Below are 121,896 nucleotides of genomic sequence, written 5' to 3'. Positions count from 1 at the left end.
ATTGCTCAGTAGCTTATTACATGTAAGATACATAAATGTAGTTTAATTTGCCTGAGAATAAGGTTTATTTTTTTTCAATATTGCATCCTGTTTTGTCCCACTTCTCAAGAATCAGTGTACTGACAAAACATCTACTATCATGTAATAAAACTTTTGGAACATATAGCTCCTTCTGAATGTCTGTCAGTAAAGACATATGTGCTGGTCATATAATTAGAATATCATCAAAAAGTTGATTTATATCACTAATTCCATTCAAAAAGTGAAACTTGTATATTATATTCATTCATTACACACAGACTGATATATTTCAAATGTTTATTATTGTTTTTTTTTTATTTTGATGATTATAACTGACAACTAAGGAAAATCCCAAATTCAGTATCTCAGAAAATTCGAATATTACTTAAGACCAATACAAAGAAAGGATTTTTAGAAATCTTGGCCAACTGAAAAGTATGAACATGAAAAGTATGAGCATGTACAGCACTCAATATTTAGTTGGGGCTCCTTTTGCCTGAATTACTGCAGCGATGCGGCGTGGCATGGAGTCGATCAGTCTGTGGCACTGCTCAGGTGTTATGAGAGCCCAGGTTGCTCTGATAGTGGCCTTCAGCTCTTCTGCATTGTTGGGTCTGGCATATCGCATCTTCCTCTTCACAATACCCCATAGATTTTCTATGGGGTTAAGGTCAGGCGAGTTTGCTGGCCACTTAAGAACAGGGAATCCATGGTCCTTAAACCAGGTACTGGTAGCTTTGACACTGTGTGTAGGTGCCAAGTCCTGTTGGAAAATGAAATCTGCATCTCCATAAAGTTGGTCAGCAGCAGGAAGCATGAAGTGCTCTAAAACTTGCTGCAAAAACTGATGGGTTAAATATGGACAAAACCAGGGATTGGGTTGTTTTCACCCAGCCATTTTTTTTGCACCAATTTTGGATTTATTGTTTTAGCCAGCAATATAGTAATATAGTAAAATGCATGTTTTTGCTCAGCCACAAATAGGGGCAAATTTGTGGGGTATTTTAAGCTGAAACTTGACCAGACCAGAGACTTACATGTGAGGCATCATGTGAAAGAGGGCATAATAGGTGCCTTTTAACCCAACCTGTTGGGTTTGTCCATATTTTACCCAACTTGGGTTGTTTTTAACCCAGCATTTTTTAGAGTGTGGTATACGGCTGCTTGGACCTTGTACCTCAGAAAACACAGTGGACCAACACCAGCACCCCAAACCATCCCAAATTCAGTATCTCAGAAAATTAGAATATTGTGAAAAGGTTCAATATTGAAGACACCTGGTGCCACGCTCTAATGAGCTAATTAACTCAAAACACCTGCAAAGGCCTTTAAATGGTCTCTCAATCTAGTTCTGTAGACTACACAATTATGGGGAAGACTGCTGACTTGACAGTTGTCCAAAAGACGACCATTGACACCTTGCACAAGGAGGGCAAGACACAAAAGGTCATTGCAAAAGAGGCTGGCTGTTCACAGAGCTCTGTGTCCAAGCACATTAACCCTCTGGAGTCTGAGGCTGATTTGGGGCTTGGGGAAGTTTTGGCATGCCCTGACATTTGTGCTTTTTTCAGTTGTTCATAAACATATAAATGACATAGGTGTCATTACACTGTATTCAGCACAAACTAGGCTACCATGATATGTGAGGAACATGTATGTACATGTTTGTATTTTTGAAGGAATAATGTTTATGCATGGTTATTGAAAAAACAAAAAACTTAAGTCACTGAAATAAGGCCAAAAAAAGTATATTAAATCTGTGTTCACAAGACTTTTGGGTATTGGAGGTTGTAGACTAGAGTTTTTGCTTCAGAATTATGTAAAAATTATGCTGCCTACTCCTTCATATAAAACAATATATTGATTTAGTTTTTGTAAGACACTTTTTGTCAAAAAACACAGTATGCGTGGAGGCGTGAATCTGCATGAATAATGGGCCATTTACACCTGAGAATACAAAAGAATCACATAATAATGACCTGAAATGACTTGTATATTAATGAGGCCTTTCAGTCAGGTAGGCTGTGAAAAAACCCTCTGTAATCATGTCTCAGCTCATCATAAACAGCAATACTGTGAAATATTATTACAATTTAAAATAATGGTATTCTATTATATTCTTTAAAATATAATGTATTTCTGTGAGGCAAAGTGTCTGAACAATTTTGTTACCTCTATGGCATTTCATATAGGCTTTTAGCTTAAAAGCATGCACATTTGGAGAAATATTGATGGATTCTTATATATTTATGTCAATTTTCTATACTGAGAAGTAATATTTATTGTCATCAATATGAGTGCTGGATACTGTGTTTTTAATTCATACTTGCAGCCGGAGGGCGCTCTCTGTGCACATTTAGTCCACAAATTATTCTAAAGAAGAAGAGGACATTTCAGGAATGGTGTTTTTAATTCATACTTGCAGCCGGAGGGCGCTCTCTGTACACCTTTAGGCCACAAATTCATATAAAGAAGAAAAGGAACTAGGAACTAACGGCATGTCTTCTACAGATCGCTAACCATGGCTTTAACATCCAAATAAACACTTTTCAAGACAATAAATACATGATTGAGACGATGAATGCATGTATTGCCTCTGAATTTGCCTCTGAATAGCGCTGGCTCCGTGGGCGTGGCCGCATTAGCGGGTAATGAGCTGAATCACAGACTTCTGACATGGCTCTCTTTTCATACAGATTACATAAACACAGAAGGTTTGTTTTCGATTTGACTTGCACGATTTAAAACCTGACTTCTCAACGTTTCTTTAGACACAAGTGTCATTTTTTTGTCATTAGTATTCATAAGTTACAGTTCATTTTCTGAGAACTATCAGATTGGACTTCGTTCAGAGGGAGAGGAGAGATCACGCATCATGTTATTTTTACTTTATTTTACAAAAAGAACAACATTGTGTTTTTACTCTGAGTGTACACAAATAAAAGAAGACATTCTATAGTTTCAATTGATATATTACTTATGTCTCTATGACAAGAAATGACGGAGTATTTTAAGTCTGTTTTACTGCAATGTGAAACAAATCCTGCAAAACGTGCCGGCGCGTTTTCAGACTTCACGGAGTTAATAGAGAGGCGAAGGGAAGGAAAAGATGTGGTAGAAAAAAGTGTACAAGCAATAGGGATAACCGCACCCTGGAGAGGATTGTGAAACAAAACCCATTCAAAAATGCGGGGGAGATTCACCAAGAGTGGACTGCAGCTGGAGTCAGTGCTTCAAGAACCACTACGTACAGACGTATGCAAGGCATGGGTTTCAGCTGTCGCATTCCTTGTGTCAAGCCACTCTTGAACAACAGACAGTGTCAGAAGCTTTTCACCTGGGCTAAAGACAAAAAGGACTGGACTGCTGCTGAGTGGTAAAAAATTATGTTCTCTGATGAAAGTAAATTTTCAATTTCCTTGGGAAATCGGGGTCCCAGAGTCTGGAGGAAGAAAGGAGAGGCACACAATCCACGTTGCTTGAGATCCAGTGTAAAGTTTCCACAGTCAGTGATGGTTTGGGGTGCCATGTCATCTGCTGGTATTGGTCCACTGTGTTTTCTGAGGTCCAAGGTCAACGCAGCCGTATACCACACTCTAAAAAATACTGGGTTAAAAACAACCCAAGTTGGGTAAAATATGGACAAACCCAGCAGGTTGGGTTAAAAGGCACCTATTATGCCCTCTTTTACATGATGTAATATAAGTCTCTGGTCTGGTCAAGTTTCAGCTTAAAATACCCCACAAATTTGCCCCTATTTGTGGGAGAGCAAAAACATGCCTTTTACTATATTACTATATTGCTGGCTAAAAAAATAAATCCAAAATTGGTTGAAAAAAAATGGCTGGGTGAAAACAACCCAATCCCTGGTTTTGTCCATATTTAACCCAGCAGTTTTTGCAGCAAGTTTTAGAGCACTTTATGCTTCCTGCTGCTGACCAACTTTATGGAGATGCAGATTTAATTTTCCAACAGGACTTGGCACCTGCACACAGTGCCAAAGCTACCAGTACCTGGTTTAAGGACCATGGTATCCCTGTTCTTAATTGGCCAGCAAACTCGCCTGACCTTAACCCCATAGAAAATCTATGGGGTATTGTGAAGAGCCACTATCAGAGCAACCTGGGCTCTCATAACACCTGTGCAGTGCCACAGACTGATCGACTCCATGCCACGCCGCATCGCTGCAGTAATTCAGGTAAAAGGAGCCCCAACTAAGTATTGAGTGCTGTACATGCTCATACTTTTCATGTTCATACTTTTCAGTTGGCCAAGATTTGTAAAAATCCTTTCTTTGTATTGGTCTTAAGTAATATTCGAATTTTCTGAGATACTGAATTTGGGATTTTCCTTAGTTGTCAGTTATAATCATCAAAATTAAAAGAAATAAACATTTGAAATATATTAGTCTGTGTGTAATGAATGAATATAATATACAAGTTTCACTTTTTGAATGGAATTAGTGAAATAAATCAACTTTTTGATGATATTCTAATTATATGACCAGCAGCTGTGGAAATGCAGCATAGTGCAGTTCCGGTATCTACCAGCAGGTGCTAGTAAAATTCCATTAAAAATCTGCACTTTTTGACTGACTAAATAAATAAGTTTTCTATATTCTTGAAATATTCTTTAAATCCATCCATGTTCTTTCCGATCTGTTATCATTATTCTATTATATATCCAATTCAATAAATAGTTTATTTCTTAGTTTTTATACTAATAAGGCACATATGTTTGGGCTTATGTCTTTAAAAAAAAGAAAACACACAAGTCTTTTCTGTACATACAAATCGGTGCCTTTATTCATGCCTTTTTCTAACATATACTGTATTTATGTATAAATTCACAGTTAGATCCATATAAAACTGAAATGTTTACCATAACATCATTTACAGATACATCATATAAGAGAAAAAAAAGAAGAAAAAAAAGGAATGCCCATTTGACGATCATTTACACACATGATTTTTAGTCACTGGGTTCCCTGTAAAATACTATAAATTTTGGCATCACATATTTATGGACAGAAGGGTGCAAATCTCAGAATACAGAACAAATATATGACATACAATACAAACAAACAAAAATAATATACCACATGGTAAAGACTATAAAATATACAGACATCTGCTACACTAGTTTTGTGCACAAATGATGCAAGGAAAGTTTAAAAAGGTGTGAGAGAATGTCTCTCTCATATGACTGAGTCCTGAGAGGACAGAACACTACATTAATGGTACGACCATCTCCTCACATTCATTATATATATATATATATATATATATATATATATATATATATATATATATATATATATATATATATATATATATATATATAAACAACAACAACAACTTCAAATTCCATAATAAAGTGATAACTGGAGCCCATGCAGAGTTTGAAGCTAAAATGTGAACTTGCAGTAAATGCATTGTTATAATGCCATGTCTTATTTTCTTTGTCTTTTGTGTTTGTTTGTTTGTGTGCATGTCTTTTTAATTGAAACTGGTTTGTACTTAGTTCTACAAAGTGACAACCATGCCATTATTACCCTGAAAATTGTAAATTTTATATATATATTTCAAAGTGACTTTTATTTGCTAAATGCATAATCAAATCTTGCACAGAATATACTTCGGCTCCTCTGCAATGCTTTTTAGACAAAATAAGTACTACAAAATGAATTCTAAATATATCTGAGACTATTGTGAAATGAAAAACTGCAATTCCATGAGGCTTCCATGAGTAAACCTGAAGGCAAACCAGAAGGTTTGGAGAATCAAATACATTTAACAGCAAATGGCTTTTAATAATTCATTAGTACAAGACTCATTTATGAATAAACCTCCCATAAAAGTGCAGAAGATAAACAATATGAGGGGAGGCAGACCTCATAATACATGGACCTCATCTTCCGTCTCTCCTTCCTGTCCTAACTCCCATGTCTTTAACCTCATTATTGTTGTGCGGGGAACCATTCCAGACCTTCTGCATGTGACACTGGCAGATAGAGACCTGCTCTGTCTGCTTATTTTGTCCATCAAATGTCTTTTTCACACTATGCATGTTTGTGGGGCGTGTCTGCGGCGGTGGAGGGCGAGGTGGTCCGAGCGGGAGAAGCTGCGGTCACAGTCACTGCATTTAAATGGTTTAACCCCGGTGTGTTTGCGGTAATGCCGTGTCAGTTCGTCAGAGCGAGCGAACTTCCATGTGCAGTTATCCCACGTGCACTTGTATGGCTTTTCACCTGAGAGAGAAAATACTGAAATATCAATAAAAAGACCTGACTTTTTTGTGGAACAGGAATAGAACTTTTTTTTTTGTAACATGACCTGATGTACATGTAGACTCACCTGTGTGTGTGCGCCTGTGGGCTTTAAGATGAGAGCTCTTGGTGTAAACCTTATTGCAGCCCTCGAACTCACATCTGTGAATGCGTCTCCTCTTTGAGTCAGGTGACTCTGAAGGCCTGGGCCTCCGCAGACTCTCAATACTGAATGGCAACAGGGAACTGCAATGACAGCATATGATATCTAATGTTATTAAAAGCAATTAAGGATTTACATTTTGTTTAGCATGATAATGGTATTTATCATGGTATGGTATTTATGTTTAATGCAGCATGATGGGCAGAAATAATGCATTATTCATAAATAGTAAATTAAAATAATTTTCAATTATTTAAGTCGGCCCCACTTTATATTAAGTGATTTTAACTACTAGGCTACGTACTAACATTTAAATTAATCATTGTATACAATGCATTTATTGTGTACACGTTTTTACCTGCATGTAATTACAGCTGTAATTCATTTCTGAAATTACATCTATAATTACACTGTTGACCCTTCCATTACTCCTTTTAACCTACCCTTAAACCTAACCATATCACCAAACCTATCCCAAACCCTTAACCGTATCCCACCTCAATATCAGCAAATGTGTTTTGCATACAACAACGTTGTCCACATGTCATGCAAACAAGAAACTGTGCTTCTAACCTAGCCTGACGTGGTCATACTCAATTCTAGTCAGAATATGAGTCTGATACTGCTCCATTGGGCTTTGATTATGGGGGCGTATTTCAACCGATCCAGGAAAGACCTCAATTGGATAGACCTACAACCAATCAGAGCTACAGAGTAAGTGACGTATGTTGAGCGACGCATAGTTGTCAACAGAACTCTTCTTAGCGACCATCGGGGCCAGCTGATAAATCAAACTTTTTGCCGAATCCTGTAGGAAGGACGGCAAAGACATCTTTCCCATCGACAAATGCCTTAATCACGGTCCTCTGTTCCTCTTTTAAAATTAATGCGCTGTCGATATCTTCTATAATGGACGTGATGGCGGAATCTACACATCTCAGTTCTTCAACAGCCATCATTGTTGTAAACTAATTGACCTTTTGCAAAGACTCGTCCCCCTTACTGTTGCTTTGTCCGACAAGCCGTGGCGCCACACAGAGTGGAAAATACATCGCGGAGCAAAGAAGAAACTGACAACACATTGACAGACGAGACAGAGCAGGTTACTTATGATATTAAACAAAGTCCCAGCTTTCAAACTGTGTAGTTATTTAAAAAAATTAAACAATAAAAACCGTTTTGTGGCTCTTTAATGTGTTGTGACCATGATTGTGACAGATTGCTGTAGCGCCTCAGCTCAAGAGGCTCGTGAACCGATCATCTCTTCCTACTAGTCCATTTATAGCATCAAATAAACATGAATGAACATGAGAATGAATGTTGTTTCAAACGCGGAAAGACGTCAATATGCACAATTTTTCAAGTTTAACTCCACCGATGTTAATCTTCAAACTCCTGACTGCTTTGTTGGACAAAATGGCGGATGTGGCGTTCTGATTGGTTAGATCGCTTGTCAATCAAACTCCCCAAGCGCTCTTTGATGACGTGGGTGGTTACGTAACCGCAGATAGCCTGTCCATCATCGATTAAAGCCCACCCTGGCAATTTGATTGGCTCGGCCTTCTGGGAGCAGAGCATAATTACTCCACAATGGATCGAGTCCAGACCGTACTTCCCGTCCAAAAAATGTTGTGGGAGGGGTTCGGGCTGGCACCCAGGCTACTTCTAACCACTAGTCGAGAGTACTTCCTACCACACAACTTTGATGCTGTATGCGAATGTTCATTGGAACAATGGTTTCGGGAAACACTGACTTGTTGAACTATGGTGATAATTATGACCAAACTTGTGCCCATATGTAACGGAGTCCAGCTAGTAGTTGCTGTGTGAGTAAACCTCACTCCTCTTATCTGTTTGAGATAAGAGCGGGGAGAGTAGGACTTGGGTGAGGGGTTGCATTGGTGCCGTGACCCGGATGGGAGTGAGGTTTAGGGGGGTGAGTGTAATGGAGGCCAGCTAGTAGTCGCTGTGCGAGTAAACCTTACTCCTCTGATCTCAAGAGATGCTCTAATGACTGACGCTAGAGGTTGCAGCATTTAGCCTCCTTGTTAGACCGTCCGACTCACACACTGGAGACCCAGGTTTGAGGCCAGCGCAGAGCAGGGAGAGTAGGACCTGGGTGAGGGGTTACACATTTAACCATAAATGTAAGACTGCAAATGGCCATTTGAGGGAGCTATGCTAATGTTAATACAGGAATCATTGGATGGCAAATGGACGACATCAGACAATTACAGGTGAGGTGTATCATTTTTGCTATGGTAAATTATTCCTCGTTTCCCAGCTAATTATGCAAAGTAAATTATAATTATACCAGTCATAGTCTGATTTCCCAGAAAATTTTGAAAGCTTGGAGCTTTTCACATAACCAGAGTGGATTTTCGTAGCGATATTGAACAGATAGAAGGGTTAGTCGACTGATTAGAAAACCTGTACGAAAACAGCTATTATTTTTGTAGTTCCGTTTAGTGGCGCTAGCAGATTAGAAATGAAATGACAAGGGAGTGCAAGAGAACGGGGTACATATAGTGAGTCAGGCATGGCGGCGGCCATTTTGACTGAGGTTTCAGGCGAGGCCACAGCCATCTTAACTGAGGGCTCAGGCGTGGTAATGTCCATTTTGACTGAGGATTCTGGAGTGGCGGCCATCTTGAGAAGGGACTCTGGACTGGTGGCCATCTTAGGAAGGGACTCTGGAGATGCGGACTGGCGAACAGGATGAACATTGTGGGGTGGTCCATTGAGTGATGGCACTGTCGTCAGGTATGCGTCCCTTAATGCATACTTGAGACTCCGATGAGACTCCGTGGGATGGTCAGTTGAGTGATGGCACCCTTTGGGTTGTCAAGTGGGCACCCTCCTTACTTGGTGTTTCGCTGATAGGCCCACGACACCTCCAGAGGGTTCAGCAGTGAATCCCAGCGTCTCAGGTTCACTCCCTAGGTGCCATCAACTCATTTGAAGACCCAAGCGGAGTCTTTCCTCTTCACCCATAGCCACTGGCTTCCCTTTTCTGCAGCCGCAGAGAGGTCTTTGCCTGCCGATGGGCCTTTCCTCTCACTCCCATCTCCTTGAGTAGCGTGGATGTTGAGGTGGCTACAAACCCTCTGCAGCCTACTTCCACTGAACGTACCTTCACGTTCCAGCCTTGTTGTTGCGCATCGGTTGCAAGTTCAGCGTACCTCAAACTTTTCCGTTCATAGGCCTCCTCCACTGCACCCTCCCAGGGCACGGAGAGCTCGATTATGTAGACAAGCTTGAGCGAGGTTGACCACAGAACAAGGTCTGGTCACAGGTTGGTAGCTGCGATTTTAGCTGGGAAGCAGAGTTTCTTGTTCAAGTCTGCCAGCAGCTTCCAGTACCATGCTCTGCCCAGCTGACCAGAGTCTGATCTTATGGTGGTGAGGTTGGCTTGGCCCTCACCTTCCCGGACAAATGGTGTTGGCTGCCACTGGGGTGACGGGGGAGGAAGGGCATTCACGCTTGTCCGTCGACTTTCCAACACTGCTGCAAGACACTTTAGCACCTGGTTGTGCCGCCAGGTGTAACGGCCTTGGGTGAGGCTGGTCTTGCATCCCACTAAGATGTGCTTCAGTGTTGCTAGACTTGGGCATAAAGGGCACGTGGGGTCTTCAGCATACCATTGGCTTAGGTGAATGCCCATCTTGTATGTTTGGGTCGGGTCTTCTGTCAGCACACAGACGATGGACACAGAGGTAAGTGATACAATCAACAGCAGGTTTATTGCACAGAGATAAAGACAACACAGCAGTGATAACAGTCCAGGTAAGCAGGCAGGGAGAGGGAATGTCTTGGTATGGCTTATCTGTGTGTGATGCAGTCTTTGTGTTTTCCCAGGAGATGCAGTGGGGGCCAAGGAGCGTGAAGATGAAGGAGAACAGGAGCTGAGGAGAACTAGGACAGTTAGCAGGAACAGTAGGTAAGTAGATCGCAGGTAAGAGGGTCGTGGAGCTTGACATAAGAGTAGACAATGATGTTGACAGTTGCTGACGAGACCCCGACAAGGGAGTGCAGGAGAACAGGGTACATGTAGTGAGAGCAGGGAATGATGTGCGGGTGCAGGGAATCTGTGAAACCAGGAGATGAGCTGACTGGGTACAGGTGTGGAAACAGGAGGGATGCTGGGAAATGGAGTTCAGGGACGGTGAGACAGACATTTGACAGTTACAGTTATGTGACAGTTATATATATTTTTTTGGCAGTGGCTATTTGCACTAAGTTCAAATGGCAAAATATATTCTACCTACACTAAGTGACAATAGCAGATTTTTTAGTGATATGCTATTTACACTAGGTGAAACAAAACTTGGGTGTCCCAACCATACATTGGTGGGCGGAGGTAGTGTAAATAGCATGTGCCAACAAGGGGCGCTATTTGCACTTAGTGTAAATAGACACTCCGATATTGGCTTGTCACGGAAATCTGCCTGTTCTTATCCTGTCTTGAATTTGATGTATTTTTTTTCTTGTTTTGATAAATTAGATTGCAGGCCTATATGTCTCTTGAAATATTTTACGTAAGGCAGCAGAGGCATTTTCACCCCCACCCCCACAGAGCCACTTCCTGTTTCTTTTGGGATACAGGAGTGCAGGGTGAGAGTATGTGTGTGTGTGTGTGTGTGTGTGTGCATATTCATGTGCAGGATGAGGGGCATTGGGGGCACCTGTATCTTTTGGCACACTCTATCACTTTTGGGGGCCAAAGAGGAAAAGAGAGAAAGAAAACATCCTAGATCTGTTCTCCTCCATTAAACAATATCTACATTTTTTAAAACACTGTCACTATTTTCCACATTCCATCATATGCTCAAAAGGGGCTTGGAATTTTTAGTCTGAGGTCAGAGGAACTCCATCTAGAGTGTTTTACAATAAGAATCAATGTTAGATTGTTGTCAAGGCGAGAATCAGGGAGGGAAACAGCAGCTGCCATCAGACTAAACTCAGCACAGTCATTTATGTTCCGTCTTTTGTTTGTATGTTTCCCAGTGGAGAAGACCAGAGGGGCTTTCCAGTGGTGGTGACGTGCAGGGCAGCATCACTGTCTGGAGATCAGTTTATCAAAATAATAAAGGTAAGAAAGAAGTCCATTCATTATTCACTAGCTGACCACAGGTCAAGTAAAATATAAACCTGCAACGACTCTTGCACCTGTGTCCATAATAAGCATACACTCCCTCTGAGACTGAGATCAGTTCCTGAAGCTCAACTGGTTAAACAAGGTCATGCATTTAATTTCCAGGGAACGCAAGATGGCAAAATATATGTTTATGCTGAATATATGCCATCTGCCAAATGCATAAACTTATATATTTAAAGCTAATTATAATAATACAATAATAATACAGTAATTATAGAAAAACAGGATTTACTTATGAATAATTTTTTCCAATCAAAGGTGTCTTAAAACATTTCCAAAGTGGTTCTGTCAGATTTCAAGTTTTGTCAACAAACTACAACTGTATATACAAACACTACATGAATCACTGGATCAAATTCTTATTGACTTGAAGAACCAACAGGTCAATTCAGCAACTCTCTCTCTCACACATTCTTGTTCACAATAATATTCACTTCTGCACCTTGCTATAAATCATACTGGCACCTTTGTCCTTTCCAGACACATTTAGACAGTTCTGCCAGCCTTTTTGCCTCTGTCCCTACTTGCTCTCACAGGGAGAATTTTCTTAGAAATAAGCTATATATTTTTTTGTAGCTATAGCTCGAAGCTCGCAAACAAATAAAGTATTTATGCCTCATGCAACTGTCTATTTAAATCTCCATTAAAGTGCCCCAATTATGCTATATTAAAGGTTCCTAATTTTGTTTTGGAGGTCTCCTGCAATAAGTTTACATGCACCCAAGTTCAAAAAACACTTTAATTTTCTCATAATATACATTGCAGCATCACCTATTTTTCACAGTGTCTGAAATGGTTTGACAAAGGATTCATTCTCTATAAATTTCTCCTTTCTGAGAACCTACTCTGCACTGAGTGGTCAGACGGCTCAGTCCGTTTTGATTGGTCTAGTGTCCTGCAGAGTTTATCTCCATCCCTGATAAAAACTCACTTGCCTATAACTTTCTACTAATCCTAAAGACCTTGATTAGCTGGTTCAGGTGTGTTTGATTAGGGTTGGAGCTAAACTCTGCTGGATACTGGCCCTCCAGGACCGGAGTTGTCCATCCAGGGTCTAGTGCTTACAGTGCGTGTCGGAAATGAAACGCCCATTACCATATCTGAATTTCAGCTCCAGAGGCTTCCTCAGCATTTGTACATTGATGCAACCAGTAACAATGGCATCAGTTTTACCACATCAATTCAAGCCTGAGTTCTCATCTTTTAGAAGTGCATGCAAAGTGGAATTTCTTTCACAGCACAGTAATCAGTGCCTTTTTGACATGTCGACAAATTTAACCAAACTCTTCCAGGCCTCAGGCTCAACTACAGTGTTTGAGGGCATGGTCAAAGTAGACATTGTTCAACATTGTTCCATCATACACTCTAAAAAAATATGTTGGCTCAACAACAAAATATTATCGGGTTTGCATCAATTTTTTGAGTTATGACAACTTTGAGTGAATTTACATTCAACCAACAAGCTACACTGAGTAAGAGGAACTTAATAATTTGTAGCATAAACACAAATATTTAAGTTGATTAGTTGTAGCCCTGGAACCTTTCACTTCACTAAAAACAAATAAATTAACACTTCATTTCAGCATTTATTCTCCGTATCCAGTCCTATATGCAAAGCATCCACTGCCTAATTTCCGAAGTTATCAAGACAATTTCATTACGTTTCTACAACTTAATTAAAAAAAAAAAGCCAATTAACTTTGTTTAAATTATAAACAATGTTAAGTTGATGCAATGATCAACATTATTATGTCAACAGAACTCAACAAAATAATGTTTGCAGCTTAAAAGGTTTAATTAAAACAATAAATTAGAATTTTTAACTTGAAACCATGCATTTATTTCTAGAGTGTAGGTTTGTTCAGGAAGTAAGACTGGAATTACTGACGACTCATTTCAGACAGTTCAGAATCAGTTCTTTCTTTTGGGAGACAAAAAACTCAATTTCTCGTGCTTTTTGTTCTGCAGATCTGCAAAAATCTGCAGACCTTTTACATTCACAATAACACACTATATTAAAGGTAATATATGTTTTTTTTTTAATAATATAAATATTTTTTATTTTAAAAAATACCTAAAATCTTATATCTATACTTTTTTCATTGTGCACAGAGTGAGATCTGAGAATTAACATCATACATCATAATGATAGATTGGTGATAGAAGGTTGTAGACTAGATTATAAATATTGCTGATTAATGATAAAGGTGTCTTTACTCTTGGACAGCGCGGGCGATAGTCAGGGCAGTGGATCCTGTTTCATTCACACTCTCCAAGGTCACGTTGGGCAGGTCATCATCCTCGCTGTCACTCAAAGATCGCCGTGGCGACAGTCCATCTGCGATTCGGTGCGTGACTGGATAAAAACAGAAGTTTGGTGCAGTTGAATTTACAATATGCCCATATGATTAAGTAATTCCACAACATCCCAAAGTTAACTTACAGTCAGTATACGGCAGTCTAAACAAACCCAGCGTTGGTTTTCTGTACTTGATTCAGAGTTTGTACATGGACTAGCATAATTAAATGATTCATACAGTATGTGACCTTTGAAATGCTGGTGTTTGAGGAGAAATTATTCAGTTATGTGGACACCGACTCTTCAGGTTGATTCTATGGCCATAGCACTAACACAATAAACCAAACTAAGATTCTAATCTAACGGCACTTTGGCACTGATTCATGTTCAAATATAAGCTTAATAGACAGCAGAGAAATTGCTTAAAGGATGGACAATTTTAAAAGAAACATCACATAGATTTTTTGTTTTCCATACAACATCAATTTAAGAAAACCAATGAAAGCACAAATAAGAAAAAATAAGGTTTTTTTTTTTTTTTTTTTTTTTTTTGGTCATTTTGATGTTTATTTACGAGAATCTCAAGAACTAATAACATTTTATGTTCTTGATTTCCAAACTTTGCCATTTGGAACAACATGAACATGAGTAAATAATGACAAAATTGTATTTTTCAACTGTTCCAAGCTCAAATGAATGATAGAATATAGTTCACTCTATTCCAATAATAAGAGAGCTGGGCATGCTTGTATTGTATTGGTTTGTTTTGTTTTGTTTTTGTTTGGTTGTAATAGCAATTTCAAAGGTCTCCATTGTATCGTGTCATTCCATGTCCTGTCTTGTTGCCATGGATACTTCATGAGAGACTGCAGAGCATAAGGGCACAGACCCTCAAGATAGGGGGCAGGTCTCTGTGTGTGAATCTTAAATGTTTTTAATGAACTGAAATATGATCATCAAAGTATGAACTGCACAGGCCTAATTATGTGTCAAACCGCTTGTTTGCACACACACTGTGTGCTTCTGATGTAGATAAATGCCCTTCTCTGATTGGTCAGTCTATAGAGGAAAGAGCTCTGAGACACAACACACACACACACACACACACACACACACACACACACACACACACACACACACACACACACACACACACACACACACACACACACACACACACACACACACACACACACACACACACTAATACAGGACATAAGAGAGACTTATATGACATTGGACATCTCCAACCTCTATCTATGCGCCTCCCCCCAAAGGAAAACAGGATGAAAAAAGGGGAAAAGAATGAGTGGAAAGCCTTCCTAGCCACAGAGCCCATTAAAAACAGCTCTGTTGTCCAGAGGCAAGCTTTCCTAGAAAAAAAAAAAAGTGGTTTGAGATTTTGTGTGTGTGAGAGAGATAGCAGGGGATGAATTACCTCATAATTAATCAAAATAAAGGTAAATTTAGAACATTTTGCCAATATATATATTTTTAATTTTTCTTATATATATATATATATACACACACAAAATTCTTTTTTATTGTTTTGTATATCTTTAAACTGCATGCGCTTTGTCACTAATAAACCCAAGTGCCCTCGTTCAGCTAAGGGAAGTTTTTGCCATAGCATCTACTTCCTGCGGGGATATAGCAGCTGCCTGTTTTGAGGAATATAAAGAGCCGAGCACAATGGAGCTGCACTCATAAGAGCTGAGCCTGTCTAACACACAGCCGGGCTCTGGGTTCTGTCACTGACCCTGCCAGCAACACGGAAACTCGAAGAGAGGCTTTTAAACACAGTGCTTTGCACCTACGGAGGAAGAGAGAGGAAAGTGGTGAAAAGGGGAGAATGAAAGACTTTGCAGAAGGATGGATTTCTTAACTTCACCCTTCGCTTTTCAAGAGGCGAGTGTTCTATCTATGTCTGTCAAATCATGTGCCGGCTCGCTTGCTGATGAGTTTGGGGTAAATTACTTCAAATTTGTCATTGCACAGTTAAAAGAAAGCACAAGCTGTATCATTTTGTTATGTTTAAACACTAAGGCCTGGTTTCACAGAAAGGGCTTTAAGATTAAGCCAGGATTAGGCTTTAGTTCAATTAGGACATTTAAGTAGCTTTTATAAATGTGCCTTAGAAAAAAACATAACTGGTGTACATCTCGAGACAAAACAATGGCACTGACATATTTTAAGATATGTCAGTGCATGTTGCTTTCAGTTAAAACAGTTTAGTCAATTTTAGTCTGGGACTAGCTTAAGCCTTGTCTGTGAAACTGGGGGTAAATAATGGTAGAAGATGAAAAAATAGTGAAATTACAAGGGGATAATATTGACATTAACACAAAGGAAAAACGTATTACAATTTGTGTAGATGCATAATGTGTTTTTGTGTGTTTTTCTTAAAAGAAAGTTTGACTGCATGTAGTCTATGTATTTAACAGGAAAAAAAATCATGGAAGTGTAAAATGAACAAGGGTCAATGTCATAAAGAATGACAAGCACTATTTAAATTCATTATTCCCCCTTCTAAAACCATCCACTATGCTGAATTCTACTATTCCTTTTGTTTGTTTCCAACCTAGAGATGTTTTGCTTTTGGAAATCTTTCAAAATTGGCAAATTTATTTTGTACAAGTGGTTTACAGCAGAGTTTGATCCGACTCAAAGTGTTATTTTAATATCATTGAGATACTGTTGTAGTTTCTATTCATATTTCAAACCTATTATTATTTTTTAATATTCCATTTTCATTTAAAGTTTTAGTCATTTTGTTTTTGTAATTTTTATGTTTATATAATTTTCTTTTAAAATTCTGTTTAGTTACTTTTCTATTATTATTTTTTAATTTTATTATTTTTAATTTTAATTTTTATTTTTTTAGTTCTAGTTAGCTATAATAACCCCTATCCAATGCTTGCAGTTTTCGAGATCACTGGAGCGAAACTCCAATAAGTGGATATGGAATTACTTATAATATCATATGATGAGAATTTGCCAAAATACAGTCAAACCAAAATTTATTCAGACACCTTGAACATTTCATTTTATTATTACAGTTTACTATAGTTAAAAAAAAAAAAAAAAAAAAAAAAAAGGTAAAATATGACAAGATCTCAGAGTTAAACTGTGTCAGAAAAAAATAATCTTAACTATGTCAGATAACACATGGTCAAGTCAAAGTGTCTGAATAATTTTTAGTTCCAAATTTTTATAAATTTTAATGGTATTCCACTGTATGAAGATTTTTTTGGGTATAATATGTCACAGTTTACTTTATTTTGCTATCCTCACTTACATAAATAAACTACAGAGTCCTGCACCCACTAGTAAAAAATATAAAAAATTATATCTAGTATCTGAATAAATTTTGGTTTGACTGTAGGAAGTTCATGTCACAGACAGTTCAGTAAGTTTGACCGACAAATTGATGTATAACAACATGGCTTATCAGCGTAGCAATTTTATTGAATGTTTGGGGTGTCAGCCATTCATCTGTCATAAGGTCTCTAACACTGTGTCTACACTGGATGTGACAATTGTGCCACAACAGCTTGAGGCTGTCTACACTACTGCGACAAAGCGACCATTGCAAATCCATTTGTTCTTTGCGCCTGAAGTAGCATGAGCACAAAGTACATTAGAAATAGTACAGAGCATCATTTTACTGCTGGGAATTTGCCATGTTGTGTTGCACCACGCCGTGTCCAGTGTAGACAGCATCAGTGATTATAATGGGTTCTACGCGCTTTTGTCATGTCACGTCGCGCAGCTTGCATCTGGTGTAGACACGGTGTAAGACAACCAAGCAGCGCATGCAGACTTATGTCTCACCTTTCCTGTGCATCCTGTTTTCCTCCAGCAGCGGCATCATGAGCCTGCTGTGACCCAACGATCTCCCCCCAGTGTAGACCAACGGCATGGGCTGCATCACCACCGGCACCCGCCGAGGGTGGAGGTGGACCGGGCTGGAGCAAGGAGGCATAAGCTGGGGCATGTGCAAAAACGACTGCCCCCTGAGACTCCTGGATGGGGGAGATGCCACCACTGGGACAGAGCAGGACGGAGACATCTTCAAACGAGGAACGGGGGTTATAACTGAAGTGGAGGAGGATAAAGGCATGGATATTGATGGCGGTGATGAAGATGACAGAGACTTGCTGGAAGGAGGGGACCGTGGACAGAATCGTATTGATGATGAGGATGATGAGGGAGACGAAGACAAAGATGACGATGCTGAAAGTGACGGGGAGGTTCTTGCTTTGTTGGTGGACAGGTCCACGGGCTCTGTTTGTGTCTGGAAGGGGTCAGACAGGAATCGTCTATCATCTGACTGTGTCCGAAATCTGCGGTTCAACACCAGCACGCCCATCTCTGTATAGTCATGGATCACAGGAGACTAAGAGGAAAGAGACAGATGGAAATCAGTTAACTATTAATTACTTTTGAAACAGGAACATCCTCTAAAATTGAGCTTAAGAGGAATATTTAAAGAGATTCACTCAAAAATGAAAACTTCAAAGTTTTCAAAACATCTTCTATTGTGTTTCACAGACGAAAAAGTCTAGTTTTGGGTGGGATGACATTAGAGTGAAGCGAGAGACTATTTTGTTCTATCTATTAATTTATTCAAATTTATATTTTATATATATTTTTTATTTACATTATCTACATTATTTTTTAATGTGTGTTATGTGAATGTGCAAAGAAGTAGAAGAATAACAAGCATAGTAAACTGTAAAACTATTTGTGCTACAAACCAGTGTGTTTATGATTATGATGATAAATGAAAATAATATGATAACAAATACCATTTTACAATATCAAGCAGCATAACACACTGGTTTTGTACAGGTAAAATAACTGGAAGTGGATTAACCTGAAAGTCTTGTACATTCAAGTTACAAATGTTACTTACGCTAAAAAAATAAGGTGGGTACAGATATTTTATTTTAATTTGAATAAATTCTCTTAAAAGATCAGATAAATTGATCTTTTTATGATAAGGCAAGGTCATTTCAGGTTGTAAAAAAATGTATATATGTATATCATCAGATATTTATCATGAATGGTCACATTTATTTTGTGATCTCATTGAAACAGAGAGTGTTCAGATGAAGGAATTGTGTGTGCAAACATTGCCACCCTACACTACCTTTCTGAATTTGGTGTCATTAAGAGGTTTCATTTCTTTTTAAAGAAATTAATACTTAATTCAGCAAGCACACATTAAATCGATCATTACAATTATAATGTTAAAAAAGATTTTGAACTTTCTATTCATCAAATAATTCAGGAAAAACAACAACAACAAAAAACTTTATCACAGTGTAGCAGCACCAAATCAGCATTTTAGAATGATATCTGGATCATGTGACAACCAGGTGTGTCACTGACTAGAGGGAATGATTATACAGATTCTGTCAATTCTGTAATTTATTACTCACGCTCATGCCGTTCCACACCCGTAAGACCTTCGTTAATCTTCGGAACGCAAATTGAGATATTTTTGTTGAAATCTGATAGCACCGTGAGGACTGCATAGGGAGCAATGATATTTCCTCTCTCAAGATCCATAAAGGTAATAAAACCATATTTAAACCTCCAAAAAAAACAAAACAAAACAAAAAAAACCAAATTATTTAGTGATGGCCCATTTCAAAACACACCTTCAGGAAGCTTCAGAGCATTATGAATCAGCGTGTCAAATCAACAGTTCGGAGTGCCAAAGTCACGTGATTTCAGCAGTTTGGCGCTTTGACACGCAATCCGAATCATGATTCGACACGCTGATTCATTATGCTTCGAATCTTTCAGAAGCAGTGTTTTGAAATCGCCCATCACTAAATAAGTCATTATTTTGTTTTTTTGGCGCACCAAAAATATTCTCGTCGCTTTATAATATTAATATTGAACCACTGTAACGTTAGTCACATGAACTGATTTAAATATGTTTTTAGTACCTTTATGGATCTTGAGTGAGGAAATTACATTGCTGGCTATGGAGGCCTCACTGAGCCATCGGATTTCAACAAAAATATCTTAATTTGTCAACGAAGATCAATGAAGGTCTTACTGGTGTGGAACAGCATGAGGGTGAGAAATAAATGACAGATTTTCATTTTTGGGTGAACTAACCCTATAATGTACAACATTTTTAATGACTGGTAAGAGATTCTAAGTGAAATAACTTGGTTTGGTTACTGCATTGGTTACTGCATGGGGGGCTGAGATGAAAGACGGGGGGCTGGTGCTTCATAAATAGGGACTAGCAACACCTACAGTATGTATTGAGAGTATTTGTTTATTATATGGGATAATAAACATGACAAAAAGTGAAGAAAAAGCAGTCTTTCAGGCATTTACTGACTCAGTTGTTATCCTAAATTAACATCGGTAAATCGACAAAACATTCCAGTCAAACATCTCAGAATCACTCACTCAAACTCAATGAAATCATGGACAAAAAGTGGTCTGCTGGCAGCATTATTTCTAGCCCAAAAATTTCCCTTCTGTTTTTTACTGTGGTTGACTTGGAGGCTGTTCAGCCGAAATGGAACATGTTTTGAAACTTCATCTCTACCCCATTTCTCTCTCTCCCGACTCATGCTTCACCTTTCCCACCTTCCTATCCCTCCCCTCCTGCGCGGCCCACATCCAACCCCTCGTATGGGGGGCTACCAGTCATTATGGCTAATTTTCCGAATCCGAATAGCTTCTGGTGAGGACGGCTTTAATAGGGGGGAGTAACGCATTTCCAAGAAAAGGGGCTTGGCGTTGAGCCCACTCAAACAAGAAGCACGTTTCAGCATCTGCACTGCCTGTTGATTTAACACACTTCAAAGCTGAGCTGCGTGGCCCACGCACATCCTGCACTCGACCCGAACAACGGCACGACAATGACAACCGTTAAAACGGGTAAAACAGGGTGCAAAATATTATGTGTGTGGGTTTAGCTGTGCATGAAAATGGAGAAAGAGAGCATAGGACTTGGGAAGTGGGGGAAACACCCGTATATGCTTATTTGGTCAGGCCTGAAAATCTGGCATGTATCCTGAAGACTCCAAGCATGAGACACCTTAATCTAAACCACTAGACAAGCAATACACAGTACGTTAAAGGCAGAGTAAAGCACAGTTGCTTGGTACTTGTAGGAAAAAGTCCTTGTATTTCACTCCAATATATGAAAAAAGAAGAAATTATATTTTGCATAACCATTATTTTCATTACAAGTATAGGCACATTTGCCCCCCCCACAAATATTATTACGTCAATTAATACCAAAAAAGGATTGTCAATGTTATGTTCTCATTACTGAAATTATATATATTAGGTATATATATTAGTGGTGGACATAGATACATTTTTTTAATCTAGATTAATCTCACTGTAATCTTGGAATTAATCTAGATTAATCTAGATTAAAATGGCTCATTTGAATTCTGCCGAAGACATTCAGAATATGTGTGCTACCCAAATAATGACTAAAAGTAATCCGCCATTTTGTCCAACAAAGCAGTCAGGAGTTAGAAGATTAACCTCGGTGGAGCTGAACTTGAAAAATTTTGTATATTGAAAAAATTTTTCCACGTTTGAAACAACATTGATTCTCTAATGTTCATTTATGTTTATTTGATGCTATAAATGGAAATCGGTTTACAAGCCTCTTCAGCTGAGGCGCTACAGCAATCTGTCACGACTATGGTCACGACACATTAAAGAGCAACAAAACGGTTTTTATTGTTTGAATTTCTTAAAAAATGACACAGTTTTAAAGCTGGGACTTTGTTTATTATCATAAGTAACCTGCTCTGTCTTGTCTGTCGATGTGTTGTCAGTGTCCTCTTTGCACGGCTTGTCGGACAAAGCAACAGTAACTAAGGGGGGCGGGTCTTTGCGACGGGTTGGCTAGGTATACATCCGCGCTAAAATATCAAGGTGAAAGTTATCATAGCTTGCGTAGTTTAGACCCAGCTCCCAAGCCAACTTTGAAAATAGATTAACAGCGATATTTTTTTTATCGCCCGATAAGAGTCTCACATTAACGCAGCACGTTAACGCTGATAACAGCCCACCACTAATATATATATATTGTATGATATATATTGTGTGGGTCTAAATAATGAGGAAAGTAATTGTCCTGAAAATATCACATACTATCAATAAAAATTGTAACAAGAAAAATCTTAATAGTCCTCAATGTAGCCTCAAGGCCGGGACTCACTAACCCGCAGCAAAGAACTAGAGGCAACAGAAGCCGACTTGAACACACCGAAAAGAACTTAAGCCGACTGTCAACTGGCACACACGCTCTGCGCCTGCGTATAAAGGAGATAACTGTCTGTTTAAGCAGAAAAATTTGTCTATAACCTATTCGTCATTCAAAAAGGGAAAGCAAAAATAAGATTTCATGTATACAAACCATAAACAAAGCAGCGCTTGTTTACCATTTTGAATATCAATCACATTCTTTATTCCACTCCGCTCATGTTATTATGAAAGTTTTTGTGTATTCGAGTGCTCAGGTAAGATGACGTAAAATTAGGACAACCTTCTGTCTGTGCCGTCATGACTTTGCTTGCTTTCATAACTTTTGCTTATTTTCTCGTGAACTGACTTGTTTGCTATACTGAACAGCCAATCAGAGTTCTCTCTGTCTCCGACAGCCCAACGCCGATTCAACGTGTCGAATCGGCTGAAAAAAAGCAGACGAGGACCAACTTCAGCCAACAGAGACAACTTAGTCGACCGACGCAGGAAAACTGCCCGACGCCGACCGTTGGCTCGGTGTGCTCCAGGCTTCACTTTATTTACTAAAGTCTTGATTTATTTAAGGCTGAGACTTTGTTTTTACAAGCTTTCTGACATTAACCCAACAGAATATGTATAACCAACCCAATCTCATGGCAATTCGTACATATTTTACAAGCTGGCTAATTCGTACAAAGCCCTAACCCAGCCCCTAAACCTACCCGTCACTGGGGTTTAGACAAATCGTAAGAATTCGTATGAGTGAAGTTGTACAAGTGAGGTCATACAAATTCATACGAATTGTAAAATATGTACAAATTGGTCGTGAGATAGCATTGGTATAACAGTTAGTTTTGGTCCTCAAATTTGATGCACTGGTTTGCATCACTCTGCTTGACTGAGTTCGCACTGTTCCAGATTGTGTGACTATGATATTGTTTAATTACCACGTATCATCTTGAGTGTTGAAAGCCTCTGACTACACCTGTGTGGCATCGCTTTGACCTCTTACCCGTCTCTGTGACTCTGCAGGATCGATTTTGACTGGCAGGGCTGGCATCCCATCCAGCATCAACATCCTGATAGCACTCTTCCTGTGAGGCATAGCAGAAAAACAACGTTAGGCTTCAATAACTTGAAGTGTTATATCACACCGTGTTGTTCTGCAGACAGTCAGCCATAGTGAGGAACAGGGAAATCAAATATGTTTGGTATAACTGTGATGACACGACCTCACAACCTTACATTTGTCTCACAGATCATATGTGCTAGTGACAGTCCAATAGATCAACTGTGCGATGATAATAACAGCAAACATATGTGAGAGAACAGATCAAATGGTTTAATAAGCATTAATATATCATTCTGAGAAGTGTTTACTAACACATGAGGTATTTTACAGTCATGTTTATCAGGAACGCTGTTTCGCTTCACTGTGTACAGGCTGAATAAAGCTGACTCTTACTGAATATGATCATGACCTGAACAGATGCTTTGACTTCAAAATCAATTGTTATTTATCATTTAGACTGTTCTGTTTACATCTCCAATTGTGAGCACAGCAGCATAAAAACAATTCAAATTTTGCTACTTTAGATTCTTTTAAAGCAACAGTCCTAAATTATAACATCTGGCAAGCCATCAGTTACTCAATAAGGAATGTTCTTATACATAACTTTGTACTGACATTGCCCATGTTGTCACATTCAGTTAAGATGTCATTAAACATAGGTAGTTTCAGCAAGGAAAGGATTATACAGCAGTATTTACAGCAGTCGTCAGACATTTAGTGCGTTCGTGATTTGACGTGTTGTGTGTGTACCTCGCTATAGTAAATGAAAAAGTGAACTGTTGATGTACTAAATGTCAACAAATAGCTTCCAATTTCCAGACAGCAGGAAATGAGAGGTGTGAAACATTTACACTTGCAAAAATGACTAGAATTCAAATGAACAAGCTGTTATATTCACTACTACAGAATCACTCTCTGCTAGCAAATGCTAATTCCCTGCTTCAGTAATGCCATTATAAATCTAACTGGAAGGCAATGAGCCAATTACATGATACTCTTTTTTTGCCCACCCCTCACCTATTTATTAAAAAACAAAAAAACAAAAAAACACTGATTGACTTAAATATACCTACAATATTCAATGATAATATTTTTAACTTCCAAATTAAAATTAATTTGTTAATGTCAAAAATATCAGGGTGATTTCCATTTTCCTATATCGCATTGAAGAAATAAAATAAAAGAAAGAATACAATTCTTAAAATAAATCAATAAAGGAGTTTGGCACAATCTCTTATTAATATTTCATATAAAAATCACCTTTTAACAAAACCAGTTCACTGCTTATTAATATTTGAAAATCTGTCAAGTCGTGATAAAACCATCATGGAGAAAAAAAACAACAAAAAAAAAACACAATAAGTGATATCAAAGAGGACCCTTATGACAAGTCTCTTCAAATATTAGATAATTAGAATTTTTTTAATATCAAAACAAGGTAAGTTTGTAAGTCAGGTTGTGAAACGTCATATCGTGAGACTCTCCAAAAAAGTTATGAATTTAAGAATTATGATATTATCTTTAAAATTGTTTTTTTTTTTTTACTCAATTGTTCATTCAGTTTAAAATTTTCATAAAATGGTATAACATGGTATGACATGCAGGAAAAAAAAAAGTAAATTGTGCTAACACTTTACGCTTTACTAGTTGTTCCCTCGATTTACTAAATCGTGCACATGAGAATTAGTAAGTTCTGCGTACGATTTATAAATTGAGGGAACAACTTATTAAAGCATGTGCGCGATTTAGTAAATTGAGGGAATGAATAAGTGAATTGTGCAAGGGAATAAATCAAGCGTGCACATGATTTAGCCTTTTTTTTTTTTTTCCTCCATGTCATGTGTGGGGCTCCGTAATTTTAAGAACTTGTTACATGTATTTTTTTACTTTCTTTATCAAGAACACTTTTATTTGTCATTGACCTTGATCACATTTGAGCTCATTCTTAAAATAATTCTCATACCACTGGTTTTCATTCCAATTTTATTACTTTTTTACTGGAACTAACACTACATGAATAAAGCGAAAGGCAGCAATGGCTCACAAACATGCATAAAGAGTATTCGGAAGTGTTGCATAAGTCTGAATGCTCCCTTGGTTGTTGGAGGTCATGGGGTTAGTCCTGTCTCATAACTCTGCAGCACTGAGGAGGTGAGGAGGTGAGGATACATAATAGAGGTGGATTATATCTGGAAATCACCTGATTTCTTCATGTTACTGCAGTGCTTGCAGATTCATTAGAGAGACTGGAAACTGCTGACTGTTTTGGCTACTGTTGACCTGGTTAGTTTACCCCTCTCTCTCTCTCTCTCTCTCTCTCTGTGTGTGTGTGTGCATGACCGTAATCCTTGGCAGACAGGAAACGGGTGGGGTCCGAAAGGCTGTGCCCACTTAAAATCCCTGCTTCCAAAGACTGTGTATATCCATGTGTGCCTGGGTTTTCAAGACAGAGAACGCCCAAACCCACATTAATGGCACCAATCTGAAGACACTTCACTTCCCCATGAGTGTTCTTACCAGAGAAACTCCTCTTTAAAGCATTGGTGCACACCACACCCAGGTGCTGACTGACAGCACCCCACTTCACATGTGTGCATGTACAGTAACACCTCATGCAACAGTTCTCAGATGAAGCTATTAGAAATGTTTGGTTACTTGGGGCTGGTTGGTGAATGTGGTATTTTATATTTCCTTTACTCTGTTCAGGGGACTTAGTCTGAATTATAAGGTACATTTTTAATGGATGTCATTATTACACAGATATTAGTGAGCTCCCAACATAGATAGCATTTAAGGCATCAGTAGGTGCACTCACAACACAAAGGCTGTACCAAAAGGTAGGCAGCAACTGACCAACCAGCTAAAACCAGCTGAATACCAGCTTGGCCAGGATGGGAGGCCAGTTTGACCAGCTTTAAAATAGCTAAGACCAGACAACCAGTGTATATATAATATATATATATATATATATTTATAATATATAATATATAATATTTCATTTAGTATTGAAAAGTAGTTTTATCTAATGACAAATTGGTGGGTGTTATTAAGTAAAAAAGTATTAAGTCATTAGCTTAGCAACGTGCTAACTTCAAAATTGAAAACAATTCATTCACAGGGTTTTATATGCACTAGACAGGAAGCCTGCTCACAAGGTTTTGGGATATCAAGTATTTTTGTGTGCTGTTGTAGTATTGGGCCATTAAATTAGCAACACGCTCGCATCAGGATCTACTGGAATTTTATCCAATATTTGTGTGTGCTATTGGGTCATTAGCTTAGTAACATGCTTATGTCAATTAGGGCTGGGGGATGTATCGCATGCAATTGTCACACGCATTTCGTCAGTAAAGCCGGTACCCTGATTACCGCTAAATCGCCATCACCTGCTTTCAAATGGAGAGGCATTTAATAGACAGAGCCGTAGATCACTGATAAGCCACGCAATATCGCGTTCATATCGCAGATATCGAATTCGATAATGAACGCGATATTGCGTGGCTTATCAGTGATCTATGGCTCTGTCTATTAAATGCCTCTCCATTTGAAAGCAGGTGATGGCGATTTAACGGTAATCAGGGAACCGGCTTTACTGACGAAATGCGATATATCCCCCAGCCCTAATGTCAATATTTATTGAAATGTTTTTTCAGTATTTAAGTATTGGGCCATTAGCGTAGTAAGATGCTAACATCACAAGCTAATGGAATATTATCCAGTATTTGTCAGTATTACTGGGTCTTGTTTATTAAAATATTTTTCAAGATTTAGGTGTGCTATATAAGTATTGAGTCATTAGCTTAGCAACATGCTAATGTCAAAATCTGTTGGAATCAAAACTGAGTCGACCAAGATCGACTATCTGAGAATGCTGTCAGATCAGATGAGATCATTCTTGGTGCATTTCACTCAGAGAGAAAGCAGTGACTCAACATTTTTGTGGGGAAGTTGGCAAGCATAATCAGAATGTGACCTTGGGTCAGAGCTGTTCCCTGCCCACTGCCCTGCTACTGATAACCAGGCTCAAATCTCACCCCACAATACCTCCTGTACAAACATGCCTTCCTCATCTCCACTCTTCCCTTTTCTCCTTCCTCCCCTGGAAAGATAACAGACACAACTGGGTCTTTACTCACAGAGCTTTTGAGATACTGCTCCAAGACCAGACCTCTCCTTTCTAAATTGATCTTAGTAACTATGTGCTGAAAAATTGAGCAGATCCAAAGACACTGCTCTGGATCCGTCCCCAAGATACAGACTTCTTCTGGATTCTCCTGCTTTGCATAATTGTCTTTTGCCAAAAAGCCCTGAGTGACTTCAGACTTTCCATTTCAACAGAGCTCATTTTCCTTGGCAGGACAACGTCTGTCGGATAGAGCCAGGACATTGTCAAACCTCCAAGAGAGAAAAAGTGAGGAAGAGAAGAGTGTGTGTGTGTCTGTGAGGAATTGCTCGGGAGAGGTGTGCTATTACACTATTTGAATTAACTGTGAATGCACAGCAACGTTTAAAGAATTGGCCAGACTCTTGAAGTAAAACAATGCCAGGAACAGATGTGGCCACTAATATAAACATTCCCGTCTTCTGAACTGACTCCTCTTGTTCAGCAGATCTCTGAACAATTTCATCTGAACTTGTGATGCCACTAAATATGCTCATAAATGATATTCTCTCATTCTTGTTTCCTACTAGAATGTTCTCATTTCGTTCCTATCTGTGTCCCGTTATTGAGGGGATCTACTAAATCATCAGTGATTCTCAAACTAACTGTGGTCCCCAGGTGGGAAATTTCTCTCTCTGGAAATGTACAGTCTACAATCTGTGTCATAAGATAGATAAACAGACAGACCGACTGATTGATTTGAGCGGCATGCCAAGAGGGCTGACACAGAGTGCTTTCCAGGCAGGCTAGCGACAGGTGAATCTTTTGCCTATGAATCGTTCAATTCGTTGAATAACACAGATTCTATTGTCTTTATGTGTGAGTAACTGAATCATTCACTCAACCAATTTGTTAAAAAAAAACATAGATTCAACACTACTGCTGTGTTGCTCATGGTCTCTCAAATTCTGCTGTGACTTTGTTGGAAACTATTTTCTTTGGTGGACCAAAAATTTACTGGCAAATAACTGGCAATATGGAAAAGTAACTGGCAATATTGTGTCTAAAATATAAGATAAAATATAAACTTTAAAAGGATAATTTAACTGTTGAATGTAAGGGATAATGCACAGCCATGATTAATGACTGGATTTACATCACCCCATTTATTACACAGCTACTTGCCACATAAGTAAATAATTTAACACAAAATAGTGATTTGAGTTAAAATATTTTATTAGCTCACTTATAACAAACTCCTAGCTTCTTACTACAGTAGCAAGCAGACATAACATATAAAGGATAATGTACTGCCATCACACATGGCTTTTCATCAAACATTGACATATTGATTAGACCTGAAATTGTTTTTAAATCATACCCGCTTATTATCTTAAAGTATTACGCTAAGCATTTATTTAAAACAAATGGTCTGACAACAAGATGAACACTACAATATTATTATTATTAAAATGATCTCTGAGGTCATTTTCAGAGAGCGTGTCAACAAAGTAGCACTAGTTTCAGTTACTCTGATGAGCGTTCTGATATGTGAATGGGCAGTTGTTATCATGAAATATTAGACCACTGGATGATGAAATCGACCAATCAGAATCAATTATTCCAGAGAGCTTTGTAATAAAAAAGGCAATTGCATTCACACAAATATGGTTTTCTGCTCTATCTAGCTTGAACAATATGTTGCTGACAGTCCATAAACTAGCATTAGGAGAGTTTTCAGTGTGTAAAGTTTAAAAAAAAAAATGTTAATTTCTTAAAAGAAAAATCAAAGGTGGCTCAAAACTTTAATAAAACACTACACTAAATGATAGTTCATTGAATCAGTGATTGTTCAGGGACTCTTGAATCAAACTGACTGACCTCTTGGCGGCCCATTTCACACACCTAGTGGTGGTCTATCATCAGTAGTTGTAAAGAGATTTTGGCATTATGGCTACAATAATAAACGTTCTAGACAAGATGTTGATGTATGAAATCCTTGAATGCTCTTCATGGATGAAATGGCCTTCTCTCTCAGCTTCACAATCAATGCTTTGTGTGAAGATTCATCTGCTCCTCACAGTCTTTAAAGTAAATAAACACTACAAAACGTCTCCTGCAGATTCCTCAAATTTAGTTTAAAAAATCAGGCTTCTGCATTTTCCACTTGCCTTCAGAAAGAACTAGGATTGAACACGCTCACTTACACATCTGCTATTGATTTGAAGGGAGTCTGGAACCCCTCCATTTAAATCTGTCAGTGTTAGGAGCGCATAGGTTAGTATTTACTGACCTCATGTGGGACCTACTTGCCTTTTGCCATACAGGTGACAGCGTCTGTCTATGAATGGAAAATCTGTCAAATGTCTATGTCCATCTATCTATATGGAAAACTAATATAATCCAACCATGTGTCCTTTCTGTCTCACACAAGACTAAGTCGATGAAAGTACCAGTGCGCTCTGAAGAGTGAAAGTGTCAAAAACTGTTTTTCCTGTTTCGCAAACAACTCAACTAAACCTCAAGAAATTCTTTATTTTTTATCTCCTTCTTGTCTGTAATATCTTCTTCATCTGCTCTTTTCTGACACTGCACAGTGGGTTGTAAGAAACTTATTATTGCAGGTTCGAGATCAGTTTTACAATGGTGAAGATCAAGACCTTACTAGGCAAGCCTGCTCCCAAATCAGGCCAAAACAGATGACAAATGGCCTCTCGGTCACAGCTTGGACTGGTTTGCTGTGCTCTCTTCCATGAAGACAGCGGGCCAGAAACATCTGAAGCTCTCTCTCTGGTGTTCTGCTGGACAGGGTGAGACAGATGTGTGTAATTTGACTTGAACTATTGAACCGCATGCCGTCAAACTGTTTATTATCAGAGGTCTGGCACACACCAGGTTGCGCAATATCTGAAGGCCATGTTATTAGGCAATATTGTGCAATGCGTGGCGTCGACTGTGAAGAGTTTAAGAAAAATGCTCTTCTTGAGAATGAGAGCTTGACAAAAATATGGGCAACCATCAAATGACTTTAACATTCCCTAATGCAGGTCAGTTGACTCAGTGCAAGATAGTGACTTGAGCCAAACTAATCATAGAATGACTATGTGGACTTGCTTCCTGTTTTCCATTAAGAGGCAGCCTCTGGGAGGAACATTTTTGGATTGTGTCTGATCTAAATCATAATTAATGAGCACAACTCTAGTTAGAGTTCATTGTGCTCAGCTGAGCAATCCATTTTGCATTTTGTGGTGTTACATCTTGCTGCCTTCACACCTCTGATTGCTCTCAATATGGTGAAGTATATACAGTAAGGGAATTATAGTACATTGACAACTGTTTTTGAGAGGACAAACATTTTCTATGCCGTGCTTGCATGACTATAACAACTACGGCTGGGCTAAAAATATATATCTAGATAGTTTTATATTAAATATTTTTGTTTCAAATAATGCTGAAATAGCTTATTATTTTATTGAAACCAATTAGTTATAAAATCAATGCAGGAAAAAAATACAGTAAAAACTACTAAATTACCACTAAATTAACAAACAAAAAAATGCAATTTCATGAATAAAATTAAACTGTAATAAACAGCAATGTATATATGAATACCTTCATGCAGTGTTGGGGTTAACGCATTACAGGTAATGCAAGTTACACAATCAGATTACTTTTTCAAGTTACTAGTAAAGTAACGCATTACTTTTAAATTTACAACAAAATATCTTTTTCAAATAAGTAATGCAAGTTACTATGTTTTCCAATTTACTGACTGACAGTTCTCCTGTCCCTATGTTGGGAGAAATCAGGAGTAAGTGAGTTTTGTGTGCTGTGTACATGGTTACACGTTACTGTGCTGTGATGGTTATCCTAAACTAAATGTGAGCAAACATTTACTCATTTACTTCTCTGGCATCCTATTCTTAAATGGCAGCACAGCTGAAAGGCTTGTTTGTTTGAACTGCGCCCTCTACTGTACAGGAGCAAATTTTTATTTCCTACAGCCTGAGGCTTATTCATTTCACTTTGGGTGTGAAAGGGCCTTTACATTTGCCAAAAATATAACTTTTTTTTGTTGTTATAAAAACCAACAGCCCAGCCCAGATGAGAAAAAGTAATGCAAAAGTAATGTAACACATTACTTTCCATAGAAAGTAACTACTTTTGACTTTTTTAGGGAGTAACGCAATATTGTAATGTATTACTTTTAAAAGTAACTTTCCCCAACACTGCCTACATGGCATTTATTTATTATTATTTTTTAAATTTTAGTTTAATTGTACCTTTATTTATGGTATTTTGCCATTAGTGTATAAGACTGTAGAAAAGCAACAGAAAGGTATAAGGGTGAAAACAATTTTTTTTAAATTAAATTAACATTGCAATTAAAAATGAATAAACATTTTACTGAAAAAATTCTATGTGCACATTTTTGAATAGTGATGTCAAAAAAATTATTTAATCGGATTGAATCAAGAATCAGTTAAATGATTCATGCAAAAGAACTGAACCAATTAAATGCTATTTAAATTGCGGTCACAAAAATTGCATGAAGACAACATTTTAGTAAACTTAATAGCCAAAATTAAAACCAAGATTCACAATATTGGCTAGTTTTACATCACCAGAAAAGAATTGCAAATATATCATGAATATTCAATATGTCACCCAGTCCAAATAACCACCCACTAAGGTGTTTGAAAGTCTTGCCTGTTTCACAGCTGGAAGAGATCTGCCCGCATTCCCATTAGGCTGTGCGGACTCAGGGGGCAGCGATAGCCCTTCCCAGCTGTCCTCAGCATTGTGGGAAAGCCTGAGCTTCTTCTAGAGCAGTGCCAGAAAAGATTCGGCCCCTAAAGCACAGTTTGAGTGCCAGTAACCAAACATGCTAACTAGCGTGACTGCTAACCACCCAGAGACTGAACATCATAAAAAGAGTAAACTAAAAGAGAAAAGAAGCGGGGAAGCAGAAGGAAAGGAGGACAGGAGAGGATGTGATCGCTAGAGATTACGCAGCCCTTCCAAAACAGATAATGACCACAAAGCACTCATTTTTCTTACTCACAAAGCATGAGTTTTTACCCCTTGAACAATATTAGCCCTCTTCCCTGAGTGTTATGATGCCCCTGCTCGTAATGAGCAAGGCAGCTGTGTTTGTTTTCCAGCAGTGCATGCTCACACAGGGTTGGGTAAGAATTGTTTTTCCTTCTCTGCCCTCGGTGAGGCTGGAAAAGTCACAGCTGCAACTAAAGAAAAAGTGGAGAAAGTGAACAAGAACTGCAGGTGAAAACCAAAGAAGAGACCGAAAGGAGAAAGAGAGAGAGCAAGACATACATAGGTACATAGGTTATGAAAAAGTACAGCTTTTAGCTCTTCTGAAATAATTTGCCCTGACAGCAGCAGTGGAGCTGAAGACAACTGTCTGGCTTTGACAGATCTCTAACCAGGAACAGATCCCACATGAAACTCTCTCCCTCTTCCTCTTGCGTTTGGAGGTCAGGTCCCTCCAGGAGTGGTTGTGGGGTCAGAGGTCAAAGTTCAGTCAAAGTGTTCACAGGAAATGCATCCGCTACAGGCTCTGGTCGTAGCCCTTTTGCAGAACTCTGTTTAATGGGCCAGGCGGTCACTAGGGAGATCTGCTGTTTCCCGTACTGTACAGGAACCACCCTGCCACTTCACTCTTTGTAGGCTGGTGACTCACAAAGGAGATTTAGTTCCTCTGATTTGTGTTCTATGTGCACATATGTGTAGGTGTGTGTAAGCGCATATCTGGGTGCAAACATCTGGGTTTCTATGCCAAGAAAAGCTACAGTTCACCGAAGCGAAAGCTTGAGTACTTCCATTTAAAATTCCATTAAATGTTTTGGGTTCCAATTAATATATTCTGGCCAGGGATGATAATGTAAAAGTAAACAAATGTACTACCAGTCAGAATTTGTGTCACAGTTTGGTACCCGAGTGCTGTCTCTGTGAAAAACGCTCACATTTCACAGCTGCTGCACGTGTGAATAAACAAATGTACATCTTAGCTAAAAAGCTTGTCTTATTTGGCTTGAGTTATTACTGTATACACTATCCAAAAAAAAAAAAAAGTAAGCTGTCACAGTGGCAATACCCTTTCAAAAAGGTACTACTATACAATTTAGGTGATAACATGTACCTTTACTGTATATCACATGCACTCTTTAAAGGTAAATAAGATGTACCTTCTAAAAGAGTACTGCCCAAGTGACAGCTGTTGTAAGATTTTTTCTTTTACTGAGAGTTAACAAGAATAATAAAAACACTCACTGCTCTTAATTAATTTTGTTATTCTTTATTAATATTTACATAGTAAATAAATAATACATATATCAAAAACTTCAAAACTATCTTTATATTACACCTATTTATTTATTTATTTCAGTTTTTAAGTAAAGGTCAGTTTAGTTTACTTCTTTGTTCTTTATTGATTACATATTAAATAAATAATAATTACTTAAAAAGCTTAAAAATTATGTTTACATTACTAATTTATTAATTCATATATTTTTTAAATTTATTATACATAATTTAATTTAATTTATTTTTTTCTGTGGTTTTAAAATTGAAACCAAATATCAAGAATAGTATATTGAATACTTTAAATTTGAGTCATGACAACCCTAATACTAATCACACAATATCTGAATAAACATAAGTGTCTTTACAAATCCACAACTACTTTTACATAGACACGGACCAACTAAAATACATATTTAAGTACAGTATTTTCTAAAAACTTCTATCCATTTATGTTGCAAACTTCTTGTCCTTTAGGGCCATAAGGATGCTGGAGCCAATCCCAGTGTCGGATCGTTGGCAGGGAAACATCTTGGACGGATGTCCAGTCCATTGCAGGGATTCTAAAAACCTACAACACAAAACTCTTTCCACACCTGATTCACGCCCCCTCAAACTATTGATTCAAATCATGTTTGCATGAAGCCCACACATTCACCCTTTAGCACCCTCTTACGCCCACTTTGTGTTCCTAAAGACCATCTACAACAACAACCAGCCAGAGGTGAACCTGCCAGTACTACCGCTGACTCACTAAGTCATGCAAGCGAGAGGAAAGTTTACTTGTTTTTATATATGTTTCAGGTGAAGAAACGCTTCCAAAAACATGAGACCCAGTGACCCCCGAACTTCCTCACTGTGCAACTGCAGCGCAAAGCTCATCCGGTGTAGACGCGACAGACACCAGACAGCAATCGACACTCTGGAGGAACTCTCAGGTGCGGTTTCTGTTCTGCGGTGCAGAGGATGCTGTATATTTATAGCTACTTAAATTGTATTTAACTCAAATAGTGCTGTGGTTTTCTTGAATGATGCCTAATTATTTTTCAGAGCTTTGAAGGTCTGATTGACTTGGCTATGGAAACCATGTCACATACTTGAGAGGGAAACCACTGGCAGATGGAGAGGGACAAAATCATCCGTGCCAAATCAGACCAACAGATGCAGCAGCTCTAGTTCTTTACTGGTCTACAACAAAGCTCTTCTGTGAAGTTCTTATGTTTACACCATATACTGCATTGTTCAAGTAACGTTGTATCAAAGAAATTAGGCAGTATTTGAAGCAGTATGAAACAGACAGACAGACAGACAGAGAGAGAGAGAGAGAGAGAGAGAGAGAGAGAGAGAGAGAGAGAGAGAGATTGAAAGAAAAAGGAAGTGAATGCAAAAATGGAGTCTTTCAAAAGTACCCACAAGAAAAACAAACCAAACATATATCATTAATATAACATTAATAAATGTGCAGATAGCTATTTATATAGCTGAGCAGCCAGGAAGAGAGAACATGCAGTAAAAACAAAACTCAAGACAGCAAAACTGAAAACACATTCTATAGAATTGTCAATAATAGGCCTGCACTAAAATTATATGAAGAATTTTAGATTTAATAAGAAGGCTATTCAGGTCATAATGTCAGATATTGAACAATTAAAAAACAATAAAAGTTAAAAAGAAAACTTCTGCCACATTAATAATAACACGTATGGTACTATTCAAATTAAGAAGAATTACTGGCCAATGAACAGTTATGTTAACATTAAAAGTCTAAATATTCATTATATTTTTAAAAGTTGATTAAAAAATAAAGGCATTAAGGAGTTCTTATTTACAGTGACAGTTTCAACTGTCAATTAAATGTCAGCTGACAGGTCCTCAGTCTAACAAACTAACAGAGTAAGAAACTGAAAGGAAAAAACATCGGACGGTAACTGACCTTGTTTATTAACCTCAGTAATTGAGAGCGAGAACCACTATCCTTAGAGCGTCCTTCTGTCTCTCTCTTTTCTGTCTTGTTTTCCTCTGTCGCACTTTCTGATGTGACCCCCTTCTCTCTCTCTCTCTGTCTCTCTCTCTTCCCTCCTCCGCCGTGTGTTTCTCAGGAGGAAATGAATGGATGGCTCACACGGTGCTGTTCTACTCACAGAGCTTGAGTCACATGACCAGGCTGAATGAAGGGAGGGGGTGGACCCTCGGGCTGCCAGGCGAGAGGACAAGATGTGTGTGTGTGAGTCTGAAAGTGCCAGACCAAAAATGTTGTGGGTGTTTATCTATGTATAGGTGTTAGTTGAGTTGCTTCACATTCACTTTAGGTGAGTTGCTTTACATTAACTTTCTGCTGGAGAAAGATCTCAAATGATAAATAAAAAGTCAGAAGTTTGAATATAAACTAAACATTTCTCCTCAGCTACACATGTGAATTTTACAGCTCTCTTATGTCAACAATTGTCCGATTTTTGTCTATTTTTATGTATACTTCACTAATAACTAATCATTCTTTATTTAATATCCACAGAATCTTTCCAAAGCACAAAAGGTTCTTTATAGTGGATAAAAAGTTCTTCTAATTATTCAAATGTTCTTCACACTTGAAAAAAAAAATGGTTCTTTTAATTGTTCATTTTTGGTTCTTTGTGGGAACCAAAAATGCTTAGTCTGTGGCAAACACCCTTTTGGAATCTTTACTTTTTAGGAGTGATATTTTAGGAGAAACATCTAAGAGAAAGTTGATACTTAAATGACACGAACCGAAGATCTCCATTTTGAGCAATAAGCAAGAAAATATTCCTCTGGGAATGAAGAAAAGTAAATAAACCGTCTCTCGTTGATTTTTATTACTCAGAGGTTGCTCTTTAACAGCTCAGGAGGATTAACACAGATCTAAAAGCATCTTAATGATGAAGAAATGCCTGGGTGGTAGATAACACACCATGCTGTCTAGCTTGGGGGCATTATATTTTGGTCTTCAAGCTCTCTTGCTTACATGGCAAAAATGATCCGCAAACCACCACTGGGCCAGTGGTAACAATGCACAGCATGTCAATGACCTGCACAATGAAATGGTATGTGACCACCATTCCCAAGTGAGTACAGGAGTGTGTGACGTCTGATGTAAAAGGAGACTGCACATATAAAGATATGCAGTGAAATATAAAGAAGATAGGGTTAAAAAGATAATAAAAATGAGAAATAATATTAGAAAAAATCTAGAAATAAACTGCTTTCACCCTGTGTTAATGAGCAACCAATATGTCCATCCAGAGCAAGCACTGTAGCCCTCCCCAACGTGTGTGTGTGTGTGTGTGTGTGTGTGTGTGTGTACAGCTAATTGAGGAAGTCTGGGGGATGTGTGTGACTCTCCTTGGAGGCCACTCGTCAGTTGCCATAGCGACCTGCTCTCCCACCTTGTGTCGTCCTGTGCTTTTGTGGAGGTGTGAGAGGAGGTGGAGGACTCTCTCTAGTTTTTTCTCTCTTTCCACCCCCTCTCACTGCCATACTGTCTCTCAAAGCTGTTAAAAGCATCCTTTTCATTCTAACTATTCGGTTGGCTTAGTTAAAGTGAACAGGAAGTTGACTGTAATGAGAAATTTAGAAATGGGTTGTTTACAGGTAAAAAATAACTGTGGACAAAAGCTGTAGAAATGGTCAAACTGCATTTGGCATCTGTTTAGCTGCTTCAGTGCCACTGTAATTTGCAAAGAAAACACAAGTTTTGCATGAAAGTTTAGTGCTTTCAGCAGACATGGAATGGCCATCCATCACACAATCTGACAGATATGTTTTTCTTGTATTTCTGAAAGGTAATTGGCTAGAATGACAGGACTTTATCTGCTGTTGGCGCGGGCGTTGAAATGTTAATTTTACACCAGTCAAATGTCAAACTGTATCAAGAGAGATGATTGGACTGTTGACTTTGGATTGGTCTTTTCTAGTGCTTAAAATGGATTTCCAAGGGTTTGTGTTTGCTAAGCTCTGTGATATAAAGCGAGAAATGAAAAAGAATAGTGCGGAGAATATCAGTAATCTTTAATTATTGTCTTGGATTACTAAGAGTCTGCAGAAGCTAGCATGATGGCTTGTAAAAATAAATTTGCCTGCTTGTCTTAGAGTTAATTCATTTAAGTGGTGTCAGTCAAGTCATACTGAGGGAATTGTTTGAAATTATTATTTGATACATTATAACATGCTTTTCAAGACTGAGATATAAACTAAAAGAGGTTTAGAGAGGTTGGCAGTCACTGTGTATGTAAGTGCTAGCCAGGTTGCTAAAAAAGCCAGTGGAGCATGACGCTAATGTGAAGCCCGAGGCAAGCGTATGCCTGACTGCTCTAACAACCCGCCTCCAACCCGTATACATGACTCTAATACGGAAGAAAATTCCTTTACAGCCTAGCTAAGGTGTGTTTACCTGAGAATCCCATGGATGGTTTAAGAGAAGATCATTCAAATGGAGAAACTAGACCTTGAAGGAGAGTCTAATCTGTCTTAATCAGTAACTTAAAAGTATCTTTTGTTCCATAAAGAACCTTTACCATCCATGAAACCTTTCCATTGCACGAAAGGATTATTTATAGTTGAAAAGGGTTCTTTAGAGTATTAATTGTATTGGTTCTTTTAAGAACTGTTTGCTGAAATTTTCTTTAGAGAACCCAAAATGGTTCTTCTATGGCATCACTGCGAAAAAAGGTCAGGTTTTTACATGCACTTTAAAAGTCAGACTCCTGATTCTTTTAATTAAATCTTTGCACAGTCGATACCATAGATCTAGATAATGTGATTGTAGCTTGGCTTCATTCAGAATGTATTCATGTTAATTGAACTAATTGAAATGCTTAAAAGACATCGTGACGTGCAATGTGTATTTAATCATACAAATATTCGATTACAGATAGATGAAGATGAAGTTCGACGAAACAAAAAACACAATGAAGCAAGATTATAAGTGTGCATGTACAGGATTTGGCTGGCCCAGACCTTGCTACAAAGGATGACTGACTAGCTGGCATGAAATGAACCCTGTCAGCTAACAAGCACACACACATACACACACACACACACACACACACACACACACACACACACACACACACACACACACACACACACACACACACACACACACACACACACACACACACACACACACACACACACACACACACACACACACACACACACACACACACAAATGTTTGTTTTTGTGAATTGTGGGGACTTTCCATAGACTTCAATGCATTTTACACTGAACAAACTGTACATTCTATCCCCCTACCCTGCCCCTACCCCTAAACCTAACCCTCACAGGAAACTGTGCAAACTTTTACTTTTTCACAAAAACTCATTCTATATGATTTATAAACCCATTTACATTGTGGGGACCGCTGGCTGGTCCCCACGATGTAGGTGAACTCAGGTTTATATTACATCATGGGGACATTTGGTCCCCACAATGTAATATAAACAAAAGCACACACACACACACACACACACGCACGCACGCACGCACGCACGCACGCACACACACACACACACACACACACACACACACACACACACACACACACACACACACACACACACACACACACACACACACACACACACACAAATGTTTGTTTTTGTGAATTGTGGGGACTTTCCATAGACTTCAATGCATTTTACACTGAACAAACTGTACATTCTATCCCCCTACCCTGCCCCTACCCCTAAACCTAACCCTCACAGGAAACTGTGCAAACTTTTACTTTTTCACAAAAACTCATTCTATATGATTTATAAACCCATTTACATTGTGGGGACCGCTGGCTGGTCCCCACAATGTAGGTGAACTCAGGTTTATATTACATCATGGGGACATTTGGTCCCCACAATGTAATATAAACAAAAGCACCAAACACACACACACACACACACACACACACACACACACACTAACCTAAACAAACTTTTGTATTGTTTCAGCTGAAGGGCCCCGAAATCTTTAATCAAGTACACTGGACCAGACTGTGAGAAAGAAAAAGAATGGTCATCGACACATACAGGATGGAGTGAGTGTTAAAAAATAAAATAAAATTACATTAAATAAATCTTTAATTAGTGGAGCAATTACATTAAAGTTGCCATGCTTAGAAATGAGAAAATGAGTTAATAAAAGTAAATAAAACAGCCATACCAAAGACTGGTTTCAAAATCCTGGTATTAAAAACTGGGGTTTTAATAGTAATTATTAATATTTTGGATTAGATTTTATTTTTAATTTTTAGATTTTAATTTTCATTTTAGTTTTAGTAATTTTGTGATTTTGTCATTTAAAAAAAAAAAATTCTATTTAGCTTTTTTTTTATTATTATAATTAGTACTTTAATTAATTTTCCAAGTTTTTATTTTATTTTATTTCAGTTTTATTTCACTTCCCGAAAACAAATAGTTTTAGTTTGTTAACAATAACAACACTGGTTTAAGAATGACAATCATTAAACCGTTTTATCTTTTGTGAGCGAGTTATATCAGCGACTCTCTGAATAGGATGTGTTGTGATCTGTTGTAATTTCGGTCAGTGTACCGAACATGCACGGCAAGGGTTGGCATTGTAATCTAGGAGGTATGTTTGTGTTTGTTTCTGAAGCTCTATTCCCCCCAGGATGACACTTATCTCTTTTACCACCATTGCATCACAAATACAAACAGCATGGACACATTGTGCAGCATTATGGGAAACTGATTGCACTGGGCAGGGTGTGTAATATGATGTAACATATCGTGACAGAGGAGACACTTTCAAATCTTACAAAATGTGATTCAGATCTGGGCAAACTGCAGATTCAGTTCAACAACAGCTCTCTTGTGAATAATATTCCTACCCACTGAACCAATGAACAACTCTCTCAGAACAAAATCAATACTATTGCTTCGATTCAGTCCGCTCCTTATAGTTTACCTTAAAACTGAGAAGCATAACCTTGGACATCTTGTTCTTTTCAGTCTTATGTTCACTTCAGGGTTTCATTGTGGTTTTGCCGTCCAATATTTTTCCCGAAGTCTGGTGCTTTTGTTTTTTTTTTCAAACCCTAGATAATGTATTTCTCAGTGCTGTACAACTCCTTCAGACTCTCGCTGCCAAAATCAGCCCTACTGACCACCCCCCACACAGTCTGCAGGGGGCCAGGGAGTTTGTGTGTGCGGAGGGAGTGTGTGTGCAAACGTCGGAATGTGTATGTGTGTGTGAGCGTAAATGTATGTGTGTTTGAGGGAAGTACTTCCTCCTTGCCAGTATTCCCACAGCCTCCATTTTCCTGTTGTGTTCAGTGTGTCCTTAACAATGCATTGGAGCAAATGCACACCTTTTAGAGGTGTAAGTTAGAGAAGAAAGCTTTATAAAGACAAAATATAACTGCACACTCATGTTTAGGTAACAAGCCTTTGTCAAGGTACCTTGCAGAAGTGAGCGTGCAGTTATATTTTGCCTTTTATATTGCTCAGTGAAATATACAAATATACAATAGAACACAATCACCATCATGAGTTTATCCTTTGTATATGGAACTGCCTTTCTTCCCATTCCTTCCATGTCTGTCTGTTAGTTTATCCCCCCGTAACCTCGCCGATGGTTATTGAAATTGCATGGTTGGTATCAGTGAAATTCCTCTCTAAACTGATGTAGCTGTTGATGAATTACTGGCAACGGCAGTAATTCATTCCAGAGACCGTAGTGGACAGAAATCATTTATGGGAAATGTGTTTGAACCAATCCCATCGTATTCATTTGACTGTCCTCATAGGGTGTGTGGTTATGCTGGTCGGCACACACTCTGCCACGTCGTTTGGGGTCCGCTCCCCCGGCCCCCCTTACAGCCCCCAGTGCAGACCAGAGCGCAGTGGGAAAATGAGAGACAGCTTTTCGGCGTGGTGGAGGGAATGCTCGGACGATGAGAACATGTAGTGGAGAGAAGTCAATAAGGAGGGGGAGCTGCTGACTGGCCTGTGGAAAAAGAGAGAGAAAGGAAAGGAGAGAGAGCAACATGTCATGATTCAGAGGAAAAATAGTTTGTTTTACAACCGTGTTCACATTTCAAGGGTCTTTCATATAGATCGGTCCATGTTAAACTTGACAAGGAATCAATTTCACACCCGCTCCGTATGTTACACGTGGTATAATTGGTGACTTCAATTGTTGGGCAGCCTAAGGGATAGCTAGTTTTTGAAAAAAAAAGAAAAAGAAAACTCTGTTGTCATTTACACATCCTCATTTTGTTCCTAACAAATAAGACTTTCAAAACACAAATGAGGATATTTTTAATGAAACCTGTGTGATTTCTGTCCCTCCATTGAAAGCCCATTCCAACAAAATGTTGATGCTTCAAAAAGGCAAATTTATCCAATTAATCCAAATGAATCAAACTGTTATACTACAGTAACATGATCACTTTACATTATATGATGTACAGATGTTAGGAACATGGAGGCTTTCACATTCACACACTCAAAAAGCTCAAATGTTTGCTTAACACAGAACAAGCCTCTTATGCCTTCTTATGCGCCAAGCAAGCACATCTGAGCTACCATTCACTATATTTGAGGTGCTCTATGTGCATTGATCAATGTTTATATGTGAATAAAAGCCTAAATTAAACATGTGTCTTCAAGAAGACTTGGATTAAACCACTCTACTGATGTGGATTACTTTTGAAAGTTTTTGGTAGAATAGACAGAAATCTCTCAGATTTCAACACAAATATCTTAATATGTGTTTTAAAGGTCTTATGGGTTTGAAACCACATGAAGGTGAGTCAATGATAACAGAATTTTCATTTTTGGGTGAACTAAGCCTTAAATAGGGACAATTCTGTCATCATTTACTCACCCTCAAATCATTCCACAACCGTATGACTTTCTTTGGTGGAATGCAATAGATATTATGAAGCATGTTTCAACTTTTGTTGTTGTTCATACAATGAAAACTAATGGGGTCCAACTTAAAGGTGCCCTGGAATTAAAAATTGTCAAAACTCATTCAGAATCAAATGTAAACATCCAAATAAATACCATACTTACACGATTAGACATGCTGCATGATGAACACTTTGTAAAGATCCATTTTGAGGGTTATTTTAGCTGTGTGACCTTTGTTTATGCACTGTTTAAAGCAAGCGCGAGCTCCGTGGGCGGAGAGCGTGAGCATTTAAAGGGGCCGCAGCCTAAATCGGCTCATATTTAATGATGCCCCAAAATTGGCAGTTAAAAAAATTAATTAAAAGAAATCTATGGGGTATTGTGAGCTGAAACTTCACAGACACATTCAGGGGACACATTAGACTTATATTACATCTTGTAAAACGACGTTCTACGGCACCTTTAACCATTTGGACCCCATTGACTTTCATTGTATGGAAAAGAAAAAACACAGAGACATTTTTTAATATCTGCTTATGTGTTGTACAGAAGAAAGAAAGTCCTACAGGTATGAATCGACACAAGGGTGAGTAAATGATGACAGAATTGTCATTTTTGGGTGAACTTCCCCTTTAAACATCAGGACAAAATGTGAATACTACTATAAACATTTGTCTGACTCATTTACTAGGGTGCACACAAACTAGACCCATATGGCACCAAGCCGTAATGCCTATTACATTGCATCACAGGAAATAACCTTACGGGAAGCGTCTTTTGATAAACAGAACCTTCGCTGATAAAATCCATAATGGAATATTTTTAAAAGTTGGATTTGGGGACAAGTTGTGGGGGTTACAGTTGAGAAGTGGAAAGAAAGAAGAAGAGTAAAGGGGGAGGACAGGAGGGGGAAAGAGACGAGAGGGACGAGAGAAGCCAACAATGTGACAAAGAAATGAAAATGATAGAGTGTCTGCGAAGAAGTAAAGGATGAGTGAGAGAGAGCATAAATAAGAGGTTATTTTGAAGTGAGTGCCTCAGTAGGAAGACAAAAGAGAGGGGGCGAGAGAGAAGAGTGGTTGGCAAGGTCTGGAGGCCCTGGCTTAGCTCTGAGTCTGTCTCCTAATGGGCTCAGGGCTCCCTGATTTTCAAAGCCAGAGGGAAACATGAGCGCAGACTCCAACCTCAGCATTCCAACACACACACAGTCTCTCAGACCAACCTCGATCTCTCACTCTCTTTCTGTTTCCCTTCTCCCCATCTTATAACAAACACTCTCATCCTTGCGTTCCCTCTCAATCCAACCTCAGCCTTACAAACACACTTTCCCTCTCAAACCCACTTAACCCTTAAAGGAATAGTTCAGCCAAAAATGGAAATTCTGTCATCATTTACCCACCCCTCATATCCTTCTAAACCAGTGTGACTTTCTTTCTTCCATGGAACACAAAATCACTACAGAAGTTAGATTTCTCTGACAAACAACAACAACAAAAAAACGTTATTTTATTGACTTTTGGATTATTGTAGAATATAAGCTCTGTGACCAACAAAAGTTTAGTATTCTTTTTGCTGATCAAGATAATCTTCACAAGTGAACACAACTTTTATTCATTTTAAAGCAATCACTAGAAGTAAAAAGCTAAAGTTAAATCCGCCACTAAGCTTCCAATGTCAGTCTGCAAGTCGGAAATTTGGAGTTAGAATAGTTTTCATGAGCGAGAGTATAAACAAAACAAGGCTGAAGAAGTGGAAAAGTGTGTAGATGAGTTTATCTGTTCAGCGTGATGATTTTAACACCACCGACATCCTCTGTAGTCCCCTTTAGCCACTAATTAGCAAGCATTTATTTTCAAGACACATAAAAAGTTGGGTATAACTTATGTATTTTATGTTGTAGAATAAAACATGAAAATATCTTGAGCTTGTGTTAACAACAGACCTTATTTTTGGCATTAAATCAAAAACTCGCAAAAAAACATAGACTTTAGGGACAATGAAAGCACGGAAGTGGAAAAAAATGTTACCTTGTTTCCAGTTTTTTGGACTTATAGGCCTATACCTGCAGCTCTCTATGAGGACTGGAGCTTTCAAGGTTCAAAAAGATTGTTTCATAAAAGTGATACATATGAATCTGTGTCATATTAAAGGGTTAGTTCACCCAAAAATGAAATTTTTGTTAGTAACTACTCACCCTCATGTCGTTCCAAACCAGTAAGATATTTTTGATGAAATCTAAGATTTTTTTTTTTTATCCCCCATAGATACTGTAGCAACATAATAACCACATTCAAGGTCCAAAAAAAAAGTAGTAAAGACATAGTTAAAATACGTCGTATATGACGTAGAACCAGGAAGCACTGCACTGTGTTGACCACGTCAGCAGCGTAGGAGAATGACAAAAAGTATTCTCGTTGCTTCATAACATTAAGGTTGAACCACTGCAGTCATGTTGACTATTTTAACAATATTTCTGGACCTTTAATGTGGTAATTATGTTGCTTTCTATTGAGGATAAAAAATAAAAAAAAACCTTCATAAATATCTTAATTTGTGTTCCGCAGATAAACAAAGGTCTTGAAGGTTTGGAATGACATGAGGGTGAGTAATTAATGACAGAAATTACATTTTTGGGTGAACTAACCCTTTAAGTCTTCTGAAGCCATATTATGGCTTTTTGTGAGTACCAACTCTAATGTTGTCATTGTTAGCAATGTACAGATCATGAACCAGTCTTTGAAGTCAAATCTTTTCAGTGAAACATTTGATCCAATCCCCAAAATTATTCTGATTGATTCATTCACATATCAGAGTCAGACGGTCCTAGAATTCAATTTACTGACTCATTGACATATTTGCAGTGCAGTGGAAGATTATCAATGAATAACAACAACTTAATAGTTTGTTCCTCACACAGATGATTTTTATCCCTTCAGAAGAGTTGGAATACTGAATCAAATGGACTATTTTTAATAGTAATTTTATGATGAAGCTTAAATAACAGACAGTCCTAAATAATATATATTTAAATTTGGCTTAAACTACAATATTGATTCATTAGCATACAGAGTCATTGTTCTATTGATGCCTTGTTATCTTGACCATTCAGCAAATGACAGCAGCAAACTGTCACTGACTCATAGGTGCTCTGACATGCAGCCCATGCTTTATTGTTGTACAATCAAGCTACTGCTTGTTTTCTCTCTGCAGCACTGCCTTCATAATGCCACGGTGAACACAGACTGCCGACTGCCTTCCGCTGCTTCACCACAACCTGCAATGCTTCTGCCTGACCAGACTCAGCCTTACTACTCTTCTGAGTCCCATCAAAGTGCCTTGATGGCTATACTGACTCGGGAGTGAGATTACAAATGATATCAAATGTGTCACCCTTATTACAGATATTGGAAGTTGATCAGTTGGTGTGTAAGTGAACTCTCCTCCATCTGACACATCAATTTGTTCTCACTCCTCTGACACCACAAGGCATCACCATAGCAACTTCTCACTCTGTCACCCTCCTTTGGTCCTGTTGAGAAGGCAAGATGTGGTAACACACATACACATACACACGCACACACACACACATACACACACACACACACACACACACACATAATGACCTCACCACATCTATATTGTTCAATAGAGATTTGAAGTTATTGCTCTGAAAATTGCTTGGCCAGGACATTTTAATTAGTTGTGCTTGCTAATACAAGCATCATTATAGCTCTGTTCCAAAATCTAGTGGGCTGACTCACTATACCTTTGAAGACAGTACCCTAACCATCATGGAACCTCATAAGGGATTGATTTGGAATACTCTACATTAGCAGAAACTCAAATAGCACTCTACACATGTATGTGTCATGAAGGGGGAGCAATGAACGCAGGAGAAGATGACTATGTTCATGGTAAGAGCCAGGTTTAGTTATTCTTCAGGTTTAGTTATACTGTATATAAGATGTTTAAGATTTTTTTTTTTTTTTTTTTTTTTAAATCTTAAGACTAAATTTGGATTTACTTGGTTAAAAACCTTTTCAAAAGTATGCATGCCAGGCCAGTAGTTGGCGATGTCACTTTGTAAAGAAACAATATGCGCCAATAGACTGAACATTGTAACATACATGCGCATGACGCCACCATTTTCACAAATTCAGGTTTTTGTGGTTTTGTAGCTTATCATCAAGTAAGGATTAGTTCATTTTCAAATGAAAAATACCCCAAGCTTTACTCACCCTCAAGCCATCCTATATGTATATGACTTTCTTTTTTCTGATGAACACAATCTGAGATATTTTAATAAATATCCTGATACATCCAAGCTTTATAATGGCAGTGAGCGACACCAACGAGTATGAGCTGAAGAAAGTGCCTCCATCCACATCCATCCATCATAAACACTTCACACAGCTCCAGGGGGTTAATAAAGTCCTTCTGAAGTGAAGCGATATGTCTGTATAAAAAAATATCCATATTAAACAAGATATGAAGTGAAATATCTAGCTTCCGCCAGATCGCCTTCCATATTCAACTTACAGAGAAAGTGTGTCAGTTAAACTTTTTCTGTAAGTTGAATAGGTAAGGCGTAGGACATAGTGGATTTATTGGTAACACTTTACAATACGGGTGCACTAATATGCATTAATTCATGCTTAACTAATGCACTGATAATCATGCTTTAATGTATGACTCATGAAGAACTAAACCATTAATTAATGATTTCTGCATCAGCAACTAATAAAGAGTCTATATTATTAATAGATTAAGTACTGTATAAATTCCTATTAATTAAATGTTTCATGATGTATTAATTCCCTAATAACATATTTTATTAGCTAAAAGTATAAGTTAATGTGTTAATTACCACAATGGTTTGAAGCCATGTATTTCAACTTCAAATTGTCCGCTTTAATGAATCATTATCAGCTAATGATTTGCAAATGTATCATTATGTTATGACTTTACTTGTTGAGGCACATGACTATTAACTAATTGTTAAGTAAAATGTCATTATGGTTTTGACATCTGCCATGGATTTCAATTTCCAACCATCTACAACCATGATTTCACTGTACCACATGAACTGCTGCATCCAGAACCTTGTTCATGGTACAGGAATGTGTCCGGTTAAGCTTGAGGTCAAGGATTCAAAAGCAGAACACTGAGAACATACGGCCGGGCACTGCTATTTCGTAACATTGTGTCTAGACCGGACAAAGAGAATAGAACCCATTATAATCAGTGATAGTGATACTACACTGGATGGGGCACGACTCAACACAACACAACAAAACGTCCCTTCTGTTATGAAGGACAAATGGACTTGCAATGGTCCGTCATGTCCAATGTAAACAGCTGTTGCGGCATGACACGATAATGATTTAGATTCTGGTGTGCTGATATTTGTGTGCAGCCCAACTTACCCACCCTTCAAACACATTTTCTGACATTACACTCACTGCGTGTGCAACTGTCAAAACCCATTAATGACATATTACTTAACAATTAGTTAATAGTCATGTGCCTCAACAAGTAAAGTCATAACATAATAATACATTTTCAAATCATTAGTTAATGATTAATTAAAGCAGACAACTGGAAGTTGAAGTACATGGCTTCAAACCATTGTGGTAATTAACACATTCATTTCTAGTTAATAAAATGTGTTATTAAGGAATTAATATATCATGAAACATTTAATTAATAACAATTCATATATTACTTAATCTATTAATCATAGACTCTTTATTAGTTGCTGATGCAGTAATCATTAATTAATGGTTTAGTTCTTCAAGAGTCATACATTAAAACATGATTATCTGTGCATTCGATAAGCATGAATTAATGCATATTAGTGCACCAGTATTGTAAAGTGTTACTGATCTATTTGCTGGCATTTTACGCCGGATGCTTCACAAACAAGGGTCAATTCAACACTGTTTTTGCACAAAAGATTAACATGACAGCATATGCTAGTCAATGAGTTGAATCAACTCCACAGCAACTACATAAATTTGTACACTAACCATTCAGAAACATCCAGTTTCATTTTAAAAGTTGTAACTTCTTCCTGAGTCTCTCCATTAGTGCCTGACTCTGGTTTGAACAATGTAAGGCTGAACACTGTTACTGACAATCCTCATTTTGGCTGCATATTCTCCAGCTTTGTTGTTGTTGAGCAACTGAAGCAGGGCTGTTAAAGCTCCGCCCTCTTCTGGAAAGTGTGCCGGGAGCAGCAATTAATTTGCATTTAAAGGGACACGCACAAAAACTGCCTGTTTTTGCTCACACCTAAATAGGGGCAAATTTGGCAAGTTATAATAAATGATCTGTGGGGTATTTTGAGCTGAAACTTCAGATTCTTACATCTTGTGAAAAGGGGCATATAGGTCCCCTTTAAAGGAACACTCCACTTTTTTTGAAAATAGGTTCATTTTCCAACTCCCCTAGAGTTAAACAGTTGAGTTTTACCGTTTTCGAATCCATTCAGCCGATCTCCGGTTCTGGCGGTACCACTTTTAGCATAGCTTAGCATAGTTCATTGAATCTGATTAGACCGTTAGCATCGCGCTTAAAAATGACTAAAGAGTTTTGATATTTTTACTATTTAAAACTTGACTCTTCTGTAGTTACATCGTGTACTAAGACCGACGGAAAATAAAAAGTTGTGATTTTCTAGGCTGATGTGGCTAGGAACTATACTCTCATTCAGGCGTAATAATCAAGGAACTTTGCTGCTGTATCATGGCTGCAGCAGGCGCAATGATATTACGCAGCGTCTCTCACATACGTCTCCATGGTTGCAAGGCACGTTCCCTGTGCAAGCAGGGGCTCACGGGCGCTGCGTAATATCATTGCACTGCTGCAGCCATGGAACGGCAGCAAAGATCCTTGATTATTATAGTTCCTAGCCATATCAGCCTAGAAAATCACAACTTTTTATTTTCCGTCGGTCTTAGTACACGATTTAACTACAGAAGAGTCAAGTTTCAAATAGGAAAAATATCAAAACTCTTTAGTCATTTTTAAGCGCGATGCTAACGGTCTAATCAGATTCAATGAACTATGCTAAGCTATGCTAAAAGTGGTACCGCCAGAACCGGAGATCGGCTGAATGGATTCGAAAACGGTAAAACTCAACTGTTTAACTCTAGGGGAGCTGGAAAATGAGCCTATTTTCAAAAAAAGTGGAGTGTTCCTTTAATTTAAGTAATGTTGACTCCCCCTTGTAAGTTGGTTGAGGCCTCCTAGTGTTCAGAACCACTGACGTAGACCATAGAAGTATCCTAAATGAACATCATATAGCAGAACATAGAAGCAGAACATTATAGCAACCCTCTAGCAATCAGCCAGATCATCCGAGCACCACTTGCATTTTGTTACATTTAAAATTCTATTCTAGAAACTGTTTTACGTTATTAAAGTACAAATAAGGATGTAACCATTTTTGTTCTGATTGAAACAGTTTTGACTTTGTCATCAAATATTTGCTGAACCTTGTAATGGGTGTGGGTCTGGATGGTAGTAGTGGTTTAAGATGTGTGTTAACAGGAGTGAAATGTGCCCTTGGCTGAACTAGCACATCTGGCCGCCCACCATCCCTTCTTTATCCCTCCCTCTTCTCATGTGTCTGCTGGGCAATGGCAGATCAGGACAAAGCTACAGTGTTCAGGGAACTGTACTGCTGTTCCAGTACTGCTCTGGACAGCTGGGCAGCTCCAGGTGAAATAGACCACCAGTCACTGGGCAGGGACAAAAGAAGCATATACACACACGCACACCCGAGGCTCTGCAGCAACTCTAAATGAGGCATTGTAGAGGGTGGACTACAGAAAAAAAACTAAATCTTAAAATCATTCTTCAAATAAAGAATATTGAGAGGATGGTATTTCAGACTTTTAGAAAGGTTTCAATCTATTATAAAGCTGAAAACAAAAGAAATTATCCTTTAAAACTGCTAATCTCAGCAACCTTTGTGAATTGTAGTGCTGGCTCTGGTTAGATGTTTATTTTAGAACCAAACTTCATTGTTGACTGAAAAAATGCCTTTCACGCAAATGTGCATTGCCAAGCCAAAATTCACTTATCTATTCATTTCTGGTACAATTTTTCATATGTATATCCAGCATATATCCAGTGAGTAAGAATAAGAGTTTGAGCAAGAGAAACAACATATCACCTCTTACATATGTGGTCGACCTCATAGCCACTCCAAACTGTAAACAAATTTTCCTTGTATGTTTTTAGTTTAGTTCATTCCATCCAGTGGCTTCAGAAACCAAGAATCACAATCAAAAACACACATTTCGAGATTCTGGGCCGATGAATGTGCAAAAGATTATGAGATCTAGCTTGCTAAAATTTCTAGAACTTCTAGCATGTTTACTTAAACTCTGATCTGTTGGCTGTGCTTAAACTAACTTTAAATACCAGTTAGAACTGATGAGGAGTGCACTGAGAAATCCTCTCATTTACAGTAAAATAGATTTGTATTACTTTGATTCAACTTTCAGTCTGAATGTGCACATTCCATACATTACCAATCAGTCTACAGACCTCTCAGGTGTCTTCAAATGCTTTCATTTTTAGAAGTAATGGGGAGAAAGGTGGGTCATTCTCAAAATATGATTTCTCGCCTTTTCATATTTTATATATATATATATATATATATATATATATATATATATATACAAATATATATATATATATATACACATTTATATATATATATACAAATTTATATATATATATATATATACACATGTAATATAGCTGTGTTTTGTTTTGCACGTTTAAAAAAGTATTTGAATTTCTCAGGGACTGAAAAAACCCTCTCCCCAGTCAGAGTATACTACATTTGAGGAAGAACTTTTGTCTCGACTGTTAGTAAGTATGATTGCAATACAATCTAGACACACCATGTTGGCATTGTCTATGCAAATGTGATCTCTGACATCAGCCATATGTCAGTTACGAATGTGACGACTCCTCTCCCGTGGCATCATGGGATGATAAAGTGTCCATCGGATCCACATTTCAGTTCACTTTGTAATTTAGAAATTCTATGTATAGATTTACATGTAGAAATCTTTTTTGCCCTATAGCTAGAGATCCCTTTAATGGACATAAAAAATGCTGACCTAATCTATACTTTTATGCATTCATTTAGCCTTTTACACAGAAGAAGCTTGCAAGAGCATTAGATGTGCAACGTGTCAACGGAAATAATCAACAAGGTCAAGTCAGATCTTTTTTTTTTTTTTGACATTTAGAGATTGTATCTTCACTTATTATAGAAAATTTAAATATAGGCTACAGTACAGCCAACTTATTAAAAAAGTGCCTCTAAACATATGTATGGCCAAATTTACTCCCTTATTTTTTTATCAAAGCAATAAAAACCTCAAAGCTTATAGATCAACAGCAATACCTTCCACAAACATCCTGTGCAGAGTTGCTAGCATACTTTAAAACCTATACTGCTGTCTTTAGGTTCATCATATGACAACAATAGTGTGATAAAGTGTTGTGTGTCTGACAGCAGACTAGTCACACAGGAAACCAGTGGGCAGACAGGCTTGTACATTGCTCCAGCTTCGGTTAACACTTCCTGTCGCTGGATTAAGCACTTCCTGTTTTAGTTCCAGCTGTTGAAAGCACCTCTCATTCTAATAGAGTATATGTTAACTGTTACAACAAGCATCTTAACCTACTTCTGGTTTGTCATGTCTTCAATAATCTTTAGACCCTGTTTTCTTATTCTTATTACAAACATTTTTATTGCAATTATATTCTAAATGATATTCATACCTCGGTCACAAAAATGTTACATTTAGTTTTGTTTTTTAGGATTTTTTACTTCATCGTAAGCAGTGTTGGAGAAAGTTACTTTTAAAAGTAATGCATTACAATATTGCGTTACTCCCAAAAAAAGCAACTAATTGTGTTACTTAGTCACTTTTTATGGAAAATAATGCGTTACATTACTTTTGCGTTACCTTTTCTCACCTGCTCTGCTTGCTTATTTGTTTTTTAACAAAAAATAATTATATTTTTGACAAATGTTACGGCCCGTTCACACCAAAAGTGAAATGAATAAGCCTCAGGCTGAAGGAAATGCATATTTACTAGAGGAAAAAAAAACTTTCATCTGTGCTGCCATTCTGCATTAAAGAAGGAAGAAGGAAGTTCAACTCTCCTATTTCTAAATCTATGATCTAAAGTAATTTTTGATTATTAGTATGGGTGAATTTGATCATTGAAGGTCAGCAGCAAAGACACTTGTTAATAAAGTGAGATTAAATACATAAAGTATATTTATGTAATTTAATATAGTTAATTATTACAGGTTTGCGTAAAATCCTATTCATTTTGAGGAATACTGAATGTTTTTGTGCAAGTGAGATGCATGTTCACATTTAGTCTAGAACTAAAATAACCATTATGTTCACACAGCGCACACAACATTTTATTTCTCTCAACAGGGGACAGGAGAGCTGTCAGTCAATAAATGTGAAAAAGTAATTATTTATTTACAGTTTTGTTTTACTTATGAATTTGTTTTATGCGCCATTCTATAGGCCTGTATGTACTGTATGCTTAGGCTGTTGGAGAAAATATAAAAAAAATGTACACAAACAAAAATGATAACATACAACAAACTATAAGTCAGTTTTAAAGTAGCTACAAGTATGCAGGTAAATGTCAAAATAACTCCAATATCACACATTAGAGTTGTGTGGGGTAGGGGTAAATTAAGTGCAATCGGCTGTGACATCACAATCATGGTGCATTGTGGTATATGGATCTGAAGTGTACATATTGAGTATACTCGCTCCCTTGGTCAAAATCAAAGGGTCAAGGGTCTGTCCAAATAAACTTCCCACACCCACTTGATGAAGTTGTAGGCACTTCAAAATGGCGGCAGGGATTCCCCTGAGGGGAAGTGCTTAGGGAAGTTCGCAAGTGTGCCTAAAAGTGGAATTAAATGCAGCCTCAGTCTTTTGAGATATCAAGCTCATATCAACATGAAAAACTACATCAGACTACAAACAGAGTGAAACGTGTTTTGGAAAATGTATATTTCATATAAAAATTGAAAATAGTATTTTTGTGCATTTTTCATAGCAATAAACATACAATTCTTTAACTTTTTTTAAGTTCACTTTTTAAAACTTTTTTTTTCACTTCAGCAATAATCTGCCCTTCTTTAAATAGAGACCAAACTAAAGTCTCAAAAGCATTCAAGATTTGTGACAGTTTAAGTTGGAAATTTAATTTTCAGGTCTATGCTTAAGAAATGAATAAATGGATTATAAAATAAACATAATTTAGTACCCGACCATAAAATCCCCTAAAATACAAAATATGAAATAAAAAACATTATCAAACTAAATTTCAATGGAAAACAACAACAACAACAAAAACAAAAACATGAATTTTTGACCACCATGCGAAGAGCACCAGTGGGTTAAAAGCAATTGTCAGTGCAGAGCACAGTCCACTCAGACCTAACATGTATGTTAAAGTCACCATGAAATCAAATTTGACAATTCTTATTTTTTTTATGGAATTTTGCAGTATTTACTATAAATGATTATCCATGCACGTCATTATTTTTTAAAATTCATGTGCCCTTGTAATCTTTAATCAAAATAACTTCACTTTCCTCCTGAAGCAACATCTCTTCTCTTCTCTGATGATGTGTTCACTGGTGCGAGGGCGGGACAACCTGTCATTTAAATGACATCACAGCAATAGCAAATGATCCAATTAATTCCCCATGGACAAAATCAAGTCCCATCCTACATTTTATTTTGAATGAAAAGCCGTTCACTCGGATATACACTTCCTAATATTGTGTTGGTCCCCCTTTTTGCTGCCAAAACAGCCCTGACCCGATGAGACATGGGCTCCACTAGACCCCTGAAGGTGTGCTGTGCTATCTGGCACCAAGATGTTAGCAGCAGATCCTTTAAGTCCTGTAAGATGCGAGGTAAGGCCTCCATGGATCGGACTTGTTTGTTCAGCACATCCCACAGATGCTCGATTGGATTGAGATCTGGGGAAATTGGAGGCCAAGTCAACTCCTCAAACTCGTTGCTGTGCTCCTCAAACCATTCATGAACCATTTTTGCTTTGTGGCAGGGTGCATTATCCTGCTGAAAGAGGCCACAGCCACCAGAGAATACTGTTTCCATGAAAGGGTGTACATGGTCTGCAACAATGCTTAGGTAGGTGGATGGCAGGACCCAAGGTTTCCCAGCTGAACATTGCCCAAAGCATCACACTGCCTCTGCGGACTTGCCTTCTTCCCATAGTGCATCCTGGCGCCATGTGTTCTCCAGGTAAGCGACGCACACGCAGCCGGCCATCCACGTGATGTAAAAGAAAACATGATTCATCAGACCAGGCCACCTTCTTCCAATGCTCTGTGGTCCAGTTCTGATGCTCACGTGCCCACTGTTGGTGCTTTCGGCAGTGGACAGGGGTCAGCATGGGAAACCTGACTGGTCTGCAGCTATGCAGCCCCATACACAACAAACTGTGTATTCTGACACCTTTCTATCAGAACCATCTTTAACTTCTTGAGCAATTTGAGCTACAGTAGCTCGCCTGTTGGATCGGACCTCACGGGCCAGCCTTCGCTCCACACGTGCATCAGTGAGCCTGTAGTCGACACTGTAATGTTCCCCACACATGAATCAGCACCAGTGTTCTTATCCAAATAGAATAAAAAATGTTAAAAAGCTCATTATGATTTTCATAGTAAGGTTAATAAAAACATTTTAGCTGAGGGTGTGAAGTCATGTTTGTTCTTCAGTCAATTTTGTTAAAAGAAATATATGGATGAGCCTTAAAATAATTAAATTGAATGCCCCTGACTGTGTTAGCATAAATAAACACACAGTATTAAGGGTTGTTTTTAATATTAGTGTTAGTTATTATAATTCAAGTGCTAAGATGTAGTGAAAGGGCCCTTGATAGCGTTCAACTGCATGACAACGTTTTTGAAGTGATTGTTTGTCGCCATCTGCTGGTCATTGTCGCCATAGCACGCGAGCACTTGCCATCACTTTTCTCCAATAGGCGTGGCATATATTTAAACAACTCATCATCACTACATATGCATTTGCCTCTGCAAACACGCCGCTGTCCTGTGCAACTTACCCCGCTCTCTCATCACTGAACTGGGACATTTTTGTTCCTACTACTTACGACAACAAGCAAGTTCGGTGGTAGGAGAGCTGCTGGGCGTTCAAGGTGTGAATTTGAAGAGGAGTGTTTGCAGCAGATTAAAAGAGTTGTGTTGGAGACACGCGCGCTGGTAGCGGGAAACACCTTGCGCTTTCGAGTCGATACATCTGGGAAGTGAAATTTTAAAAACAGTTACGAGAAATCAGAAAACATAAAACAGGGGTTTGCAGGTAAGTTTTGAGTTACTGAACTTGAGGGGATTCTTGTAGGGTGCCACAGGTGCGCAGTGTAATGAATCACATGAACCGTGTTTTGGGGTTGCAAACATGGAGGTGATGAAAGTTCATTTTAACCCATTCAGAGTCATTCTGGAAGTCACTTTTCTTTTTTTTTTTTAAATAGCAAATGATTATTAGATTAGATGGTGTAAATATATTTGACACTAAATTTTATTTTAAACTATATACATAATTATTTGACTGTTTTAAAATGAATCTGAAGGGGGTGATATTACAAAGACAAGTCATAATATATTTGTTTTTATTTATACGATTTATATTAGGTATATATATGCTATTGTAAAAATGTGATTTCAGTTATCCTACACACTTTGTCTAATTTGCACCAAAATTGGTTGTCTGTGATGTATAGCTATTATACGTTGGATATTTCAGTTTTACATGTTTACAGTTATAATATTAAGCTATAGCTTTTTATTTTAGTATTAAATGTCACTTTATTAAATAAACCTGAAATATCTTTAATGTTTCTGTTCAGAAACGGTGTCTGTTGTAAGACATTAGAAGTAACTTGATGAATGCTTACCTTTTGTAATGTTTATATACATACTTGCATTTATAATTATGTAAATATTGATATAAATTGATATGAATATTGATGTCCTTGCATATATTTTGTGTCTGAATGGGTTTGTTCAAATTTGTTGTGATTGTGAAATGCACACAGGTGTGATTTGGGTCGGTGATGGAGTGGCGTCAGCAGTCTGCAGTCAGCTGTGAGCTCGCGTTCCAGGAGGCACAAAGATGGCTTGAGGTAAGGACATCATTATCAAGTGTTTCCCCCAAGAGTGATGGTCTTTTCACCGTCATGTTCTCTTGAGATTGACCTCATTCTTTGGGTGCCCAGAAACCCCAATGCTTTTAATGTGTAAATAATAAGTGAACTTTTAAAATAACCTGACAGGTATTATTGAAGCTTCACCTCTTTGTTTGTATCACGCAAGCACTTTTCAGAATGCAAAGAACGTGTGTTTTGAGTGTGTGTGTGTGCTTTATTTCCTGAATGTTATTTAGGAGGTCCAATTAAATGGAAACTAGACAAGATAACATTCATCATGATGTTTTCAAAGCAGCTTTAGATAGCATGTGCCATTTGTGGTTCTTTCTTTATCGGTTCTGAACCATTTGCAAAATAGCCAAGTAAAATCCGCTCCATAAAATCCTAGATACCATGCGTCTTATTTTATCAACTATTAATTGTTTTGAATAATGATGTAATGCTTTGTTTGTTTTTCATCATGGTGGTTTTATTACTTGTCATATTGCAGTTCACAGAAAGACATTGTTGTAAGCAATAAAATGTGTACCGTGGTGCCCTTATAATAAAGTACCATGACAGTAGCACACAGCAGTGATGGGATCAGATGCTTGGTGGTATAGGATTTATTTAGTTCCATAATACTGTATATATTAATGTATAAATACCATGGTATTTATATAAAACTTCAAAGAAATACAGAGTTTCAATTCAAACGTTCGGGGTTGGAAAGCTTTTGTTGATATTTTTGATTGAAATGTTTACCACGGCTGCATTTAAAACTGTAATATTGTGAAAAATTATTACAATTTAAAATAACTGTTTTCTATTTTTTTTGTATACAATTTTACTGTGATTGCAAAGCCGAATTTTCAGCAGCTATTATTAGTAGGGTTGCAAAGGGGTGGAAAACTTCTAGAAAAGTTCAGGAAACTTTCCATTTTTGGGAGTATACTTCAGAATTAAAATTTCCTGATAATTTACTCACCCCCATGTCATCCATGATGTTTATGTCTTTCTTTCTTCAGTTGAAAAGAAATTAAGGTTTTTGAGGAAAACATTCCAGGATTTTTGAAGGTCCAAATTGCAGTTTCACTGCAGCTTCAAAGGGCTCTACATGATCCCAGATGAGGAATAAGGGTCTTATCTAGTGAAATGATTGGTCATTTTCTAAAAAAAAATAAAATAAAAATGTATATACTTTTTAACCTCAAATGCTCATCTTGCACTAGCTCTGCGATCCGCCACGCATTACATAATTACGTTGGAAAGGTCACATGTGATGTAGGCAGAAGTACCACAGTAGGGTGAAAAATTCTCTTCTCCTCCAGCTTCAAAATTGTCCGACATTGTTGTTTTACCTTTTTTTTTTTTTTTTTTTTTTTTTTGTAAAGGCTGTTTCTCTTAATCTTTGCACATTCGCTTTGTAGACACTGGGTCGGTACTTCTGCCAATGTCACCATTCCAACGTAATTATGTAATGTGTGGCGCATCGCAGAGCTAGTGCAAGACAAGCATTTGTGGTTTAAAGTATTTTTTTTAGAAAATGGCCTATCGTTTTGCTAGATAAGACCCTTATTCCTCATCTTAGACCTACAAACCATTGGTAACTGCTGAAGTCCACTATATGGAGAAAAACATTCCAGGATTTTCATCAAAAACCTTAATTTCTTTTTGACTGATGAAAGACATAAACATCTTGGATGACATGGGGGTGAGTAAATTATCAGGAAATTTTAATTCTGAAGTGAAATAATCCTTTAATGAGAATTTACAAGAATTTAAGGAGATTAATTGGACATTTGGGATAATTTACACAAACTTTATCATACAAGCATAAACATTTTGTTTGAGACAAAGGCTAGCAGCAAAGTAAGCAACAATCTTGGGCTTTTTTTTTTTTTTTGGGCACAGACTAGTTATACACAAATAAAGGTGCAATATGTAATATTTTTGCAATAAAATATTCAAAAACCACTAGGCCCGTGTTATATATTTTGTTCACTTGAGTACTTACAGTATCCCAAATGTTTCCAACTATTTGTAAATCGTGAGATAATTGCAATTTTAACCAAGGCTCCGGGACGTGTGAGGAGTCGCCTGTTAATTGCGTCATACCCGCGATACCCTCGGTTTCCGGTTTTATTTTGTAGAAACCATGGAAACACCGAAGACGCTTTAATATATTACATGTTTTAATAGACAAGGGAACAACTTTTTTGATATGTATAGACGGAAAACTGTTATTTAACTCAGCACGTTTAGTCTTATTGTTTAAAGGTGCCATCGAATGTTTTTTTACAAGATGTAATATAAGTCTAAGGTGTCCCCTGAATGTGTCTGTGAAGTTTCAGTTCAAAATACCCCATAGATTTTTTTTTTTTAATAAATTTTTTTAACTGCCTATTTTGGGGCATAATTAGAAACGAGCCGATTCATGCTGCGGCCCCCTTTTAAATGCTCGCTAATATAACCCTCAAAATGGATCTTTACAAAGATGTTCATCATGCATACTGCATGTATGCGTCGGATTATGTGAGTAAAGTATTTATTTGGATGTTTACATTTGATTCTGAATGAGTTGGCTACAGAGCAAAACCTCTAACGGCTAATGCTACACTGTTGGAGAGATTTATAAAGAATGAAGTTGTTTATGAATTATACAGACTGCAAGTGTTTAATAATGAAAATAGCGACGGCTCTTGTCTCCGTGAATACAGTAAGAAACGATGGTAACTTTAACCACATTTAACAGTACATTAGCAACATGCAACGAAACATTTAGAAAGACAATTTACAAATATCACTAAAAATATCATGATATCATGGATCATGTCAGTTATTATTGCTCCATCTGCCATTTTTCGCTATTGTTCTTGCTTGCTTACCTAGTCTGATGATTCAGCTGTGCACATCCAGACTTTAATACTGGCTGCCCTTGTGTAATGCCTTGAACATGGGCTGGCATATGCAAATATTGGGGCGTACACCCCAACTGTTACGTAACAGTCGGTATTATGTTGAGATTTGCCTGTTCTTTGGAGGTCTTTTAAACAAATGAGATTTATATAAGGAGGAGGAAACAATGGAGTTTGAGACTCACTGTATGTCATTTCCATGTACTGAACTCTTGTTCTTTAACTATGCCAAGGTAAATTAAATTTTTAATTCTAGGGCAACTTTAAATCTGAATTTTCTTTTTTCTTTTTTTTTTAAGTACCATGCTTTACCATGCCTCAGAGAAAAACACTGTTTTGTCAAGTAGCTAACATAGCATAATCAGGTGAAGCTTTATCTTTAGTAACAGTAATACAGAATTTTCTCCATCATACAATTTTACGTTTTAAAATGAATTGCATGCCATTAATCAACATAAGATATCCAATATTTTAAATATTCTAACATCGATCTAGTTTACAGCATTGTGTCTCAAACAAGTATCTCACAGCAGCCACCAATCAATGCAAAGAGTAACGTTATAACATAATTTTCAACACACTCAAATGTCTAATATGATAAACAGAGCTGTGTTACCTCATACTTATGACCAGAAAAGCAGAAGCAGCACCAGTGACAGTGTCATAATAAAAGTTCCGCTGCTCGCGGCTTGTGTTGTGCAATCGCTCCAGCGGCCTCGTTCAGCTCCCACAACACTCGGTCCTGCTCTGCTTCATAGTACAGTAACGTTAATAATCACATACATGACCATGATTTCTTCCCGAGTCCTATCCATATTCTTTTACACCTCTAAACAAAGCCTCTAAATACTTTCACGTTTTGATCTATGACATAAAACACACCAGTTATAACCCACTTGTGATTTAAACTTTTACTGCGTCTTCAAAACGGCGGTTGCTAACAAATTGCTAAAAGGGACTACTTCCTTTGGCGGGGACTTTAGACGTCATTAAAAACAGGACGTTTGGACAGCATTTCTCATGAAAAAGTGGATAAGTATTAATAACAGCGCAGATCATAATCAGTGAGCATGTTTTTAAATAAAGTTGTTTTCTAAATAAAGTTTGAGAGAACTTGGGGGTGGTGACGTTGATCCGCGACTATGGTGTGCTGTAGTCCGTTTATAGCCTACTGTTAGCTTTTTATATTTGACAACTTCATTTAGGCTTCAATATCTATAAATGTTGTGTTAACTTGTAAAGATTATCTTGATAGACAAAACACGTAAGTGTCATAACCCTTTGTTAAACACAGAGCTTATTTTCTGCGATTTTCCAAAAGTCTATGGGAAAAATGCATAGGCTTTCAACCAAGGGAACCCGTGCGCTGCTAACTTCTGGGTTGGCCTACAAAAACGCATCATCCCTGGGGTGCCACTTTTAGATTAGTGGCACTTTTTTTTTCCAGGATTTTTTTTTTTCAAAGTTGTTTCAATAGGTATAGTCCCCAAACTTTTAAATGGTAGTGTATATACATTTTATTTTAAAGGGGCTACTATAGAATTCAGAAACTTTTGTTTTTAGTGACACCCGTGGCTGTTAAATGAACTGGAGCCAGCAACTTATTGCTCGTGCTTGCACTCTCTGCAGTGATGTGAGCGAGTCTCGGCCAAAACAGTGACTGAGCGTGATTCACCAACATAAAATAAATATCAAATGAATACATTGAAATTTTCTTTTGCTTTTTTGGCAGTATGTTGGGTTGCCACTCAACATCTGTGACGTAGTTTGCTGTGTGCATGTGATTGAGGATTGTGTGCATATTACCTTTCATGCAATGTGTAATGTAGGTGTCTGTGTATGTAAATGATCTGCAAAGTTGTGAAGCCAAAAGTGCACAGTAAATAGTTATTGTCTCTCAAAAGAAAGAATAGACTCTGAACAGCTTAAACGAGTCATTAGGAATTCAAATCCCACTTCGATGATGGCCACACGTCACAAAGTAACACATTTGCCTAATGCCCGCCTATGGTTTTCATTGGCTGCCTGCGAACAACGTCTACCTCAAACACTGTAGCTGGTTCGTGTTGTATACATTTCGAGAAGATGTTTTCTGCTCGGCAAAAGCAAATTCTCTTTGTAAACACTCCCAAAGGTTGAGGATGTGAAGAGTCAGTGGTTAAAAGTACCACAGCGATACAACAGCAGAATAACATTTTCATGGAGGTTCAGGTTGAATAACTAGTTCTTCCAATGTTTCAGCATCGGACTTGTGCTAGGATTGATATTGTAAAATTGATGCAGACGTTACTGTCTTTACAGTGTGTACAATCACTGAGCTCCAGAAGCGTCCGGAGATGAATCAGTTATTGTAATGGGTTTGTTTCCGCACGCGGTGTAAGCAGTAGACCAATCACAAGACTGGGCCGTCTGGGCAATCAGAGCAGAGCTAGGCTTGTGGAAAGGAGGGATTTAGAGAGACTCAATCATTGGACGAATAGTTTAAGAATCATTTAAAAATGTGGTGATGGGCAATGTATATTATAAGAAAATGAAAGCGAGACCTCCCAAAACAAAATCAAGTACCTTTTAAAATAGCATAATAGGGGCACTTTAAATCTAGTTGTTTTAACCAAGATTACGCTGCAAGATTTCAACTACATTTAAGTTCCCTGTTATAGTTAAAATTTTGCAAAATTCTAGTTTGTTCCCTTTAATTCCCTTTTAATTCCCACTAATTCCCATATATTCCAGGTAAATCCCATGAAAAGTTTCCATCAGTGTCACATGATCCTTCAGATATCAATCTAATATGCTGATTTGATGCTCGAGAATCATTTCTTAATACCAATAATAAAGTTTTGCTGTGGAAAAAACAACAACAAAAAAAACAGTGATACTTTTTCAGGATAGCTTGATGAGTAGAAAGTTCAAAGACCTTTATTTATTTGAAACTGAATTTTTTGTAGCAATGTCAAAAGTCTTTACTGTCACTCACTGGTAATCCATCCAATGGATCCTTGCTAAATAAAAGTAGTAATTTCTTAAAATCTTACTAACCCCCCCCCCCCCCCCAAAAAAAACAAAACCAAAAAAAACATAGTAGTACATTGGTGATTTTTTGATAGTGTTTAGCTTTGCATCGTGAATGTGTTCTTGTTGTCAACAGATTGCACTGAAGTTTCACCTCCTGAGATCTAACCACCATTTCCTGAAGACCTATCGTTCCTTTTCTCTTTCTTCTAGAATGGTGGTGCTTTTTTTTTTTTTGCTCACATGCTGTTGCATGTGTTTCAAATATGTAAAACTATGCAACTAATACTTCTCTATACTGTGAAATAGATTTGCAAATGTATGAACTGGGATAAAATAATGAAATAGTTGTTAGATCTTGCAGGTTCTGCTTTGGCTCTCTCAGGTCTCTTTTGATGTAGACCTTACACAAGCAGCCATTGATGGTGTACATTCCATGTGCCCAAACAAGCTGATGATCAGGATGCAGAATTGGGCAGGCACCATGGCAGGCATGGATGCTTCAGTGCATCTCAATCTGAACACAAAGGACCCCTGAGCTGTTTGCCACATTCTGCTTGCCAAATGCCCACTCCACCACATTACTTGTACAGTCAGGTGCCTGCTTGGGCACCTCAGTCTTCAAACATGATGCACTGTGTGGGAGGGTCTGAGGCCCTGGTTGAGTTTGAATTATGCATGGATGTGTCTTTTTTTTTTTCTCTTGTGTTTGATTTTGATCACAGTTCATTTTGCTTTCTTAATGGCAGTAATGGCAATTATTTGGTACACTATTGCACATGATGAGTGAATATCAGAATGGTTATATTTGGTTGGAGTGGAAATGGTGTTCTGTGTTTTTGAGAGGGCCTGTGGTTTCCTGTCTCCGGACATTCACTCATTTAAATTGTGTATATATATATATATATATATATATATATATATATATGGTGATTGTCCGTGACTTGTCCTTTATGCCCCTCAAGTCTGCATTGTTTGCTGACTTCATTTGTTTTTTTGCTTCTTTTTTTTTTGTCATTCTTTTGTCACTTATTTTGTCACTCAACTTGAGTTATTTGTTGTGTTGTAAAGAGCTTATCTTGTTACATTTGTCAGTAGTCACCATTCTTGAGGTTTATGTGTGAAGTGTTGAAGCCTATAGTATGTTCAACTATTTAAAACTATATCCTGCATGCATATCTTTGCTTTGTAGGGTGATTAACCTGTTTAATTTTTCCCAGACATGAAAATATCCAAATGATCATTAGTAACCCCTTGAAACTTATTTGTAACATTTGAACTTTTAATTTAGTGCAAAATTCATTGTAGTAATAATCTTTGTCATATCTTAACATACTTTACTAACCTTTTGTTTTGGACCTTTGATGCAGCCATAATCTACTGATTAGATGGGCAAGAACTCCCTGCGCTGCGCATCCATGCAGCCTAGCATGGATAAGAGCAGGGAGAGCAGCAGTAAACCCTTAGGGTAAACAGAACAGGACCAACATGCAGATATCATTAAATGTCATGATTTAACAAACATATTTTGAGAATTAGTCTGATTCAGGGGAAATAAGGCCAATCCTGACTGAAGAGAGGAGGAGCTGGGGATGGAGGAGGGTAATTTGCTCCTGAGAAATGCAATAGCTGCTGATGATACTGAGAAGCGTATATATCGATGCCGTAATAGGCGTCGTATTCCTATAGGTAGACATAAGTCACCTGGGAGTCAGCTGATGCAAGCTTGACTGACGTGACCTGCCAGAACTGACGCTAACGCTATATACTACAGTAACGTTAATAATCTCATCCATGAACATGATTTCTGAACATGAGTTCCGTCCCGATTGTTTTCCACCGGCTGTGCGGTGAAGACGACATCTCCCAAGATTCTGTGCTCAAACTCGCTTTCATCAGTAAACAGCTTTGTTTTGAATAGGCGACCTCTAGCGGCAAAAATCTACATATTGTAGCTTTAACGCTTGCAGTCTGTAACTTTTTTTGGTTAAATTATCCAAAATCAATTTGAGCAAGTACATAACCTGCCAGTGTTCAAAACTATCTCATTATCTTAGCTTGATTCACAACGGTAAGCTTGTGATAATGTTTTATAATAAGAGCGACATGGTGGATTTCCGTGGGAAATTTGAACATGCAGCAGTTCCTCTGTGCGTCATTATGTCACGTCCGTAAACGGAAAGGAAGGAGTCCCGTCCAGGCCAATTGGTTTTATCATGTGAGGATGCTGCTGGTAGCGGATCATTTATAGCCTTTTCTCACAGCAGCTGAAATAATAATTAAACTTATCATTTTGATGGCGGATTGTAATCCAGAAAGATCCAAATGACAATCATCAGTGACAACTGGAGATTCAGCTGTAGCCAAAAAGCCAAAGACTTTGGACTGTTGAGTGGCTACAGAAATTGAAATCTACAGGTAACGCTAATATACACAGTCATAGTAATGCTGATGATGTTAACATTAACAATTTGAGAACATTATAACAGTAATAATAATTTGCACGGTTTAGCATGATCTGAGCTAAGCGATCGTTAGATTTAATCATCATTGGCAGCGCGATTTATTGTAGGCCTTATGCCTTTTTCCTCAGTTGGTCAGAACAAAAGTGGCAGAGATGTTACTTACTTGTTCAGATGATATTTTCTTATATTGATCATACTTTCAATACGTAGAATCTGTGATTCTGAAGTTCAGTATCCACATCGGTGCGGTGATTGACAGCAAGCATTGGATTCATCCGCGTTGACGAGCTGTGCCGAGGCACAACGCACGTACAGATATCTATTCCGCAAATGACTGCAATTGCAGGTTTCAAACGAGATGGCGAGACGGAGGAAAAATCACGGACTGCAGCTTTAAGATAGCATATTTTGCTTAACGTTTTAAATGTCTATAAGATTATATATGCAGCTATCAAAATAATAAATTGTTGTAATAAATAAATAATTGAAATAAAATAACTGTTGTTACTCAAAATGTGTGCTACGGATGCAAAAAATGTAGAAAATCGAACCTGATCCGAATATTTTTATGACGGACAAAAGTTTCGGAGGCAGTGTGCAAACGTGATTGACATAACGTGAGGTCAAATTTATTTTTTAACGTGCGAAAATTTCGCATGCGAATTTCGGACTCGGTGTGCAAATGCTTAAGTCTGTTTCCTCTGCCTTTACGACTGATGACTTTTTTCCGAGACCGTTTTGTCTGATGCCTTTTCTAAGGCTGTTTTGTCTGATGCCTAATTGTATGTGACCTGACACTTGATGTCATTTTTTGTCCAGAGACTGAAGCCTTTAAGTCTGTGGCATGATGCCTTTTTGTTGTATGACTGAGGTATGAGGATGTCCTAAAATGTACACTGTAAATGCGATGGCAGATGCAACACGTGTTTTTTTGCTAGTTTCAGCCTGATGCAGTTATCATTTTCACGTTCAGCACTCACGTTGTTTAAATAGCAAATGCACTCACGCCCATCTGTTTGCGCACCTGGCTTTTAAAGGGAATGGGAGATGACACTCTGATTGGTTTATTGCAAGTTACGCCCAAAACACACACATGACTCATTAAGAGACTAGGTACAACCATTTTTTTCTGTCGTTAAACTAGCAAAAGTGGACCTGTGCCATGCACTTCAGACCATGTGATCGTTAAAATAGGGCCCTTTATTTTAATAGAATATAAAAAATTTACATATGCAGAAATTTACATAAATATTTATAAATTAAAAATTAAGAATATTTAAAATTAAGAATATTTAAAATCGATTTGTAATCGATGAATCAAGGACACGAGTGCATCGTTACATGATTCACTGTGTGTGTGTGTGTGTGTGTGTGTGTGTTTGTTGAATGTACTCTGTATAATCCTGAATTCTCTGTTTGGGTTCTTTCCTTAACAGGAAGTGACCAAAAAGCGGTTTGGAAGCAAATCCTTTCGAGTGGCCTTGGAGGATGGAGTCCTTCTGTGCGAGTAAGTGCTTTTTCTATGATTTCTTTAATTTCTTTGAACATAACAGTTTGTCATTATGCAAAATTTCAAGGTTTATTTAAAATCAGCAACTTTATACATTTAACTTTTTCCATCTGTTTTCAGTCTGATCAACACACTGAAGCCAGGCATCATCAAGCGAGTAAACAGGCTTTCCACCCCCATTGCAGGCTTGGTGAGCATATTTTAAATAGGATCAAATTTACATTCAATTAGATAAAGAATTAAGATTTAGTTAACCATTTAATCTCCAATGAAACACTTTTTTTTTTTTTTTTTTTTTTTTTTAAATCAAACGATTCAGGTATACTTGTATAAACATAGTGCAAATGCCAAGACATTTTCCCAGGAGTCCTGAGGATTCCATTTATAAATGCTGTGCATGTGTTGGACAGCACCTTACAGCAACTGTCTCTTTCAGTTCCCACCCCTTTTCTGTTCAACTTGTACTGGTCATTTCTCAGTGGAGCTTCATCATCCATGCTCCCCTGCTTTGTACCATCTCAACTTTATTATTTCTCTGGGTGCTTAATATATGAGGATAACGTTAAACTTTTATTTACCCTAGCTACAATAGTCACTGCTGGTTTCTCTTCAGGATAACGTGAATGTGTTTCTCAAGGCTTGTGAGAAACTAGGGCTCAATGAAGCACAGCTCTTCCATCCTGGAGACCTGCAAGATGTTTCCACGCGTGTGACAGTCAGGTGAGCAGAGAGAAGTGAAAGTGCAAATTCTTATTTCAGTGTTAAGACCTGTTATTAACTGAGATGGCTGGATATTGTTGCCTGTGGCTTCTAATGTCTATCTTGCATTGTATTTGCATAATTCAATTATCCTTAAATATCTGATGCAAACCTAACTATCTGTATTTAAACTTTATTACTGCCTTTGCTGTTTGTGTGAGTTTAAAGAATGAAGTAAGTCTTCCATGTGACTGTGAATTTGAATAGTGTTTGCAGTCTGATTACATTTCCATACCAAATGAAAGGCTGGATGGTTCCTGTCACACATTATCTGTCCAACATCAAACTCAAACAATGATACCTGACCAACCTAGACTCATGTTTTAGTCAAGCTACCTTACGAAAATGTATTTTGAATCCGACCTGGTGACAGTCCAGATAACCAAAACATAAAATGTCCAAAAAGGTCATAAAGGCATCGCAAAAACAAATCCATATGAATCAATCAGTTTAATTAAAGTCTTATGAAGAGATATGATTGCTTTATATGATTAACATTTTATTTAGTCTTTTATTTACATCTAAACAATGAGCGGCACACCGACATTGAATACACCACGTTTGGTACGTTTGGATGCTTAAAAATAAATTGTGTGTGATGCACACACAAACCTCTGTGTTTGCACTTTATGTATTTGTGGTTATATATGAATACAAAATTTCGAAGATTAACCAAAGTCTTTGGGTTTGGGTTTGAGGCTGAGTAAATGACATAACTTGCATTTTTGGGCGATCTATCCCTTCAAGATCAGAGCTAGAGAAAATATATGTGGAGCATAATCCACTCTTGACATTAAACATTACAGCCAACATGAGATGATGTTCATAGCTTATTATGAGCTTATTGAAATGTGAAAATGGTCTTTCTATGACAGGTGGTTGGAAAGAAGGGGTTCAAAACTCTTCCATTCCTTCTACTCTCTTTCTTGTCCTCTCTCTACTACAGTGGTTTTCATCCATTTTGACTAGGCCTTCTATATGGCAGAAATATGGTTTTTAGTAATGTTTTAACAATATCTTGTTTTTTTTTTTCAACATTTTAATTTAGCTTTAAATTAGTGGGCCCTGCAACCCAACCACTGCTCTACTATTTCTATCAATACAAAAAGATTTCACTGAAGGAATTTTCATTAAAGTATTTCCAAAAACGAATTTCATTCCCAATTTAATTGGTCACACAGCCTCATTTTTTAGGTCCTGAACAATAAACCCTGCTGAGAGCTTAATGTCCCCACTATTGGCCTTGTAGAGGGACAAGCGGCAAAACAGGGTGGAGAGATGTGGCACAGTGACCCCTAAATTTAGCCCCATACGACTCCCTTCAAACCAAATGCTATGGTGAAGCTACAGTGGATCTGACTGCTATTTTTAACTCGCATGCTTTCTTGTGGTCATGTTGTTTTAGGGCTCAATGAAATAACAGAAACACTTTCACTTAACCTCAGAGCCACAGATCAAGTGCTGTTTCTTATAGCTTGTCTGACTTATTTTTAAGTTAACACTACACTGTGTAATGAGCGACCAGAGTATAAATATGTGCATTCCTCTGTAAATGCATGTATGCTAGTCCATAGTGACAAACAGATGGCTCACATGTCCAGTGTCAGCTTGCTGTGGGAACAAGTACTGTATGTCCCACTCTCTGATAGGTTATGGTTTCTTCTGAGCACTTGTTGATTGTCTTCAATGTACATAATGCTTATTGTAAATAAAAATCAGTGTACATGATTAGTGACTTACTGTAAAGCTTATGTGGTATGCAGTTGAGGTCCATTTATAGCCGTGACTTAGCTTTATTGGAGGGTATGGGGTGGATTTAGTTGCTGGTACTGTACTCAAGTAGTGTAAGCTGGAACTGATCTGTCTGTCTGACAGTGAACGTTCATTACATTTAACCTCCTTCTCTCCTTCTGCTTAGACGTGAAGAGACAAGCAGGAGACTAAAAAACGTGAGTTCTTTTCTTTATTTTCCTGCTATTAGAATCTTGTTATTAATCGTAAACCAATTACTTCTGATCTAAACAGTGAATCAATTGTCTATGCATGGCTTGTGTATGATGTGGACTGAATGTGGCCTTTGACACTTTAGTTTGCATACCAAACAAGTTGATTTGTAATTTTTATCTCACCACAGTCTTCTGCTGAAGTTGTCAATGTGGTGTCATTTAAAAGTGTGCATTAAAAACCACATGTGGTACTTTGCATGCACTATATGGATTAAGCACTCAATTTCTGACTAACATTTTGAAATATGAAGTCTTTAAGTAGGGAAAGTGTTTTGTTTTTACACCATATGTGGTTATCATTTACTCTTTTGGATTTCAGTAAAGTACATGAGAACCAAATAATGGTACTGATGACTAATGTATGCAACTGGGACCACACAGCATCTGCTATGTATCTTTATTTCAATGGTAAAAATTAGGGCTGGGCGATATATCGCATGCGATTTTCACGCGCATTTCGTCAGTAAAGCCGGTTCCCTGATTACCGCTAAATCACCATCACCTGCTTTCAAATGGAGCACCATTTAATAGACAGAGCCGTAGTTCACTGACAAACTACGCAATATCACGTCCATATCGCAGATGAATCGCCTTTGATAATGAATCGCAATATTGCGTAGCTTGTCAGTGAACTACGGCTCTGTCTATTAAATGCTGCTCCATTCTAAAGCAGGTAATGGCGATTTATCAGGGAACCGGCTTTACTGACAAAATGCACGTGACAGTCAAAAAGACAAAAGACATATTTCAAATGTTAAAAATGATCTTGTACACATTGATATTTGCTCTCTAATTTGATTCCTTATTAGAATAGTTCCAATGATCTAATGATCTCAGGCACCACAGAGCCCACTGTTGTCTTCATTGTCTTGTACATGTGCCACATTCCTACCCTGTTGCCTCCCTGTGTTTTTGTGTGTGTGCGTGCACAAGCGGTCATAGTTTTCTAGATGAGAACAGAAATGAAACTGGGACACAGAAGCCATTCATGTCACACGCAAGCATGCACAACACTGAATTCTCGGAGGCTTTGCTTTGGGTTTGTATCATGTTAACTTAAGTTGTGAAAACTTTCACAACCTACAAAAGAGAGATAAGCTAACTTTTAAAGAGATATAAGCTGATCTTTACTTGTTAAAAAAAAGTGAATCTTCATCTTTGTTTTAAAAGATATATTTTGTTCTCATTTGTGTGAAGTATTCTTTCATTCATTCATTCATTTTCTATAGGTTTTGATCACTATTTACTGGTTGGGGAGGAGGGCCCAGACTGATCCGTTTTACACTGGACCACAGTTGAACCTAAAAGCCTTTGAAGGTTTGCTGGGCACAGCATTATCTAAGGTATTTACATTTTACCTTTTTATTGCATATTAATTAATTTTTCTTTTAAAGGAAGTCCAATGTAAGTAAGATTTGTTGGATGATATAAATTATTAAAGGGACATGGTAAAGAAAAAAAAAATTGTCAATACATTTGCAGTCTCAAGCAAACGCAAAGCTTCTTGGAGGAACGCAAGCATTTTGCGAGTGAATGCAAATTATTTTCGGGGGAACGTGAATGTTTTTTGGGAGGGAATGCAAAGATTTTGTGAGCGAACGCAAAATTTATCAGGCGTATGCAAAACATTTGTGAGAGAAAACAAAAGCATTGCCTTATTATATTTTCTCCCATCTCATATTTTTTCCACCATCATGTCCCTTTAGGGGCTCCGTAGAAATGTCAGTTTGATGTTATTGAATTATTTTTTTTTTGTTTTCTTTTCATTTTGCATTTTATTTTTGATTTATAAAATCATATAAAATATTAATATTCCAATTAGATTACTGATTTTTTTTTTAATCATATTCGACCTATACCAGTTCCAATCATCCAATGTTTAATACAGTAATAATTAAGCTCTGTTGAATGTCAGTGTTATTTTTTTCAGATAAGTAATACCATAGAAGTTATTTACAGTAATGCTACAGATTGTTGTTTTAACTGAGGATCAAATGAATAAGCACAACAATTAATAATTTTATAATGAACATTTTAATAGGCTTTTAAAACAGGACTTATGCAAAACACTGTCCATATTAGGATACACTGGCTTATTAAAGAGCCTACAAGACGTAATGTCGAACTGAACATAATTACAACCCATAAGGTGTAATTAATCATTGCCCAATATGTAACTGAGGACAGAAACAAATAGAAAGACTGTAACTCCAAAATTAACAAAATGAGTAGTCTGATGAAAGAAAAAAAATGATCAGGAATATTATTCAGTAAGTGCTGAGTATTTGTGTCCTTCCTTCCTACATCCTGCTTAAGTAGGTTAGGCAGGATACTCTTTATAAATTCAAGCTTTTCTGCATTTTGGGGAGATGGTCTGTTCCTCTTTTTATCCAAAACATTGTACTGAATAATCAACACTCAAGTGCTGAACTTCAAGCACTAGAAATAGAATGCTTTACTTTACATGCTTTTTTTTTTTTTTTTTTTTTTTTACACTTTATATACACTTTATTAGCCTGCGTTCACTTTAGCACCAAATGCAATGTTTATGTTCACTTAAAGTCACAACATGTACGATTTTTTTTATTAAAATACCCCCCCCCCCCAAAAAAAAAAAAACACTTGCACAGTGTTATATATTTCATTCAATTGTGTGTATACATTATCCTAAATGTTTCCAAGAATTTGTAAATTCAGAGAAATTCACAATTTTTAATGGTGCCTGTCCCTTGTCACTTGTTGCCTGCCAATGATGTAATATATGCGTAGTCCCTGGTTTCCTCCTGTACTGCATAGTAACCATGGTAACAGACGTGGACAGCTGCGTAAAGCCTAGCGGCATGCTGTTGTTGTTTCACTTCAACATTATGGACTATGGCAAGCTAACTTTAGGACAAAAGGAGAAATTAATCAAGGATCGTTATCGGTGTGGCGTTTGAGACAAATTTTGACTTGACAAAGGCGCCGCTTGTGCTCGTTATTAGACAGCTAAGCAAATATACTTAAGACGAATCAATGTTTTATAGCTGAACATGATGAAATGTTAGAATAGCATTGATCTAGCTTAATGTTAGACCAAGTAAACAGTGCTGCGTTACCTCACAATTTTAATGCGTCAAATAAATTGACCTATATGAGTAGTATTTCAGCTTTGTGAGTAGTTCGGTTGAATGAAATGTCTTCATTCCTTATATATTCGCTATATCCCCTGGGATTGCGTGTGGCACTGATATTAGCAATCGCGCCCCCGCGATTCTCGGCCACGCCTTGCTTCATACCACAGCCATGTTAAAAACATGAATGCATTCACTCATCCATAAACATTATTTCCCCATAAACTTTATTAAATATATCTGCATGACGACAAGTTCCATGATTCCACACTCTTCACTGCGTCAGTCACTCTAAACACACCTCACACCACAGCTAAATCTGATAATCTGTAGAACCATCAAGATAATCGGGAAACGAGCAATTATCATTTATCATTTTATTTATCATTTATCACAATTATCATTATCACCCTGATAATCTTATTGTGTGTACCCAGCATAAGATATAAACGACTGTGTTAACGGAGAAACTTGCAAAGACGGGCATTTTGACACATAAGTGTGTGTATTTGATGGTTCAAGCCCAGTAAGATAAGTACTCATGCTGTGTGAGCAGCAGCTTTATGTGAGTGCGTTCCAGGTGTGTGCACTGACTGCGCTCAGAACCCGTCTCTCAGACAGTGCGCACACTCAAGTCTGAGAGCTGTTGTGCAAACGATACCTTGTTAATTTGATTTGTATATCTTAAAATGCCTTTTTTAGTTTTAAAACATTACACATACAGTTTTGACAATTTCGTGTCTACAATGCGTTTATGCATCGTTTATGCAAAGTATGACACAAGCCCCTCTCTAGTCAGAATTTTTACATTACTTAAATAGTGCAATGTTACATTTGAATCTCATGCGATTTTGTGTTAACACTAATGCAGGTCTAAACTCCCCATTCTTTTTGGCCGCTGATAAAATGATTCACTCAGGCGTAAGTCTGTGTTGTCGGTCCTCCATAGTAATTATCAATGCACTGACCGACATATTGCTCAGAGTGTAGGTCATTTCTTCAGTCAGTGAAATGGAAAAAAACACAATTTCCACTGGATCTCAAATCTATTCACTAAAACTCACTTATTTGCCTTTCCTTCCCTCTGAAGTTTTCTGTTCTTTGTTCACCTTCTACCAGGCTCTGGAGGAGTCTGTGCAGTCCAAGTCGAGTGTGAGGGACAGTGGGTATGCAGAGGGCTGGTTTTCTGACAGAGAGGAACTGTTCAGTCTGAAGCAGTCGGACTACAGAAGGGAGGACTCAGTCGAGAGCCTGGACTCAGTGGAGTCTCGAACAATCAGTGTGGCTTCAGACTGCACCCTCAGAGCCGGCAGTGAAGGTAAGACTTGATAAGACTTTTTGAGACCAATTTAAATAGTTTTTTTTTTGACAAACTTTATTGTGGATATGTAATAAAAAAAAAAGCTTTAGGGATATTTAATTAATACATTTGTTTGTCTTTTTTTATTGTACTTGTGTGCTAATCTGGTCATCACAGTGATAATTTTGCAGTGGAAAAAGGTTATGTTTACTTGCACTGATTATTGTCATTCTGAATCCAATCACATTTCAGATACTGAAAGTAAAGTTTATACACTAGATTTTTTTAAAATAAAGAAATCATTTTATTCAGCAAGCATGAATTCATTTGATTAAATGTGACAGTAAAGACTTTTACTTTTACAAAAAAAAAAAAAATGCACTTTTTAAACATTTTTTTTAAATTTAGATAGTTCTGAAATAAAACATGTAACTGAAATAAAACATGTAAAAAATGTTTTTTGAGCTGATGCTGAAAAATTCAGATTTGTTTATCACAGGAATAAATTACATTTTAAATTATATTAAAATAAAAAGTTATTGTATATTGTAATTTACCTTTTTTTTTAATGTATTTTGATCAAATAAATGCAGCCTTGGTGAGCATAAAAGACTTTAAAAACATTTAATAATCTTACAAACCAACAACTTTTGAATGGTATTGTTTGTATTTTGCAATCTGATTGGAATATTTGGGTAACACTTTACGATAAGGTCTCATTTGTTAACGTTAATTAATGTAATAACTAACATGACGTAACAATGAGCAATACATTTGTTACAGTATTAATCTTTGTTAATGTTATTTAATAAAAATCCAGCACTTCATTGTTTTTTCATGTTAGTTCACAGTGCATTAACTAATGTTAACAAATACATTTAATATCCATAATGTATTAGTTAATGATGAAATTAAATATGATTAATAAATGCTGTAGAAGTATTGTTCATTCTTGGTTCATGTTAACTAAATTTAAGCAATGAAATCTTATTGTAAAGTGTTACCAATATTTGTTTACATGGTCATTACATCTATTTCAAACAAAATTTCTTTGCATATGCAGTCCTTCAGTCAGAAATGAAGAATGCGAGAGAATTCAGTCTCCTCTACTGACTGTTTAAGTAGGTAAATAACTAGATGTGAACATTCGTATGACATGAACATACACCATGCCTGTGAATACAACTGAGAAAGTAGTTGGAGTCAGAAGTTTACATATTTAACAATTTATTAAGATCTACAGAACCAGTTTTAATCTGATTGGAATTCCAGGATCGATTGAATTCCAAGGCTTTTCAGTTTGACTGAGCAGTCAATCCAATTATTAAGATTGTTAGGCTCCATGCAAATACAGCCATTGTACAGCCATCTCAAATGAGAAAAATCATTAACAATTTACTTCAGGATGTTATGGTCCTTTACAGTTGCTTAAATATCGGCAAATTCTATCACCGAAATCACAATGTCTTGTTTACTTTGTAACTTCGATATTGCATCTCTCAAACACTTGGTAATGAAAGTTTAGTACCTAGACCTTGTCCCTTCGCCCCATTCATTCACGTAAGTGTGACATTCCAGATCGTTCCACACCCATTTGGTAATGTACAGAGCTGCTGCCAAATGAAAGCAGGCGTGTACCAGTAGAGAGAATGCATTACCGCATGGGTGGCTTTCAGGTGCCTTAGCGCTGTCATGATGCTATAATGTCAGTCGATAGCAATAGTTGTGAAATTTCACAATGTGACATTTCACAATGCATAATTTCACAGTTGATACTAATGTCACAGCGATACTAAAAAAAAAAAAAAAAAAAAAAAGCTGTTGACCTCCATAGTATGGAAAAAAAAAAATACAAAATTAAAGTCAGTGGGGACCATTAACTGTTTGGTTACCCATATTATGAAAATCAATGAATCATTTGGAGGTTTTGGACTATCGTCTCTATCGCAGTTATGTGGTGTTGCTGTGCTGCGGCAGTTTTTAATTTTACATTTGATAATTTTATATAATTGATGTAGTATTTAAGTATTTAATTGGTTTCTTTGCAATTGTAATTTGTTTTCCTATATGCTGGTAATTAGTTTCTTTGCTCTTTCTTTACTGTTTAATTGTCTTCAGTAAGCCTTTTTTCTTTCTTTTACTTAGGCTAGTATTATTTTTTTCTTGTATATTAATAATAGTGACAAGAATTATGAAATTTCAATGGTATCAAACAATTTGATGATAACCTTATTTAAAGCAAAAAAAACCCCCAAAACTATTGCGATATACAGTCGTGCGCAAAATTATTCATACCCTTGGTAAATATGACCAAAGAAGGCTGTGAAAATAAATCTGCGTCATTAATACTTTTGATCTTTTATTTAAAAAAATCTACAAAAATCCAACCTTTCATTGGAGAATAAGAATTTTAAATTGGGGGGGAAATCTCAATATGAGAGAAATGAGAGAACACAAACCAAGCTTCTGCCGTGACCATCCCAGTCCTCTGACCTGAACCCTAAAGAAAATGAGTGGAGTGAACTGAAGAGAAGAAGCACCAACATAGAGCTGGGAATCTGAAGGATCTGGAGAGATTCTGCATGAAGGAATGGTCTCTGATCTCTTGTCAGGTGTTCTCCAAACTCATCAGGCGTTATAGGAGAAGACACAGAGCTGTTATCTTGTGAAAAAGAGGTTGCAATAAGTATTGAATAAAAGGGTGTGTTTAATTGTGAGCAATGTGTATTAGAGAAAAACATTTCTCTCATAATGACATTTTCCCCCCATTTAAAATCATTATGCTCCAATGAAAGGTTGGATTTTTGTAGATTTTTTTTTTTTTTAAATAAAAGTAAAATCTGCGTCAATTTGTTTTTAAGTTTGATTAATATTAACATCATAGTTTGCGGCATGTGGTCTTTTCAGGCTTTCACATTTTAAGACCTAATGCACAGATTCAATATTTTACCAAAATATGTTTTTACATTTAATTACAATAACTGTTTGCATTTATACCTTGCCATGGACCTTTTTGCCAAGAATTGCATTTTGCCATCCACATGTAACCACTCTAGACCTTTTCACAGATCATGCATACAAATACAATATGTGAGTGTTTGAAAATGGCTGCCTGTCAGTCAGACACCACCAAATGAATCTTTCTACAGCATCCCAGTTTACTGTTGATCTTGTTTTCTTTATCCTTTTTCTTTTACACTCTTATCTTCACCAAGGTTGCTGTAGTGACGCAGAAGCGGAACATTGCTTCAGGATGGCGGAAGGCAGTAAAAGTGATGCCCCCATCAGAGAAAGGGTGCATGTCCCGTCTGCCCTGAGGAAGAAAAGACAGGAATACCAGCAGGGAGACAGAAGTTATGCAGTCCACCTCACTAGGTATGATACACTATTCTTGCTCACTTCGCTGCAGAAACTGATTCTGCATAACAATGTTGGATGACAACTTTTGCTAAGCTTATAACAGATATTCAGCAGGGTGTCAGTGGTTTCATAAGTTTTAGTATGTTTTAAATTCACTTATAAAAAAATTCGAGAGGCTGTAAATCTTAAATATCTTACATATTTTTTTTAAATTTAATTTAAATATTTTTTTTGTTTTTTATTTGTTTTTGCTATTGTCATGGTCATGCATGACATTTTATGTAGGTAAATTTTTATTGGTTTATTGATGCATATATATATATAAAAAAAAAAAAAAAGTAAAATACATTCCAATTAATTTTAGGCCATCAGAACATTATAATTAAAAGACATTAATATTTTTACTTTTTTTTTTTTTTTTTTTTTTTAGTAACAAAATTGTTAAGGTGTTGTGTTTAGTGTTGATAAAAGTACCAACTTCGGTACCAGCATTTCCCTCTAACATTTTGAGCGATGTTCAACACCTTAAATTGGCCTTAATTGATTCTTAAACACCTCTGATTGGCCATTGTGTTCATGCGCTCAACAGTTATGTCTGTTGGATACAATGATCAACTCTTCAAAAATGTATTGTAAATAGACATCTGTCATGCTCTTCACTGAGTGCTTACACAGATACACGCGCGAGCATTTGAAAAAGGCAGGCGTCTCTCAGCGGATCCCTAATATATCTGTTGATAGATGCCTGCCTTTTTCAAAGTACATATAAAATTGTCTTTTTTTTTCAGTTCGTTGTTGTTGTAAAAGTTTTTGGCTATAGCAAACTATTTTCCTTATAAATTGAGGTGGTTTTCTTAGTCTCTCCACCTCATGTTTTGGCTGTAGCGAAAGTGGGAGGGGCTTAGGCCACACCCTCCCCCCTGCTTCTGCCTTCCTCCAATGGGCAAGCAGTTACCAGAGTGACAGTGACTCTGACTCGGACCACCCTGAACCAGACCTTGTGCAGGACGATCTAGCAAGTCGCAGATTTCGCTCTGTAACCTCTGTGGCCCCCATGAACTTTGCAATCCCTTCAAAGCCCCTGGGCCCCAGGGTGGCCCCTATGGTGACCCCAAGTGCTAGGAAGTCATGGCTCACCTTGTCAGATGCCTCACGGCTGGCTGCAGTGCCACCACAGAGATCAAATCAGAGGTCAGAGTTTAGACCGTGTCTGCCGTGGTGCCCTAATACTTGTGCTTATGTACATCCAACTGGTCCTAACTACTTTTTGCTCATCAAAAGCAACATATGTCTTGACTGCAACTAAATAAGCTTATTAATTTAGAAGATGTGCTTAGTTTTTCCCAAAATTGCGTTCTACTCTGGTTATTGCTTGGTGTGATTCTTCGATTTTAAGACTCTTGTTGGCATTGAGTGGATCTTCACTAATTAGCTGTTCATTCATCTCATTACTAGAACTAATTGTGGTTTGATGTTGCTGTGCATTCCACTAACTAGCACTAAAAAGAGCGGTTATGAGGCCTGTTGCACAAAGCTGGTTTCAGTTGTTACACAGGTAAGTTTGAGATTAGTTTGAGGAAATTCTGTTTTTTCGGGCTGAAGAAGGTGGATTGGTTTTTAGCAGTGTTCATCACCATGGTAACTTATGCTACATGGCTAACCTGCTCCAGAGCAGTTGTTATTCTTGGTTAGAGATCGCAAGCCAAAACTGGACCAATCAGCTGTGAGCAAAGTGACGCATAGCCACTCCCCCTGTGTCTCTCGCTGCAAGTTAAAGCAGTTCAAAGTGTAAAAATTGTTTTTATAACTTTTTTTTCCTCTAAAAATTTATTATATATTATATATGAATTATAATTATTTATGATTCATATAGTCAAATAATTATATGAACTGACAGTTGATATTAAACTTTGCATTTAAATCAATATAAATATATACAAATAAATAACGACAATCTTTAAAAACGCCTGCTGAACCTGATCTAAACCAGGTTGAAGTTGTATGGTTTTGTCAACTGTAAACTTACTCTGAAACTCAGTCGTTCAGCTAGCTTCATGCAACAGGCCACTGCATGTGTGTCTATGCATGTGCATCTTGGAGAATTTTTTTTTTTTTTTGCAATCATCTCATATGGATGGCTCTTTCTTGGGAAGCAGTGTGTCCTCCATTCCTTCTGAAAATGGACCGCCAGGCTGTGAATCTGCTACTTTGGAGGAAGAGTTTCTTCAGCGTTCCCTGAACAATGGCATGAGTGACTCTGATGAGGACACGGGTTATGCCGATCCTGTGCTGGACGATCTTTACGCACGTCGGGTTCTCATCTCCGAGCATCAGACCTCCGTCAATGCTGATTCAGACAAGTTCCTGCCCAAGTATTGGACCCCTGAGGAAGATCTACATGTGAGAAAGATCAGGCTAGGGTCCCAGCGCAGACCATGGTATAAGAAGATGCAGGGCTTCAGGTTTGTCTTATAATAGAGAGAAAGAGGGTCTCTTTTATAGAGCTTTACATATAGGACCAATTAGAAAACTGGAAGAGAATACTAAATAACCTCTTTTTCTTTTTTCTTTTTTTTTTTTTCCTCCACAGATCAAAATAAATTTTTTTATAAATGTACTGTAGGTAGTGCCTGAAATGCAATCTATAAAAATATCATAATTGCTGTCCAATAAAAAAAAAGATCTTATATGCTTGTTTTTCAAAAGATTTTTTTCTTCACACTTTCCATATGTCTCAACCCTCATAGAGCCACTGTGTCAAAATAACAACACTTGTTTTTCAGTACATATAGGTTAAAAAGTACATAACAGCAGCTTACATTCATGAAATGCATTGCTGGCTGTTCCGGATTAGATTTATCAATTTTTAGAAAATTGACTGTACATTTTTGTATAAAAGGGTTAGTTCACCCCAAAATGAAAATTATTACTCACCCTCATGTCATTCCAAACCTGATAGACTTTCATTCATCTTCAGAATACAAATTAAGATCTTGATGAAATCTGACGGCATTCTGTCCCTCCATAGACTGAATCTATTGCAACTTTATCTTTGATGTTTCAAAAAGCTTGTAAAAAAGCTCGTAAAACTAATCCGTATGAATCGAGTGTTTAAGTCCACATTTTCTGAAGAGATTCAAATTGCTTTTTATGCTGAACAGATTTAATTTAGGCTTTTACTCACATGTAAACATTGATCAGCGAACATAAACAGAAGCTCAACCGAACCTGCGTAACACATGAGAACAAACCTCATTGGTTACACAGCATATTTGAGCTTCATCAGAGGTTTGTTCTCATATGTCATTCAAGTTTGGTTGAGCTTGTTGAACAGAAAACTCAGATTTCATCAAAAAGATCTTCATTTGCTTTCCGAAGATGAAAGACAGTCTTACGGGATTGGAATGACATGAGGGTGAGTAATTAATGACATAATTTCCTTTTTTGAGTATAATTGTGTATTATATATAGTGCACACACACACACATGTACTGTATGACGACCATATACTTATGTGATGTTCCTATGGTCTTTTCTTTTTGTTGCATTTAAAATATCCCTGTCTTTTCCCCTTTCCTCTGCTTTTGCTTTCTCTTTTCTTTCTCACTGTCTCTCTGTCTCTCCTTTCTATAGCCGAAAAATCTCTGGTTCCTCTGAGGACGACTCTGATTTTGACATCACTCCTTGGCTAGCTGCACCTGCTCCAAACTTTTCACATGATCCCAAATCCCCCCACACCTTTTGAGGCATTTTTACTTTTTCTTTCTTTTTTTTTTTCTCTTGTGCATTGGACAAATAACTCAAGCCATATATATATATATATATTTGGAGAAGGATATTGTAATACTAATTAAATGCACTAATATTTATATTAAAATATACTTAGTAAATAATCAGTGTAATATCAAAGCTTTGCTTAATTTTGTTAAAACATTGGTTTGCAATATTGTTGCAACATTTTAGTAAGTACAAACAATTTATACAGCAGATACTATGTATGTTTGCATCTCAACTTTGCTTCACTTTTTAATGAAGCTTGATTTTAAGCCCAATGTAGCAGTTTTGGCCTCTTGAGTTTGTAGCTAATTTGGTTACATCCATTAAATATTGGAGTCTAATTTCAGTATTAGATATCCCCAACCTTATTTATTTATAGGTGTGAGATGTCTTGGCCCAAGTTGTGTATGATTATTGTGAAAATGACCTGAGCAGATCCACTTCAAGCATGGATAAAGAGTAATCTATCTAGCACATTTAAATAGAATAATAGTGCCAACGATTGAAAGCACATGTCCTGTGTTAACGGTCCCTAAGACTGCATTTGTGCAGTAACTCCTATAAGACCTAATTGAAATGTAACCAAGATCACTGTAAAGCAGATTGTTTTGCTTTGGTTTACATTTTAAATCAAGGGCTTTAAAACAATTCATCTCGAATAACATGTCTGGGTCCGTTTCATATGCTTGAATGATATGCATATGCTTAAACATATGCTTTTTTGTGTGTGTGTGTGTGTGTGTGTGTGACTTCCTGATGTCAAAGTTTGAACTCTTGCACTGAAATGTCAAATCAACTTGTGTTAAATTGTGTGGGCCAATGAAAAAAAAACAAAAACAAAATAAAAAAACAACAACAAAAAAACAGCTCAGTAACACTTCATTCGTGTGAATTATTATTATTATTATTATTATTATTATTTTATTTTTTTGAAACTTATCTCTGAGGCTTTTATTTATTTATTTATTTACTTTAGTATATATTGTACTTTACATTTAATTGGATAGTTAAACCTCAAATTTAACATTTAAAAGCCTGTTTCTATTCATTGTAATTGCATGAAAAACAGCATCTTGTACATTTGTAAATTTTTGGTCTTCCACAAAAGAAAAATGTTTCATCTGGTATCCAAGGATTTGTTTTTAACATGTGGGGTGGGTAAATTAATTAATTTGTGGGTAAACTATTGTTTTTAAGTGAATCTCCAGGGAAGAGGACAATAAAATCTCTATCATTTTACTATAAAGAGGAAATTACAATCAAATATTTCCATGGTTTCCCAGATTTCCCATGAGACACTCCCGGTACCCTGGGTGAGTTCAGTATTTTTAATGTTGCTTCCATGGTGGCCTTGTCAACTTGTGCTAGCAAACGCTGGGTACCTTTTGCATTTGTGTTTTTGTTATGCAGGCTCTTTTTTTTTTTTTTTTTTTTCGTGTGCTTTTTTTTTTTTTTATATAAAGGACTTGTCCTTCAAGTAAGTTATAAAATTCATCATTACACAACATTTTAGAAAGTGCTGCATGCTTGTGTCTTCTGCAATACTTTATATAAGCTTATTTTTGTTTTATGGTATAAGCTTTAATGCATATGCTTATTATATATTATGTCGTCATATACTAATTATTTTTCCTTCATTGTTGGGTTTTTGTGAGCTGTGTCTGTAAGCAAATGCAGATTATATATATACAGTATCTTAGTTGTATGTGTGAGTTTCTGTTTGGTTTATCTCTATTTTCTTTATGCATTTTACTAATGGCAGTCTTTGTCACAGCTTGTATGAAGACATGGTTCTTTATCAGGTCTAATTTAACCTCTAGATGTCAGTATAACCCAATTATGCTTCTTAAAAGCCAACTCCTTCTGAATGGAGATTATCATTTAAATGACCATGTCCATGTCCACTCAACAGAAGCAAATCCATGGGTGATGTAACATTGGAGTCCATTCCCCAGGAATCTGACAACTGCTCCAGCTTTGACCCACTGGGGTCATGCCACGTTCACCAGAGGTCTGTTGGAGAGCTGACCCTTGAACCCTCAGCCATACAGAGAGTTCAACAAGAGCAGTTACAGAATATCCGGGCCAGGATGAAGGAAAGTGAGGCCAAGTGGCATGAAGTGAGTGATGCTTATTTGAATAACACATTCTCTGTCTCACTGGTGGAAATACTGAACACACATTATAATAGGCAAACATTTTTAAAGGAATAGTTTGCCTAAAAAATACAATTGTTATTTACTCACACTGATATTGTTCCAAACTTATATGACTGAATTTCTTCTGCTGAACACAAAAGAAGTTATTTTGAAGAATCAAACAATTTTGGTTACTAAGGACTTTCAAGGCTTTTCCACAATATATCTTTTATTTCCACAGAACAATGACAGTAAAACAGGTTTGAAACAGCATGATTGTGAGTAAATGATGACAGAATTTTCAACTATTCCTTTATGGTGAAGTGAGGAATTAGCAGAAACCTTATAGAATTGCAAAAGTAATGACAGTTTCAAACAACTCTCTGCTGTTTTTCGAAACATAGTCCCTCCACAAACTTATGTTGGTCATTAACTTTAAAATGTCTGGTGACACTTTGTGTGTGTTGTTCCATAAAATATTGCTTTAAGCATCTTTTGAAAGTTTTCTCCATGTTGTTGCTACTACTGGATTGGCACTGTGGGGTGCCTCAGTGAGCCAAATAATAGCAGAAATATTTTCGACTGGCCTTGGAGAAAACTCTTGCCTGTCTTTTGGATCATTCACCCATCACACTGATGTTATTGTCTGACAGATTTTTTTTTTTTTTCCCATATTTTCTCAATTATCACTCAATTTTCACCTGTCACTGCAGGATCTGAGCAGGTGGAAGAGCCGGCGGCGGAGCACAAACTCTGACCTCCACAGAAAGCTTGAGGAGAGGGAGCAGATTGAACTTATTTGTGGGGGAGGGACCAGTGCCGTCAGGACTGCGCAGCTCACCGGGGTGCCGGAGAAGAGGTAATTTATAACATAATGTATTTTACTCACACAGTGATTTGTTTTGAATTTCTTCATGTACAGATTTTTTACAGATCAGGAATAGTTAAATTTAAACCACAAATTAAAGGGGTCATGAAAGTGATTTTTTTTTTTTTTTAAATTATTTTATAATGTTTTCTAATTTGAATGCTATGTTTGAAGGAGCGTGTCTGCTGTGAGACTTCAGTGTATACACCCACTGCTGTGATTGGCTGACATCTTTGCAATTGAAATAAGTATTAACGTATCATGTGACGTTACATCGTTACAGATGACAGTCTCTTGATTGCGTGAATGCAGCAATCTCGTCATTGCAATGCAATTTCTGCACTCTCACGAAATGCTTTCACCATAACTAACAATGCAAACACGACTGAAATACAGTAAGAGATTCATTGTAAGAGCATCACTACGGGAGTTTTGGCAAGTGTCCAGATATACTCACGCTGCGTGATCAACAGCTTCAGCCATTATAAAGAGAGCGTTCTTTGTAAAAATGCTAGGATTATTCATTAACGCATTTCACTCTTAAACCAGTAATGACAGTTAAAATTCATACTTACAGTTTGCGGGGTCCTTGCTGATTCCAGAACAGTTGATTTCTGATCTTGAGCAAATCTTTTTGGGCAAAGCAAGTATCGTATTGTTACTTTTCAAAACAGTTGCTGGTAAAATGTAACTGTGTTCACACCGCTGGCGGCGGGAGCGTCAAAGTGACTGGAGGTCATTCATTTTCAATGAGAGCCGGCGGTGAGCTCCGGCGAGAGCGGCACGACGCGTCTTGGACTGTGAGAGCGTCGAGGAGAGTTGAAATCAAGTCAACTTTATGGTAATGAGCTATGACGTGGTTTGGCGGCAACCAATCGGAATGTAGAGGTCCTTGCTTGAGAGGCTTCCGATTGGTTGATGCGATTTGTCATTTACTTTGACCCTCCCGCCGGTGGCGGTTTAAACGAACAGTACAGCGTTGTTGGCAGGGCGGCCAAGGCGAATGTTGACGCTCTCGCTGGCGGCGATGTGAACGCACGGTTAGGTACAAAATGTACGGTACAAACAGTCAAGTCAGCACTGACGTGACTAGGAAGCTAGTTAAAAATAAACCGGATCTATTTTTCTCTGAAATTGATTCTTCGGCAGCTTATGCAAAGATGTTTTTCCACGGCCAGGAACAGCATAACGTCTGCATGGCATCGCAATCTTGTTATCACAATCTTATCATAAACAACTAGACGTACTTTAGATCAACTCGTGGCTCATCGACTGAACATCAGTGGGCAGGGACAACGATGTGATGTAAAAGTAGGCATTGTTGTCTTGCTCCAGAAGCAGTTGTATGCAAAAGATTGTGCCCCTGTGGCGTCACATACCAAATGAAGCTTTTTTTATAACTTGATTATATAAATCCTCTTTTGTTGATGACGTTTTAAGTTATGGAACTTGCAGGATATAATAATGATACAAAGACCTCTTATATGCCAAAAGACCAAGGAAATTTTGATATCTCATGTCATGACCCCTTTAAAATTTAGTTTCACTAAAAATCTTGCTTGATCACCATTTACTCTCATCATACTGTATATAGAAATAAGCAGATTAGTCATTCTGCTAAACTTCTTTTGTGTTCATGATAGAAAGCAAGACATGATAAGTGATGACAGAATTATTATTTTTGTCTACAATTTTTCCTTTAACACACAAGGCCAGATTCACTAAAAATGAATTCACTTTTTGGCATATATTTACAGTAATACAGTAACTGTTTTAGTGCTTGATTCACTAAAGGAATTATGAAGATCAGGCAATGGTGCAAACATGCCAATAAAATTAGCACCGATGCCAATTTACACCAACGAAATAATGATGTGAATGCACATATAAATGCAATAATTTATGTCTCCTTTGACTGAAACAATCATACTGTTGTTCGAAATTGGCTACACTTTATTTCAATGGTCCACTTTCAACATTCTATTAACTAAGTATTTTTGCAACTACATGTCAACGAACTAATACTTAGAGTATTAGTAAACTGTAGTAGACTGTTAGTAGACTGGGATAGTCTACTATGTTAGGGATAGATGTTAGGATTCAGGTTAGTAGAATAAATTTACACGTAGTTGCTAAGCTATTATAGTCAATAGAATGTCTGTTGGAAGACAATTAAAATAAAGTGAATAGAGTGAATGCACAGCGCTCTCTCTTCCACTTTCATTACCCACCACAACTGAGGTGCTGTTGAGCAAGGTACCTAACTCCCAATCGCTCCCCAGGGACCACTGCAAAAATGGCTGCCCACTGCTCCCAGTGTGTGTTCACTGTGTGTGTGTGTTCAGTACTCACTGCTGTGTGTGTGTGCACTTGGATGGGTGAAATGCGGAGCACAAATTCCGAGTATAGGACACCATACTTGGCTACACGTCACTTTCACTTTCATAAAGTGTTAGCAGATATTAAGCAGACAGTCTATTAATACTCTGAGTTAGTTGAAATGTAGTTGCAAAGTTACTTTTAGTGAGTAGGAGTAGTAGAATAAATCATCAAAATAAAGTTTTACCATATAATTTCTCTCAAATGCAGTAATAGTGTGATCCAAGTTGTGTAGGGCAATTTTTGTAAATGAAGCCAATTTTTTTTAACTGAATTTACATGGGAGTAATGCTTGTGCATAAAGGAATGTAAGTAACATTTGCACTGACGTACCACACTCAAAAAAAAAAGTACAACTATTTAGTGAATTCTCTTAGCCCGTAACTCTTCACAATAACGTGTTTGTTTTATATTATAAATGTATGTAGTTGTATTACTAAGTACCAGCCTTTCTGCTTGTCTTAAATTCTTACATGTACCTAGAACCTGCAGAAACCCTGTAGTACTTTTACAGCATTTATTTATCTGAATGATAATTTCTACATATACATTTTTAACATTTGAAGGTCCAATTAATATATACAATATTATATTAATAAATTAACAGATTAAAGGTGAATTCAGTGGTTCTTTAGCTAGTATTAGCATGGCTGTTCATGTACTTTAAAGTGTTAGTTCACCCAAAAATGAAAATTATGTAATTAATTACTCACCCTCATGTCATTACAAGATCTCCGTTCATCTTCAGAGCACAAATTAAGATATTTTTGATAAAATCTGATGGCCCAGTGAGGCCTGCGTCACCAGCAGTAACACTCCCTTTTTCAATGTCCAGAAAGCTACTAAAAACATATTTAAAACAGTTAATGTGATTTACAGTGGTTCAACTTTAACATTATAAAGCGACACAACTTTTTGTGCGCCAAAAATAACAAAATAGCGACTTTATTCCACAATATCTAGTGATGGCGATTTCAAAACACTGCTTCATGAAGCTTCGAAGCTTTACTAATCTTTTGTTTCGAATCAGTGGTTCAGAGCGACAAAATCACATGATTTCAGTAAACAAGACTTTGTCACGTCGTAAGTGTTTTGAAACTTCAATAGTTCATGTGACTTTGGCAGTTTGATACGCGCTCCGAACCATGATTCGAAACAAAAGATTGGTAAAGCTTCGCAGCTTCATGAAGCAGTGTTTTGAAATCGCCATCACTAGATGTTGTGGAATGAAGTCGCTATTTTTGGCGTACAAAAAGTCTTGTTGCTTTTAATATTATAAAGTTGAACCACTATAGTCACATGAACTGTTTTAAATATGTTTTTAGTAGCTTTCTGGGCATTGAAAAAAGGAGTGTTATTGTTGGCGATGCAGGCCTTTGTTCATGAATGAGATTATTAACGTTACTGTAGTATGACGAGCGTAGGAACTTTTATTATGCTGCAGTCGTTGCTTCCGCTTCTTCCGGTCATGTGTATGTGGGGTAACGCAGTGCTGTTTTATCACATTATATACATTTGTGTGTTGAAAGTTGTTAAATTGCTACTCTGCTTTCCCTCGGAGGCTACTATGAGACACTTAATGCACACTGCAGTAAGCTAGATCGATATTAGGCATGGTAAAACATGGTGCTTGCGGTAAATCAAGAAAATGAGATTTAAACAATAAGACTTTGTTGAGATATATAACATGATTAGTTTTTTCTTGGAAATATCTTGGATAACGTAAGTACACAATTTAACAAAATATATAACACTGTTCTGGTGGTTTTTGGATATTTTAATCTAAAAATCATACATATTGTGCCTTTTTAATATTTAAAACTTTTTAAATTGGCACCAAACTACTGAACGCACATTTAATAATTAAGAATATTATATATTGTCATCCACCTAGATTAAAAAATGCTATAAAAATGTTTGATTTAGTTCATAATTCCTAATGCATTAACTAATGTTATTAAATTGAACCTTATAAAGTGGTACCACTCGTTGTTCACGTGTGGGTAATGGAGAAATTTGATAGTTACACCTGTCCTCCAAGCCCTCACCACCCCCGCTCCCCTTCCACTATCAGCCATGTGCTTTCCAATAGAGTCCTGCCCATCCTTAAACTCAGATCAGGCATTCACTCCAGTTGGTTCACTCTCTTCCAGCTTCAACATGCCTGGACCCATGAGTGATGCGGGGTCCAGTGTCAGCAGTACTAGGCTAACTGGGTGGTCTACTACCTCGGCTTCACCCCTCACGAATGGGGCATCTTCTGCTCTGACCAGAGGCACTGACTTAGAGACGCCTGACTCAGCCCAAATGTGCACCGGTGAATTCTTTAACCCTTCAGCAGCTGTTGTCTCTGAACAGAGTTCATCGAGCAGCCTGGCTACCATGCATCCAGAACCCTACGAGCAGCAGGGTCCAGACTTCAGCCGCCGTGCTAGTCTCCTTGAAAGCTTTTATGCAGGGGGAGCACGCATGTCTTCCACTCTACCAAGGGGTTTCAGAAGGTCAGAAGGTTGCTCGCGCCTCTCCACAGGCGTCACACCACGTCCATTTGGAGCCAAACCCTCCAAAGTGTCCTCACTTCCCAAAGTGTATTCCGTAAGTGGCCATTCTCAGCCTTATATGTTGCTCCATAGATCATGTGTGCTTTATTCAAAAACAAATGTCAGATCAAAATGTCAAGTTTTGATTATGATTCTGGATTCTCAAGGTAGAGGCTTTTGATTCTGATTGTGTTTTGTGTGTGGTTGTGTGAGTCCATTTCACTTGGTATTTAGTATCTCCCTGTCTGATTTATTATGCAGCAACTACTACGCTTTCTCTGTGGTGTCCTTGTTTTTTTTCTGTTTATAGTGCAGATTTATTTTTCTGTGCCCTGAATATTCCACTCCACCAGGACTCATACAAAAAGCTGCTTATTTCATGCTTAAAGGTTTGACCATTTGAACATGTATAGAGGTTTAGTGTAACTAGGGATGTGCCCGAGTACACAATTAATCAAAAGTGACAGTGATCAACCATAATGATTGTCATGTGATTTTAAAAACGTATATATTTTTATTTTTTCACAGATTAGTTTTGGTGGCATTTGGCCAGTCTGTTTGGTTTTGGGACAGCATGCCGTCCAGTGGCCAGTTGCATAAACTTAGCCACTATGTTAAGACTGTGCCTTAGCTAACTGTTAGTTGGTCAGACTAGTTCTTAAGGAGTAATCAGTCTTAATTTTTCAAACTCAGATTAGACCAATCTACTGTTTTATGTAATGGCCTTAAAGTTATGACTAGTCTTAAAGAAAAAAAATTAGATGACAGTCTCTGCAACCGGCTACAGATCAGAGAACTGAAGTAAAACTCTTTCAAAGCTCACAGTGATGCCTGGAAACTATGCAGTGGCCATTGGAGGGCTGAGTGTAACAGCTTAAAAAATATATAATGTTTTATTTTATAATTTTTGTTTTATTTATTTATTTATTTATTTATTTATTTATTTTATTTTGAGACAAGCATTGCAGAATTAGTGTAATGTCAAGAGGTCTTTAGGAAACATAAGACTATTAAAAAGTTGCACTAACATTATTGTAATATTCATATGTCTTAATTTTAGGTCAACAGTAACCAGCATTATTATTCAACTGCACATTGTTCCACCTGACATACAGTAGTTAGTTTCTAAATAGTACCTAGGGTCTTTCTCTTTCTCTCTGTGGTAAAGGAGTGGGGGGTGAGGAAGAGTGGTAGTTTGTGCCGTGTTCTGTGTGTGAAGTTTAGTGTTTCTCCTCATCACCTGATCATCTAGTGGCTGGCTTATGAATAATGAATCAAGCCACTACTACTGCTCTGCACTCCGGGTGCTTCGTGAAACCCAAGCTAAGACTTTGGTGTATATGTGTGTGCTTTTCCATGACGGGCTTCTCAACCATGTATGGACACATGCACTGTTTGGCCACTGTGTCTCAAACAAAAACAATTATGTTGCCTCTGTATATTGTATAGTGTATTGTTTCTGTGTGTGTGTGTGTTTTAATAATAATGTTGCTTTTTAAATGCAATTCAAGGTTCAACAAGAAATGGCACATGAATTTAATTTTTCAGAGATGGACTACTTTGTTTTCATACATGGGCTTGCTAAAAAAAAAATAATAATAATAATAATAAAATAAAGCCAATTTGCTGCATATTCCATTGTTTCAGTGCTCTAATAGTAATACACGATCCTAAATGTAACAGAATTCATGATTGTAGAAGTGGTTGTTGAAGAAAGTGGCCACTTTATTTATTTGTTTTTATCTTGTGTTTCTACAGATTGATGACTCTCATAAAAGTCTGATCAGTGGACACAGAGACTATTCAATCACCCCCTCTTTCCTCAGCGGTCAAGGAAAGGTCACAGCTTCTGCCGACGAAGGCCACTCTCGTTCAAGTACTCATCCAATCAACCCTAAGAAAGAGGAAGAAGAGAAAAGAGATGGAAGGTCATCAGCACCTCCCATGAACTCTTTTGCCACTAAAGTGACCATGGCAACTTCCATTGTACAAGCATCTCCTCCTATTGTCTCAGAAACAAGAGAAATTAAGGTAGGCTACTTGATGATCTGAACCAATCAAATCATGACATCCAGGACATCCCTGACCTACCTGGAACACTTCACTGAATTTATAATAATATAATATTTAATATAATATAATTAATTGTTTTTTTTTTAACATTTCATTACATTTACTGTATGCAGGTACGTATGTGTGATGGTGGACAGTTTGTGTTGTACTGACTGAGGCAGATTTCTTGAGGAAGAAGGTGTCATGGGATCCTCAGGTGTCACATTCTCTCTCTGTATCTCTCTCTCTCTCGTTCAGGTGGGTCAAAGTGAAATGCGAGTCTGCTTGAATCAGAAGCCTAACAGCGGGAGAGACTTTGGATTCAAGGCTCACTGGGACTCAACTGGTGCTTGTGTCAAATCTGTTCAAGCAGGTAAGAATTATAATTCAACATGGTTCCAAGCAAGCTGTTTAACTAGAATACTGCCATTCCTTTAAACGCATCTGGGCTTTGCAATTTCACTTTATAAGAGTGAAATGTGAACCAGCTTTAAATTAGTTAGGTTAGATGCATATTTCTACCATACAGAATCTCTGTTTAGAGAAATAGGGTGAAGCTTTTGTGGATGAATGGGGGTAATGGAGATGATAACTGTGTATTTAGGATTTCTTAATTTCTGCAATGCAACTTGTACTCATAGTTTCTCATATGAATATGCAGCTTTAGGAATTCATGATCAGTGTTACTCTTTGCGTACTTGTCGCAAATTTAAGAGTTTGTGGATCTTTATTGTGTATCACACTGTGTGTTTGACCGTTATTTTTGTAGTTTCTTTGAATTTTCAGAGTGCAAGAAGTGCTTGTGCGCATGTATTTCTATTTACATTCAGTCACAGTGTGTCATTCTCAGGATTCTGGAGTGAGACTGAGATGAATGATTTATAGAGAACAGTGAAGGTGTGTTTTACTGTGCATTAGTCTGATTGGATAAATTGAAGAAGTCTTGGATCCTGTCCTGAAGGGTGTCTGGTCCTGAGTTTAGGATATATCCTCATGAATGACAGGAGAGGCGGCATTCATCTGTGACCTGTGCATTTACAAAAGCAGGTCAGGGCGGCCATGCATGCAGTAAATATAGCGTAAAGCACATGTCCATTATATCAGCTTTCATCTGTATTGTTGTATAGAAGAGATGGAGAGCGTTTGGTTCTGACTCCTGGCATCCTTTAATCAGGTGTATTGTGTTAACAGTTAACACAGGCTGAGGTAGAAGGATCAGGTGGATTTCATTCCCCAGAATTCCAGTAAACACACTAACCTACATTTAGAGCCTCATCAATGATGTATGAACCAGTTGTGTTATTTCCTATTTAGGGCTGTCAGTCAGTTAATATATTATGATTAATTAAATAATATGTAATAATGATGATTTTTTTTACTTTTTTTTTGTAGTTAATGCATGCATATGTAATGCATTTGATCCTTGTGTAAAAAAAAAAAAAGCTCATATGTTGGTTTCAGTATTGAAATTCATGGTAAATTATATATTATTCTATGAAATGCATGGAAGGCTATGTACTAGGAAATATATTATGACAACATACAGTGTTAAATATGCAAAGGAATGTAAGTGAAATTACTACAAGGAACAGAATCCATTTACAATTAAATATACAGCATTATGAACCACTACTAATTGTACAGTGCGACGTTCTATATACAGTAATTCAAGTTGAATAAGATGGAAGAGCTGACACATTTTGACCATCCTGTTTACACTTCATCCGATTGTTACACATCTCAGTAAATGAAACCTACTAGAACTATATTTGTTTTCAGTAAATGTCCTGTTGGTCTAGATCAAGAAGTGAACTTGATTCTGTACTCTCACAAACTCTCAGTTTGGCTTAAAGGTACTTGACCTGATTCACCTTCTTAACCTGCATCACACAGGCAGCCCAGCGGAGTTGTGTGGTCTGCTGATGGGTGATGAGATCGTGGCGTTGGGTGGATGCAGGGTGGCTGAAATGAATTATGAGCAGTTTAAGGGCAGCATGGACTCGGCACAGCAAAAAGGCACTTTACTGATGGACATCCGACGACATGGCCAAAATGGTGAGGGTGTGGAAACTGTTTGTAAGTTGTTACACAGCCGTCTCTGTGTAAGCAGAGCATCATTTCACCAGCATAATTTTTGTTCTACCAACAAGGGAATGTGTGAACATGCATGAAATAGTGAAATTTTTAAGTTCTTCTTAAATCACACTTTGAGTTTTTGCCTTTCTTTACTGTCTATTATTGCACGTTTCATATTCAGAATACAGTATTGCATACATACATTGGAATTGAAAGGCATAGAAACGATTACTATAAACAGCTGTTGCAATTTGATGTTGGGCATTTCATCTTTATATTTTCTGGCACGGTTCCTTCTGCTTATGAGCTGACAAAATGAAGGCACCATTTCAGAATCAGATGCTTTATCTGTTGCTTTCTGTCACTGTGGGAAGGTGGTCTATCTGTCTGTCAGTCATTGTCACTGTCCGGTCTGAATAGTCTGATAATGGCCTGCGGGTTCACTGGTTTTCTCTATTGCATCAGTAATCTTTCTTCAGAATCATCAAAGGAAATAATTATTAGCCCCCTTTCATTTCATTAATGCTCACTTTAATATTAAACCATATAATTTTACCTACTTAAAATTCCCCTTTCACAAATTACATTTGTTACAACCAATTCTGAATTAAATAACATTGCTAAATCACTAACAAGTTCACTAAAGAATTTCTGAATTGCTGATGTATGTTTTGGGTACTGGACAGACTGGGGCAGTGGCCACCCTTCCCTACCGTACAAGAGCCATAAGACCATCAATTTGACCAGTGCCAATTCAACACTTATAGGGCGGCCCGAGCACTATGTCTCGATCAGCACAACCTCAAACTCTCCAGTGGAGACTGTGGTGAAGACACAGGTCAACGGACAACCTGCTAAAGTGAGTCAGGACAGGAATATAATGAATGTGGTGGACTCTGGGAAATCAGTGAGTTTAACTATTGTTGTTTAAATGTGTTGACCAAGTTGAGTTGGTAATTCATATGCTTGTTTTTACAGTAACCGTACAGTATTGTTCCTCAGTCAAAAATATTTTTGAAAGAAATTAATACTTTTATATTCAGCAAGGATGCAATAAATGTTTGTTTCAAATAAATTTTCTAGTTCTGTTATAAATTTTGAAGGGTCATGTGACACTGAAGACTGGAGTAGTGGCTGCTGAAAATTCACCTTTTAAATCTCCAAATTAATTATATAAATTATATAAATATATAAATTAAATGATGATAATATTTAACAATATTACCGTTTTATAATTAATTCTAATAAATGCAGTTTTGATGAGCATAAGAGACTTGAAAAACATGTTTAAAATCTTACAGACCCCAAACTGTTTAATGGTATCATTTTATGTATTTGTGTTTTATTTGACTTCACCATTTTCAGGGAGTACAATCTAAAATGGTGAATGGACGTATCCAGGACAATCCAGTTGCTATAGGGAATAAAGGTGGGTTCTTTTAAAACCAGTTTAACAATCAAATCTATGTCCCTGTTCTGAGTTAAACTGAATAATTTCCACATGTGGATGTGGATAATTACTCACATTTCTTTGCACTGTTCTCTCCCCACCTGTGCTGTAGACTATGAGCACATAGCTTTGAAAAATCATAGAAGAAGGTTAGAATTTTTCAAGCAAAAAGGTAACTGTTCACTCAGGCTGTAGCAATTTAATGCTACATGACTAATTGGTCACTGCAGCTTATTGATTTAATTATGCTGTGACTGATTTGTATCAAGCACGCTCTTAATTGAGTGTATTGGTGAGATCTGTTCTGTTGAATATTAATGTCTGAATTCTCTCAAAAACAGATGGGTTTGCTTATTCTGCACTCTAAGTGCCTGACTAACTAAAGCATTTAGTACATACGGTACATCTGTCACCCAGTTATGTTAAGATTATTTTTTACATTTTCTTTTCCAATTACTGTGTGTACCAAAAGCTTTTATTAGTTACGCTCTAGATCTGAGCGTAAAGATTTGAAATCGCTCCATGGGTTTCTGTTGCTTTCCATTTTGTTAAAAGCTAATGCTCTGTCCTTCAGGTGCCACTGTCAGCTCCTGGGTCTATCTCTGTGGTAAATAAAGATGGAGTGCTTTCTATGTGCATGTGATACACTGTAATATGAAGACTGTTGTGTTGGTCTTTCTTTCTGTTTTTGTCCGTTTCTCTGTCTGTAAGTGGCTGTGTGTGATTCCTGTGTTATCTTTGCAGAACAGTTTACTAAGAGAACCTTGAGTTAGTCTCTAATAATTTAGTTTTAGTGCTGATCTGCAATCAGATTTCTCTGTAATTCACTGTTATAGAGCAGAGAAAATTATTTTTAATTCTAAAAGGATTGCTCTGAGATGGTTTTTGCACTCTCATTGTGTTTACCTTGGTCTTGCGTGTTGTTTAAAGCCTGCATACCAGCATGTGAGTGTGAATTTGTTGTGCGCTCAGCCGCTTACTTGATCGTGGTGGCTTTGGTTACAGTTTTGTTATATGAGCAGGGGGCGTGTGTCAATCCACTGAGCAGCATGAATCAACAGTTTAGGGAAACTCATGGCCATGTGTGGGGTCTGTTTTGCTATTTAAATGGATAATCTTTGTCTCCATCTCTTTTACTAGGTGGCTCAGAGTCTGCCATCTCTGATGTGAGTCACTACTGTCATTCACATTTAGTCTTTATCAATATTAAATCCTGATTCTGATTTATTAGTATGCTGATACTATCTAAATTTTACCATTTGGTTCATTTATTCATATTATTACTTTCTCTGGTATCAGCTTCAGGTTCCCTCCATCAGTACCACCTCCTCTCGCTGGTCATGGGATCATGAGGAGGAGAGGCGGCGGCAGGAGAAATGGCAGATGGAACAAGAGCGCCTCCTGCAGGTACCACCAAATCACACATTCTTTCTTGCCATAACCAGATCTTGAATGCGAGAATTTGTTTTGCTGATATTATTTGTAATAAATTAAGTTAAGAAAAAAAAGTTGTCTACACTGGTTTCAGGAGAAGTATCGACGTGATCAGGAGAAGTTAGAGGAGGAGTGGAGAAGAGCTCAGCAGGAAGTCTATGGAGAGGAGTACAGTGGTCCTGAGGTCAGAGGATTGTCATCATAACTTTAATCTCTCTGGCTTCATTATTCTCCAGTGTGTCCCATTCACACTCAATCGTAGCATGTAATGTTTTATAAAGTGGTTTCATTACCTTTAGACTCTTCAGCCATTATAAATGGTAAATAGTGAACACTTATTATTTACCTCCTGCTGGTATTAGGAGCTGAAATGCCTTGATGTGCTGTCCAATGGAAATACTACTCCTCATATTCCACCTCCTATTGCTACCACTTCAGTGGCATCCAATCAGATTGCAGAGAAGGTGGGAGCAGCAGAGGACAGACAGGCTGCTGTGCAAATAGCAGCAGGACACCAGTTATTTAAGGCAGAAGTAGAGTGCGATTCAACCACAAAGAGTCAGTGGTAAGAAATGTGCCAAGCATAAGTTGGAAAATAAGTTGTAACTTTATTATGTTTATGCCAAAAAATATTAGGATTTTGTTCTTCTGTCAATATTAGGGCTGCCATTCAATACAAATTGTAAAGGCATCGCATTTCAAAAGGCAAGCCCTCAAATGAAGATTCAGCAATTTGATTAAAAACAAAGTCTCAATATATAGTATTCAACAGAACTTGTTGGTGGCGGTATAGTCCCCAGGAATTCATTTGAGCTTCTGTATGAGCTCTTGAGTTGATTCACGCTGTTTTTCAGCATCTTTCGCCATGAACACGCTTTTAACAAGGAAAAATAAACAGCATTAGTTTATTATTATTATAATTATTGTTTTAGCATTTATTTTATATGAATAACACTAAATTAATGTTAAATTGACAGCCCTAATTAATACATATTGTTAATTTCTGAAGTAGTGTTGATATATTCTTGCATTGAGTCCAGTGTGGAGTTGCATGTGTACATGTTACTGCTGCTTTGGTCATTGCTTGTTTGTCTATCTGTGTGCTGCTGCTGCTCTGTCCTGCTTCAGCTCAGAGGAGTCCTATGGGTTTGCCAAGCTTACTGTTTCTGACAGGTCAGTTTGCTTTTGTGCCTATATTTGCTGCTTCTAATGGCTTTTGTGGCATAAGGGAAGATGTGATGTAGTAAATCTGGCAGCATTCATTTCTGTACTGAAAGATTTTCCAGTGCCTTAAAGGGTTAGTTCACCCAAAAATGTAAATAATGTCATTTATTACTCGCCTTTATGCCGTTCCACACCTGTAAGACCTTCATTAATCTTCGGAACGCAAATTAAGATATTTTTGTTGAAATACGATGGCTCGGTGAGGCCTGCATAGCCAGCAATGACATTTCCTCTCTCAAGATCCATTAATGTACTATAGACATATTTAAATCTGTTCATGTGATTACAGTGGTTCAGTATTAAAATTATAAAGCGACGAGAATATTTTTGGAGCGCCAAAAAACCAAACCACTTATACGAATCAGCGGTTCGGAGCACCAACGTCGCATGATTTCAGCGGTTTGACACGCGATCCGAATCATGATTCGACACAAAAGATTCATAACGCTCCGAAGCTTCCTGAAGCAGTGTTTTGAACTCGGCCATCACTATATAAGTCGTTATTTTGTTTTTTTGGCACACCAAAAATATTCTCGTGGCTTTATAATATTAATATTGAACCACTATACTCACATAAACTGATTTAAATGTTTTTAGTACATTAATGGATCTTGAGAGAGGAAATGTCATTGCTCCCTATGCCTCACGGAGCCATCGGATTTCAACAAAAATATCTTAATTTGTGTTCCGAAGATTAACAAAGTACTTACGGGTGTGGAACGACATGAGGGTGAGTAGTAAGTGACATTATTTTTGGGTGAACTAACCCTTTAAAGGGGAAGTGTTTATTTTTTCCATTATTAAAATTCTTAATCATTTTAATGTGAAGCGAAAATTGTCAGTAATTCAGAGTTTAATTTTTCATGAGAAATTTAAGCAAGGTATGAGAATTTTTAGGAACGTAATTAACAATTCTGTTAACAGGTTAATTCTGATTATAATTCCATTTAGTTAAATAATATTTCCCATCACATTCACTTCTTTTTCCATTGCCAGAAAATTGCAGGTATTTGTTGATGCAAAAGTTGCACACATCACCTTTAAAGTTAGGCTTACAGTGATGCTGTTTTTAGTTTTGTTTTGTTTTGTTTTTTTGTTTTTTTGCATTTTATTAAATTCATGTGCTTATTTTGCATAGGACAAAGTCAAAATCTACTCCTGCACTTGAAGGCCTTCACAAACAAGATGCAAAAGGTCTGATTACTTTTCATTTTGATTATTCTGAGTTCCTTTGAGTTGACTCTCAGGTACAATACTCCTCCTCTCTGTCTTGTCACCCCATTGGCTCCAGGGAGCGGTAAAAAGAAGGGACAGCTGTCTCAGGCAGAAAAGGAACGTCTGCAGATCCTGGAGGAGATGAGGAAGAGAACGCAGCTCCTCACGGATGGTAGTTGGATCCGTCAGCGAAATGCCAGTGTCAACAAAGAGCCCGTCACTGTGGGAACGTCAGTCAGGAGGTCCCACTGAATAAACATTTTCCCTTATATTGTTTATAACAGATTTTCTTTGTCAGCTTACAGTGTACAATACTGTTTAAATGTTTGGGGTCAGTAAGTGTGACACTTGCACTGAAAAATTCAGATTTGCCATCACAGGAGTTTATGTATGTATGTATATATATATAGATATATATATGTATATATGTATATATATATATATATGTATATATATGTATATATATATATATGTATATATATGTATATATATGTATATATATGTATATATATATATATGTATATATATGTATATATATGTATATATATGTATATATATGTATATATATGTATATATATGTATATATATATATATATATGTATATGTATATATATGTATATATATGTATATATATATATATATATATGTGTATATCTATGTATATATATATGTGTAAATATCTGTATATAAATATAGCTATATATATGTATATATGTATATATATGTATATATATGTATATATGTATATATATGTATATATGTATATATGTGTATATATATATATATATATGTATATATATGTATATATGTATATATGTATATATGTGTATATATATATATATATATGTATATATGTGTATATATATATATATATATGTATATATGTATATATATATATTAAAATAGAAAAGTTATTTTAAAGTGTTAATATTTCACAATATTACTGTTTTTAATGATTTTTTTTATTTTTATTCAATATTGTTAATGCAGTCTTGGTAAGCAACTGAGCATAAGAGACTTCTTGCCAAAACATAAAAACAAAAAACTCTTACTGACCCCAAATTTTTTGAATGATAGTATACTTTTTGTCAACCATTTTGCCAACACATAATTTCAAGTCTGTCTTTAATATCTCAATCTCTGCCCTATTAAAGATATGAATCGCTGGACAACCTCCACACAACCAGCTCCTGGTCCAGGCAGTCCTACACTTCAGGTATCTCAAACAGACCCCATTCTGCTTTGGGAAGCACTGGCGCTTACAGGAGCGGACGCAGCAGCTTGGGCCCTGGCTCAGCCATCTTCAATACTGGTCTTAAACAGAGCTCCTTATCCTCCAACTTTCCCACTACGCCTGAGCCCTTGTTCCCTGAGTCTCGTCCAAACTCTCAGCAGCATGGCAGGTATGGACTAGTCATGGCCTATTTAGTGCAATAGTTCAGAATGAATTGTGCTTTGTGTGTTTTGTTTAATAAAAACCAAAGCATTGCTTTATGTAAATGCATGTTCAGTTAAAACACATTTAAGCCAATTTTATATGCAGCTCTTTTATTATTTTTTTCTTAAGAAGGATTTCACTCTACCTGACCTTTAACCCCAGGTATTTTGGCAATCTGTGTATTTGTATTTTGCATACTGTGGCATATACCGTACCATTCAAATGTTTGGGATCAGTACGATGATTATTATTCTTATTTCATAAATTAATACTTGTATTCAGCAGAGATGGATAAATTGATCAAAAATTAATGTAAAGTTTTACATTGTAGAAAAAAGTATCATGGTTTCCAGATTTTTTTTTTTTTTTTTTTAACAGTACAACTGCTAAACATACTAGAAGAAATGTTTCTTGCGCACCAAATCAGCATATTAGAATGTTTCCTGGAGGATCATGTGACGCTGAAGACTGGAGTAATGATGCTGAAAATTCAGCTTTGCCATCACAGAAATAAATTACTTTTTAAAAATATATTAAAATAGAAAACAATTATTTTAAATTGCAAAAATATTTCACATTTTTTACTGTCTTGGTGAGCATAAGAGACTTCTTTCAAAAACAAGTCTTACCGACCTCAAACATTTAAACGGTAATGTACAATATATACTGCATTCTGTAATGTATTGCAAGAGTATGCAATATTCAACAATTTCTTGTAAAAAGTTGTATGCTACAAAACATCACTATGTTGCAGGTTAAATCCACCATTTTTAGTCTAGTGGTTATCTTGGAAATAATTACTTTTAATTTGTAATCTAATTTTGTTTTTTTTAAAAAAATAAAAAATTACATATGCAGAAAAGAAGAGATGTGAAAATTAGTATTATTGCTTCCAGTCCATTTGTTACACTGAAAGCTCAAGTGGAGTGCATTTTATTGTTGAAAGCAGTATCCATTTGATACTGTACCATTTGGTAAATTTTGACAATTTGGGTATTCCTTGCAACACGGTGCATGCTGTGTACAGTAAACATGCAGCATAGTATGGTAGTATTCTATTCCAAATCTTTCAGTACCCTGCCGCCAACCTCTTCTGTTAAATGTAGTCAAATCAGGGAAAGGGCAGAGCAATGCTGTCTTGTTTCTGACATTGAATTCTGACACTGGCATGTGGTGCCTGTAGGCTGCTCAGTGGCAGGCGGATGTGCTCAAGGTGCGAGCGGCCTCTAGGGAAGGGAGCTGCCATGGTCATCGATTCCCTGGAGCTCTGCTTTCACATTGGTTGCTTCAAGGTGAGACTAGAGGTCACCTGAAACTGAGAGCGAGTGGGCCCTCCGTGGATCTGTTGCACCTAGCCTAGGTTTTTAACCATCATCATTTGGGGCAACAGGAGATCATTAGCCATCTAACATCAAAAAATTGTTGTATTTTGCTGTAGGCAATCAGATTACAAGCATGCAAAAAAAAAATAGAAATGGTTTCTTAAATCCCAGTTTTGAATCAAATAATGAATTGTCAAAATATATCACCAAATCATTTCAGTACTGTTTTAAAGTTTAGTTCACCCAAAAATGAAATTTCTGTCATTTAATTACTCACACTCATGTCGTTCCACACCCGTAAGACCTTCGTTCATCTTCGGAACACAAATTAAGATTTTTGATGAAATCTGAGGGGTATAGTATATGACTTGTCCACAGACGGCAATATAACCACCACTGTCAAGATCCAGAAAGGCACTAAAGACATCATTATAACAGTCGACGTGACTGCAGCATGACAAGAATATTTTTCGTGTGCAAAAACAAAACAAAAAATAAACGACATTATTCAACAATCCCTTCACTTCCCTGTCATTATCTTTACGCTGTAAGCTCAATGAAGGCTTGTTTACATCTGAATGCTGGTTCAGTATTGGCCAAAGCTGCACACATGAGCAGCACGACGCATCTGTGTGATATTGACGCAGGAGCCAGCCAATAACGAGCCGACGTTCTGATGTAGAACCTGGAAGCGCTGGATGTAAGCAACGTATGAGAATGACACAGAAGAGATGTTGTTAAATAGTCATTATTTTTTATTTGTTTTTGCACCCAAAAACAGTCCCTCCAGAACTGGTTAAACTGATTTAATGCATAATCAGCCAAAGTCCGCATATTTGTGCGAGGGTCGCGTTTTTTCAAATACGCCGCACTTTCGCTGCATAAATTGCCAATTTCAGCAAGCAAAATATGCGGGGCTAGCATGATTTCATAATCCAGGGATTTCATAATCCCTGTATTTTCGTTTCAAAAAAGTCACACATATCTTAGCAGAAAGTTGAAAAATGTTGCGTTTACTTCACACAAGTAAAGCACCATTATTTTCCCCTTATTGCCATGGGAACCTTATGAAGTGACGTAATTACGCGACGTGAACATCATCTGCAAACCCCGCTGTGAAACCAGGGTGAAAATCATTCTTGTTTGCCAACAAAAATAAGCGCAAAAGACCGCGCAAATGTTTTGTAAGGTTGAGCCATGTGTTAATTAAGGTCTGAAATAAAACAGAATGAGAACTTAAATATTCTGCGATTTAGTATGCTTGCTTATCATAGGAAGTATAAGAAATGACTCTTTACATTATGGTAGTAGCCTAGTGAGAACAGGGTGTTGGGGGAATCACCTTTTTTTTTCTCTTTCATCAAACGCAGTTTTTGCAAGTGCTCACAATTTCATTGCATAAAATTGCAAAAATATCACCGCATGATTCATTCATCATCGCATTTTTTTAAGAAAACGTGCTGCAAAATCAAGGATTTTTGCCCGCAACAATAACAAAAAATAATCCGCGTCGTTCTGGAGGGACTGCAAAAAGGATTCTCATCATATTAAATGAAGGTCTTAGGGGTGTGAACAACATGAGGGTGAGTAGTTAATGACAGAATTTTCATTTTTGTGTGAACTAAGCCTTAAACTCTAATCTAAACATGTTTTAACTCGAAGTTGAGAATTTTGCGTTGAACTGAACGCAAGTCAATTCTGTTTTCTGATTGCCTCATTGCCAATAAACTTGGCAAAATAAACACTCCTTCTGGCTAACCTTAGCACAACCAATTAAAGGCTATCCTGACCAGAACCCTGCCAGTCACTGAACACACACAGGCTTTTCCAATCACAAAACTATACCGCATTTTCCGGAATATACATTTTATAAATCACCTAAAACATGCTTTTTCTAAAATGATTTATGTCAGGATTTGTTGTGAAATGAGAGGAACCACAATACACTGTGTTCCAAATTATTATGCAAGTGACACATCAGTAAGATTTCAGTAGAATAAACATTCAGATATTAGTTTTTCTAAGAAAATGTTTGTTTGTTTATTTATCCATGTCTTTTTAGATAACTGGTATCAATCTCAGACAAAATAATTTGCTGAATCTGGAAACCCTACTTAGAGGTTGTTCCACATTATTAAGCAAGTCACAGTTCTCATGCAATATGGGGAGGAAGAAAGATCTTTCTGAAGATGAAAAGCATGAAATATTGTGCAAAAGGCATGAAAACAACTAAAATTGTGTGAAACTGAATGGAGATTATCAAATTATCATAAGATTTGTGAGTGATTTAGAGCACTTATCTCGGTCAGATAAAGGCTTATTAAGAAAAGTTCCTGTCAAAAAAATTAATCATATTAAAAGGGCAGCTATAAAAAAAAAAAAGCCAGTGTTGAGCAGCAAACAGGTATTTGAAGCTGCTGGTGCCTCTGGAGTCTCAAGAAGCTCTCCATGCAGGCTGGCAGTTGTGTGTAAAGATGCATTTCAGACACCACTAACCAAACCTCATGATTTATACCAGTTATCTAAAAAGACATGCATAAACAAACAAACAAACAATTTCTTAGAAAAACTAAAATCTGAATATTTATTGTATTGAAATCTTACTGATATGTCACTTGCATTAATAATTTAAACGCAGTGTATGTATTTATAGTGTTTATAATTGTTTTAAACGCTTTGTTTTATTTATTTCTATATTACATTATTTCTGAATGTAATAATAAAATGTGATTTATACACCCATTTATTTTCCGGAAAATAAGGTATTTTTTTTGGTCTTTGCTCTCTTGCGTTCCTTCTAATGATGATTGTCCCTTTTAGATTCCTGTATCTGGTTGCGGGGGTTATTTTATGGTAACTGCTTGTTTCTTCACTGCAGCACAGGACACTTACATCACTGCTTCACCAGCTTTGACTAAAAAAAAAAAAAATCACCTTTTCAAATGTAGCTATGGTGGAGGATCTGCCCACACTGACCCAATAATTACTGTAGCATTTCTGATTTGGGAGGCTTTCTGCATGGAGTCGTGGGAAGAAGAGGTTTATATCCTCTCATCTTGATGTGTATCCAGACTCACTGTTTCTTGTTGATCTTGCAGTGTGTCAGCTGCAGGACTGACCTTGGGAGAGGGGCTGAGTCCGGAGCTCAGGTCAGAGTCAGACACAGACAGCTCTTCTGTAACGCCTGCTACAGCAGAATCAGAGGTAAGCAACAACCAACATGCCGTTATATAAATACATTCAATTCAGCGGTTGTTTTGAGAATTCATTCTAGGATCGCTATCAAGATCACTATCTGCTGGCATTCCTTTATTCCTGAATGAAATGACACTGTTAGCACTGCTAAATGATTGTAGACATGTTCCAAGAAGCTACAAAGTACTGCTTTATTCTATCTAAGTAATTTATTATCAGTAATATTAAGATAATAAAAATAAAAATAATAAAAATATTATCAGTAAGATTTGTCTTATTCTTACCCATGCTGCATTTATTAAAACGGTAGTATTGTGAAATATTATATGCAATAAATATATTTATTTTCTATTGTAATGCATTTTAAAATGTAACTTCTTCCTGTGTCAGCAAAACTTAATTCAATATTCAGTGTCGCATGATCCTTCAGAAATCATTGTAATAAGCTGATTTGGTTCTCAAAAAACACTTAACTGCTAAAATCAGTATATAAATATATTATTATTATTTATTATTATTATTATTATTATTATTATTATTATTATTATTATTATTATTGAAATATTCCTTCATTATTTTGATCCTCAGCTCAGTTACATTCATAAATAGAGAGCTTTCAGAGAAACCTGTTTAGTTTTTAAGAGCAGCACTATGCTAACTGAAAAACTGCATTTTCTCTTAGTCTGTCCCTCCATCTCCAAGTGACCAGAATCCATTGCAACAGATCGAAGAGGAATGTACCACAGAAACGGCCTCAGGAACCACAACTATTAGTACAATGTAACCACTGCACCAGGCTTTATCCACTGCTTACATTCACGGCTTTGACAATACATTAAGACTGATATTTCTGTGATTGTTCTCATAGTACGACTGCTAAGTAGTGAAGAGTTAGAACATGTTATTTTGATCACTGCTGAAACGCCTGAGGTTGTTTCTGTACTGGCTGACATCCGTGGTGAGATGTAGAAAGATGTAATGCTTGAACAGTTATGCATTCCATGTAGCAAGTAATAACATGTCTAATCTGTCTTATGACTCATAAGAACTGTTTTATATGTTCTTTTTTTTTTGATGCAAATCCTTGAGAACTAATTTGTTTAGCATATATGATATTCTCTCATGTCTTTTAATATAAGCTTTCCTCTCATAATTATTTAATAAATGTTCTAGCACACTTTATTTGGTAATGATGCACTTTTTTTCCCCCTCATTGGTAGAAATCATAGTGGTGATGGTGGAGGGAATGGGACGTAAAGGTTAAGTCATTGTTCTGTATCAGTTAATTAAGAGGAATCTTATGCTAAAGTTTTACACAAGCTGTGTAACAACAGATGGTAATAATATGAAACTTATTTAGGCTTTCAGATTTTGAAATGATGTCCAGTAGGTGGCACTCTGGGTGTAACTGGCATAAATCTGTTTTTCCCGTTTAAGAGATGATAGGCTCTGCCAATCAAAAGGTCTGAAAATAGAGGAGGTATTGCATGTAATTGTAAGATCAGATTACCTTGGATGGTTCTTTCCAAGCCCCCATCCTAGACGCTTCTGTTATTACAGTTCTGTTTTCTGCAGTTTACATTCTCTCTCCCTGTATGTCATAGTTAAAACTGGCTAAACAAGTTAAATTAATTGTTGCCATGGAAATAAAGCTTAATTTTTAAATACAAAATTATGGACTGAAACTATTTTCACTGAAGCACTACCCCCACCCCCCCACCCCCTTTTTTTTTTTTTTCTTTTAAAAACATTTTACTGCAGCCTGTTTTCATGTATTTGTATCATTATCTCTTCATATCCTGAAACAGATACATACTTCAGTCCTAATATGGATAATTTAAGTGTGGATGTAGAGCATTACCAGAGACATTTCTGCTTCCTGTCATTAACTTGCTCCCACAGTCATCTCCATTCCTTCCACTGTAACCTCATTCTCAATGGCGCTACAGTGCAGACTTGTCTGAGTACTTAATTGCCCTCTGAAGTGTTGGCATAATAACAGTTACCTGTGTTGTTGTATACTGAACTTCCCATTTGCACAGTGCGCAGAAGTCGCCAACTTTCCACAGAGTCAATAGCTACAGACCTCCAAACTTCGTGTGGCCTTCAGATTAGCTCAAGAACAGTGTGTAGAGAGCTTTGTGGAATGGGTTTCCATGGACGAGCAGCTGCATCCACACCTTTCATCACAAAGTGCAATGTAGCGTTGGATCCAGTGGTGTAAAGCACACTAGAGCAGTGGAGACGTGTTCTCTGGAGTGACGACTCATGTGTTTCTGTCTGGCAATCCGATGGATGAGTCTGGGTTTGGTGATTGCCAGGAGAACAGTACTTGCCTGACTGCATTGTGCCAAGTGTAAAGTTTGGTGGAGGGGGGGATTATGGTGTGGAGTTGTTTTTCAGGTGCTGGACCTGGCCCCTTAGTTCCAGTGAAAGGAACTCTTAATGCTTCAGCATACCAAGACATTTTGGACAATTTCATGCTCCAAACTTTGTAGGAACAGTTTGGGGATGGCCCCTTCCTGTTTCAACATGACTGCGCATCAGTGCACAAAGAGATGTCCATAAAATCATGGATGAGTGAGTTTGGTGTGGAGGAACATGACTGGCCTGAACAGAGTCCTGACCTCAACCCGACAGAACACCTTTGGGATGAATTAGAGCGGAGACTGCAAGCCAGGCCTTCCCGCCAATATCACTGCCTGACCTCACAAATGCACTTCTAGAAGAATGGTCAAAAATTCCCATAAACACACTTTAACCTTGTGGAAAGCCTTCCCAGAAGAGTTGAGGCTGTTATAGCTACAAAGGGTGGGCAACTCCATATTAAACCCTACGGATTAAGAATGGGATGTCATTAAAGTTCATGTGCACGTCAAGGCAGGCATCCCAAAACTTTTGGCAATATAGTGTATATTGAATTACACGTATCTAAAAGTCAAAGTAATAATTATACATGCAACCCCAGAGAACTGTAGATGTACAAACACATCTGAATGCATTTTTAGGAAGTGTTTGGTTACAAATTTTTACCAGTTTATGCCATCCTGCCGCGACTGTTTTTGGCCAGGGACACAACGTTGCCATCGGACCAATGTTTACTGGGTTCTTTTAACCGTGACACACAACGTGAAGTTTTGATGAATTTCTTGGGATCTCTGGTGCACTGTGGGGGGAACAATTTTTTTTAAACCATACCACACAATGGCTTGGTGGGGGAATGTTTGTGAGAGAAGTATAGCAATGACCATTGAGTGAACAAATCATTCGTTTGAGTCAGATCTTTTAACTGAATCAGTTGTTGCAGTGTTCCTAAATTAGAATGAATGATTTCATGAATAAAACTAATCCTGTTCTTGAGTTCATCTTACTGAACAATTTAATTGCAGTTTAATTGTTAACAGTTTAATTGCAGTCTGTTCCGCGCATGAAGTCATTGTATGGCTTCAGAAGATTTGGAATTAAACCAAAAGTTGGAATGTTACCAAAAAGACTCAAGTTTCATTCTTTGTAGCTGCATGAAAAAAAAAAAAAAAAAAAAACTACATATCTTCTAGATTTCTTTTTTTTTTTTTTGTACTATGAAAAGACAATCAAATGGGTTTGTGATAAAATAATGTTTTGATGAGCATATGGTGCTCTTCCGTCCCTCTCCATACACACAGATATCTCTTCCCTCAGTAGCACATTCTTCCTAGAATTGTTATGGAAGTCATGACCTTAGTGCACTAGCCGCAAGGGTTCACATCACCCATAAAGCACAGCGTTCCACTCATGCGTGCAATCAAGTCTCAGATGTGTCCTCTTGCTTAGTTGCCAGTGATGCTCAATTCGTGCAATCTGAGCTTTGTATCTGCTGGCTGAGGTCAACAGACTCCCTCTGAGAGTCCAGAGGACAATTGGTATCATTCTTCAACTGATTTAAATATACCCAAATAACCATGGAATTGAATTTTGTATATGGGGAATATAAAAGCCAGCCTGGGTCAGATGATCCTATACAAGAGACGGCCACTCAAATTGAATAAAGTCCCCTACAATGGTGCCTGCCACGGTTGGTTTTTATTTTCCTCCGTCTGCAAAAGTCTCCCTATATATTAGCATAACCTATTTTAGTCCTTGTTTTTATTTATTCATGTTGACATTTAATCTCTCTATTTGTTGTGCTCAAGACCTGCATATTTTTACCGTTCCCTTCAGCTAGTTCATAACACATGGCCTTTTTAAGGGCACGGTAGCACTTTTGTGACTTTATATGGGAATCCAGCGAGTTTGAATTGATTTATCTTATTCTTTACCGTCATGGCAGATCTAGGGCTGTCCCACGAAACTCCTAAAGCAGCATAAGGGTTCTCAGCCAAATGTAGGATGTTTTGTTTTACCTCACAAAGCATATCCGCAAACAAGATGCAGCTCGGTTTAGCTTGGGAACTGCGTTTGAGAAAATACAGGATCGTTTGGAAAATACCTCCCACCAGTGCATATTGTGGTCTTTATGCGTATCACTCCGATATATTCTCTCAGACTATCTATTACAGGAAAGTCTGAATCCACATTAAATTGTAGATTACTGTGCCACAGAGCGGCGATCGCTTTCCTGTTACTCTTTTTGTGCCTTTTGTGAAAAGAGTATTCCTGGAAATCCATGTAAACGGCATTGTTTATGCGGAAAATACGCGTTACTGAATTCCCCATAGGAATGAATGGAAATTCAGGACACTTAAACTAAACGTGCAGTTATAAATAATAATGAATAAACATTTAACATGACAGGTTTTTATTTATTTATTTTTCTTCAGACTGTCTTTTTCGGGTATTCACAAGTAGATTGGATTTACAACCAATAGTTTTCAAGGTTTTTTTGTGGCATAAAAGATAAAATCTCACAAATGAAGTGTCTCCTCTAAATGTTTTATTTGTTAAGCATAGTTTAGCCAGGACAGGTCATTTTGTGTGATCTTGTGGTTGGGTCTTAGAAAAGCAGTCATGGACTGGGTTTTGGCCTTGGCCTCTGGACAAACCACAGTCTTGAAAGACCTCCAAGCAATAACTAGCAACAATTTCCACTCATATGAGCACAATTACAATCCTGCATTTCCAGATTTTTTTTTTTTTTTTTTTTGGTTAACATTAATAAAAACTGTAAACTGGTCTCTTGGTCCTTCCTTGATCCGGTGGTTCATTATTCTTTCCACATGCAAGACCCTCTTTTTTTTATTTTCTTCTTCTTAATTAAGATTTGAATTGAAAGAAATATGAAAAACAATTTATATTCAGAGGAATAGTTCAACCAGTCTTTTTTAGCAACTGTATGGCTGCATCTGAAACCACGTATTCTCTGAGTATAGGTAATTAAAAAAAGTACTTTTGTGACCATTGAGAAAAAAAAAAGAAAAAAAAAAGATTATCCGGATGTTTTATATCCGTCATGTTCTCATTGTCATGTAACCTACTGTACCAGCATCAGCTGCATCTCTTCACTACCATTCACAACTCCTGTTCTGTGGCATCATGGGACTGAACACTTCAGAATCACACCGGAACTAGAAGTCCATCCTTTTGCATGCTGTTTCATGAATACTGTGAATGTAGACTTACTATTTTCACAATGTTTTTCACCTATAGTACTCTATAGTAGGGAAGTATTCATATTTTTCCGATGCAGCCTATGACTTTTTCTTTTTCACCATGGAACACAAAATGTGTTAGTTATAGCAGAATGTCCAAGCTGCTTTTTTTTTCTTTTTCTCCTCCCTCCATACAATGAAAGATTGTGTACACAATTTCAGGCACTGGTGAGGACACTACACATTGGGAAACTGATGACTCTATTTCATTAGATATGACAATGTCTTTATTGTACTGCGACACTACTGTTATTTATGGACAACAGCAGAACTGATGTTTTTATTTTATTTGAAGTACATTTTGATAAATACTTTGCTTGTTACATATACATACGACATTAATGTTAGCTAGATTATATTCATTACCGGTCTAGCGATGTATGATTATGCTGACAAATAATTAAATAATGGTTTGTATTACAAAAAAAAAAACATTTTTCATGTCATTATGTGTAGTGACTTGGCTCACCTTTTTTTTTCTTTTCCCCATGCTTTAGAACCTCTGTTATGAGAAAACAAAGTGGTCATCAATGCTCCCTGGTTTCCTCGGTGCATTCATTTCAGTGCACTGATTTTGCGATTGAGACAGCCCTTAAAATGTCCAACTCCCTGATCAGTGCCCTGGCTACTGAACGAGGGAGCTGATTGAGAAGCAGCCAGTGAATGTCGCACATAAAAATGGAAAGCACTTTCTCAGTCTGTTATGATTTAATTTGATTGGCTGGCTTCTGGGAATAAGGGCACACAGGTGTTGTTTAGTCAGTCTGAAAACATGTCATAGCTGATTGCTTTCGAGGATGTGACAGGTTCGTGATATCAAATTGTGTAGAAAAACTGTATATTCTGGTTTATGCATATGTGAAATGGTAATTTTCTGTCTTTGTTGTCTATTCAAAATTTTGGATTACACAAGACTAGATTATATTATAAATGTCTTTTGTCCTAATAAATGCGCCGCACACTCAGTTCAAGGATTCCTTCTGTATTCTCAGTTTTGGGAGATATATTCCCATTATACTTTTTAGGTTTTGCAGAAAGCTAAATTTATCTCTGCTAAATTTTTAAGCTAGTTGTTTAAAATTGAATCAGTTTATCATTTGAAAAGTGCTTTTGGGACAAGCTCTTGAGTTAAATCTCTAGTGCAGAGAAGGAAAGCAGAAATAAAATGAGAAAAATTAAGATGGGCGAATGAGAAACAAAATGGAGAAAAATTAGTCGGAAATTGAAAGGTTGCAGACTCAGTACTGAAAGTACAATGCAGAACTGACCTACAGGGAGATTCATAAAGAGTTTGTGAGCTTGTTTTCGGAAAACTGTTTGTGGCCTGAACTAATTCCCATTACCATCTTGTAACCTTTTCCTCTCATTCATTTTCCCACATTGTTTTTTTGCATAAATTGTCTGCATATTCTTTCTTAGGGGGATTTATTGTGGTTTTACGTAAAATTTATTGTTGGGGATTTATTGTGGTTTTACATTAAATGGTCATGTTTGACCCTCTTTGTTTGAGAACTTGGATGATATCCATTTGAGAACATGAACTGGTTTATGATTTGGTGCTTCAGTACCCATCTTCTATCTCAGAAGCTGATAAAGGTCCAGGTCTAAATTGTGGGTACTTGACTACAGCAACCAACCTGTCAGGTACTATATAGCACCTGCTCTGGAGTGTAGGAGGACCATTCTACCTCAAAATATGCTTTATTATAAAATGACTCTATAATAATAGACCAGCTGTCATTTCATGACAGACAGGTGTGTGCTAGAGAATACGGAACTTTTCTGGAAGGAGACAGTGGTTGTCATATCCTGCACTAAAATAGAGACCGTAGACACAATATTAAAATATCCATCATGTCTGGAAGATAAAGATTTATTGATAAAAATATAAGCAAGCTGAACCATAGTACAAACCTGATTCCAAAAAAGTTGGGACACTGTACAAATTGTGAATAAAAAAGGAATGCAATAATTTACAAATCTCATAAACTTATATTTTATTCACAACAGAATATAAATAACATATCAAATGTTGAAAGTGAGACATTTTGAAATGTCATGCCAAATATTGGCTCATTTTGGATTTCATGAGAGCTACACATTCCATAAAAGTTGGGACAGGTAGCAATAAGAGGCTGGAAAAGTTAAATGTACATATAAGGAACAGCTGGCAACTTATTAGATCAATTGGCAACATGATTGAGTATAAAAAGAGCCTTTCAGAGTGGCAGTGTCTCTCAGAAGTCAAGAGGGGCAGAGGATCACCAATTCCCCCAATGCTATGGCGAAAAATAGTGGAGCAATATCAGAAAGGAGGTTCTCAGAGAAAAATTGCAAAGAGTTTGAAGTTATCATCATCTACAGTGCATAATATCATCCAAAGATTCAGAGAATCTGGAACAATCTCTGTGCTTAAGGGTCAAGGCCGGAAAACCATACTGGATGCCTGTGATCTTCGGGCCCTTAGACGGTACTGCATCACATACAGGAATGCTACTGTAATGGAAATCACAACATGGGCTCAGAAATACTTCCAGAAAGCATTGTCGGTGAACACAATCCACCGTGCCATTCGCCGTTGCCGGCTAAAACTCTATAGGTAAAAAAAGAAGCCATATCTAAACATGATCCAGAAGCGCAGGCGTTTTCTCTGGGCCAAGGCTCATTTAAAATGGACTGTGGCAAAGTGGAAAACTGTTCTGTGGTCAGACGAACCAAAAATTTGAAGTTCTTTTTGGAAAACTGGGACGCCATGTCATCTGGACTAAAGAGGACAAGGCCAACCCAAGTTGTTATCAGCGCTCAGTTCAGAAGCCTGCATCTCTGATGGTATGGGGTTGCAGTGCGTGTGGCATGGGCAGCTTACACATCTGGAAAGGCACCATCAATGCTGAAAGGTATATCCAAGTTCTAGAACAACATATGCTCCCATCCAGACGTCATCTCTTTTCAGGAAACCCATTTTATAGGATTGATTGGAGCTGGTATTGAGAGTTGACACTATGGCGATGGCTGTAGTAGCTATTATTAATAAGGAAATTTTGAGAAAAAACAAGATGGCTACCATTTTAATATAATAAATGAAATTGTTCAAGAGGTAAGAGGGTTGGATAGTGAATAGACATTTATATAGAGCCAATACAGCTAACACCCACTTCTCTGTTATACATGTGCATTTTGTTTTTTAGTTTAGTCTTGTTGAGTGATGGGAGGGAAATAAAACACACACACACACACACAAAACTTTTTAAACGGTCACACCTTTGCCATTAAGGGACAATATTTGCCCCCTTAAATTGATTTTCAGATGCATTTTTTTTTTTACCTCTATAAAGGCAACAATTTTTCTAACCCTATTATATGTATGTCATGTTTTGTCAAATTCTTAAAATTCTATTAATTTAATTATTAATAGAATATTTAAAGCAATAAATTAAACTAAATCAATAATTTTAGTCAAATGAAATCAGTATCAACACAAGCCATTGCACTGCAGTAGCACAAGCTGCATCTAGATGTATTTACACACTGTTTAATTCTACTCAGAGGTGGCATAAATGCAATTACATTGGCATAAGACATGTTTTAAAGTAAAAAAAAAAAAAAAAAAAGTTCTACAAGAAAGACTCGGGAGACAAGATAATGTAACAATGATATTTATTAACGATAAGCCAGCATAATATTGTAAAATAAAGTTCTTTGGTGTAGGCCCCGTCCGTAGCTCACATCCTGAGGGTTTCGGACTCTGCATTTCCTGCCTGAAGATGAAGACAGGGGCGTAGCTGACCCCCTGGACAGGTATGGACAGGGACCATCTTGGTGGTGGTGGGGAGGATGGAGGTGAAGGTTGGCATCAGCATCTGTGAACTCAGACATGTGTAAGTACCTATTTTTTTTATACTCCAGGTGTTAGATAATGATTGGTTAGATCAAAACTAATAAGTGACGTAACATTACGCTACAACACGCTAGAGCTTTCATTTCAGTAGAGAAATATGAAATGATGGTAAAAATGAAGTTTACTTTTAAATATTGTATTTGGCCTTTTACGGCATTACTATTTTCCTGTTTTTACACTAGAAGTGGCATTTTGCCTGTTAGAAATATATGTTCAGTTTTAATGTTATTTTAAGGTGGGATACAGTCAAATGAACGGCAAAAGTCAGCATTTTGTTCACGTACCCCCTCTGTCACCTCATGTACCCCACTTTGGGAACCACTGACTTAAAAGACCGGAATCAATTGAGAAAGGTTCAAGAATGTGGCAAATCTGGAGGATATTAAAATACCAGAAGACTTTTGGACTTTCCCTTTGTTTTGTTTTTTTTTTTTTTTTTTTTTTTGGGTTTTGGTTTTGTAAAGTTGGTGGGAGTGAATACCGATTTTCATTGTTGTGTAACATTCCAGTTTTAGAAAACTGCAGCATGAGCTACTTTTATCACACAATAGAGAATCATCTGAAATAAGCTGTTATTTATACATGCAAAAGGAAATGGAAGAATGGAGTGGCTGCATAACATGAATGTGTTTGTGGGCATTGAAATGGCTGTGTTAAGCAGGTCAAGTGCACTGCCATTTCATAAATGTCACAAGTTAGCATTATGGATCAGTGTCTTTTGTTGACCTGAGATTGTTTTTCTTGCTGGGTCACTGATATTTAGTATTAGAGTGCCACAGCTTCAGCCACAATTGGTTCTCATTTACTCTGAAATGTATGTGTGTGTGTGTGAGAGATGAGTGTGTATCAACCCACACAGAGCTCATTTCACACGTTCTTGCAGTGTGGAGGGTTCACAGTGCAGTGCGGCAAGACATTTCGAGCCCTCTCTGGTATCTTTAATTGCTCATTTATTTTCTCTCATTGCTCTGAAATATTCTCTGCTATCTCTTGATTGTAAAGGTGGCTTTTAATAGGGCTGCACTGAGGATTCCATTAACACACTGTGTTCTCTTCTTATCCGTTTGAGGGAGAAAATAAGAGAAGAGCCATGCCAAGGGCTGGAGGAGGAGATAACACTTTTATACAGTGACCTCCATTAGAAGGATAATTACTTGGAGCCCAGAGTCAAGACACTGCAATGCTTGGTAAGATGTTTTATTGACAAAAAGTAAGAGAAGAAAATTATCCACATGAGAGGAAAGAGATTCAGAAGCTCAAAATATACAAAACATCACATGCCCAAACATGGTAGAATGTGCATTTAATCGTGTTACTTGTGCTTAAGTTGCACTTACAGTGAGCATTAGGTTTGCATGGCTTTTAGGGCTCTGCTCATAATGCATAGTGAATTGTCCAGTTAACTTTCTCAGTTCATTAAGTTTTTTATTGTTGCTTTCCATTTGCTCATAATGCTTTTCATGAATGAGCCCTGTGTACCATTGCGGTAAGTTCCACACTGGTTAACCAATCAGCAATTAGTCTCAGCCTCAGACATCATACCTGTGGACCACTGCCTGACCGTTTGATGCATAAGGCACAAAAAATTGGAACCACTTTGTGTTTTGAAGTTGTCATCTGGTTGAATTCTACAGGATTTCTGGAAACGTGTGTTGCAGTCGGCCTGGAAACAAAGCTGCTGTGATGTCAACCACTGTGATGTACCCCCTGTTATTTATTTATTTTATTGCGTTTCCATCCACCTGTTTTATGTGCATTTGGGGATATTGCATAAAAAATTCCAGATGCGCATGAATTATAAACATTTCAAAAATTTTAAAAAATCATTTATCTAATCAAAAAAGGCGGATACACATAAACTACGATAGAAACACATTTGCCAAATGAATCCATCGATGCGCAACAAAAAACTCACGTGACTTTGCCTCAAAAGTGGATGTGATTGGATAACTGGAATAACCAGCAAACCAATTTCATTGCGCAGCATCTCAAAGTTGGTTTGATCGTTCTGAAATGACCAAGCCAATTCATTCTTTCATCAGAATGAATTGGTTTAATGATCCGCAAGAAGTGTCTCACATGATTGGATTCCCAAACACCAGGCATCTGAACTCAAGATAACATGACAGCATTTATTGCGTTTTGTCCATGCGCAAGTTATTCATGATGTAGGGAAAAAAGAGCCACAGTGGCTTCCTAGATTCCAGCAACTTCCATTTTTATTACAGATACTGTATTTTGCAGATATTTACATTGACTTTCTAAAATATTGTAGGACTTTTTCTGTTGTGGCATGAAAATGCCTCTGCACAATGCAAGGCCAGTGTGCATAGAAACGGTTTACTGGGTCTTGTGTAGAAGAACATCACAGAACCCAGATCTGGGAATGTAGAGTGCCACATCGTTTTCAACTAAAAACTGAAAACTTTTTATGCGTTGTGGCTGTTCATTTACATGACAGTGGTATTTTGGGGGCCTGGAAATGCTAACCTTTGAAACCGGTTTCAAAGTGCTAGTTTTGAAAACGTTATTGCCTCCAGGACGGGTAACTTATAAAAACGGTGATTTCATGTGCATGCATATTACGTGTTCTGTCTACTGTATATGTGCGTAGTTTTTCTTTACAAAGTGACATCGCCAACTACTGGCCTGGCATGCATAATACAGCGTTTTTAATTGTTTCTGTTGATCCATGTGAATGGGATCATTTTGACAACGTTGTCGTCTGTCCACGAAAAAAGAAAAGGAAAAACTTTTCCATTTTTAGTATGTCATTGTTGTGTAAATGTATCCATAGACAGTGCAAACAGGTGTTCAAGATGTTTGCAACATCTGGAAAGCACTGCTTTCTATTGTAGCCATCTTGGTATACATATACAAACATGGATTCTTATTTGTGACCCTGGACCACAAAACCGGTCATAAGTCGCAATATTCAACAATACACTGAATGGGTCAAAATTATCAATTTTTCTTTTATACCAAAAATCATTAAAGGCTGTTTTCTCAAAATGAGTTTTTTCTCACATTTTCTCACGTGGATATATCCACTCCAGTAGCACCTACAAGCACCAACTTTTCCAGACTTATACTTGGCTATATTCTAAAGGCTTTTACAGAGGGATTTGTTGATATATAATTCCTATCCTGAGTTACAGGTCTTTTTACTCAAAAAAACATGGCGAAAATAGGTTTTTTAAGGCTATTGTCAGTATTCTCTAATTTACTAAAGCACAAAATAAGATATCCAGAATCCCTTCTGGAAAAGCCCTTTCATCTAATATGTCAACAAATAGAACCAAAAATTTTAAACCTGGACCTTTCCAATTTTCAGATTTTGTTTTTGAAATTTATGCAAATTAGCATATATTTAAGTATATAAGGCCTCATTTGCATATTAAAACATAAATTTACACAAAACTTGTAATACATTTTTTTCTTATGTTCATGCCAGTAATAAACTGGAGAAGTTTCACAGTGATATCTTCTAATTTAAAAAAAAAAATCCATATTCACCTGCAGTGTCTCGCCTTAAGTAAAGATCATGTTCCATGAAGATATTTTGTAAATTTCCTACCGTAAATATATATAAAAATATATTTTTGTGAGTGGATATGCATTGCTAAGGACTGCATTTTGACAACTTTTTTTTTGGACAAGATTCCAGATTTTCAAATAGTTGTATCTCGGCCAAATATTGTCCTATCCTAACAAACCAAACATCAAAGCTTATTTATTCAGCCTTCAGACTGTGTATAAATCCAAATTTAAAAAAACTGACCCTTATGACAGGCTTTGTGGTCCTTTGTGGTCACATATGTTGTGTGCATACTGCAAATGATAGTCATTTTATCATTTGACGCAGATGTTTCAGTGATATACTGCAGATGAGCCAGAGCTCAAACAATCACATTGTCCAAATAAAAATAAAATTGCAGGTTTGGGTTTTGAGCAGTGGATTCAAGTAGCCCGAAGGAGTTGAACACAAAAACAATCTTGGTTGTGACCTACATCCTATTTGATGGGAGACAGTGTCTCTATCACATCTATGGCACTTTTAGTGCAATCCATGGACTGATTTTTATTAAAACTAACAGATTCAAACTTTGGGTTGTATGTCATAGAAACCTTTTACCATGCCTTCATTGTCTTTTCCATCACGACCTACAATTCTGCAAGTAATAAAGATTTATCAGTTGACTTTGACGAGACAAAGGGTGTTAATGAAAAGAGATTGAGGTGAAAATAATGTGAAGAAATTCAAGGTATATACTTTGTGAACAGAAGTTTTTATTATGCATCATTTCCAATCAAAATGTAATTTAATTTTGTAATTTCCAAATTTGTATATATTTCAAAATGGATTTTATTTCTGTGATGGCTGAAAAAAAAAGTTGATTTGAAATAGAAATCTTTTGTAACAATGTAAGAGTTGTTACTGTCACTTTTTTTTTTATATATAAATGTAAAGGATTAGTTGACTTTCAAATGAAAATTACCCCAAGCTTTACTCACCCTCAAGCCATCCTAGGTCTATATGACTTTCTATCTTCTGCCAGAACGCCTTCTATATTCAACTTATGAAGAAATTGTAAACTGGCATTGCGTCAGTTACGTTTTTTTTTTTGTAAGTTGAATAGGGAAGGTGTAGGACGTAAGCTTTTCGAACTGCGAGAGTTTTACACTTTCTTCGTAAGTTGAATACGGAAGGCGGTCTGGTGGAAGCTAGATATTTTACTTCATAACATGTTAAATATGGATTTTTTTATTTTTTTTTTTACACAAACGCATCGCTTCGCTTCAGAAGGACTTTAAACCACAGGCTAGGGAGTTTACAGTTTACACTGGCACAGTCTTTCCGTAAGAATGTGAGGGAGTGACAGAACGTGCTGAGACGGCTCCAGTACACGGCCTGAACTTGGTGTGCTGTATCATTTCAGTGGTTTAGTGTGGGGTCTGGTGGACTCTGTTGACTTGGGGTCAGTGACCAGCCAACCACAGTCTTGGGTGGTTGTCATGGAAACAACAGCCCCAGAAGGCAGACAGCTGAGGGGAGTCTGGAAAGGTATGTAGATGACTCACCTCTCTGTTTGTGTGCATGTGTGTGGGAGTATTCTTCTGAGATATTCAATTGACTTCTCCACTGAAGATTTGGCCGTACTTCCCTTTGTTTGATCAAAAAACCTGCAGGGCTACAGATATCACTATGCAGGACATATACAAAATAAGGTTATGTATCAAATATTCACAAATTAGATTTTCATTCAGCTAATATTTTGTCTATCCCTTGATACACATCAAACAAAAAGTAAACAACAAAAATGATTACTTTTATTCATAAACATAATTAGAAAAATGTGCTTGTTCCACTGTATTTTAATTTCAATGAGCAGAAGGAAATAGCCAGGCTCTATTTCATTAGTGTGTCAATGCTGATGAAATCTAATGTAATTGTCTCTTGTGTCTGCCTGTTGCACCGTAATGTTTGTCCCTGTTGTCTCCGGAACAGACAATGGTCAGCTAAACTGACTATTGTTATTATTTTGCTCAACTAGGCCTGTTTTGACACTTACTGCCCTCATTCATACACAGTTTATTTTTTCTCATAGCAAATCGCTATTTTGTCCTGTTCACTATATTCTCTGCTTGTTAAATTTGGCTCTTTATGGGGACTTACCATGAAGTCAAAGCCAAAGGCTTACAGGAAATTAACTCATCATACATAGAAATCTTTTTCTTTTTTTTTAGCCACAAAATAAAAAATGACTAGCACTTGGCAAGCATTTGTTTGTGCTTGGATTTTCCATAATGAGACCCCCCTCTCTCTCTCATTATCTTGTTGCTTTCACTGTCCTTGCTTAGTGTGTATGTGAATGATTGTGTTTGTGTATGAGAACAAATGTAATACAGACATATTGCATCTTAAAATACACAAATTGGATCGCTTTTCCAAGCTTCGAAACATGCATCTGGAAAGAAAATGTAACCTATCCCTGTCTATTATTGTAGCACTAGCATCTTTTACAAACATACCAACTGTGAAATGTTAGTAATGCTAGTTAGTCTTATATATATATATATATATATATATATATATAATATATATATATATATATAATATATTAGAAAGCCTCACTGGTTTCCCCCATTGCAAAATATAGTCTTATTACAATCACTACATAATAAGTTGATGACATTGATTATGTTAACTCTATCAAACAGTTTTATACATTCTGTACAGTGCACTATTTTTCAAAGGTTTGGGGTCAGTAAGATTTTTCATGTTTGTAAAGTCCGGAACACACCAAGCCGAGTACCATGCTTTTTGCAAGTACCATGCTTTACCATGCCTCAGAGAAAACCACTATTTTGTCAAGTAGCTAACATAGCATAATCAGATACAGCTTTATTTTTAGTAACAGTATAATACAGCATTTTCTCCATCATACAATACGTTTGTACTCAATCGCATGGCATTTATCAGCACAAGCCATCCAGCATTTATTAATATGATATTCTAAAATCGATCTAGCTTACTGCAGTGTGCAACAAGTTTCTCACAGCATTTGCTTGGCAGCAACTCTTTTAAATGTATCTAATATGATCAACAGCACTTTGTTACCTCATACGCTTGACCGGAAGAAGCAGCCCCAGCCACTGTGGCATAATAAAAGTTCCTCTTCTGTCAAAGATGTGTGTTGCGCTCATCTTTCATTAGCAATCGCCTCCATCACCTGCGCTGCTTCATACTACAGTAACGTTAATCTCATCCATGAACATGATTTCTGCCTAAGTCGCATCCCGATTCTTTTCCACCAGCTGTGAGGTGAAGACAACATATCCCAAGATTCCGGCTCAAACTTGGCGTCATCAAGCTACGCCTTTGTTTTGTATAGGCGACCTCTAGCAGTGAAAAATTCTACATACTATGCCTTTAAATGTTTAACCAAGTCTGCTGGGTAGTTTTATTTACTCAACTATTGTTTAAAAAATACAATATTGCTGGCTTAAAATTAACCCAAAATAGGTTAGAAATTAACATTTATTCATTTTTTTATTAAATGAACATTTATTAATGTTTACTAAATGATAATTAAATAATAAACATTTCTTATTAATAAATGCCAGCCATAGTATTTTTGGTAAAACTTTAGTTTAGGGTCCAGTTCTCACTATTAACTATGCTTATTAGCATGCATATTACTAGGATATTGGCTGTTTATTAGTACTTATGAAGATCATATTAATGCCTTATTCTGCATGACCATATTCTACATACCTTAATCCATACCTAAATTTATGAACTATTAATAAGCAGTAATTGGGAGTTTGAGGCAAAAGTCATTTGTTAATAGCAAGAATTGGACTAAAGTGTGAATAAATCTAAAGTGTGACCATCATTTTTAAACAATAGTTAAGCGGAGACACTACAGGCAAAAACACTGTTTTTTCAGACACCTGTCAATTTTGAGATTTTGCACTTTTTGGCTTTTTCATAAAGTGTTTTTTCAGACTGGTGGAAAGAAAACATCCAAATATATATATTTTTAAGTGTATATTTTATAGCACTTTGTCTATTTGCGTCAATAGATTTCAATTACAGTAAATATCTTTAAAGGCCGTTTTCTCAAAATGAATTTTTTCTCCTGCTCTGAGTCAAAAATCTCCGCTTCAGCAGAACTTATTTAACACCAAACTTTACAGTTTTATTCCTATCTATATTCTGAAGGTTTTTACAGAGGGATTTGTTGATATATAATTTACCTGAAACATTTTATTCCTAAAAAAAAATGGTGAAAATATATATTTTTTTCTAGCTGTTGATAGTATTTTCTGATTTATGGAGTGATAAAAAGAGATATCCAAAATTCCCTCTGTAAAAAACCTTTGAATTTAATAATCCAAAAAATTAAATGAGAACTTTGAACCTGATTTCATCCAATATTCAGATTTTTGTTCTAGAAATGTATGCAAATTAGCACATATTTAATTAGGTAATGCCTCATTTGCATATCTAAACATTA

At 37.1% G+C, this 121,896-nt stretch overlaps 2 protein-coding genes across 9 annotated transcripts; one reads left to right on the top strand and one right to left on the bottom strand.

Annotated features, from left to right (window-relative positions):
- Positions 1-5,390: 5,390 nt before the first annotated feature.
- On the bottom strand, positions 5,391-35,770 carry klf12a (Kruppel like factor 12a). 3 transcript variants are annotated; one of them, XM_067403361.1, is made up of 7 exons: positions 35,588-35,770; positions 29,999-30,134; positions 23,172-23,253; positions 17,744-18,308; positions 13,828-13,966; positions 6,378-6,535; positions 5,391-6,271 (listed from the first exon to the last, which is right to left on the bottom strand). In XM_067403361.1, exons 3-7 carry the CDS (start codon positions 23,235-23,237, stop codon positions 6,078-6,080), a joined length of 1,122 nt encoding a protein of 373 aa, XP_067259462.1. In that variant the 5' UTR covers positions 23,238-23,253; positions 29,999-30,134; positions 35,588-35,770; the 3' UTR covers positions 5,391-6,077. The 3 variants fall into 3 exon arrangements, with proteins under 3 accessions (XP_067259462.1, XP_067259461.1, XP_067259460.1); XM_067403360.1 differs by having other exon boundaries at positions 29,999-30,131; XM_067403359.1 differs by lacking the exon at positions 29,999-30,134 and having other exon boundaries at positions 35,588-35,769.
- Positions 35,771-55,720: 19,950 nt separating this feature from the next.
- lmo7b (LIM domain 7b) lies at positions 55,721-105,818 on the top strand. Of its 6 annotated transcripts, XM_067403679.1 has the most exons (29): positions 55,721-55,970; positions 56,707-56,793; positions 66,628-66,698; positions 66,822-66,891; positions 67,315-67,421; positions 69,379-69,409; positions 70,696-70,809; positions 73,699-73,897; positions 77,095-77,254; positions 78,125-78,430; positions 79,396-79,701; positions 82,929-83,136; positions 83,868-84,013; positions 88,555-88,996; positions 90,700-90,972; positions 91,252-91,366; positions 92,887-93,048; positions 93,837-93,928; positions 94,435-94,498; positions 95,660-95,685; positions 95,819-95,926; positions 96,048-96,137; positions 96,316-96,518; positions 98,316-98,371; positions 98,469-98,634; positions 99,547-99,795; positions 101,014-101,122; positions 104,251-104,356; positions 105,030-105,818. In XM_067403679.1, exons 2-29 carry the CDS (start codon positions 56,725-56,727, stop codon positions 105,050-105,052), a joined length of 4,071 nt encoding a protein of 1,356 aa, XP_067259780.1. In that variant the 5' UTR covers positions 55,721-55,970; positions 56,707-56,724; the 3' UTR covers positions 105,053-105,818. The 6 variants fall into 6 exon arrangements, with proteins under 6 accessions (XP_067259780.1, XP_067259778.1, XP_067259776.1 ...); XM_067403677.1 differs by lacking the exons at positions 78,125-78,430; positions 79,396-79,701; positions 101,014-101,122 and adding exons at positions 82,300-82,329; positions 95,094-95,126; XM_067403675.1 differs by lacking the exons at positions 78,125-78,430; positions 79,396-79,701; positions 101,014-101,122 and adding exons at positions 82,300-82,329; positions 94,632-94,691.
- Positions 105,819-121,896: the final 16,078 nt, after the last annotated feature.

The sequence above is a fragment of the Chanodichthys erythropterus genome, chromosome 12 (genome assembly GCF_024489055.1).
Source record: "Chanodichthys erythropterus isolate Z2021 chromosome 12, ASM2448905v1, whole genome shotgun sequence".
Classification (NCBI taxonomy): Eukaryota; Metazoa; Chordata; class Actinopteri; order Cypriniformes; family Xenocyprididae; genus Chanodichthys; species Chanodichthys erythropterus.
Note: the sequence above shows the minus strand (reverse complement) of the source record. Positions and strands in the feature narration are given on the sequence as shown.

Bases quoted from the DNA above. Each gene is read 5' to 3' on its own strand.
- lmo7b (XM_067403679.1), top strand. From the start codon at position 56,725: ATGGAGTGGCGTCAGCAGTCTGCAGTCAGCTGTGAGCTCGCGTTCCAG. The intron at 78,431-79,395 runs GTCAGAGTTTAG...CTTGGGAAGCAG, and splicing joins CCACAGAGATCAAATCAGAG to TGTGTCCTCCATTCCTTCTG. The intron at 101,123-104,250 runs GTGAGACTAGAG...TTGATCTTGCAG, and splicing joins TTCACATTGGTTGCTTCAAG to TGTGTCAGCTGCAGGACTGA.
- klf12a (XM_067403361.1), bottom strand. From the start codon at position 23,237: ATGTTGATGCTGGATGGGATGCCAGCCCTGCCAGTCAAAATCGATCCT. The intron at 6,536-13,827 runs GTAAAGACACCT...CTGTCATTGCAG, and splicing joins ATCGCCCGCGCTGTCCAAGA to TTCCCTGTTGCCATTCAGTA. The intron at 6,272-6,377 runs GTGAGTCTACAT...TTTCTCTCTCAG, and splicing joins CCACAGGCGCACACACACAG to GTGAAAAGCCATACAAGTGC.